General features: G+C 46.0%; 8 protein-coding genes across 11 annotated transcripts in view; 5 read left to right on the forward strand and 3 right to left on the reverse strand.

Annotated features, from left to right (window-relative positions):
- Positions 1–3,477: 3,477 nt before the first annotated feature.
- Positions 3,478–11,432, forward strand: CABP2 (calcium binding protein 2). The gene is made up of 6 exons (XM_060279891.1): positions 3,478–3,860; positions 5,177–5,207; positions 6,619–6,753; positions 7,535–7,644; positions 8,940–9,087; positions 10,916–11,432. The coding sequence occupies exons 1-6, from the start codon at positions 3,678–3,680 to the stop codon at positions 10,939–10,941; spliced, it is 633 nt and encodes a 210-aa protein (XP_060135874.1). The 5' UTR covers positions 3,478–3,677; the 3' UTR covers positions 10,942–11,432.
- A 9,385-nt stretch (positions 11,433–20,817) lies between these two features.
- CDK2AP2 (cyclin dependent kinase 2 associated protein 2) lies at positions 20,818–32,251 on the forward strand. The gene is made up of 4 exons (XM_035124252.2): positions 20,818–21,478; positions 29,762–29,862; positions 30,419–30,551; positions 31,596–32,251. Exons 1-4 carry the CDS (start codon positions 20,818–20,820, stop codon positions 31,661–31,663), a joined length of 963 nt encoding a protein of 320 aa, XP_034980143.2. The 3' UTR covers positions 31,664–32,251.
- Positions 32,252–37,484: 5,233 nt separating this feature from the next.
- On the forward strand, positions 37,485–66,656 carry PITPNM1 (phosphatidylinositol transfer protein membrane associated 1). 3 transcript variants are annotated; one of them, XM_035124267.2, is made up of 24 exons: positions 37,485–37,787; positions 42,442–42,534; positions 42,723–42,937; positions 43,068–43,189; positions 43,748–43,969; positions 46,241–46,552; positions 47,283–47,378; positions 48,487–48,594; positions 49,666–49,724; positions 49,969–50,210; positions 50,972–51,161; positions 51,626–51,733; positions 52,084–52,268; positions 53,309–53,508; positions 53,600–53,770; positions 56,139–56,291; positions 58,472–58,620; positions 59,944–60,054; positions 62,163–62,279; positions 62,764–62,912; positions 63,874–64,023; positions 64,849–65,032; positions 65,213–65,341; positions 65,490–66,656. In XM_035124267.2, exons 2-24 carry the CDS (start codon positions 42,457–42,459, stop codon positions 65,742–65,744), a joined length of 3,705 nt encoding a protein of 1,234 aa, XP_034980158.2. In that variant the 5' UTR covers positions 37,485–37,787; positions 42,442–42,456; the 3' UTR covers positions 65,745–66,656. The 3 variants fall into 3 exon arrangements, with proteins under 3 accessions (XP_034980158.2, XP_034980176.2, XP_034980167.2); XM_035124285.2 differs by having other exon boundaries at positions 48,490–48,594; XM_035124276.2 differs by lacking the exon at positions 37,485–37,787 and having other exon boundaries at positions 37,835–42,534.
- A 5,838-nt stretch (positions 66,657–72,494) lies between these two features.
- On the reverse strand, positions 72,495–86,334 carry LOC118089523 (B-lymphocyte antigen CD20-like). The gene is made up of 6 exons (XM_060282862.1): positions 86,207–86,334; positions 83,509–83,629; positions 79,760–79,879; positions 77,722–77,778; positions 74,241–74,441; positions 72,495–72,578 (listed from the first exon to the last, which is right to left on the reverse strand). Exons 1-6 carry the CDS (start codon positions 86,239–86,241, stop codon positions 72,495–72,497), a joined length of 618 nt encoding a protein of 205 aa, XP_060138845.1. The 5' UTR covers positions 86,242–86,334.
- A 6,378-nt stretch (positions 86,335–92,712) lies between these two features.
- LOC118079672 (zona pellucida sperm-binding protein 3-like) lies at positions 92,713–102,489 on the reverse strand. The gene is made up of 9 exons (XM_035104134.2): positions 102,405–102,489; positions 100,104–100,282; positions 98,632–98,744; positions 97,185–97,288; positions 95,615–95,786; positions 95,029–95,140; positions 94,371–94,554; positions 93,696–93,905; positions 92,713–92,978 (listed from the first exon to the last, which is right to left on the reverse strand). The coding sequence occupies exons 1-9, from the start codon at positions 102,487–102,489 to the stop codon at positions 92,713–92,715; spliced, it is 1,425 nt and encodes a 474-aa protein (XP_034960025.2).
- A 3,383-nt stretch (positions 102,490–105,872) lies between these two features.
- CBLIF (cobalamin binding intrinsic factor) lies at positions 105,873–119,546 on the forward strand. Of its 2 annotated transcripts, none has more exons than XM_060277242.1 (9): positions 105,873–105,988; positions 112,667–112,837; positions 112,963–113,106; positions 114,016–114,165; positions 114,893–115,068; positions 115,186–115,366; positions 117,054–117,198; positions 117,757–117,875; positions 119,296–119,546. In XM_060277242.1, exons 1-9 carry the CDS (start codon positions 105,919–105,921, stop codon positions 119,355–119,357), a joined length of 1,218 nt encoding a protein of 405 aa, XP_060133225.1. In that variant the 5' UTR covers positions 105,873–105,918; the 3' UTR covers positions 119,358–119,546. The 2 variants fall into 2 exon arrangements, with proteins under 2 accessions (XP_060133225.1, XP_034980199.2); XM_035124308.2 differs by lacking the exon at positions 105,873–105,988 and adding an exon at positions 111,719–111,871.
- A 1,721-nt stretch (positions 119,547–121,267) lies between these two features.
- Positions 121,268–126,304, forward strand: MRPL16 (mitochondrial ribosomal protein L16). The gene is made up of 4 exons (XM_035124320.2): positions 121,268–121,419; positions 122,780–122,845; positions 125,292–125,440; positions 125,622–126,304. The coding sequence occupies exons 1-4, from the start codon at positions 121,368–121,370 to the stop codon at positions 126,105–126,107; spliced, it is 753 nt and encodes a 250-aa protein (XP_034980211.1). The 5' UTR covers positions 121,268–121,367; the 3' UTR covers positions 126,108–126,304.
- A 2,982-nt stretch (positions 126,305–129,286) lies between these two features.
- STX3 (syntaxin 3) overlaps positions 129,287–140,626 on the reverse strand; it is a 39,487-nt gene continuing 28,147 nt past the window's right edge. The window contains exons 5-11 of the mRNA XM_035124343.2: positions 140,306–140,373; positions 139,081–139,189; positions 138,813–138,886; positions 138,388–138,522; positions 136,904–137,014; positions 134,587–134,693; positions 129,287–132,358 (exon numbers count right to left, since the gene is read on the reverse strand). Of these exons, the coding sequence (XP_034980234.1) occupies positions 134,607–134,693; positions 136,904–137,014; positions 138,388–138,522; positions 138,813–138,886; positions 139,081–139,189; positions 140,306–140,373 (584 nt within the window). The 3' untranslated portion in view covers positions 129,287–132,358; positions 134,587–134,606. The remainder of the gene's footprint in view (positions 132,359–134,586; positions 134,694–136,903; positions 137,015–138,387; positions 138,523–138,812; positions 138,887–139,080; positions 139,190–140,305; positions 140,374–140,626) is intronic.

Consider the following 140,626-nt stretch of genomic DNA (forward strand, 5'->3'; position numbering starts at 1 on the left):
TCTGCCACTGCCAGGAGCCATGACTGGGTGCTACTTTAGACCCAAGTTCACTGTAGCTATGAGAAGGGCACTGAGGGACACTCTTGGGGTGTCATGATCTATTGAAGGCTTCAGGTGCAAATATGTGTAAAATGAACCTGCCGCTTCCCTCCTCCTCGCATCTGTCACTGCCAAAAGGGCAGCATTGGTGTGAGGTGTGCAGTGACAGCAGAGGAGGACAATTGTTGGGGAGCTGCCCTAGTCTGTCCTTGGCATGAGCCCCACGAATATATCCTGGTGGGATTGGTCAGATGAGGAGGAAGAGTGGGAAGAAATCAGAGAACGGGAGGACAGCGCCCCACAGAAGGGGCCCAGCAAGCTGGGAGGCAGTGGTTAAGATCTGTGAGAGATCTCCAACCCTGCAAATGCTAGGAAGCATTTTGCCCCCATTTTTGTATATATCAATATTATTGTATGTACAGTGGAACCTCGGTTTACGAATTTTCAGTTTACAAATGCCGTGGACCCATCTGGAACGGATTACAGTAGTTCACTTTCCATTACTTTCAATGGGAAAGTTTGCTTCAGTTTATGAACGCTTCAGTTAATGAACAGACTTCCAGAACCAATTACACCCATGCTTCGGGTTAAGTACGCTTCAGGTTGAGTACTCCGCGGACCCGTCTGGAACGGATTAATCCACTTTCCATTACTTTCAATGGGAAAGTTCGCTTCAGTTTATGAACGCTTCAGTTTATGAACAGACTTCCGGAACCAATTGTGTTCATAAACCGAGGTACCACTGTAACTCTCTCTCTGTGTGTGTGTGTGAGAGAGAGAGAGAGAGAGAGACAGAGACAGAGACAGAGACAGAGAGAGTGTGTGTGTTACCACAGTAATAGCCACATTACCACAGTATAACCACATGAGGGACCCATCAACTATACCATGCAGGGGTGGCCAACTCCCAAGAGACTGCAACCTACTCACAGAGTTAAAAACTGGCAGTGATCTGTCCCCTTTTGGGGGTTCAGGTCAAAGATGTTGAGCTTTTTTTTTAGGAAGGAGGAAGGTCCATTTTGGGGAGGTTCGGGTCAAAGTTGTTGAGTTTTTTCAGGGAGGAGGTAAAATTTTGAGCTTTTTTTTAGGGGAGCCACAGTTGTTCAGCTTCTTTGAGGGGAGCCAATGATCTACCCCAGAGATCTACCGCAGACTTCCAGTGATCTACCGGTAGATCACGATCTACCTGTTGGACATGCCTGAACTATACCATCCAACCATATGGGTGAGGAAAATGTTACTACACATATGGTCCTCTTTTCCAGGGGCTGTGTGTGCGGTTCCCCCCAGTGAATTGGGTAGAGGTTCATCTGTATTTACTCAGAGTTAAGGGATATTAGCACTGCAAAGCTACATCAGTTTTATTGAGCTGCCATGACTTATCCCAAATAATGAGTTTAGTGAAACGCTGAGAATTCTGATAAAGATCTCCACGTAAAACCGCAGTTCCTTGGTAGTCCTTAGGGAGGGAAAAGGACTATTTAATAAAATGTAAGTCTGTGGCGCAGATGTGTATGGAAAGATAGAGAGGGGCTGCCAAGAAATGTAGCAATTGTGCTAGTGCATGTTTCTTTTTGTTAGAGAGCATATGTGTCATTGCTTTGTGTGTTGGTGTGTGTGAGAGCGCAAGAGAGCTAATTGTGGCATCTCTCTTTGTATAATATGTGGAGCCAGGCATTTCCCCTAGGAAGACTCAGATTCAGGTGACTCACAGGCCATCTCATGGGGGGGGAGCCCTGGGCATTCCCTTCTTCACTGTCCTGGCAGTGGTGGATTTAGGGCAGCACAACTGGTTTCCCTTCCAACCTTCCCAAAGCCTAGTAAGTGCTGGGCTTTGGGAAGGAGGCATGAGAGCTCTGAGACAGGGCCGGCTCTAGGTAGAGTCCCGGTGGTGTGGAGTGCCAGGGCGCCGGGCCGGTAGGCAGGGCGCTGCGCGGCAAAGCCGCGCGGAAGCCATGCTGCGCCCTGCGAGGGCGGGGCGCTGGAGCGATCTCCGCCTCTCAACGCCAGGGCGCGCGACCTGCTCGAGACTGCCCTGCTCTGAGAAGGTCCTAGAGTTCTCCCACCTCCTTCTCAAAGCCTAGTTAGCACTTGCCCAGCTATGGGAAGGAATAATCAGCGTCATCAGCATCATTTATTATTTGTACGCTGCCCATCCGGCTGGGTTTCCCCAGCCACTCTGGGCGGCTTCCAACAAAGATTAAAATACATTAAAATATAACACATTAAAAACTTCCTTGTACCTCCTTCCCAGCCTGGCACCTCCCTTACCTGGCTTTGGGAAGGCAACATGGGCCTTGAGGGCATCAAATTTTGGCCCCACACAGGGCACCTTATTGCCATAATGCCTGTGAATTTCTTGTAGCTTTCCCTTTAAGACTTGGCAACAGCTGTCCAGGGGACAGAGCCAGTGGAAGACAAGTTGTTGCCAACTTTCTTAAGCCTTCTGATAATTCTTGTTCTTTGTTGCTAGGCTGGCCTGCAGGACCAAGTTTCAGCTTATCAGCAAGACACAGATCCTTATGAATCTTTATGGTTTTTACATAGGAGGACAACAAAACCACAAAAAATCCCAGAACACATATTTGAAAATAGAGACATTACCTATGATTTGATGGTTGTTTTTTAGGAGAACCCTTGTAATTATTATTATTATTATTATTATTATTATTATTATTATTATTATTATTACCCCACCCATCGGGCTGGGTTTCCCCAGCCACTCTGGGCGGCTTCCAACAGAATATTAAAAGCTTTCTTAAACAGGGCTGCCTTCAGATGTCTTCTAAAAGTCTGGTAGTTGTTTTTCTCTTTGACATCTGATGGGAGGGCATTCCACAGGGTGGCTGCCTTGGATCCATAAGGATTGCCCTGGAAGACACTGTATCTGTGATTTTTATGGGGCAGTCAATGAGGATAGAGGGGTTCAATGATTTGGGGATGGTTTTGCAGGAGAGGGGGAACTCACATTGAAATCACACAGTTTTAAGAGGCTCCATTTTGTCGGATCTAATGTGTATTCATTTGAACATGCATTCTTTCATCCCATAGTAGCTCTCTTTCCCTCTTCCAAACTCCTTCCCTTTCTCTGCTACGTTCTTCGTCGCTTTACTTTGTGGCCATCTGCTCAGGTGCCAACCTGAACTTTGAAAAGCTCTTTGAACTGAGAGAGGAAGCAAGAGGAAGTGTCGCTCTTTAAACTTCCTCCTTCAGCTTCATGAACTTTTCAATGAGAAAAATGGTAATTTTTCTCATGACAAAGGGGGCAGTGGGTGGGGTGGGGGTGGGGAGCTCAAAGGCTTTGTGGCTACTAGAGGAAGACCTTGAGGGCCCCAGGTTGGGGACCCTAGCATTGTGGAGATGGAGGTCTGTCTAATTGTGGCAGTTTACCAATGAACAGAGATGTTGAGCCTTTGAGATAAATTTACGGAGGAGAAAGGTGGGTTTCTTTTAGGGAGGAAACAGTGTTCTTTCTCAAGCATATGTCGTGTTTTCTCCTTTGTTGCCTCCCGTCCCATACTCTCCATTACCAGATACCCCGCTTCCCTAAAACTTCCCAGAAGCCTGGGCCTTAAACACCCAGGCCCTGACAGAGGGGGAAATCAGGGTCACTAATCATACTTAGCTAATTGCAAGCTATGCTACAGGAGAATAAGCAGCCCTCCTCCGAGGCTCCTGGCTCCCCTGCCTCTACCAGCAATGACATGGACGAAGGGGCTGACGGCACGCAGTATCCGCCATTGCAGAATTACTCGGTCCTGCATGGCTTGGTGGGGCCAGCCTGCATCTTCTTGCGCCAGAGCATCGCCATCACGCAAATCGTATGTACTGCACATCTACTACTCAGCATTTATACTGAGTGTGAAAGTGTAGCTGCCCCTTCTCCGTTTCCATGGAATGTGCACCTCTGCCCTGCTCCTCAAACCTTCAGTATGCCCCTGTGCTGGAACATAGCTTGGGCCTCTTGTTGTTGTTGTTGTAATTTATTAAATTTTTATACCGCCCTGTACCCGTAGATCTCAGGGCGGTTCACAACATAAAATCACAATGTAAAAACACATAATAAAAGCAACAACAAAGACAACCCAGTAATTAAATCTTACTCTTCCGCCCTGAGGAGGAATCTCCACTGAGGAATAAACACTGATAAGGTGGCATAAGAAATCAAACATAAGTGTTATATTTTGCTGGAGGTATACAAATTGGGAGGTTGATGTGTGCCGCCGCTGTTCCATCCATGGACATGGAAGAGAAATCGTTCATGCCATCACCTAAAACCAAGCAGATTGTGTTTTGCAGTATACAGGTATAAACTGATTCTAATTAGTTCATGGAAAAGCCATGGCAAAAGACTTCCTGAAACAGGGGCCATTCAGATGCCCTTTCTTTGGTGCGTCCATGATTATTTGTGCTCAGGATACTATAGGGGCAGTCAAGTACATTCCTGCTTTCAATACCGTTTGCGCCTGGGAAGGTTTCACTTCCATTCAGTGTATGTCCCATAACATCCTTCTGCAACTACACAACTTTTTTACACCACAAATATTCTGGCTTATTTCTGCCCTGCCTTTGTTGTGCTGTAGCCTTTCTTGACAGCAACAATGTGAGAGCATTGGAGCAACATTGCAGAACAAACTAAAGCAGAACTCTATAATTAATGCACTTTTATTGTGGCAAGAACGTGTTGCAGAATACACCCTCATAGAGCACTCGCCTGAGGGGGCTGTTAATAATCTCTTAGCCACTGAAACGCATCAGCCTTTGGGCTGCATTACACAAACACCAAGCCTAGAGAACACTGGAAGAACAACTCTTGCCCCTATTGGCTTTCTGCAGGGAGCCAGAAGGGCTTTCCTCCAGGGAATTTGTAGCCACAGTACTCTGACACAATATTTGCATGGAATCCAACAGTGAAGCAGCATGACTTGGTAGGAAGCCCCTTTAAGCGTAGTCGGACTTATTTTGAAGTAAGCACACACAGAATCAGGCCTCATGGGTTTTTTCTGTTCATAGAGTGGGCAAGGAAGACTTCCTTAATCTGGGACAGTTTCTGACTACGAGATCAGTAGATTGGATGTGGGCAGGCAAAGCAGATATACATATATATTATCAACCTCTACTCTCTTTCTTTCCCCAGGACAGAGAGCTGCGACCAGAGGAGATTGAAGGTAAAAAGAAAATTGATGCTCAACATTACCTCTTAAGGTAGGGTTAGCCAACGTGGTGCCTCCAGATGTTCCTCACCTACAACACCCATCATCCCTGATAACTGGCCATGCTGGCTGGTGCTGATGGGATGTGTAGTCCAAGAACATCCGGAGGACACTGCGTTGGCTAACCTGGAGGAACCTCATGGATCCCCCCTTGCTCATTAGTCATTAGTCCAACCAACCAGAAGTCTACTGCATCTGCTATGCTTCACTTAGCTCAGGCATCCCCAAACTGCGGCCCTCCAGATGTTTTGGCCTACAACTCCCCTGATCCCTAGCCAACAGGACCAGTGGTTGAGGAAGATGGGAATTGTAGTCCAAAACATCTGGAGGGCCGAAGTTTGGGGATGCCTGACTTAGCTTCTTTGGTTTCACTTAATGCTCTGCCTTGTTGCTTTGTCAACTTGCCTCTGGCTTCCTTATGCTTTGCTCCCATGTCTAGTTGTATGAATCCCTTGCTTTGTTTTCCCCCTTCGCCTCTCCTGGGCCCACCACCCCATCTAGAGTGCAGCTATCAGATATCTAGTTCAGTTCCTTGACTCTAATTATGGACTCAGCCCTCATACGAAAGTTCTGATTGGACTAGCATTGAAAAATCCCTCTAGTGGCATTCCTGTAATAATAATAATAATAATAATAATAATAATAATAATAATAATAATAATAATAATAATTTATTCCCCAGCCACTCTGGGCGGCTTCCAACAGAAAAATGAAATAAAATAATCTATTAAACATTAAAAGCCTCCCTAAACAGGGCTGCCTTCAGATGTCTTCTAAAAATCTGGTAGCTGTTTTTTCTCTTTGACATCTGATGGGAGGACGTTCCACAGGGCATTGTTGTTGTTGTTGTTGTTGTTGTTGTTAATATGCCACTTGTCTGACTGGGTTGTCCCAGCCACTCTGGGCAGCTTCCAACAAATTAAAACATCAAATACAGAACATCAAACATTAAAAACTTCCCTATACTGGGATGCATTCAGATGTCTTTTAAAAGTCAGATAGTTGTTTATTTCCTTGACATCTGATGGGAGGGCCTTCCACAGGGTGGGCACGACTGCCAAGAAGGCCCTCTGCCTGGTTCCCTGTAACCTCACTCCTCACAGAAGGCCCTCAGTGCTGGATCTCAGTATCCGGGCTGGACAATGGGGGTGGAGACACTCCAGGAATACCGTGCCAAGGCCGTATGTCTCTGCAGCTGAACTCCAAAAGTGAGGAAAGGCTGTTGGTGAAACATAGCAGCTCTTTCATTGTGTAGCAAATCAGATGCTAACTCCATCACTTCCTTCTCATTTACTTGGTTTTTGCAAGACACAGATGCATTACCTGTTTTCCAGGGGGATTCTTAGAGCTTCCCTTCTCTTTCCAGAGCTAAAGGAGGCCTTCCGAGAGTTTGACAAGGACCATGATGGCTACATCAGCTACAAAGACCTGGGGGAATGTATGCGAACCATGGGCTACATGCCCACTGAGATGGAGCTCATTGAATTGTCTCAGCAGATCAGTATGTGCCTAGCATTACTGAGTTAAACACTACAGTATGATGTTTCAGGGGGGAGAAATGGATTTCCACAGTTGCTGGATCAAGTTTGGCATTCAGGCAAAATGGCCACACACAAAAAGGGGGAGGATGCAAATCTCCTTAGAGTAGAGGTAGGGAAGATCTTGTTGGAGTCCAGATCCCATTAGCTGCAGCCAGCATGGCCATTGATCCGTGATGCTAGAAGTTATAATCCAGCAATAGTTGGATGGCCATGAGTTCCCCACAGAAATGTCAGAGGGGATGAGGGGGCAGCACTAGACTGCGGCCTAATAATAAATAGTGTTTAAGCATCTATATAGGGTGTTCAAAGCATTTCACATGTTATCATCTCGGTAATCCTTACGACCACCCTGCAAGGTAAGAGATGTTTATTACTGGAGATGCCTGGTTCGATCAATCAGTTACTTTGCATGTATAATAAGCTCAGTTTGGCAGGAGCAGCACCTAATTGCCAAGTGCAAAATGGTGGTGTGAATCAGTTGGTGCAAGGACATGTCATCAGCTGTGTGGTTTTTCTGACAGGACTCAAGAGTTTGCATTCATGGGAGCCTATTCACACTCCTGGTTTGCTGCATAAGCAGATAAATTCCACACAAGAGGTGGCAATGGAGAGGGTAGGGATGGGAACGGCAGCAGAACCATTCTGTTGGTTGTGAATTGTCCCAGAGTATAATTATATATACTATAATATCTAACTCGACAGTGTCTGGCTCTGGCTGAAACTATTTTTCTGTATCTATAGCTGGAGGGAAGGTGGATTTTGATGACTTTGTGGAACTGATGGGCCCCAAGATGCTGGCAGAGACGGCAGACATGATTGGGGTGAAAGAACTGCGGGATGCCTTCCGAGAGGTGAGAGTCACGTGACTCAACTTTAGGGACCAGAGGAGGGTAGCATCAGAATGTGGGTGGGTGGGTGGTATCTTGAGGAATCTTCTTTCTCATTCTGCTGTCCTGTCTTCTCATATAGTGGTTCTCCCAGGCAACACAAAACACAAACTTAGGGTTACTATATCCCCCAAAGGGAAAATCCAGACAAAGTTGTTTTTTGGGGGGTCAAAGTTTTTGTGCTTTTTGGGGGTGCTTTTTAATTTTTATGGCATTTTTCTTTAAAAATTGCCATAGTTGCCATATGTCTGGATTTTCCTGGACATGTTGCCAATTGGGCAAAAGTCCGCCTAGAATGATGCCATTTTGACAGACTGATTCCGGGAAAACCTGGATGTATTGCAGCCCTACACAAACAGTTCTCAGCTGCTTCATTTGATTTCATCAGTGCCACTTAAAGCACTTCACTCCTGCTGTTGGTGTACATGTGTGGATGTCAGTGACAAGCATGAAGGAAAGTGGATTGACACTGTCACTTCAGCCTTCCTGAAGTTTTTCTGCCACCTGAGAACAGTGCACCCATCCACTTATCATTTTGTGCTTTGGACTCTTCCAGAAGATGGGGTTGTTCAGCATTCATCCTGATTTGCTTGCACAAAGTTTAAGCCATGGTTAGACTAGTTCAGGCATCCCCAAACTGCAGCCCTCCAGATGTTTTGGCCTACAACTCCCATGATCCCTAGCTAACAGGACCAGTGGTCAGGGATGATGGGAATTGTAGTCCAGAACATCTGGAGGGCCGAAGTTTGGGGGTGCCTGGACTAGCTGATTTCATGGAATCTGTAGAGTTGGCAGGGCCCCCCAGGGTCATCTAGTATAACCTCCTGCAATACAGGAATCTCAACTAGATCATACATGACAGTTGGCCATCCAACCTCTGCTTAAAAACCTCCAAGGAAGGAGAGTCCACCACCTCTCAGGGGAGTCTGTTCCACTGTCCAACAGCTATTACTGTCAGAAAGTTCTTCCTGATGTGTAGTCGGTATATCTTGTCATTTGTTTACAGGGCAATTATATAAGAATCAGCCTTCATCCTGATTTTCTTACAGGGTGTTTACATGTCTTCCCAGTAAGCATTCATTCACCCCACACTTTTTAATGTGTTTTTCTACCACTTTCCAAACTGGTTTTGTCGTGCCAAGAGAACAAAACACTTCCATCTACTTCAGTTGCGCTCAGGGAGGTGAGCACAAGAGACTGGAGAATTGTGTGGATGGTTATACAAGGTGCTGGAATCAAGGTTGTTTGTTTCCTTCCAGTTTGATGCAAATGGCGATGGACAGATCAGCATAGCTGAGCTAAGGGAAGCCATGCGCAAACTTTTGGGACAGCAGCTGAACTACCGTGAGGTGGATGAGATACTCAAAGATGTTGATCTGAATGGGGATGGCCTTGTGGACTTTGAAGGTATCAGGAAAGTCCTTCCTTTGTGGGGTGATGATGATGATTTGCTTTTTCTAACTGGGAAAGAAGTGAGGATTTAGGCTGGGAGGAGGATTTCATCCTGCTTTTGAAAACGGATGCAGGATGTAGAGTAGGGGTGGGTAACAATTTTGGCTCCTTGGGCCAAATCCTTATCTGACTGCCCCCCATGGGCCAACTTTGACTGGTGGATGGGACAACCCACCTGTTGAATCACAGGATGCCATTATGACATCAAATGATTTGACAGGTGGGTTTCCTCCCGACCTGCTAAAATCCTGTGTGCGGTGGTTGCCAAATGCCCGGAAGGTTGCTGAATGTTGGAAACACTATTCTTGCCACTTTGAGAAGCCCCAGGCATAGGGCTTTGTGAGTCCTGCCAAACCAATTTGAAGTCTGGCTTTTACAGGTATTGATGGTGTGAGCAAGCTGCCTGCAGGGAACTCGTATGCAACTACCTCAGCAGGCTATGGCTTTGCCACCCATCAGTTGGTGCTTGAAGCTTGCTTTCCCTCGCCCATGCACTATTGCCGCCTTCTTGAAGTCTCACAGTGCACTGGCAGCCACGTCTCTACCTGCCCCACACCTGATGTCATTGTGGGCAGGTGGGCATGGTTTGGGCGAAAACAGCCTTGTGGGCCACATTTGAACCCCTGGGTTGGGCCCAATTTGGCCCCTGTTCCAGAAATTCCATACCTGCTCTAGATCCTTGATGCAGGAAAGAAAAGGAAGAAAGTCAAGACTAGATTTAGGAGGAATCACTTCTAATTTTGAGGGGATAGTTGGGAATCAGATCATAAAGATAACATTTGGAATCCAGGGTTCCTAGGTTTTATTTTAAACCAGAGGCTTATTAATATGCTAATATATTCCATGCTCTGTATGCAGTTCCTTTCAGTTGAAGTTGCACAACTGAATGACAGAATCAGGTTTTCCCTTTACTGTGATGGTGCCTTCAGTGACAGCACTCTTCCTTTTCCCATGCCCTTATGGGAGAAAGTTAATATGTTTATTATTCAGGGACATCACTACAGCAGAGTCCAAATCAATTTGCACTCTGTGAAGCAAGGAAACTGTTGGGCAGGTTATGCACTTCCTCAACAGTGTTGCTTCTCACAGCTGATTTGCATTTTTAAACGTTTTATTGAAAGATTTTCCCGTAAGTAACAAAAGTACGTTCAGTGCCTCTGTTTTTAAATCATAGCATCCTTCATACCAATCAATTACAGTCAGTCTGAGACTTTTGTTGTTGTAGACAATGTGGGGTTGCGGGGGGGGGGGGAGAGAGAAACGAGAGGGGAGAAAGTAGAGAAAGAGAAAGTTAGGGGGGGAGTAGGGGAGATGAGAGACATTAAACTTTTGTTCTTTGCATAATATTGTTCTGTTAAACTCAATGGGAATTAAGTAAGCCTCAATCTGCATAGCCCTGTCCTGGATTGTATTTCATGGTCATACTAGAGCAGCGTTCCCCAACTACATACACTTCAGATGTTTTGCACTACATCTCTCATCATCCCTGACCATTGGCCATGCTGGGGCTGATGGGAATTGTAGTTCAAAATATGTGGAAGGCACCAGGTTGGGGAAGGATGCTCTAAAATGTGATGGAATGTTAGAAGAGTGGGATGGGATATGTGGAACTGAGCTGGATGGACAGACAGACAGACAGACAGACAGACAGACAGACAGAGAGATGGTGGTTCCCATACGTACGGTAGTTATTTATAGAAGAAGTCCCTCTTCCGGGCCAGTGGCAGATGGGAAATGCTTTTGTCTCCCCTCCTGATGACATATTTGGATCCCCTTTCTGCAGAGTTTGTACGGATGATGTCTCGCTGAGAGCAGCCAGCAGCAGCCCAAGGCTGAAGTGCCTTACGGAGAGGAGAGACTTCAAGCTGCCATATATCCTGATCTAACCATCAGGAGCGATGGCAGCACTCGAGAACTTCCTGCACATCCTGTGTACCCTGCTTGGAGCCAAACAGCCACTCCTAAAGTCCAGAGACTTGCATCAGCTTCAGCATCTTCAATGACATCATTGACCGGATCTCAAGACTGATACCCCATCTACTGTTTTAGAGACAGCCACGACCCCAAGCTCTCAGGCTCTGGATGTCATTGTACCTTGCCTTTACTCTGCTCTCTGTAACGCTGACCTTTCACCCCAAACATACCTTAAGAAGGAACAGTCAACCAACAAATCTCCCTTAAATATTCTGCATGCAATGGTGTGACAATATTTGAAACGCTTCACCGTCCTATTCCAAGAGGGGCTGCTTTTCTTTCCTTTCCCCCCTCTCTAAATGGTGTTTGTTTTTAAAATTACTTTGTTCTCCACTGTGACATGCTCCCCCCCCCCCCCGCCCCATCTCTGATGTCCTTTCTAAGTGCAGTGGAATAATGGCAAGGAGTTGGCTTGTGGTCCCAAACAGAACAGGGATTGTTCTGGAAACTGGATGAGCTGGAACTCACTGCCTGCTATTAAGCCAACCTTTGTGACTTAATGGGATCTATGGTGCATGAATGTTCATTAGTTTACTGGAAGTGGCAGCTGTGTGATTTTGACCCTCAAAATATCTGGGAATCTGACATGCAAAACCTTTGCCTCCCAAAACCCAGGGACCACTTCTGCTTTCCTTGTCTCTACAAACGACACGCTGCTTTATAGATTGCCCTTCAGCTAGCTGACTGGCATATTCAGTGACCATTTTTCCATCCATATTTGGGCCTGGAATCCCCATCTACTTGTGATTTTCAAACTGTGTTCTGGATAACCCCTGGGGTTTCTTAGAAGCTTAACAGAGGCTACTCAGTGAGAAAGTCAGGACGGATTTTCCAGCTTGCCCATTCCTACCCAGAATACAAAGTATTCTGAACTATGCAGCCTCAGGGGAGAGTTGGGTGAGCTCTAAGTGGACACCTCAGAATCTTTTGCCAAAATAAGAAGATTCAGTAGCAGACAAGTTGATGTGGGCAGAGTTGCCTGAAGTTAGAAAATCCCAGTGCTCCCTTGCTGGAAACAGATTTTCACTTTCCTATTGAAAATCAAACTGTTCATTTTCTGTCCATTCAAATTCTTGTTTCAGCTGAAAAGACCAGTGCGTTGGAGGGAAGATGATGGCCTGAAACCTACAGTTCCCTCTGTTGTGAATGTGACTCACATTGTTTATTTTTTCTCACATATGTATTACCATACATTTAGCTGTATCAAAACACTTATTCAAGCAAGCTCAGTAAACCCAGATTTGTGCATTTGGTTCATGCATGTTATCCCTTTTTTTTTGTAGCTCCCTGGTGGACACAAAGATTAATCTTAGCTATGATCATACAAAGACCTACTGATTTTGTCTATTTTATCTATGTTAGGGCTGTCACCAGAGTAAAGAAATCTTATCATTTGTTTTCTGTGTCACAGTCGGCATTGCCTTAGAAATATCCTATCCTGTGTGAGGAAGAACAAGGAATGCCTGAGAGAAGTGCCTCCTGCTAGTGATTAGCAGAGTGGATCCAGCTAAGTTGATGTGCACACAGAATGAGGACCCCTCATGCAATGGGACCTTCCCTCCTCTCCTCCCCAATCTGCTCTGGAGTGTTGGGGGAATCCACAGAACAGGATTAGGGAGCGTGCAGGGGGAGGGGGGGGAGACCCATTGCACAAGCAGACCTAGCTCCACACATGTACACCCCACTTAGTGCTATGTTGAATTCCACCCTATATATGTATTTAAATTTGGGGGTGGGGGTGGGGGTGGCGACCTGTTGTTGGACTCCTATTCCATGCAGCCCTAGTGGCCAGAGATTATGAGAGCTATAGTCCAACAACATCTGAAAGACCACAGGCTCCCTACCCTTGATGAAATACTTCTTTAAAATCCGCTGTTTGATTAATAAGGGACACTTATTTTAAATAATTTTAAAACCTTTTTATTTAGTATCTTATCGACCAATTAATTAAAGAGCCTAGAAAGAAAGATATTGTCCCCCAATTGTTAAATTCTACACGTGGGAAATCGGGTTCAAATGTACTTGGGAGACACACACACAGAGTGGCTGGGGAAACTCAGCCAGATGGGCGGGGTATAAGTAATAAATTTATTATCATCACCATCATTATCATCATCATCATCTACTGATCTGGAAGATCTGTTAGAAGTCCCATATGCCTGGTGTGAAAAGTGGCTACACTGTGGTGAAGGAAATGCATGTTGCACTTGCTCAGAGCCACTCTTAGTTCATTGACCATGTTCTAGGGCAGAGCCCTGGTAATCCCTGGCTCCTTCAGTTTTGGGTGTCATTAATGAGATTTACCCCCAAGTATGCAGGTATAGGATTGCAGCTTAATAAATTCTGCTGAATTACTTTTATGTTACTGTTGATTTTTTTTTTAAAAAAAAACAATGCTTGCAGTGAAATCCAATATTGAACCAATATTGAGAAGGAACATTTGTCTATCAAGCCTGTGCTTCCAAAAAGTATTGAGATTATTTGTAGAGACCTCTTTTCCCAAAGGCATTTCTTTACTGTTCTTGAAAACATGAAAATATGTCACATGTTAGTGTTGCTAGTATTTTCTTATCCCAAGATCCTGCTACTGCTACCATTTGTGGAGGCAGTGGCAGACCTAAAGTTTGGGGGCCCTGAAGCTAGAACTGTTACCGGGGGGGGGGGGCTTCACAACTAGCAACGAGGTCTGGCTAACCAGTGCTATCTTCTTCAGTGGGGTTCTTTACAATGACCTTTACAATATCTGTGCTTGTTGTTGTTGTTTAGTCGTTTAGTCGTGTCCGACTCTTCGTGACCCCATGGACCATAGCACGCCAGGCACTCCTGTCTTCCACTGTGCTACTGACTCTCAAAATTTGGGATTGTTGAAATAATGAAAAAAACAATCAATTTGAGTCATGCAACTCAAACTGCATCCACTAGATGCAATGTGGACTAGTCAACTCTGGGGCTCCTCTGGAATTAGGGGCCCTGAAGTTTAAGGCAGCCCTGTTTAAGGAAGTTTTTAATCTGTGATATTTTAATGTATTTTGGTATTTGTTGGAAGCCGCCCAGAGTGGCTGGGGAAACCCAGCCAGATGGGCGGGGTATAAATAACAACAACAACAACAACAACAACATCAATAGTTTTCAATAGTTTCATAGTAGATCTGCCTCTGTGGGGGGGATCAAAAAGAGAAGTGTTTCACCCCACACCACTTCCCCTGTCCTTGTGTCTGCAGCAACAAGCAAAGGGGAGAAAGACGTATTTCTCCACTGTGAGTAGCAGTGGCAGCAAGATCTTGGGATTGGCGCAATCGTTGTGAGGAGGGAGCATTTTGGGGTGAAGAGAGGAATTGACAACTGGGTAAGTAACAGGTAGGTGGGGATGGTTGAGAGTGGAAGGAGCTGTTGGGAGCTGAAGGGTTTGGGTGAGCTGTAAAGTGGGGGTTGGCAAGACAGGTGTGTAAGAGGGGTTGGCAGGCAACATGAGCAGAGACAGCAGACCTTAGTGAACAAATAAGATTTCAAAAAGGTGCATGGAACATTTACTGAGCCCACAAGGTGTTGAGAATCCAAACTGCGTTTCAGAGCATGCATCCTTTCTTCAGGGGAATGCCTTACATAACCAATGAAGCTGCAGGCAAGAAACGGGCAGTTAGGCACAACCCCTTTGGTCGAAATAGTCCATCGTGCTGACATCATCCTGGCACAAGGTTAGCTTTTACTCAATCCTCTCCAAATGCTGACAGCACCTCACAATTGGCTCAGGGCTAACATCCATTGTTCACAGTGCTCCTCCAATAGCTTTCTGTATAAAAAGCAAAAATCCTGCTCTGGGACGAGCTATCAAGCCCCACCAATTTAAAGCTGTGTAGATTTAGTAGAGGCTGCTTAACCTTTGCCTTCCTCTACGCTGGAGTGAATAGTTTTTCATTATCACTGCGGAACACAAATAAATCATCTTAATCCTTTCTAAATACAGCTCAAATACATTCCTGGAATATTGGCCTTTTTGCTTGCTTGTTGCATCACAACTGTCCCATTTGGGCATTCCTTGTTTAATCCCAACATTTCTTCTCCATTACGCTTAGCCAAGTGGAAAGGTCCACTGAAAGGTTTAATTCCAACTAGTCAGAAGCAGAGTGCACAGGACCGGAGGTTTCATAATAAAAATCTCTTTATGACCTCAAACAACACCACAATTTTACAACATCGCTCTCCTTTGTTACACATAGAGAAGCACTTTAGCACATAAAATAAAATAAAATCAAGGTCTGAGGGAAATAATGGCTATTGTTTCCATAAACTGAAATGTGTGGTGGTTATATTGTTAATCTCTTCTTTTCGGCATTAAAAGCTTTGAAAATACAGAGATAAGGGAAATGAATTTTAGGCTATTCCTATGCTAGCACTTGGGTTCCTTTAAAACTGAAGAAAGTTCCTGAGTCTTGAATCTGCTGGGCAGGTGTGGGTGGAAGGTAAGAGAGGGGAAAAAAATCCTAAACTGGATTGACAATTCCAAGCTAATTCCTCAGTAGGACCACTGGGACTCCAGACATCCTTCCATGTAGTTCTCTGCTATGAAGATCCTGGTGTTAGGATTCTTGCTCCGTATTTGCAGTCATGAGATTGTTGTCTATCTCTATCACATGACGGTGTATGTTTTCATTCCACAGTGTGGGAAGTGACGGAGACAGGATGTTTATGTTACTGTGTTCCGTGAAGTGGGACTATTGTCCTTTGTTCTTGCTCTCTTTCCTGTCTGATGAGAAAGAGGAAGGAGTTAAATCAGAATGCTCTGAGTGTATTATATGTAAATAAAAGTAGATTAGCCAAAATGCTGAGCTACTGAGTCTGTTACGCGAACTGCAAATACTCTGCAGGATCGTAAGTGTGCTGGTGCTTCTTGGTATCAGTCGCTGTGATGTTCGGGCTGAAGAAAGCTTTTGAAGCTCCCGAATGACCAACCAGGAGGGAGAGAACCAGGGTCAGATTTAGATGAAGAAAGGCCCTAGGCTACTCCACTTGTGAGGCCCCTCCCCATCCCCCACTCTCACAACTAGAAGAAAATGGAAGAGTATTATAAACAAAATTGAGTGAAGGCAAGGATGATGACGGGTATTTAAAATTTTACAATCCACAAATTCTCCTCTAAAGGACATAAGATATTACAGTCATACCTCGGTTTAAGTCTGCTGCGGTTTGAGTGCTCTGCAGACCCGGAATTGTTTACTTCCGGGTTCCGTGGCGCGCGCATGCGCAGAAGCAATCTGCGGCGCGCACATGTGCAGAAGCGCTCTATTGGCGCTTCACACAAGCGCGCTATCGCCACTCTGTTTAAGTACTTTTCAGGGAGCGTACTGCTCCCTGGAACCAATTGTGTACTTAAACCGAGGTACCATTGTATTGTTAAATACAATGGTGATTTTAAAAAATGCATAAAATTAACACTGAAAAACTTTTGAAATAACTGATCTTTGTAAACCTTTTGTGGCCTGGGCAGCCCTGGAACTAGTTCCCATGTCTTGTTCCTCTCTAAGGAATCAAGTTCAGCCTTCATGGCATTTAACCATGGCTCAGCATCCTCTGAGGTTAAACTTTGGACCTCTTGGAAGCTTGAAGGTTCCCAAACCTTCTCTGAGTTACTAACAACATCTGTATCTGCTATGACTGTTTTAGTAAACTCTTCAGCATACCTTTTTGGTGGTTTACCCTTTGTGGCCCTTTCAGATCTGCGTACTATACACAAGTCTTCCATACTAGGCTTCTCATCTTTAGGAGAATGCTGGGCAGGCAGCAGTCATCCTCTTATATACCTGCTGGGATTGACAAGGCATCTGACCCTCACCTGAATCTCATAGCTCTCCTGTAGCTGCCTCTGATTAGTTATCATTTAACTTTTGGGGAAAATAATTAGCATCACACGTCATGTGCATGAAAGTTGCTGAACCAATTAACCAACTAGAAGGATTACTGTCAATAGCACCAGTTTTCCTATAACTTGATATTGCTGGATAGACTTAGAGGCCCGAGTTGCCCTGCCCTCGCATGAAGTCTTCGGTTTGCAATTTTGGGAGAAGGGAGACTGCCAGCTGGGGAGGCCCTAGGCTTCAGCCTACTTAGCCTATACATAAATCCGGCACTGGAGAGAACATGCCAGTTGGCCATGTGTCTCTACCAGGGTCCTACACGAGAGAAGGACGATCCTAACACCTGGATGGTGTTCAATATTAGAGATCTTGAAATTAATATACATGACTAATATAGGTTCATTCATTTCTGTGGGTTTACTTTGAGCATAACTTAATTGAATGCAACTCATTGCACTTAAACTGTAGTATTTTGTTTCTGGGAAACGTGACTGCCCTCAGACCAGTGTATCTGTTGCAATATTGTGTTGCATGAAATGTGGTTGTACAAGTGCCACAGGACAATGGAAACCATTATATCCTCCTTGTTTGCTTGAGACAAATGGAAGAAGCACTGCTGTATCACTTTGGCTTGTTGTGTATCACATGACTCCATCATTTCCTTTATGCTTTTCACACCTATATGCAACTGCTGAAAAAGATTAGCAATTTGGAGGATAGTGTAGTAACATCCAGTTATATTTGTTTATGTTTGCATCAGATCCAGGGGCTGCGGTTCCGTCCTTGAATGACTCCCGGAGTGCAGTTGTGGGCTAGATGAGGATTAATGAGTTTAAGTTTAATCCAGACAAGATAGAGATGAGAGTGGTGGGTCAACCTAGCATGAATAAGGCAAGGGTGAGTAACCTTTCTGGCCTGAGAGCTGCATTGAGGATTGGCCAATATTTTGAGGGCCATGTGCCAGTGTGCACATCTTCTGTTCACATGTACCAATCTACACGCACACACATCTACTCACACTGTACATGTGCATACACACACTCACACTCATTAGATGCTTCTCCATACAGCCCGTTTATTGAGCATCCTGATTTGCTTGTACAAAGTTAGATTATGTCTGGGCTTTCCTGAGTATTTGTTCTTATTTGTTTGCACCATGAAGGAGGGTTCATCCTCATTTGTTTGCAGGGTCTTTATATGTTCCCTTTAATCAGTCATTCTCTCCCCCCTTCCCCTTTTAGTGCCTTTCCCCAATCACTTTCCTAACCCCAAAAAGTCTGTTTTGTTTTTAAAGCTGATTTGTTGCACTAGGATGACAGAGCACTTTAATTCACTTAAATCATGCAAAGATTCATTTCTAGTCATAGCTGCCAAGTTATCCCTTTTTTTCAGGGATTTTCCATTATGCTGAATAGGCTTCCTCGCGAGAAAAGGGAAAACTTGGCAGCTATGTTTCTAGTATGTGACTGAATCCCTTCCACAAAACAGCTTCACTCACTCAGAGACTGGGCGGTGGTGGCAGGAAACCAGCAGATTCACACATCAGTATAATCTGCAACATGCTTTCGACAAAATGCCCCCACCCAGACATCCTTTTTATTATGCATTCATGATGCCATTGGGGTAGTCATATGTGATCCCACTTTGTTGCTCATTTCCAGCTACCACATAAGCCTGTAACTTCCTGCTGAAATCCCTTAACTTTTTATTTCACAAATAATATAGTTTTTGTTGTGCTATAGTGTCCCCATAAAGCAAAAATGTGGTTCCATTGGGGAAGCAACACAGAATAAATTCACCACTACTAATGCACTTTAATTTTGCACCTTCAATACATAGAACATCGATCTAAAAGGACCAGCCCAACAAGCATGACAGGTACCAGCAAACCATTTGACTGTATGGACTGAATTAACTGTTAGCCTTGTTTGCCCTCTGATCCCTAATATAAATACAGTGGTACCTCTACTTACAGACTTAATTCGTTCCGGAGGTCCTTTCTTAACCTGAAACTGTTCTTAACTAGAGCCGTGCTTTTGCTAATGAGGCCTCTAGCTGCCGCTGCACTGCCAGCACACCATTTCTGTTCTCATCCTGGGGCAAAGTTCTCAACTCGAAGTAACTCTTCCAGGTTAGCGGAGTTTGTAACCTGAAGTGTTTCTAACCTGAGGCGGTTGTATGTTTAAAATAGATTGCTTTCATTTGCATTTTGTCAACCTACACTTTATGCAATGCTGCATTTGTCCCACAGGTGGTGCTAGTGCAACATCCCTGGATTTTGTACATCTGACAGGTTCAGGTTGCTTTTGCCAGTAATCTGAAAGACTGATACTGTATAGATACTGTATTTCTTTGAACCAATTTCAAAAGAACGTGGAATCTGAACCTTTGAATCTGCCCCACCCACCATCAACAGAATAACTAATTTGGAGATGATATATTGCTTAATTAAAACCACTCATGAATAGACATACACGAGAGCTCAAATTACCGGCACATGGCAACTTGTATTGAGTACAGCCATTATTCCCCATAACTGTTGTGGATCATAATCACTACATTTTTTTCTAAGATCAGTTTTGGTTGGCTTGTTTACATTCAGCCAGATACCACAGCTGAGTATCCTCTAAGACAGCATATCTTGCACTGGGGAAGAGGAGAGATAAATCAGCTTCTGGACTGAAGAAGTGTGCATGCACACGAAAGATCATACCAATGACAAACTGGAAGGAATTTTTTTATTTTGTTTCGACTACGTCAGACCAACACGGCTACCTACCTGTAACTTGGATTATATCCCTTCCACTGTAGTTTGTAACTTCAAACACAATGAGCAGGGGAGGTAGCTTAGGGATGAGTTTAGAAGTTTCACAGTGGCTTGCAGAAGGACTCCACAGGAAGGTTCCAGGACATGGAGAACAACTGTCTACTCCCTTTGAAGGAACGAACCTACTAAAAAACAGGCCCACTAGGTAGCACTGTCATGTCACTAATGCATCATAATCAAGTGCCAAAGGTCAAATCCAACTAAGTGGGCCAATGTGTATGCTGTAGTTTTTATATTTCTTTTATCCAAATAAATATTCGTAGGAGTCTAATCCCCTCCCAAAATAACATAATTGCCCACTTGTCTCCATGGCCACTCTTTAGTCATGCTGATGGGGTTTTTTACAGGCCCTACTAGTGCCATTATCTTAACCAAGACACTGGATTGCTCCCTTCAGTGGTTCCTTCTACTACAAGCTCCCATCTTTGCAGATACAAAATGTAGGTTTGGTTGGAACCCACTGGCATAAACCAAACCAGCAGAATTTGGCAGCTTGCATGCTAGCACTCAACTATGTATTTCAGCAGCGCTGAAAGAACTAAACTGGCTGCCAGTCATTATTGTTGACATACAAGGCCCCCAACTGAGCACCAGCTGATCTGCCTTCCTAGTTACACCCATCTAAACCTTAAGATATTCAGAGGAGGCCCCTTTTAATGATTGCTCAGGAGCCGGCCTTCTCTCAGAGGCATTGATCCTCTGCGATGCTTACTCTCTGGGAAGCACCAAAAGTAATGAACTTCAAGCGACAGTTGGAAGCTGTTCTGTTTCCACAGGCTTCCCTTAACTCTTACGGTGTTTTAAAGCAGGCTATGTTTCCTCTCTCGCTATTTTATTGTTTTATAGCGATGTCTTTTAATTTCACCCTCTCCCCTACACACACGCAACGAGGGCACTGCAGGGGATGGAGAGACAGCGGAGACGGCCCCGACCCCAACATCCGCTTAACGGCCGCACAGAGCTAGCAACGCGGCGGGGGACAAGGAGCAAAGAGGGTCTCCGACTAGGCCGCAGCCAGGCCCTCCCGTCGCTATGGCGACAGACAAGAAGGGTGTTATGCTGCGCAGTGAGGTCACAGGGGGAGGGAGCGGGACACGTAGGCGCGGGTCGAGGGCGTCATCGGCAGCGGCCGCTCCGCTGGGCTCTGCTTGTTGGCTCGAGAGAAGAGGAAGGGGGGTCGGAGGCGCGCGTGCTCACTCCTCTCAGGGTCAGTCCTCCCGGAACAGTGGGCGCGAGGACCGCGGCGAAGGCACGCTCCGAGGGGGCGGGGGCGAGCGGGCGCCTCCGGCTGTGAAACGCGCGTGCGCGCGCCTCCTCGAGCCACGAGAAAGGAGCCCTCTTTTTGCCGGGGACCAAGCCGGGACAAGGCAGGACGCGAGGGAGGGAGGAGTGGGAGACGGACGCGGCCAATTGGGAGGTGGGACTGAGGGGGTCTGCCACCAATCGGCTGAGGCGGAGGACAGAACCCTGCCAGCCGGGGGGAGTGCTTGCGGGAGCCTCCCCGCCAATCCGAGGAGCGGCAGCCACGGCCGGAGCCGGAGCAGCGCGCCAATCGCGGGCCAGCCAGCACCAGAGAGCGCGGAGTCGGGGATGTCCTACAAGCCCATCGCGCCTGCCCCCACCAGCTCCGGAGCCGCCGGCACCAGCAGCAGCAGCAGCAGCGCCAGCCCCGCCCCCGGAGCCCCACCGGTCGGTAAGAGACACCCCCCTCTCTCTCCGCCAGCCCCGTCTGCCTGCCCCGCCTGGCCCCAGCCGGTCCCCGCGGCCGGGCAGAGCGAGGGTGCGGAGGCGGCACCGCGGAGTCGCCTGGGCCGTGGCCGGCGCTTCCGAGTCTCCTCCTCCTCCTCCTCGTCTTCTCTCTGTGTCTCTTCCTCTCCCCCCCCCCACAACCCCGGCAGGGTTTCCCGGCCTTTTACAGCTGCTTTGCAATACAGGAGTCCAGTCTCCTCACCGCGAAAGGAGAGATGTGCATCCTGGAATTAGGATTTACTGTGTACGTGATTTTTAAAAAGAAAAAAAGGGACATCCTAACTCATTCAGACCGTGCGAATGTGCTTTACTCGTCACTGTGTTCCTTCTACCGTATGTAGGAAGAGCAGCAGCTGTTCGGGGAATCCTGCCGGGGAAAACAAAATGAAAGTTGAATTCTTAGGAAAGCCGTGTGTGAGGCGGAAAGGCGTGTTTAGAGTGAATCAGCGAGCCCTCTTCTCTACCCAGAAATATGCCCCGCTCTGTTCATGGCTGTTGTTGCCTGAGTGTCGGGTGAATGACTTCTCCTTGGATAAGCAAGGAGGGGTGAAACTACAGTATAGAGAGTAGTGGCGCGGCAGGTTCCTCTGTCTCTGTGTAACTTCGGTTTCCTTCTTGGGTGGAGCACCCTCTAACAAGGGTGGGGAAACGCCAGGTTTCCCGGATCTCCTTCAGTCTTTACCCAAACTCCGAAGACACACCAACAAAGGGAGGTGCAAACAGTACTGTTAGAATTAAGGAGGAGGATGCTTCAGCTTATGGGCAGACCTAGGATTTGTTTTTAGTATCAGAATTGTCCTACAAAACCCACTCCTTGTTCTCCCTTAGCTTTCTTAATCTCGGCAGCCTCATTCAAAAGAAATTTTAAAATCACATTTTTCTTGCTGCTGTGAAACAATCTTTGCTGATCTACTGCAGATCAGAGATCTTTCTACCTGTGGATCCTGGTCTATCTTCTGCCTACCCCAGCCTTGTAGCATGTGGCAATGCACAGGTACCACTAGGAAAAAAATATGGATAGGGATAGTAATTCTTTAAAGTGTTTGGATTCTAGTATTGGGGCTTAGATTCTGTTTCAGTTTTTTTACATCATTTTATGATTTGAAAGATACTGGCTGAACTTCACTCAGAGCCTGCCTGCCACAGTTGGGTAATGGGAAGGATTTATTCCAAGGAACATTGGCTTTCAACCCTCTTCTTTTATGTATCTTGGCTTGCTTCCAGGAGATCTCTGAAGCTACTTGCTATGCCAGCACCTTTCTCCAGTACACATTCCCTCTTTTTGGTACACTGCTATCTGAAATCTGTAGGTTAAGAGACTAGGGTGGCTGGGTGTGATTCCATTTTTCAGAAGCCTGGATCTAGCTCCCTTGACCTGTTGAAGGTAGCAATTTAAAGCATTTTTGCTATCCCCAAAAGTTACGTTTGTAGTTGCTTCTTCTTCTGGCTAAAACATTGGGAGTAAGGTAAGAAAGGCCAGCACCTGCTCTTGGTGTGAAGCCATTGGCTGCACATCATTGAAGGGTTGATAGAACACCACCTTTATTTACAGTTTAAAGAAAACTGGCTATACAGTGGTACCTCGCAAGACGAATGCCTCATGCAATGAAAAACTCGCTAGACGAAAGCGTCTTGCGATGTTTTTGGTGACTCGCAAGACGAAGTTTTCAATGGCCGTACTTCGCAAGACTTTTTCGGCGGTTTTTTTTTTGCCGTGGCAACCCGCGCTTCGCAAGACGAAATTATCGCTAAACGAAGCGACTCACGGCACGAATTAATTTCGTCTTGCAAGGCACCTCTGTACTGTATATTATTTCTGTATTAGCTTTTGAAAACTATTGTGAAGGAGCACTTATCTTAACACAGTTTTGCAGGAAGCATCTGCAATGTTGTGTGTGGTTTTGGTGGCTTTGCTTGTGACAGCTGCGAGTGCTTCTGTGGCACAAACAAAAGCACACAACTAAATGGGGCAGAAAATGTAGGCTCGACTTTACAGTAAAGGGTTAGCTAATAATCTCTATAATGGCCCAGTCTCTGATTCAATGAAGTAATCCTCTTAATAAAGTAGCTGCTGTTCTTCTCTTTCTGGAACTCTCAAATCAAAATAATTAACTTGCTTTCAATCTCCTTTCCCCCTACAAATTGACTCCAGATGCTTCACAAACTACATACTTAAACTCTTATTAATGGCACAACAGCTCCCACTCTGCTTGTAAAGAATCTGAAAACTGGAATTTTCTCAATTAAGGGCTCAATGTTTGCAGACTTTCTATTTTTAGAAACTCTATCAGAGTTTAATAGTTTCAGTGGTTCTTGGTCTGATTAATAGCATGTGCACATGCCCTTCATGCTTGCATTATTTATTTATTTATTTATTTATTTTGTTGTTGTTTAGTCGTGTCCGACTCTTCGTGACCCCATGGACCATAGCACGCTAGGCACTCCTGTCTTCCACTGCCTCCCGCAGTTTGGTCAACTCATGTTGGTAGCTTCGAGAACACTGTCCAGCCATCTCGTCCTCTGTCGTCCCCTTCTCTTTGTGCCATCAATCTTTCCCAACATCAGGGTCTTTTCCAGAGAGTCTTCTCTTCTCATGAGGTGGCCAAAGTATTGGAGCCTCAGCTTCACGATCTGTCCTTCCAGGGAGCACTCAGGGCTGATTTCCTTAAGAATGGATAGGTTTGATCTTCTTGCAGTCCATGGGACTCTCAAGAGTCTCCTCCAGCACCATAATTCAAAAGCATCAATTCTTCGGCGATCAGCCTTCTTTATGGTCCAGCTCTCACTTCCATACATCACTACTGGGAAAACCATAGCTTTAACTATACGGACCTTTGTTGGCAAGGTGATGTCTCTGCTTTTTAAGATGCTGTCTAGGTTTGTCATTGCTTTTCTCCCAAGAAGCAGGCGTCTTTTAATTTTGTGACTGCTGTCACCATCTGCAGTGATCAAGGAGCCCAAGAAAGTAAAATCTCTTACTGCCTCCATTTCTTCCCCTTCTGTTTGCCAGGAGGTGATGGGACCAGTGGCCATGATCTTGGTTTTTTTGATGTTGAGCTTCACACCATATTTTGTGCTCTCCTCTTTCACCCTCATTAAAAGGTTCTTTAATTCCTCCTCACTTTCTGCCATCAAGGTTGTGTCATCTGCATATCTGAGGTTGTTGATATTTCTTCCGGCAATCTTAATTCCAGTTTGGGATTCATCTAGTCCGGCCTTTCGCATGATGAATTCTGCATATAAGTTAAATAAGCAGGGAGACAATATACAACCGTGTCGTACTCCTTTCCCAATTTTGAACCAATCAGTTGTTCCATATCTAGTTCTAACGGTAGCTTCTTGTCTCACATAGAGATTTCTCAGGAGACAGATGAGGTGATCAGGCACTCCCATTTCATTAAGAGCTTGCCAAATTTGCTGTGGTCGACACAGTCAAAGGCTTTTGCATAGTCGATGAAGCAGAAGTAGATGTTTTTCTGGAACTCTCTAGCTTTCTCCATAATCCAGCGCATGTTTGCTATTTGGTCTCTGGTTCCTCTGCCCCTTCGAAATCCAGATTGCACTTCTGGGAGTTCTCGGTCCACATACTGCCTAAGCCTGCCTTGTAGAATTTTAAGCATAACCTTGCTAGCATGTGAAATGAGCGCAATTGTGCGGTAGTTGGAGCATTCTTTGGCACTGCCCTTCTTTGGGATTGGGATGTAGGCTGATCTTCTCCAATCCTCTAGCCATTGCTGAGTTTTCCAAATTTGCTGGCATATTGAGTGTAGCACCTTAATAGCATCATCTTTTAAAATTTTAAATAGTTCAGCTGGAATATCATCACTTCCACTGGCCTTGTTATTAGCTTTCTAAGGCCCATTTGACTTCACTCTCCAAGATGTCTGACTCCAGGTCAGCAACCACACTACTTGGGGTGTGCGAGATCTCCATATCTTTCTGGTATAATTCCTCTGTGTATTCTTGCCACCTCTTGATGTCTTCTGCTTCTGTTAGGTCCTTACCACTTTTGACCTTTATTATGGTAGTCTTCATACGAAATGTTCCTTTCATATCTCCAATTTTCTTGAAAAGATATCTGGTTTTTCCTCTATTTCTTTGCATTGCTCGTTTAAGAAGGCCCTCTTGTCTCTCCTTGCTATTTTTTTAAAAAATTTGCGTTGTTTCCTGTATCTTTCAGTGTCTCCCTCACATTTTCCTTGCCGTATCTCCCCCGCTATTTGTAAGGCCTCGTTGGACAGCCATTTTGCTTTCTTGCATTTCCTTTTCATTGGGATGGTCCTGTATAATGTTACGAGCCTCCATCCATAGTTCTTCAGGCACTCTGTCCAGCAAATCTAAATCCTTAAATCTGTTCCTCACTTCCACTGTGTATTCATAAGGGATTTGATTTAGATTGTATCTTACTGGCCCAGTGGTTTTTCCTACTTTCTTCAGTATAGCTTGAATTTTGCTATAAGAAGCTGATGATCTGAGCCACAGTCAGCTCCAGGTCTTGTTTTTGCTGACTGTATAGAGCTTCTCCATCTTTGGCTGCAGAGAATATAATCAATCTGATTTCGATGCTGCCCATTTGGTGATATTCATGTGTAGAGTCGTCTCTTGTGTTGTTGGAAGAGAGTGTTTGTGATGACCAGCTTGTTCTCTTTACAGAACTCTATTAGCCTTTGCCCTGCTTCGTTTTGAACTCCAAGGCCAAACTTGCCAGTTGTTCCTTTTATCTCTTGATTCCCTACTTTAGCATTCCAATCCCCTATAATGAGAAGAACATCCTTCTTTGGTGTCATTTCTATAAGGTGTTGTAAGTCTTCATAGAATTGGTCAATTTCAGTTTCTTCAGCACTGGTAGTTGGTGCATGAATTTGGATTACTGTGATGTTAAAAGATCTGCCTTGGATTTGTATCGAGATCATTCTATCATTTTTGAGATTGCATCCCAGTACAGCTTTTGCCACTCTTTTGTTGACTATGAGGGCCACTCCATTTCTTCTACGGGATTCTTGCCCACAGTAGTAGATAAGATAGTCATCCAAACTGAATTCGCTCATTCCCGTCCATTTTAGTTCACTGATGCCCAGGATGTCAATATTTATTCTTGCCATCTCATTTTTGACCACATCCAGCTTACCATTATTCATGGATCTTACACTCCAGGTTCCTATGCAATATTTTTCTTTACAACATTGGACTTTCCTTTTGCTTCCAGGCATATCCGCAACTGAGCGACCTTTCGGCTTTGGCCCAGCCGCTTCATCAGCTCTGAATCTACTTGTACTTGTCCTCCGCTCTTCCTCAGTAGCATGTTGGACACCTTCTGACCTGAGGGGCTCATCTTCCAGTGTCACAACTTTTATATGTTTTTATATATTTTATATGTTTTTATATGCTTTATTTATTAACAGTATTTATTTGCTGATTTATAACATCAATTGTACAAGTGATGGGTAGGGTGAGAAATGCACAATGAGGGTGGCAGCAAGGAATGGTGGTGGAATTCAAACTAATGGAGGATAGTGACATATTCTTACTAGCCTGTGGAGGTGGCTGCTCTTTTTGCTCCCTCTCTATAAGAGAACAACTGTTGCCTTTATACGTTGGGCTGCAGGAAGCTAAGGCAAAACCACAAGCTTTTGTGGTCAGCACTGAAAAAGCCTGGGGGAAGTGCTGAACGTTCATTTGATCAGTACATTTTAATTGTTCAATTGTCTTTAAAAAGTCTTGTTGACATTTTCAAGGGAAAATAAATAAAGCAAGATCACACCTAGATGCAATTCTATATTAGAATCTAAAGTGAGAGACGAGTTGTTGTGAGGGTGGGGGATTGCTTTTAGTTTAGGCCTAACAAAGGAAGCTTGGTTATTAAAACACAGATGTGCATGAGCAACTGTTACAGATTGGCAAAAATGGATAGGAGTAAACTAGACATTCATGAACTGCATTTGGATCTAACACCCCAAACATGGTATATGTAGTTCTCTAATACCATATGTGTGCCAATGAATTGACTGGCTACATATTTTTTTTTTACAACTTTCATTGCATTCATTGTTACTGATATGATTTTCCCTCTTTCTGTGTGAAGGGAAAGGCCATACTCTTTATTCTGAGGCAGTAGTACGGCATTTTAAAAACAAACAAAACCCCCACCATATATTTCAGGTACAGTCATACCTCATGTTACGTCCGCTTCAGGATGCGTCTTTTCGGGATATGGACGTGCCGAACCCGAAAGTCCCGGAACAAGTTACTTCTGGTTCGGCGCGTGCCTGCGCAGAAGCGCTAAATTACGCTTTGCGCATGCACAGAAGCACAGAACTACGTCATGCACCTGCGCAGACGCGGTGCTTCAGGATGCGGCCTTTTCATGTTGTGAACGAGCCAGAGGTACCACTGTAATCCCATTCCCCTATCACAGGTCTAGACAATCTCTCTTGTTAGTCGAAGGAGAATGAATGAATGACGTGTTTCTTGATTGTGTACATGAAAACTTGATGTCCTGTCAACCTTTGTAGGGAAATACTAGCCAGGAATATTTTTATAGTCACCACCATCATGTTACATAATTTCCAGTTGGCCAGTCTTGCAAATAAATCCCCCAAAGTTGCTACCTGCATTCTTGTGCATGCTTGTGCAATCACTTGTGATATATAGCTGTCTGGAAAAGAAAGCATGTGTACATTTTTCAAACTTCATGGGAAGATGGTTATGAATTAGTTTCTCTGTTTTGCAATTTTAATGGTTAAGAGCCTGTGATGGGTGTCTAGGACTGGCAGTGTATTAATCCCTGATGTAGGAACCACACCCAGTCCCCTTTCCCCTACTGTAGACTTCCAGGACAAGTTGCAACAAAAATAACTCCTCTTCTTTTTCCAGCTGTGTGATTTATGCCAACCATATTGCATAAGTGTTCAGGGAGAAGCTAGGATGGTCATTTGAGGATCAGGAGCAGCAGCTTTCTGACCATGGAGTGTTTGAAAGGCATATAAGTCACGCACTGCCCAGCAAAGCGCCTTGTCTGGCAGTGGCCATGTCCACATTGGAAAGGCAGGGAAGGACACAGTATCTTCTTAGAGCATGGTGCTGATAATGCCAAGATTGCAAGTTTGATCCCTGTATGGGACAGCTGCATGTTCCTGGGCAGGATGGTCCTCAGGGTCCCTTCTAACTGTGATTCTATGATTCTATACCCCTCACAAGAACTTACAGTGGCACCTTGGTTCTCAGACTTAATCCATTCCAGAAGTCTGTTCCAAAACCAAGGCGTGCTTTCCCATAGAAAGTAATGCAAAATGGATTAATCTGTTCAACAATTAAAAACAACCCCTAAAACATCAATTTAACATGAATTTTACTATATAAGACCACTGATCCATAAAATGAAATCAATAAACCAGGCTGCAATCCACTACCCAGTATAAAGACCTGGCAGTGATCTACCCATTGCCATTGGAGGGATGAGCGCGTGGGGTCCGTGAAGGGGGAGTTCAAGGGGGGGGAGGGAAGGAAAGGGTGGCAAAAGTTCTCTCTCTGAGGAGCAGTCGGCTTCTCTCCCCCCCCCCCCAGCCAGCCTTCTGGATCCCTCCCCCCCCCACCTTCCTCACTTTCAGGGTTGGCACAAGCAGCCCCCGTGAGTTGGGTGTGTTCTCCTCACTGAAGAACTCTTACTGCAGCGGTGGCGCCAGCATCCTGCCCACGCCGTCCCGCACCCTGTGAGGGGATGCTACGGCAGTCACTTCTTGTGCTGAGCCGCTTGGCGTTGCTCTGGGGCCGAAAACGGCGGCCACAGGCGACACCCGGTACTGGAGGAGGGGGTGGTTGCTGCAGCGGCACGGCCTTCCCTCACTCAGCGCTGGCCGCAGCAGGATATCCAGAAGCGGAGAAGGCGGTTGTTGACGCTGCAGTCGCTTCCGGGTGTTGCCAGTGGCCGGTGCAGCCAGCGCTGAGTAAGGGAAGCCCAGGTCGGGCGGCAAGAGAGCAGGCAACGAAAGTGTGGCACTCAAAACGGAAGTGCACCCTCCCCCTGAACGGAGTACATTTGGATTCCAAAAAAGTTCGAAAACCAGAACACTTATTTCCGGGTTTGAAGTGTTTGGGTTCCAAGTAGTTCGTGAACTAATCCGTTCGAAATTCCGAGGTACCACTGTAATGAGCATTGTTAAGTCTGGTATAGGAGAGAACCCGGGACACTGTTGACTAAATTCCCCATCTCTTCTCATATTACTTTCAGCCACGAGTGTCCCATCTCCATCTGGAGCCATCTCTGGAGCTTCTGCCCCCTTCCGACCTCTCTTCAACGATTTTGGGCCCCCTTCGATGGGCTACGTGCAGGTGAGTTTCTACTTTGGAATTGAGGAGGGATCTTGCTGGCTGGTGGAACTACATTGGTACCTCAGGTTACAAACACCTTGGGTTACAAACACTTCGGGTTACAGACTCCGCTAACCCGGAAGTAGTACCTCGGGTTAAGAACTTTACCTCAGGGTGAGAACAGAAATCTCGCGGCGGCAGCGGGAGGCCCCATTAGCTAAAGTGGTACCTCAGGTTAAGAACGGTTTCAGGTTAAGAACGGATCTCTGAAACGAATTAAGTTTGTAACCAGAGGTACCACTGTAATTGGGAAAACATTGTGCAATGACATGCATTCAATCTGTGCAAGCATCACAGCCTGTCAGACAGAACAGCCCCCCTTTTATTCCTACTGTGTGCTGTTCTGGGGGTTCTCCCCACCCCACCAGTCAATTTAGGGAGGCATGGGGAGAGGAGATGGGAGGAAAGTCCTGTTGCGCAAGCGGAAGCCTTTCTGCAGGCCTATCCACTGATGGGCCTCATTGGGGGAATCCTGCCCAGAGTGCCTTTCACTTTTTTCCTGCTCTTGATCTTACAGGCTATGAAGCCACCAGGTGCCCAAGGCTCCCAGAGCACATACACAGACTTGCTTTCGGTCATTGAGGAGATGGGCAAGGAGATTCGACCTACCTACGCAGGCAGCAAGAGTGCTATGGAGAGGCTGAAGCGAGGTAGGAAGCTTCCTGAGAGATGAGTGCCTTCTGGTCATGGGATGTAGGAGCACATGAAATAAGTCATCCTAGCCCTGCAAGGTCTACGTAAGCCTGGAACTGAGCAAATTTATGAAGTCCAATATGTAACCTAACCTTCCAAAAGGCTCTAGAAACGATGACTCACAAATCAGACATGACACTTGTTCCTTTTTGTGGGCGGGGAGTAGAATTACTTGTTTGTAGCCTGGCTTTCCTCCAAATGCTTCTCAAGGCAGCTAACACCCATAAAACATAATACTCCAGTAAGAAGGCAATAAAAAGCATTAAAAACAGGTAAGTAAAACAACAAAAATAGCCAGTTAAAACCAATTACGGTTTATTTACACATCCGCTTATGGGCCAAAGACCTATCTATATAAAAAGAATGTTCCCTGCTGGCAGGTCAATCAGAGGCAGTCCCTCTCAGAGCCTGGGAGCAGCCATTAAGAAGGCCCCCTTGCGATTTCTTAAATGTTACTTGCTGTTGTTCATAGCTATATATTTTGTAAATGATTGGTTTAGCAATATTATCCAAATAACCTTTCATATCAGTTTCTTTACCCTTGAAAAGTTAGTTCCAAGCTCTGTGCTTGCCTAGGCAGAAATTGAGGGGGGAAGTGTCTCCCTTGCCTTAAAGACAACTCCCAATGTAATTGGCCAACTCTAGAATTTTGAATGCAGGTAGCTGCATTATACTGGGAACAGGTAGAACCTGCTGGATTAGCATTTCTGTACCCAATGCATATAACCCTTGCTTACAGTAAAGTGTTGACCTACTTTTGCAAGTGGGTTGTCTAGCTGTACTTTGTTCCTTGCTCTTCCTTCCGGCTTGTCCCTTTCCTTCACTTCATTTATACAAACACATTTGTATAAAAGGCCGCACGATACACTTTTTCTACATGAATTAAACTTCAGCATGCATGTGATGGCATACACAAAAGCCTGGCAAACAAGGGACTGATGAGTTGGTATGATGAAACCGATTGCTCAGTGTGTCTTAAGTCTTGTGCCTTTCCTTCGCAGGAATTATTCATGCCCGGGCGCTGGTTAGAGAGTGTCTGGCAGAGACAGAGCGCAATGCCCGAACGTAACAGTCGCTTCTTCCTGGCGCTGCCCCTGGAGGACCCTGGCACTTTCTGGCCAATCAACATTTTGGAATCTGGAGATTTCCCCCCACCCTCGCCCCTTCAAATCTTTCCACCAATCAGTGTCTCAAGTCCTAGAACTGTGATCACCTTCAAAGACCTTTATACCAATTGGCGCCTAATAATCTGAAGCTTCCTTCTACTGCATCACAGAACTTCCCACCAATTGGCACTCTGGGAGTAGATGCAGAAAAGAGCTTGTTGCTTACACCTTCTGGTCAACTGATGAGAATAATGGCTGGTAGCAAGTCTATGTCTTTATAAATGCAAGGTTTTTTTAAAAAAATAAATAAATAAAAGGAAAAAGTTGGAATTTGGATTACCGATTCTTCGCTGTGGTTTTCTATTTTCTCCCCATGTGGTGGTGAAGGAAGTAGTCTCTTCCTCACTAAGACATTACCGAGGGCCCATAATGGAATATGTGCTTTTTTAGTAAAGCGGCACAAGGCCTTCCCTACCACTTGTAAAAGAAGCCTCAGCCAGCAGTCACTGAGCCTGTATTGGGAAACTTGTAATAAAATATTTCTACTCCTATTTAATCTGTCTATGTCTATGCTGTTATTACTGTGTCAAAGCTCCAATCTCTCGTGCTGTTCTGTAAAGTCCCAAATTCCTCAATTTTTGTTGGTTTTTGAGGGTATTGTTGGTAAGTTTCCAGTTGCTGCTGCTTTTAACCATGGAAAACCAAGCCAGGTTCTTTAGAAGAGGCCTAACATTATGCCTGTCTTCACACTCAGTACCTTCATTGCAGAAATTATCTCCAGAAGAGAAATGAAACTAGCCTTAGTGTCTCAGTACAAAATCGGTTTTTATTCCATATGGTTCTTCCTTGGGATTATACTGGGCTCCTGTTTCATTCCCAAGGTTGTTACTAGCACAAGGCTGGATGCTGTGAGCATAGCTAGATTCTATGAATGGAGCATGAGTCTCCAAAGCAAGGTGTGTCTGAGATTTGCATGTAAGAAGTGGCTAAGAGTGGATTGCTCATGCATGCTATCTATGAGTAAGTAAGCACTCTCTTTCTGTCTGGATTCTCTTCCACAAATGGCTTGCCTTCCTTCACATTAAAACTGGGAGGTAAACTTTGGTTGTGTTTGCTAATGTAAAGTGTCCTTCAGCCCTCAAGGCCACTACTGACTGGTAATTCACAGTGTGCTCAAAGGTGAGATGAGAAGGTGCTTTGTTCCTGAGGAGTACCTAGTCTGGGCCACCTTAGAAAAAGGCAGGGGGTGGCAAATATTCCAAACCTGTTTGGCCTAAAATGTCCCTTTTGTTTTCTAGAAACCTTTGGCCACTTGAAAAGTGCAGAACGGGGTTGCACATTTGGTCCAAGAATACTTGCTAAGTCTTCAAAGCTTTTATGAGAACTGAAAGGGGATTTGTTTATTAAGAGATTTTTATACTGCTTCCTGTAATAGTCTTGAGGTGGTGTAAACAATTTAAAATGCAATACAATGCAGTAAAATAAATGCAGCTGAAAGCAATTAAATCAGGTGCTGGAGCTAAGCAACAGCAAAGCTTAGGAAAAAGTTTTAAGCAGGTGCTGAATTAACATTTTTCTTTTTAATGCTTTTTTAAATAAAAAAGTTGAATTATGAACACAGTTTGGTTGATTGATTTATAAACCTACTTTGCAAGTAAACTCTTCGGATAACTAAGGCTTATTTGCAAGTAAAGGTAAAGGTAAAGGGACCCCTGACCATTAGGTCCAGTCGTGACCGACTCTGGGGTTGCGCGCTCATCTCGCATTATTGGCCAAGGGAGCCGGCGTTTGTCCGAAGACAGCTTCCAGGTCATGTGGCCAGCATGACAAAGCTGCTTCTGGCGAACCAGAGCAGCACATGGAAACGCCGTTTACCTTCCCGCTGTAGCGGTTCCTATTTATCTACTTGCATTTTGACGTGCTTTCGAACTGCTAGGTTGGCAGGAGCTGGGACCAAGCAATGGGAGCTCACCCCATCACAGGGATTCGAACCGCCGACCTTCTGATCAGCAAGCCCTAGGCTCAGTAGTTTAACCACAGCGCCACCTGGGTAGAGGTATGTAAAAATGGGTCTAAGGCAGGCATCCCCAAACTGCGGCCCTCCAGATGTTTTGGCCTACAACTCCCATGATCCCTAGCTAACAGGACCAGTGGTAGGGGAAGATGGGGATTGTAGTCCAAAACATCTGGAGGGCCGAAGTTTGGGGATGCCTCATCTAAGGAGTTATCCGAGTAGTTTTGCTTTTGTGTTTGATAAATTGTCTGACTCTGCAGCAGTACAAACAATATTAAATGCTACCCTTTGAGACTCATCTTCTTAAGAATGCCCATTTGTACTTTGATCTTTGCCTGCCTTTAATGAGAAGATGCATCCCAGGCGTAGTAGGTGAAACAAAATCTCTTTCTTTTGAAAGCTTTTTAAAGAAAGCCCTTTTTGTGTGCAGTAGATCTGCATTCTGGGGGGTTCTCCTGACCCTCCGGAGCGGATGTGGGGAAGGAGAGCCCCATTGTGCTGGTGGGAGCCCTTACAGGGGCTTCTCTCAGCACACGAGGTTAGTTGAATCCAGACCTCTGGGTGCAAGTATCTGGGATAGACTTGTCTCCTATTACTCATGATATATAGTATCATAGAATCAAAATCTTAGAGGTGGATGGGACCCCAGGGGTCATCTAGTCCAACCCCCTGCCATGCAGGAATATCAGAACTTGATAATTCCATACCTATATCCACATGGAAGTCAGTATCAACAAATTTCACAGAGGTGGGAGGAAGTAATAGTTCCTTTGGCTTGTGACATCCTTTGAGAGCTTGGGAAATGTGAGTTTCCTGTGACAGAAGCATAACCTTGAGAGAAACATGCAAGGGATTGCAAATCAAAGTGATAGGCAGTATTGTGCAAAAGTGATTCTGTGTAAAAGCCTGAAGGATATCGAATAAACACCCACAAATTTATTAGTAGAACACATGATGGCTAAGGATATGTACAATTTTATAACATGCAGAGGATAATATGGATAAACAAACCCGAGGGGAGCTGAGGGAAGTCTTTGGAGGGTGGGAGAGGGAGGGAGGGGAGGGAATAAAGGGGGGGAGTAATTGGTTATATTGATTGATAATATGTTTTGTTTAGAAAAGGAATATATTCAATAAAGATTTACTGTAATAAAAAACAGGAAAAAAAATAAAAGCCTGAAGGATACAGTTAAATATTTTTCATTAACCAGGCTACAGTGCTAAGCCAAAAATCTATGTTCTATCAGATCACTGAGAACCACTACTGTCTTCAATTATTGCATATTGCAGGAAGAAACTTTAGTACACAAGCAGCCTCTGAATGTGAAATAAAATGTACATGTAGGATTTAATTTCTAGAATGTTAATATTGGATGGAGTAAAATGGTGCTGTTTTAAAAGTCTCAATGGTGTTACATTAACTGCACTTAATCATTTTGTTAGCTGTTTAGTTTTGGGAAGGAGAGATGTGTTAGGAAAGGAATGAGGTCATGTGGCTCTTAAGTGAACTGTTTATACTGAGCTGTGATTTGTAGAAATTTGAGACTGGAGGAGGGAGAGATGCAAAATATGTGTGTACCTTAACCTAAGGAGCCATGTTTCCGACTCTGTACACTTATCAGAGATTGAGTCCTGTTTAAATCAATGAGGTTTTTTGATCAAGGTGCAAAGGATCACCCCTCTCAGTCAATGTTTCTTCCAGGAGTGGGAAGTCTGTGGCCTAGCGGATGTTTTTGGGACTCCCAACTCTCATCAGCCCCACCATGGCCAATAGGTGGAGAAAATGAGAGTTGCAGTATAGTCAGAAGTTACCTGCTGCTGGTGGTGTGGTGTTTGTGGGGGGGGGGGGCACATGCACATTCAGTGAAACAAGTTGTGGACCTTGAAGAATGAATGCTTTGTTAGCAGCAGTTCGAAAGAAATGGGAAGCTGAAATTAGTAGCAAACTGGAATATACCACAGTACAGAACAAAATGACCTGCCAAACCATGCCACCACGAAGAACACTAATGTGTATAAAAACAAGATTGTGCTGGAATGTGAATATCCCTGCTTGCAACATTCTAAATCCAGATAAACCATAGATTTTGATAAAGGAGTTGTACCGGCAGTTTTCCTTTTACCCTCTTCCTAGTCTTAAAGGTATTCTTGTTCACTTCTGTGCAAACGTGAAGGCCAGGCTGCTTGCTTAGATCCCTTTCCTAAGTAGCTACAAAAAAAACCTGGAGCTCAGCTGGGTGTGGTGTTTTGAACAAGAATACAGTACTCTGGATACAAGGGCTAAATGTGAAAACATAAATTCCTTGGGAAGTGGCAATGTACTAAATATGCAAAAGGTTGGATCTAAATTGAACCTTGCCTAGTAATGTAAGTGTATTTATTCCGAGAAGGGACTTGCTGTTAAAAGAGTTGCCCATTACCAAATTGGGTGAATGCTGTAGTTCTGAAATCAGCTGATTGAACCATCATTCAGCAGAGGTTAAAATAATGTGCTTTTGTTCTCTATTGTCCTCAACAATAATAGGAAGGTGAATGAGAAGAATATAGGCTTGTTATTTTTCTTTTTAAATATTTGCAATAACAAAAAAAGCTGTACTCTATGGTGGGAAATATGACAGTAAGTTGTATGGCAGCCTGTTCCTTCATCTGGCATAAACTCTGGGGCTGTTACTGGACATGGGATATATGTCTGAATGCTGAATTAATTTTGCCCTATGGAAAAAGTGATATTTCTGTTACTTACATAATAGTATTAGTGTAATGCTTGTTTTGCTAATACTGTACAGTATTCTACAACCTCTCATACACATAAACGCTGCAACGCTTATTGGACACCTTCAGTTCACTCAATGGGATGGAGGGGCATTGTGATTCTAAGCAGGCAGGGTGTGTGCGGGGCTTTGTCAGAGCGATGAAAGCTGCATCTAAAAGTCAGCGAGAGGGACAATCTGCTGGCGATCAATTTAGTTTTGACAGTTCGAATGTGGGTCTAACGCAAAAGTCTTCCAGAGCGGAGTGCCGCTTTAAAAAAAAAATCATGGGTGTTTTTTTAAATATATAATGCCGATCATTGGGGACTTGCGCACAAATATGTTCTGGAGCCTTCTTTAGCCGTGACGCCCCTCCACAGCTGCCCGTTCCTTTGGGTTATTGATGTCACCGGCATCTTGACGTCACTGGCGTTTCCCGGGTAATGAGCTGTGATGTCACGGGAGGAGGAGTGGGAGAGAAGAACGCGCGCGCCGAGATTCCCCCCCTCCCTTCCGAGCTACGGGGCGCAGTTTCTATGGAAACCTCAGCCTGTGCTAAAAAAGGACTGGGTTGGCAAGAGGCCTCGCTCGCTCGCTCGCTCCTACGAGTCCCGAATCCAAAGCTTGTAGGGAACCCCGGGGCTTCGGCATCCTCCCGCGGCCCCCGCTTGCGCGCTGTTGGATTGCATTGGTGCTTCGCGACACCTCCTCGGCTGCGTGGTGTGTGCTTGCATCCCAAGCTCTGCGCATAATAAACGTGACTCTACCGCCCCCCTCTCCAGTCTACCTCGGAAGATCCCCGCACTCGAGGCTCCACGCTGCAACTGCTGCCCCCAGCGTCCCTCCCTCCTCCCCCTGCTTCTCCACCGCCTTGCACGGAGCCTGCCTCCTCCCGCTGCCCCCACCACCTCTGCACTCCTTCACACGAACCGCGTTTCCTTCCCCTGCTTGATCCCCTCCCAGTCACGCTCCCCCCCCCGCTCCTCCTCAAGCGAGGACTGCGAGACTGCGGCTGAGCGAGCGAGCTTCTCTGCTGCGGCAACGCGGACGGCCCGGCTCGCTTCGCCTGTCCCTGCCCGGACGAGACCCGCGCCTGCCTCCCGTGCCGCCCCCATCGCCCAGCCCCACACCATGATTCCGCAGCAGGAGCCCATGTCCGGCCGTGCGCAAGAAGCGCGGGGCAGCAGCGCAAGGATGGGAGCAGGGGGGCAGACTCTGTGAGGCCGGCGCTCCCTGCTCCTTCGCCCGGCCGCCCCCCGAGCCCCGTCGCAGGCAGCATACCGCTGCTCACCCCGCCGCCGGCAACCCTCCAGCGAGCCACAGGTCTGGGCCCGGGGGCGGGTGGCGGCCGGGCATTCGTGTGGGTCCACACAGGGCAGGGCGCCGCGTGGAGCAGGGAGGAGAGGGAGCGGGGCTGGGAGCGCGGGGAGAGGGGTGTGCATGCTCGGGGTGCAGAAGGAGCGCGGGAAGCTGCAGAAGGCGTCATGGGGGGCACCGCAGGGAGAAGTGGCTGCGTTGCCTCCTGGGCCCCTGAAAGTGAAACCATGTGGCCCAGCGCGTCTTCCCCACTTCTAGAAACCGCTGTAGGGTAGGATTGGAACTCAGCGCCGACCGCTCTGTGGGGCTTAGGTGGCTCCGTTCCCCCGTGTCTGGGAGGATCTCTGCCTTGCGTGAAGGGATGTGGCGCTAAACGACGGACATTCAGGCTGGCTTCTCTGGCTCTCCCTGAGAGTATGTGGGCTTTGCTGAGGCGAGGCTTGCCTCGAGCCTTGGTTCAGATGTTTGCTGGAGTTTCGCCACTCGAAGCCTGGGCTTAACGGAGTCTTGGCTGCTGGGCGGGAACCGCTGCCTCTTGAGTTGCTCTGTCAGGTTGCCATCATGTGCGCCCCCCCCCCCAAAAGCAGGGCTCCTCCTGTGCCTAGCATGTCGTAAAATGAACGCAGGAGCTGAAGGCTTCGCAAGCGGTAGGGTAAACAGCACCTTCTAACTTCGACTGTGCTAGGATTACTGAAGGTGTCGTGGGAAAGGGATAGCAGCAACACTTTATTTTTTTGGTCAGGGCAAGCATATTGAAACCCCGGCTGTTAGGTGGGAGTGAGCTCAGTGTTTCTTGAGGCGAGTGTGCTTTGTGGCAGCTTTGCTTCCGTTCTCCTTCATGAGAAGTCAAACAGCAATTTGGAGCTCAATATGCCAAGAAGCAAACAAAAATTCATAGAGTCCTGAGTTTAGGGCTAAACTACTGAAGACCCTGCAATAAAATCCTGCATATGTTTACTCAGAAGTGTATCAGATGGATGCTAGTGTAGACTTCCCCCCAGCAAGTGTGCTCAGTAAACTCTGCTGTTCTGCAGCCGAATCCCAATGCATAAGTAATGTTGCAGTCCTAGCCTCCACTTACCTGGGTGTATACTGCAGGGGTTCGAGCAGACAGGGTGAAGATGGCACTCCAAGTGAACCTAGGATTGAACCTTTAACATATTCCATCCTAAAAATAAAAAAAAAAATCCTGCATGCACACAAAAGCTCATACCAATGACAAACCTAGTTGGTCTCTAAGGTGCTACTGGAAGGAATTTATTTTATTTTTTGTTTTGTCTACGTCAGACCAACACGGCTACCTACCTGTAACTATATTCCATCCTGTTATCTATCATCTCTCTACTGCCCATTTAAATGCTGACAGTTATTTGGTCTGGATAAAAGAGAGCATGTTCCCAACAAGTGTGTGTGCATATGTGCATGTGTAGGCTGGAATTTGAACTGCTGAGGCTGGGAGGTTTGCAAAAGAAAACAAGATGCATATTAAATGCGTAGCTTGCCAAGGGGACTGCTTGCATCTGAGACATGAGAGTGCTTGGGCATGAAGTTATTGCTGGACATGACTTTATAAGGGAATATGAAATTCTGTTAAGAGGCTCGCTGGTACAATTCTTGGGAACAAACCAACTTCATATGAAACATGAATAGGGCAATGTGTTCGCTCTTTAAATCTTTTGACTCAGGCATGGTTCCACCCTACTCTCCCCCAAAACAATAATTTCTCTCCGAGGTCTCGGGTGATCACAACTGGAGATGAGAATATTGTGCAAGATGCACATGATGAAGTTTCTCTGGTGATGCTTCAGTGGAAGGGGTTTTGTTTTTCAAGCTCAGAATCTTAAATACTGAGCCTTGGAAGAAGTACAGTTGCAAATGATTATTGGGTAGTGAAGGAGCCTGGGGTAGGATGTCACCTCCCCTTGGAGAGTGACACAGCAGGGATGCCTTTGAGCTGCCTCCGTCTGTTATGCTCAACCCACTTTTTCCCATACAAACATCTCTGGCAATGGTACAGGTTGCTGACTAGTGCCTACTGCTCGTGCTGTGTTATTTTGAATACGATGGTGGGCTGTCTTCTGACAATTAACAGCACTGTTTTCAGGATCTGGAGTGCAAGGATTTGTGAGGACTGATGTAGTGTAGCAGTTAAAAGTGTGAGATGTGAGTCAAACACCTCTTCCTGCAACTTCAACTCTTTGTATGCATTGGGATTATAACACTGGACAGCTTTACAGGGCTGTTGTTTAGATTACTGAGATAATATATGTTATATTTTGAAATGCTTTAAATGTGCTACATGAATGCTTAAGTATTCTTAAGTAAAGCTGAGTGTTGGTGCAAAGTGCAAGGGCCAAGAAGCGGAGTAGGTGGATGTGTGGGCATGGCAGGGAACATACAGGAGAACTGTCCACTATTAAAGTTGCAGACTTTTTTTCCTGGAAGGACTCCTGTGCCTTTAAAGGTTTCATGATAGGCAGCACACACACACCCCTGTCAGGAATCCTGGGAACAGTAGTTTGTTAAGGGTGCTGAGAATTGTAGCTCTGTGAGGGGTAAACTGTAGTGCCCGGGATTCTTTGAGGGGGAGGGATGTGCTTAGAATGTGCTTAGTGGTGGCATCCTGGCAGGATTGGGGGCAGATGTCGAGAATGAGTATGAGGGCCCCCAGATAGACTGGCTTATCACATTTAGAAGTATGTGAAGTAATACACAACACCATCTAAAAGTGTGGGTGTGGTTTTCAATGCTGAATTTCAATGCTGTGGTTTTCAACTGAATCCTCCTTCAATGGATCTACTCTACAGAGGACTGAGTAGATCCATTGAAGGAGGATTCAGTTGAGTACAGCTGAGTGTGCATGCAAGACTGCTAAGTCCAGAGTCAGCACTTACCTAAGTGTGCCTTTGACTGACAAAGCTGCACCTGTTCTACTTCTGCCTGCCATGCGGTTGCAAAAGGCATAGGAGGAGACAAAAAGATGGTGATTCTAAGTCTTTGCCAAGGTGGTTTACAACAAGAACTTGAAGTGCAAGGTTTGGATTTGTAGGGCAGTCCTATACATGTTTTAACACCACTGGGATAGTTCAGTCAGTAGAGCATAAGACTCTTAAACTCAGGGTCATGGGTTCGAGCCCCACTCTACAATTCTATGGTTCTAAGAGATGCTCCATAATGAACATGTTTAGGACTGGTGGCAATGTACACTCATGATTTCAGCAGCTCCATACTGTGTGGGAAGGCCTTAAAGAAACAAGCAGTTTGAAGTTTGCTGATGTAATAACAGAGGTAAACGTAAGTGTAAGGGCAGTGTGGGAGCGCAGAGGCGGGAGGAGTGGAGAGGGTGTTGGATCTGCCTGTTGTATAGGCAGGTTAGAGCAAGCTAGGTGGGCTTCAAACCTATGGGATCTGTGTTTTTTACTAGAACCCGAAGCTCCACCAACCAGTGCCAGGTACAACAAGTGGCTCAGCCAGGTGGACATACACTAAGGATGGAGGAACAGGGTGCTTTGTCTGAATGCATGCTCAGCACAGGAATTAGCAATCAGTACCAAAACCTAGCACCGAATTCCTTTAACACAAAAATCCACCCCTCGGCCTCCACATAAACAGCTATCTGACTTTTAGAAGACATCTGAAGGCAGCCCTGTGTAGGGAAGTTTTTAATGTTTGATGTTTTACTGTGCTTTTATCATTTGTTGGAAGCTGCCCAGAGTGGCTGGGGCAACCCAGTCAGATGGGCAGCACATAAATTTATTAATATTAATATTAGTATCCAAGAACCTAATGTAATGGTGAGAATGAGGGATTTTTTACTTGTAGCTATTATTAGACAACTGTGAGTCAGAAACCTTTGTCAGTCAACCAGAGAACTGGCAAGTGCTCTCTGCTCACCCTGGGGTTAAAGGACTCCAGAGTCCAGCAAGGAGTAGAGCGTCAAAATGGTGGCACTTCTCTCCGGCTTCCCACCACATTTCCTTTCCAGTGTGTTGAAACTCCCTAGCCTCTCATTGGCCTACAGTTGCTATGGAAACCTACCCAGTGGGTTGTAGTTTGGAATAAGGTCAAATGGGGATTTCTTTCAGGCTTCTCTCCTTCTGAGGAAGCGAGAACATAGTTAAGCGATGCCACCTTTTGTCAGAGAATCCTTGTCACCCTCATATGTATGTAGTAATTCATCTCAACACATGGCTGTTTCCTCACAGGCTGAACTGAAGCAAAACAAAGCGCCTGTCTGGGGTTCATGCAATTAGGTGAAAAAGCAAAAACATTGACACAGTGCATGGGACAAAATGTCCCCCTCAAAGGAAATGAGATCCCTGTGGTAGATGTTCTGGGAGGCACTATTGTTCACATCTCAGCTGCCTTCAGCTACCTTAACCTCACCTTCCCAGTTGAACTACACCTCTCTATAGGAAGCTGCCATACCTTGAGTCAGACCATCAGACCACTGCTCCATCTAGTTCAGTATTGTCGACACTGACTGGCAGCAGCTCTCCAGGGTTTCAGGGAGGCCTCTCTCCCAGCCCTGCCTGGAGATGCTGGGGATTGAACCTGGGAACCGTAAATAGATCCCTAAGTGCACAGCAGTCACTCACATAGCTTTCCTACCTCTGTCCTGGCTGCATGTACTTATCCCCTGCTCTGCTTCGACTCACAGGGCCTGACTGCCAAAATGCTGATCAAGGAATATCACATTCTGCTGCCCATGAGCTTGGCAGAGTACCAAGTGGCTCAGCTCTACATGATTCAGGTAACCTCGGTGTTGAATGAGTTGGTGGGTGCCTGCGCCAGATGGGTGTGGCTCAAGCCCTGTGATCGACAGGGCTGGGTGGGTTGGGGTCAGAAGCTGAGCGGGGCTGAGGGATGCAAGAGTGGGGTCGTAGGGTGAGGGATGTTGTGGGGCACAGGCTGAGCAGAGCTGGCTCTCGTGCTCCCTAGAAGAAGAGCCGTGAGGAGTCGAGCGGCGAGGGCAGTGGGGTGGAGATCCTGTCCAACCGGCCCTACAGCGATGGCCCAGGCGGCAGCGGTCAGTATACACACAAGATCTACCATGTGGGCTCTCACATCCCTAGCTGGTTTCGTGCCCTCCTACCCAAGGCAGCTCTGCAGGTGGAGGAAGAGTCCTGGAATGCCTATCCCTACACGCGTACCAGGTAAAATGGGGGCGAACCTTGGCAGGGGAGGGGGAAAGCCGAGGGGGCTGTATGCTGACCAGAGGCTGGGGCCTGAGAGCTCAAGACAGGTGGGGGCAAGGCTGCCAGTTTCACCGCCTTCCCCTTGCAGATACACCTGCCCCTTTGTGGAGAAGTTTTCTATTGAGATTGAGACCTATTACCGACCAGACGCTGGGAAACAGAACAATGTCTTCAACCTGAGCGCTGTGGAGCGCAGGCAAAGGATTCTGGGTGAGTGTCCAAAGACCAGGCGTCCCCTCCCCTTTTTGTGTTACAAAGGATGTTGTGGGACATGTCGGTGCTGCCATGCGGAGTAGCTGGGGCAGGTCGGGTGGGTGAGACTAGTGAGGGATCTCTGATGATGTTTCGTGGTGAGGCGATTCTGGTGCCAGTTTAGTTCATCACATGTAGTGTGTCTTTCCTGTAGGGCAGGGGCGGGCAACCTCCCCTGCCTCGCCCCACCAAGTTCCCGTGGGGGAAGGTGGTCAGCACATACAAGCCGAAGACAGGGCTAAATGCATACGGAAATGCTCACCCCGTTCTCACTGGCTCTCACACTCACACGCCCTATTCATGTGCACACATGTTAAGAATTCAGGACCGGAGGGGAGGAAACGGTACTCCTAACAGAAGGTGTTCAGGAGGAAGAGGCAAAGGATTGTCTTTGCTAGGGGTCTGAGCAGACTCTGTGACTTGGGAGGGAAGGGCAGACTCAGCATCGGAAGGGAGGCTATCTTTCTGATGGAGGCCAGGGCTTTGCTTCCAGCTCACCCCTCTGCTTATCCACAGACACAATTGACATTGTGCGGGACCCCATCTCGCCCGGCGAATACAAGGCGGAGGAAGACCCACGGCTTTACCACTCAGCCAAAACAGGACGTGGGCCTCTGGGAGATGACTGGCTGGAAAATGCAGCCACGGGACCACTCATGTGCGCCTACAAGCTTTGCAAGGTGGAGTTTCGCTACTGGGGCATGCAGTCCAAGATTGAGCAGTTCATCCATGATGTAGGTAAGCTTATGAGGATGCTTCCCACGTTTCTGTCTGCTGCAGATTTTTTCAAGCGAGTGGGTTGGGCTAGGAACATGTGGACCTCTTGAGGTTGCTGAACTCCCACCATTGGTCTCATCAAAATTTCAAATGGCCAGTGGTTCCAGGGATAAATAAAAAAGGAGGTGAGTAAATGACCATCCCAGTTGAGTAACCCTTTGCAGCAAAAACGGTTGTGAACAGATGCTATTTGTGATGACACAGGTGTTAGATGTGGTATAAAGAGTTTGGACAGTGTTCTCAAAGCTACGAACATGAGTTTGACCAAACTGCGGGAGGCAGTGCAAGACAGGAGTGCCTGGCGTGCTATGGTCCATGGGGTCACGAAGAGTCAGACACGACTAAACGACTAAACAACAACAACAAAGAGTTTCTATCTTTGCAATAATGCTTTTGGGAGGGCGGGGAGTCCAAAGGCTGACAGGATGCCTGGTATGGATTTCCAGTTGATTTGGTGGAATGCCTTTTCTGCATCTATCGACAAAATTGCCTCTTTTTTATTTTTCAGCAAAGGGTTATCAGGTCTTTTAGCAGCTTTGTGTTGTCTGTGCCTTGGCATTATGGATAGCCTGCTTCTTCAGGGGGAACTGAAAGGAGGAGCAGCCTGCTGCAGACATTTAGCTAAGACGTCAAGGTTTTATTTATTAAAGAAATAGACTGATAATTCACATATGACAATAGATCCTTCCTTCATGACTTGATGAAGCACCAAAATATAAGCTTCTCTGAGTGATGGTTCCTTTATGAACCATCCGACCAGATGGTTCATCGCCAGAAGCAGTATGCTTAATTTGCTTTTGCATTGTTTATTAATTGCCTCCAGGGAAATGTTGGGTGAGGTGGTAGTGTGGTGAAAAGGAAGGCATGGCATTGTCAGATAAGAGTTTCTTCCAGTGTGACAGACAGGATTCCTGCCTGCTTTTACCCATAGATATTTCGCGCAAAAATAGTGTGGGTATTGGACTTTGGCTTAGGCTTATTCCTTTTTCAGACTCACTGCTGAACTCAGAATTGGGTTTGGGCTGTGAAGGTTATGCATGCCTTCTCCCTTCCCTCTCCTGCACTTTACTAGCTAAGGCTGAGGCAAGTTGAGATGTCATTCACACAGTTAACAATTGCATAAATGGTTTTTAAAATGTGAGTTGCAAGTGCAGGAAGCCCAATCCAGAATGGAGCCCTCGTTCTCGGTGGGGTGCACTGGCGGAGGAAGGGGAGTGTTACGCCCCCAGGACACGTGCCAGCCCCGCCCCCGCCTGTTCTCCCCCCCCCCCCAGTGCCAGAGCATGAAGCTCCACCACTGGTGGGGTGGTGACAGACCCTTGTTACAGTCTAGAGTGGGGCACCCATGCCTGATATTTACATTGGTAAGGGAATTTCCCCCCAATGCAAATTGCTGGCCTAGAACCCCCCACCCGCAATTCAGATTGCGGCTTTAGCCAGGGACAAAGGTCTCCATGCCAGGGTCCTGATCTGGAGGGGAACCCCCCCCCCTTACTTAAAAAACAAATTCACAGTTGCAGATTGCATGGATGGTTCAACATCTAACTTGGCACTAAACTGTGTGTGTTTTGGGGTTTGGTTTTAAAACCAGCCTTTCAAAGGGAGTGCAGATTCATGCCTAGTCACAGTTTTAACCAGGGTTGATGGTGGCTGAAATATAATGGCAAGATGAGATTAGGTTAGGTGCGTGCAGCGCTGGTCTGCCCATGAGGTGGAGTGAAGCAGCCACCTTGGGCACCAGAAACGCCTGGTGGAGTAGTTCCCATCCAGGTGGCACCCTACCACCCCCTGAAGAGTGGTGCCAGCATTGGTGCTGATTTCTGGCAAGATCTCATCAATCTCACCGGCAACATGCAACTTAAGTAAGGGATGCTTTGGCGTGAGCAGAGCAGCAGTAGCAGCAGGGCGGGGGAGCACTTCCTGTTTGTCTTGAAGCAGCGAAGCTGGATGTGAGTGGGATCCACACACAAGCAGGGATGGGTCATTTAATCCAGTGGCCTCCCAGTTCTCTACATTTGGTTTATCTTGTTAATCTGAATGGACCTTGGACCTTAATGCTTTCCTTTAGCCTTGAGGGAAATGGGCGATGGAAACATTTAAAGGTATAATAGCTAATGCCGGAATTGTCCCATAATGCACTGGGAGCTGGAGCTAGGCCTGATGATAAAGAAAGCTAATGGTTTCTGGAGGGAGAAGAGCAAGTGGCCCCATGGTTTGTGGCATCCCCTGTAGGTCTGCGGAAGGTGATGCTTCGGGCCCACCGCCAGGCCTGGTGCTGGCAGGATGAATGGATAGATCTCACCATGGACGACATCCGGAGGCTGGAGGAAGAGACGGCACTTATGCTGGCTCAAAAAATGGCCAAGTGCATCGAGCCCGACACAGGGCCTGCAGTGCCCAGCCCTGAGAGCCCGGCTGAGCTGGGTGGCTGCGAGAAGCAGGACCGAGTCGACAACCTAAGGGCTCCTGATTCCTCTCCAGATGATCCATTTGCCAAGCAGTGGTCGCCGTCTTCTCGCTCATCGTATTCTTCTCAGCATGCTGGTGAGCAGTCATTTCCAGCAAATGGAGGCAGCAAACGGCAGTGTAGTGGGAAGGTGTGAGAAGGACATAGATGGCTTCCCCTCCTGCCCCTTCTTTTGGGTGTAAAAGAGTTATACTGCTGCTGGAGGTAGGCTTTTGGATGGGCATATTGGAGAGTGTCCATTTTAGTAACACACTTTCTCTCTCTCCTTTCCTCTCCTCTCCCTCACCCCTCAAAACACCCCAATACTGTGTGTGTGTGTGTTCACACCCTGAAAGTATGGGGAGACATATCTCCATATGCCATGCTTGTACATTTTAAAAGGAAAATAGTGCAACGGTTCCCTTCTGAAATAAATTTTACCTGCCGTTGTTTGTAATTAAGCTTAATCAATTTCATGGCTTGTTCTCTTGTACTAGATGAACAGTAGCTGCTGCTGCATTTTTAAATTAGGAAAATGGAGAGGGCAGACTTCCCATTGTGAAACTTCCTCTTCTTAGTCATACAGTAGTAAGCAACCGATGTTGAGTGTCGGAGCTGCAGTAAGGGTGAAGTTGCCCCCATTGTTCCACATACATAATCTTCTGTATGTACCCTAGGATAAGAAGCTAGCTGTTGCTTGCATGGGGAAAACTTTGAGGTTATTTTTATAATGTCAGCATTGGGAGCAAGTTAGGCTTGCTTTAGATATGAGGATAGGTGGTTTTTTTTACCTCTTGGTCATAAACTCTATGCTTGATTCCCCTACAGCTGGAGTATCTCCTCACAGCTTATCAGAGTGGCGGATGCAAAATATTGCACGGGATTCCGAAAACAGCTCTGAAGAGGAATTCTTTGATGCTCATGGTATGCAGTGCTGGGTACAGGAGGGTTCTGAGAGCTATGGGTGCCTGTTGCTGTTGGTTCTGACAGTTGCCACTGCAAGCCTCTGGAGGCTGGTTTACAGGGACCTGTGTGAACCAGCCCTCTGTGGGCTTGGAGCTGTGTTTGTTTAGTTTTATCTCTCAACCATCTCCTCAGATTCATCCAATTTGTGTGGATTGGGGAAGATCAAAATCTCTGGGTTTTTACTCTCTGTACAGAGGAATATGCACACATGCAAAGGCAGACCTTTTTGTTCATAGGAAGAGTGTGTGTTTTGCATGTGTAATGCTCCAAGTTTATAGGAAACATAGGAAGCTCCCTTACACTGAGACACACCATTGGCCCATCTTGCTCAGTATTTACACCAGAGATTTTCAACCTTTTTGAGTCCACGGCTCCCTTGACCAACTACCTTCCTTCTGCAGCACCCCTGTGGGGCTCAAGAGCCCAGTTATGTTACCCTTTGCCTGCAGAGTTGGTAGACTCTCACCCTTTTTCTGAACACCCTCCCTTGTGGAGTGTTCCCTCAGCTTCCTCTCCCCTCTCCTTGGGAGTTCTCTGGGCAGCTGCAGATGCCCCCCCTGGACTCTGAGGTGCCCCCCTGCCCCAAAGAGAGGTGCCTTCTCACACTGCCCCACAGGGGCCTGGGAAGCACCCCTTGGCCAGCCCCAGAAGCACCTTTTGCTTGGGGAGCTTGTAGGTAGCATAGCTGCCAAGTTTTCCCTTTTCTCGCGAGGAAGCCTATTCAGCATAAGGGAAAATCCCTGAAAAAAAGGGATAACTTGGCAGCTATGGTAGGTAGGGCTGCTATAACAAACAGCCACACAAGCCTTTGGGAGGCAGAGATGTGAGAGGGCATCAGCGGAGGGAGGGAAGGAAAGAGGAACAGAGGGGAGTGTTGCCCGCTGCATCCCTGGGTGACACCCTGGGTGACACCCCAGGGTGTCACGGCACACTGATTGAAAACCACTGGTCTAGACTGATGGGCAGCAGATCACCTGTTCGTGAACTTTGGCGCAGTCCTGTTAAACATGGCAGTTTGTTCAGTGTCTGCAGTGCAGTTGCCTCTCAATGATTTTTCCTTCCCTAGAAGACTTCTCCGACAGTGATGATGTTTTTGCCAAGGAAATCACCAAGTGGAACTCAAATGACTTTCTCGACACTCTCGAGCGACCCATTGAGCCAGATGATGTTCTTGGTAAGAGAGCGGTTCAGGTGTTCCATGCAGAATAGAGTCTGCTTGTGGTGTGAGTGACTTTGTGCATGGAGGAATATCCAGCTGTCTTTGGTAGTGCTTCTGGAGATGCTAAGAAATCTCAAACTCCATAACGGCGCACCTCAGATTCTGAAAATGGCCTATGTTCTACACCAAGAGTCTCCAACTTCTATGGGCCTGGGGGCATATGTGAAAATTTAAGGAACTGCCATAGGCACCACAGACTATTCATTTCACAGAGCAAAATCTGCAGCTTTTCAGAACCCCCTCCCTAAAAAAACAACAGACAGAACACACACAAACACTTGAAAACAAATAAAAAACAAGAACAAACAAGCACATCCTCCACACACACACACAAACGTCCAACCCACATCCCCTCAAACCAACCAAACTGATAAAACCTAATTTGAAAAAATAATACCAGGGTGGTATTGCAGCATAATCGTTTTCATGCAGAGCTCTAGACTTCTCTCCTTATTGCTACAAGATCATGGGGCATTGGTAATATAATTCTGTCCCTTGAAGTACAGGTAACTCACAGCTTATGAAAGTTTTCAGTTCCAGAGGGTCCACTTTTAAAAATGAAAATGTGTAAAGTCAGGACCTCAGGAACTGGCCTCCCTGCAAGGCGGAGTACGGCTTACCAGGCTTTGGGAAGGAGGCACAAGGGCTCTGGGATGCTGCCAGAGCCCTTACACCACTTCCCCAAAATTTGATGAGGTGCTTTGCTTACCGGCCTTAGGGAGCTCCCCAGGGCCCTCCTGTGACTTTCCCAGAGCCCAGTAAGCAAGGAAAACCCACTGGATGTGTGGACAATGAATAAATGGAAAATGGGGAACAGTGGGTTCCCCCTCCATTTATTTACATATTTCCCCTCTTCAGTGCATAGCTGCAATCTTGTAAGTGAAAGCAGGACAAGTTGCCAGTTACCTGTATAACTGTGAAGGCTATTCCTGTTCCTTTTGTGATTTCTATCCTTTGTGCCTCCCATTGCTTTCTCTTTCCCTTCTCTGCCTGGTGCCATTAACTAAAACACTCTTGTCTTTGCAGTTGATGCTGTGGCTGCCAAGCCAGACAGTGATGGTGTCGCAGCACCTGGCCCACCAGAGGTGAGTGAACCCCTCCTCACCATACTGCTTTCCCATGTTGGTACCTTCAGAACCATGGTGCCAAGGCACGGGAGAGGGCTTGTGGTCCCAGGACCATGGTTGTTGCCTCCCAAGTCACTTTTCCAGAACCCCAACTTGACACCAGATCCAGTTCTACTGTCATGGCTTGCCTGTGATGCTGGCAACAGCGCCCCATGCCCACTGCATCAGTGCCCTTCACTCTTTGCCACGTCTCTTTCCATAGGCTGGCTCGGAAGGCAACTCCAGGACATGCCGTATCCATGCGCTTTTCCTGATCCTCCACAGCGGCAACATCCTGGACCAGGGCGTGGGAGAGCCGGGCTCCAAACAGGCCGATGTGCACACGCTCAGTGCCACCTTGGACTCTGTCACCCGCCTACACTTCCCCGAGGCACTGGGGCACATTGCGCTGCGCCTGGTGCCTTGCCCGCCTATCTGCGCTGCTGCCTACGCCCTCGTCTCCAAGTAGGAACTGTGTTCTGTCAGGCTCTGGAGTGCTTGTTGGGAGCAGAACTGTTCCCTTCTGACTCGGGGCTTTGGTCAGTTGATTGTGCAGGAGCTCAAGGAGAGCGCTGGTGCTTTCTCCAGACAGCTTGGATGAGGACCTATCCCAAGCACTAGTCCTTTATTCGGGGTGGGTGGGTGTTTTGGAGAAATGGGTGAGGCATGTGGTAGTGTATGGTGCCTAGTGACATGCAAAGGGTTCAGTGTGGATGATGTGCTACTGTGGATAAGTGCCTACCTAGGAATTGTGGTTTGGGTGAAGTATTGAGACTTTGACGAGAGATCTTTGAAGGGAGATCTTAGAGCAGGATTTTCGTGAGGTAATTCTGTTCCCTTTTTTCATAGGCCACCATTATATATAATGGGTGAGGCGTGTGGTAGTGTATGGTGCCTAGCGACATGCAAAGGGTTATATAGTTGGAAAACGATAATTAAAAAGCATATATATATGCTTTCCCTCAAACTTCCCCACTAGCCAGCAGGACATCAAGGAGAAACCGTTGGCCCAAGATCTCTTTTTAAACTGTGGTCAGAAAAAGTGCCTCCTTTTATGAATGGGCTGCCTGCCTTAGCTTGGTTCCTTAAGTTCTAGCCCTTAAATCCAGAAGGGAATCTGGAGTCACCTCCTGGGCTCAGTACCAAAATCTGGGTGTTGTGAGAATGATCAGATCCTTGGTTTGAGAGCGTGTCTTGATCGTTTCTCTCATGGTCTCCTTTTCCAGACTCAGCCCCTACAGTCATGACGGCGACAGTCTCTCCAGTAGCCAGGACCACATTCCATTGGCCGCTTTGCCTCTCCTGGCCACCTCCTCAGGCAGCTACCAGAATGCCGTCGCAACCGTCATTTCCCGTACCAACCAGGCCTATGCCAATTTCATCCACTCTCCTGATGGTGCAGGCTTCTGTGGCCAGGTCAGAGGGTCGGGAATCTGAAATAACTGAAGAGGGGAGAATCTGAAATAACTGAAGAGGGGTAGCCCTCTGTGCTCCAGTCGGAACAAGCCTTTTACCCTCCGTGCTATGGCTTTGTTTTGCTTTATCGTCTTTTAAAAATAGAATTAGGGTATTTTTTTGGGGGGGGGGGAATACTATAAGTTTTTTAAAAATCATTTTTTTGTGAAGGTTCTGAGACATCTCCGTCACATAACCCCATTCTTTTATAAAACTGCAGCCCCCAATATTCCTTGGCTTTCAACCACATTGGTTAAAGCAGTAAAGTCTCCACTGGATGCACTTCCCAGCTGTAGGAAAGTGGGAATGCAAGGCCTTGTTTAATAGGCTGGCTTAAGCTTCATGCTTCCTCTGATTAAGCAATGACTGCGGGAACATTCCTTTCATCAGTGGGGAACTAACTGTGTTCACGTCCCCCTTTATAGGTGCTGCTGATTGGGGACTGTGTTGGTGGAATCCTGGCCTTCGATGCCCTCTGCCACAGCCGTGCTGGTGGGTCAGGGAGTCGTGGAAGCAGTCGCCGTGGCAGCATGGTTAGTTACTGAGCTGTGGTACACCCCTTCCTTTATGCGTTTATAATCAGCTTTTTCCCTTACTTGAGCTCTGAGGGTTCTCAGATTTGGGGAGGAACAGGGATTTGACATGGGAGGGATGAGGGTTTCTTCTGATTTGGCTAGCAAGTACTGCTTGCCCAAAAGTTCCTGCTCTAGTATATAGCAGGTCAAGCCCAGCATCCACTTTATTTCCTCTTTGAGGCCTAGTAGGTTCTGTTAGCAGAAGAAGGCCCTCCTTCTTTTAACATTCGCTTATGAATAGCAAAGGCTTTTGAATCTCCTCAGTAGAACAGAGATGCACACTTGCTGATCTGTTCCCTTTTCTTCAGAGTACTGAGCTGCTTTCTCCAGAGACTTCTGTTGTGCGAGACCCCCTGCTTGAGAGGGCAGAAGTGTGTGGGATGGGCCGTGCCAGTCCTGAGCCCGGGGCACTTCCCTCCATACAGAAACCCAGTGACAATGTAACGCAGGAGAATGATTCCTCACAACAACAACAGCAGCAGTTCTTGACCAGGTGAGGCAATGTGGGAATTTGGTCTGTGAAGCAGACTCCTATTAGGTTAAAAGAATTGGTTACAATTAGACTAGTGCCCATCAGGGATCAAAGTTTGGTCAAATGTGCACCCATTCAAAGCGGAGGGCTACTGACATCTCCAGGACCTGATAAGGAGCTTCCTCTACCCCCCAGAACAGCCTCCGAGTATTTCCTTTTATCCAAAATCCTGCACCCCTCAGGCAAACTCACATTGCTGCCAAGTGTACAAATAAAAGCTAAATCCTTCCCAGCACTTATGACAAATCATTAAATCATTATAAACAGCCAAGATAATAATAACAAAGATACAATGCATACACACACAAAAAGGTTGTTGGACCAAAGGTCCTCGTGCCTTATAAAATTAGAAAAGGCACAAATATAGCTGACAATATTACTAACAAGGATTACTCCTATCTTGGTGTTAATCTTCGCATGTAACCCTATCCTTTGCACTTTTTCTGTCCCACAGTTGCCCTCTTGGGTCTCCTTAAGATTATTTTATACTAAAATAATGCTAAGGTTGTGTGACTGCACTTATGTTCATAAACATTTCTTGATAAGTTAGAGGCAGTGTACTCCCCTGCCCAAAAAGAGAGGAAGGTGCAATATTGATCTAAATTAGGAGGGCTCTCAGATATAGAAATAGCTGGCTTTGTGTCTGCTAAAAGAAATCCACAAGCTGTCTAAAGTTGTTGAACAGGTGCATGCACAAAAATGCCACATATTCACAACTTTTTTTCTTTTTTAAAAAGAAGGAAAATAAAGGTGGCTCAGATTTTGAGTGGTAGGAGTGGGTGACGTCTGAGAAGTATGACGGCACAAGTCCATTTATGCTTCTTCACATGGGGAGAAGAAACAAAGTGATCATGTGATTTTTCAGGCAACAGATAAAAATGCTGGCCTGGTGGAAACCTACATATAGGCCCTTCACAGGGAAGGTGGTTCTGGTGGGGGAGAGCGTGGCAGCTGTGGGCTGTTTCCTGGCAGTGATGGAAGTCTTCTCCTGCCGTCTCCAGCCTGCAGGCTAGCATGCCTGCCTCGGAGGCAGAAGGAGACCCTCGACGTAGCAGCAACTCGTCATCCTCGATGATAGAGACCTTTGAGGGGCCAAGCACGGTTGGGAAGCTGGAATTCAAGGTGTCTGGTTTCTTCTTGTTTGGCTCACCCCTGGGGCTGGTTCTTGCGCTCCGCAAGACGGTGATGCCGGCACTGGACGGTAAGGGTCCTTTCCCCCTCCCCTGTCTTCCTTTCGCTTTTCTCCTTCTGCTGAAGCAGGATTCCTTACCCTTTCTCTTTCCCCTCTTCAGTGGCCCAGATGCACCCAGCCTGCGAGCAGGTCTACAACTTGTTTCACGCGGCTGACCCCTGCGCCTCGCGCCTGGAGCCTCTGCTGGCCCGCCAGTTCCACGCCGTGCCTCCCTTTGGCATACCCCGTTACCAGAAATATCCGCTGGGAGACGGAACGTCCACGTCACTGGGTGAGAAGAGACGCCAAGACTAGCCTCAGACGTGCTTGGGAAATGTGGTGTCATAGAACTCTGCCCCTTTGGGGAGTATGGGGGAGTGTGGAAGGAAATGCTACAGTATCTTGATCTTCAACTGGTGGGTTGTGGGATCCTCTCCTGGGGTGCAGCCTGATCTGAGATGAGTTGCAGCAGCAGCAGCAGCCGCCCTACCCTAATACCGGTACAAATGTGCGTATAATTAAGAAGTCGGTTCCGGAATGCACGTTTGGACTAAATATGGGTTCTGGATTGGAAGAGTCCTGCTATAGCAGGAGTGATGCAGGGACTTGGAGATGTGACTTTGGATGGTCTCCCATGTTCATTTGTGTTGAAGAACGCCAGGCTGGATTTGCATGGGGGCAGTACTGGGGTGGTGGAAAAGTTATTTTTATTTTGAAATATGGGGTGCCCTGGGTGGGAGGGAGTCCTAGGGAGCTCTAGCATTCCGTGAAGACGTAAAGGAAGTCATGCATTCAGCCATGCACAGAGGTTCAGCAGGTGCAGCTGTTCAAAAGGCTAGGCAGCAATGGGACAATGCCTTGGCCTACAACTATTTCAGAGCAGGATGGCTGGATGGTTTGAGTCACGGTAGGGGAGGGTAACATTATTTCAAGCATTTTACTCTGCTGCTCGGCCAAAAAGGCTCCCGGAACTGATCGGCAGTAAACAAGACAGTCTCCACCTGCAGGAAGGGCTGACTTACTATGAAGCAGACTGAGGGGAGAGCGAGAGGCAGCTGCTGCTGTGGGAGCAGCAGCCGCAGCCCCTGGCTGTTCCTCCTGAGTCCTGCTTTCCATCTGCTGCAGATGGTTTGAATGGTTGCTGCTACAGGACAGTTGAGGGATGGAAGTGCCCAATGGAGACGGTTTCTCAGCAGAGCCAACAGTGCAAGCCCTGCTTCCCACTCCTTACTTTGCAGCAGCCAGATGGAATGGCTGCATGTTCCCCTACACCAAATGCTCCCTACAAATAGAAAACTAGCCTAAAAGCCCGGAAAAGGTGGGCTAGATCCTTTCTGTGCTGCACTGGTATTTGCATAGATTTTTGTATGTTTCATTTTTTAATGCATTTTTATACAGTCTGCGGTCTGAAGTGACATGACCCATTCTACATTTGACTGCATGCATAGACCCAGCCTTAGTCCTCATCCTCAGCATAAAAACATATTCTTCTACAAGTGGTGTGGTATACATGCCCATATATGGGTGGCCACCCATGGCACAGCTAGTAGTGTCTCAAAAGCTGCAACTGGGCTCAAGGAGGAAGTGTCCCTCCCACCTTGTAGGAGGGGAAGTTCCTCTGTTCTTTTTCAGATGCAAACCGCACAAATTATGAACCTCTGTTCTCCTCCTCCACTGAGAGCAGTAATCTAATGAAGCATATAGGTTTCATTCAGTCATCCCTCCCCCTTTTAAGCTTTGAATAATTTTATTGTTCATCTGTGTTTGTATTATATGCTGGGAGCTATGCCTCTGATCACTGCACTTGCCAACCCCACTTTGATATAGCTGCCTGCGAGATGGAGCTGAATGCTTCATGATTTATTTTTTAAAATATTCATGGAACAGGGCAAACAAGAATGTGAGAATTGGCAGGATTGAGCACTCAAATGACTGTAAACACACACATGCAAGCAAGCAAGCAAGCTGTGCTGCTGCTCCCTCTACTTGCCAATCCCTCTCCTTGCTTATATTCCACAGCCCCCTTTGTGCACCCCCCATGATGATATCTTTAAGACAAATAGAATCTGAATACCAAGTCTGTCAGCTTGTTCAGTTGCAGAAGGTGATGGGTTCTGTTGGTGGGTGTTGTGTATGGTGGGTGTTGTGCATATATGGCTAGTTAATAAAATACCTGTTCTGAATTAATACAATGAATCTGGAACTTCCATGTTGAAGACAACACATGGTACCAAGAGTGGCATACAATGTGTGGAGGTACCAAGGGATATTTGAGGGCTCTGTATCCTTCATTTCTGTCACATGAGACAGCTGAAGAATGGAAGAGGGAGAAGTTTGAATATACGAGGAAGGGAGAGACACCAAATGGGAAAAAGTGGCTGTTTTAAACAAGGGGAGAAGTTTAAGTAAAGGTGGGGATAGAGAGAGACACTGAGAGGAAAATGGTGGGTTTAAACAACAGCAAAGGTTTGAGTAAAGCAGGGATGAAGCGACTTTGAGAGGGGGGAAATAGTGATTTTAAACAGTGGCAAGTCAGCATTCCTTCAGAGGCACAATACTTGGAGGGCACCGGACATAAGACCAGTGGAAGACTGGGAGGGATTGGGGGGATGTGCTATCATTGCCATACTCACCTCTGTTTACCTTTTCATTTGGCCTAGCTGAGGCCTTGCAGAGTCACTCTCCCCTCTTCATGGATGAGTTAGACTTTGTGACACCGCCCACTCCAACTGGTGCTTTTGGGGGTTTCTGGAAAGGGAATGAGGCAACCACGTGTGAGACTACTATAACAAGCACCAATGAAGTTGTGAAGAGTAAGTTACATGTTGCTTGTCCTCCCCCCCCCCACTTTCTACGCAAACACAGTTAAATTTGGCTTCCTGTCTACTTCTCATCCAAGTGCATTTATGAGGCCATTTGAGGAAGGAAAGTTAGGGCTTTTCTCTCCTTAATGTTTAAAAATCCGTGTTTGTTTGCTTGCTTTTTAAAATGAGGCTCATTACTTTTTGCACCAGAAATTAATCAGCTCTTTCTGTTTTAAACACTGCAAACAGTTGACTCTAACAAAGTGTTTCACAGATCCATTTGGTTGAAGTACTTGTAACATGCAGGGATGTGGGTGGCGCTGTGGGTTAAACCACAGAGCCTAGGGCTTGCTGATCAGAAGGTCGCTGGTTCGAATCCCCGTAACGGGTGAGCTCCTGTTGCTCCGTCCCAGCTCCTGCCAACCTAGCAGTTCGAAAGCACATCAAAGTGTAAGTAGATAAATAGGTACCGCTACAGTGGGAAGGTAAATGGCGTTTCCATGCGCTGCTCTGGTTCGCCAGAAGTGGCTTTGTCATGCTGGCCACATGACCTGGAAGCTGTACGCCGGCTCCCTCGGCCAATAATGCGAGATGAGCACCACAACCCCAGAGTCGGTCATGACTGGACCTAATGGTCAGGGGTCCCTTTACCTTTGCTTGTAACATATTGCCTATATGGTCACTAACAGTCTGTGGGGGTGTCTTTCCTGTGCTCCCCTCATAACTTAAAATGTTGGTGCATGAAGCTCTTCCTTGATGCTCAGCAGCTCAAAAAGTGTATTAGGCAGGCTTTTCTGAATTCATGAACTGAATCCTAACTGCAGATTCAGACTGGAACCCTGAACAATGATTCTTGTGTCTGTGAGTCAAACGAGTTCATTTTGCAAGGATTGAATATTTGCTGTGCTGCCAAGAAAAGGCTTGTTCTTTGATTGGCCCACCCAAATTTGACATTGCTACCATAGCTTGGGCATATTGTGCCCTTTTGTGTCACTTGCAGTTGCGCATTCTGAACTGAAGTGCTTTCACACTCTTCTGGCTCTGCCAAGCCACTGAGTTAGTGCCTGACATACTAATAAACCCAAAATCTGAATTATAATGAACAAAGAGCAAAAGGCTGTATTCCTATGCGCAGCCAGGCTGCTTAAATTCTAGTGAAGTAGAATTGAAAGAGCCCACTGAAATGAATGGAATTTAAAGATTACAGGCCCGGATAGTATTTGCATTTAATATTCAGGGCTGCTTCTTTTTAAAAATGCAGATAGAATCAGCTCTTGAGGGAGTGGTTGACAATTGACATTTGCTTTGTAGGGGAAATCCCAATTTCAGAGGAGGGTTTATTTTTAGGACTGCAGCAGTTGAGGAACAAGTTAAATTCACCTGCTGTGATTCCAACAATTATTTGTGCCCCAAACTGATCCTATTTCTGTTTAAAAAACAACAACCAAAAAAAAAAAACCAACCCTGCATGTTAAATGCAAAGATGAAACATGTGCATAATAAAATATTTTGGCCCTTTGGAAACCTGTTCTCTCTGGTTTTCCCCCTGCATCCATTGCTTTCCCTTCCTTTGGGGGATGGGGATGTTATCTAGGGGCAGAGGAACCCACCACCATATCTCAAACCCTGTTGCCTTGCGCTGGCCAGGGCAGAAGGTCTCTACAGGACAGTTCTTTTAATTTTATTGCTACACCAGCCCCAGGCTGTTGTAGCTGAGCGTCCTGAGGATTGGGATTCTCAGGTCTTTGGACCTCATGTCTGTCCTTGAAAACAATCAAGGCTTTTCTCTTGCTACCACTGGCGGGCGAACTGCCAGCAGCAGTTCTTTGCCGGCCTGGGCATAGCTGGGACCTCTGCTATGGCACCCCAAGAGCACTACTCCCCACTAGCAGAAACCAGCAGAGAGGCCATCAACGTAGGCAGGGAGGGCTGCACTCTTAGACTGTGAAGGATTGGTTGATGAGGCAGACGTTGCCATATCCCTAGCAGCGCCAGCGTTATTATTGTCTGGCTGACTTGAGGCCTCAGAGAATGTGACGAGTAGGACTTGTTTATTTGTTGGGGAGGAAGTAAAGGTAACAGGAAATGGGCAGACAAAGTAAAAGCAGCCACATGAGTGTGGTTCACAGCTGAAGTGAGGAGACAAATGGGGCCACCCTAACAACTGTTTCTCTTCCCTCCATGTCTAGTTCTGGATCGTTGGTGGGGTGCTAAACGCATTGACTACTCTCTCTATTGCCCTGAGGCATTGACGGCCTTCCCCACCATCACCCTCCCTCACCTTTTCCATGCCAGCTATTGGGAAAGTGCTGATGTGGCGGCTTTCATCCTGCGCCAGGTACCAGGGCTGTGGGCAGGTGGAAATGTCCCTGTGCTGGGGAACTGCGTGCGGTGGGGGGTAGGGCTCTAATTGTTCCTCTGATGGGAAACTGGCATCTAAAAATATGTTTGCGCAGTAGAGGGGAGGGGCATATAGGAGGAAACCGAACCCAGGCAGGGGACATGGGAGTAGAAATGGAGAGAGACTTGGGTGGATAAAATTTGTACAGGCAGCTTTGGTGGTAGGTGGGTGAGTGCTACCTTGCATAGTTAAGTGTAACTGTGGTGTAAATTTTGGAGGGGGTGTGTGGATTTTAAGGCAGGTTCTTTTCTTTCGGAACCTGGATGGATTATGGAACAATATATAGGATCAGGTGGACACTTTGCGGGGAGATCCTAACAGTGCAGGGCAAAGGCTTGTTTTGTTATGCAGAGCAAAACAGAGCACAGCCCTGTGTGCTAGGGGGCAGGCATGGACTCCTGGTTTGGAGAAACAAATCCAAAAACAACACAGGAGTTTGTAGGAGTGGCTCACCAGCAGAGCACAAGCTTCGCTTGCAGAAGGTCTTGGGTTCGTTCCCTGTCATCTCTAGGTAGAAGGGATTAAATGATGGGAAAGGCCTGTGACTGAGACCCTGAAGAGCTGTTGCCAGCCAGAGTGGACAACACTGGGCTAGATGGACAATTAGGCTAATGATATTTTTGTGTCACATGCCAGCAAATTCAGAATAATAATAATAATAATAATAATAATAATAATAATAATAATAGTATTTATACCCTGCCCATCTGGCTGGGTTTCCCCAGCCACTCTGGGCAGCTTCCAACAAAATATTAAAATACAATAGTCCTTCAGATATTAAAAGCTTCCCTAAAAAGGGCTGCCTTCAGATGTGCAATTAAAGGTTGTGCAATTAAAGCTGATTTGGAGCTCTTGTGCAACAAGCCCACTTCCCCAAAGATCTGACTTTTTGCAATAAGGAAGGTGACAGGAAAATGTGCTGGAAAATGTTTCACAGTAGCCTACCCTTCCCAGAAGCAAATTGGAGGGAATGCTCATTAAATAGCCCACACTGTGTATAACCTCCCTTCAAACTAATCAGGATGACTTCTCAGTCAGGATGCCGTTTGGAAGTGCCCTTTGTATGCTCTGGTGTGAAGCAGCTAGAGGTTCACACTTTGAATCTATTTAGGAAGGATATAAGAGACAAAGGGAGCAATGAAACTCTCCACTTTAATCTGCCCAGCGACTGTATATTATTAATGTGACTGAAACTCTAGGAGTTGGTGCCTGAGCATGGCACTCCTGAAGCCTGGCCCTGATGTTCCTATGTGTTTGCAGGTGATTGAGACAGAGCAGCCCCAAGTGACAGAGAATGAGGAGAGTTCCATCTACAGCCCAGCGTTTCCTCGTGAAAAGTGGCAGCGGAAACGAACACAAGTGAAGATCAGGGTATGGAGCTCTGTCCCCCACGGTGGCTCCCTTGCCTCTAACTCACACGTGCAAGTGGGGAAACAGGACTCTGGCTTGGGGTGGGGCACTGTGTCTTCAGGGAAAGGAATATGAGCTGATTCTATTCCTTCCACAGCTAATAGCCTTAAGGATGATTTCACGGATACTACCATATCACCACAGTTGTTGTCTCTCTTCCTGCCTCCCCCTTTATCCTCCTCTGCCACTTGCCAAAAACATGGTTGCCGTTTTCATTCACAAATGAAACCAGACAATTTTATGTAGACACACATCTTTTTGCAAGATCTGTTTGGAGCATAAGATTTACATTTCCTTGCTTGAAAATTGAGGATGGAGAACAACTTTATTAGCTTGTGTGTGTGGGTGGTGCTGTGGTCTCAACTACTGAGCCTCTTGAGCTTGCTGATTGGAAGGTTGGTGGTTCGAATCTGTGCAACAGGGTAAGCTCTCTTTGGTCTGTCCCAGCTTCTGCCAACCTAGCAGTTCAAAAGCACACCAGTTCAAAAGCACACCAGCCTAGCAGTTAAAAAGCACACCAGTGCAAATAGATAAATAGGTACCGCTGCGCCGGGAAGCTAAACAGCATTTCTGTGCGCTCTGGCTTCTGTCACAGTGTCCTGTTGTGCCAGAAGAGGTTTAGTCATGCTGGCCACAGGACCTGGAATGCGGTTTGTGGACAAAAGCTGGCTTCCTTGGCCTGAAAGCGAGATGAGTGCTGCACCCCATAGTCACCTTTGACTGGACTTAACTGCTTTCACAAACACCTGCCTGGCTTGTCATGCTAGGTGATGCTAATGAAACCTTTGAACAACAAAGAGATATATTGTTTTTTGCTCTAGGTCTAGGAGACAAATGCTGCTGCCCTTTTAAAGGTTCAGGTGCTGCTCCCTGACTGTGTAGAGAGACAGGGGCAGGCACCTGCCTGGGTGGGGCTGAGGTGGCTTTGGGTTCTAGGACTTGGCAGAAGTACAGCAGCTCAAGGCTGTGTAGGTTGCAGAGCTAAATGCAAAACTCTAATAGCAGGTTGTGATGCATAATTCAGAACATGAATGTAGGTGGTATTTGAATGAAGTTTCCCTCAAGCAGTTGTGATGATTTTGAAGGTTTGACAATTGTTCCAGGGAACAAGATCATTCAGTAGGAAGCAAATACTGTTTGTTACTGCTTAAAACGTTTTTGTTTAGGCACGCCTGTACAGACTTCTAGATGTTGACATGCTTTAATTTATTTTACTGTTGATTTTAATTACCTTACTGGTTGTAATTCAACACTATGCTCTTCCAATTGTTCCATCTGGACTGGCATTTCAGCTTACCAGATGGAACGATCCCCAATTCCTCCCTCCATGTGTTGTTCTGGGCATTCTCTGAACTCCCTCCCAGAGCCAATTGTGGGGGGCGGGGGACAGGGGTGAGGGGGGAAGTCAAAATCCTTGTGCAGGGTTTCCACTGATGGCAGTGGTTAGGGGAATCCTGCCTTCAATGTTTTTAATTGTTTTAACCATTTTTTTATTGATAACTTTAATATTTCTTGCAAACCACTTAGATGTTTTACTGCAATCAAGTGGTATATAAATTGTGTTAAATAATAATAAAAAACACCTCACAGAGGAAGGGGGATTGCTGCCTTCTCCTGTCAAGTACAGCGTAAGGTGGTGTTTGTTTTCAATATGGCAATCTCAACACAGTAAGAAATTGTGGTTTTTGTTGCTGGTTCCTACAAATGCACTCCCACGTTGCCTAGAAGACACCCTAACCAGGGAAAAGGGCACTGTTCCCACAGTTATATTTCAACAACCAATGGCTAAGGATGATGGGAGTTGTAGTCCCAATATTTGGAGGGCTGCAAGTTCTCCACCCTTGTTTTATAGGAACAGTTAGCCACCATATGGTGAGATTTCCCTGCTCCCTCAAAAGCAATGTAAAGTCCCCAAATTTCCTCTTATGAGTGCGTGTTTGAATTGCTGTGTTCTCTAGCCAGCCCTGTTGCTGCTATCCTGTGCTGACAGATCCAATTCCTGTGTTTTAATGTCCCCTTTTGCTGAGGTGAAATTAGTAAAAACTGATTTACCCCTTTGGTTTTTACAGAATGTGACAGCAAACCACCGCGCCAGTGATGTCATCGTGTGTGAGGGGCGACCCCAGTTCTTCAGCGGGCGCTTCATGTATGGCCCGCTGGATGTGGTGACTCTGACTGGGGAGAAGGTAACAAAAAGCGTAGCTACTTGGGGGTTTGTGGACATTTCAGGATTGCACCGAAGATGTCAGCAGTTAAAAGCAGTAGGGGGCAGCAGACCAGAATGGAGCAGGCCATATGGGTGAAAATTGTGGAGGAGGAGCAAGTAGAGGCCACACGAGGGCCATGGGCCATGTTACAAATGAGTCCTGAGGAGGCAAGGAATGGATATTTCCCACAGGGGCTGAGGAGCTGTAAGGAAAAAGAGATAAAATTAGTGTTAAATCAAAATGAAGCAGGGAACTTTCAGATGGGGTGTGTGGGATGAAGGATATGATCAGCACCTGCAGTCAGGAATTAAGGGGGAAATCATGCCTCCCCCCCCCCTAGACTCGGAAGAGGTCGTGACTTACCAACCGTAAGAGATTAGCTGAGCTTGGGGACAGGTAACGCAGTAGAAGAGGTATGTGCAATGAAGTGAACATTGCTGTGGCCCTTGATCTCTTCCCGAAGGTGGATATCTACATCATGGCACAGCCACTGTCAGGAAAATGGGTGCACTATGGCACAGAGGTGACAAGTGGCAGTGGCAGACTCTCCTACACCCTCCCCGAGGAGAAGATGCTGGGCATTGGCATGTACCCTGTCCGAATGGTAGTGAGGTGAGTGTGTGGTGAACCCTGTTCTGTGGTTGACCTTTTTGAGCAGAAATCCTATCCTCAGTCCAGCCTGGCTTATGACCACAAGTCCTCAAGGACGGCCTCTCTCCGTATGAACCAACCTGGAACCTGTGGTCATCATCGGAGGCCCTTCTTCATGTGCCTCCTCAATGAGAGGTCCAGAGGGTGGCAACACGAGAACAGGCATTTTCTGCGGTGGCTCCCCACTTGTGCAATGCTCTCCCCAGGGAGGGTCATCTGGTGCCTTCATTACATATATTTAGGCAACAAGCAAAAACATTCCTCTTGTCCCAGGCCCTTGGCTAATTAAACCATCTAAGGCAGTGCTCCCCAACCTTTTTATCACCGCGGACCAGTCAACGTTTGATATTTTTACCACGGCCCGCTGAGGGGGGGAACGTTGATTGCTTATATTTTATTTAGATTGTTTTGATTTAATAATTTTAATTTAATTGTATTTAAATGTTCCTTGGGCGGCTCGGTACCAATTGATCCATGGACCGGTACCGGTCCGTGGCCCGGGGGTTGAGGACCACTGATCTAAGGCCTTTTAAACTGGTGGGTGGGTGTGTCTTGTTTTTGTTTATTACTATGTTATGTGTTTTTGTGTTTTTGCAAACCACCCAGTGATCCTTGGACGAAGGGCGGGATAGCAATTTAATAAATACCGTAATAGAGATTCTGGCTCTGTGACCAAGTGGATGACCATTTGTCCCTGGCAGAGGCCTTATATTTTGGTAGGATGTCTCATTTGCCATAGTTGAACTGCTTGACCTGCCCCTTCCTTGGTTTTCTGAAGCTATAGGGAGAAGCCCCACCAGCCTTCTAATGTCAGTCATCTCTGTCCCTGTGTAGGGTCTTTGAGTGTGGTGGCCATGCACTGGCGATTCTGAGAGGAGGGGCACTTGCTGGTGGGTTTCCTTCATTGTGCTTCTCTCCACAGGGGTGACCACACCTATGCCGAGTGCTTCCTAACTGTGGTAGCGAAGTCCACGCCTTGTGTTGTTTTTAGTATCGATGGCTCCTTCACTGCCAGTGTCTCTATTATGGGCAGCGATCCCAAGGTGCGCGCTGGTGCTGTTGATGTAGTAAGGTAGGTAATAGCCCCTCTTGGGGACCCCATACCTTTCCCTGACCTGCTTGTCACTTCCCCCTTTCCTATTGACTCTGAAGTGTATGTGTGTGGGGGGGGGGTTGATGATAATCTCTCCACAACTCTGTTTCCTGCTGGACTTATTTATTCCTTCAAAATTCGCTTTATCACAATTCTTCCAAGAATTTTGAGCTGCAAAGTCTTGATATGTGAATGCTCAGCATAGTAAGAAATCAAACTTGCTCACATTCATGTCCCCCACCACCCTCCTTGAGTCTGCCTAACTGTGGAAGTTCAGTTTTCTCAACAGAGTGAAAATGTGTAAAATAAATTAAAAATCCTCACTCTTCTTCAAGACTTAATAAAAACTTGAAGCACCAATTATGGAAACAACTCTACCCCCCCCATTGTCATATAGTTATATCTACACATCTATATATCTCAGTGCCAAAATGCTGTCAAGATTGATTTATTGAAAGAAGGTTTTGTCGGATGACTGGATTTTATTTTGATACTCACATTTGGCTAAACTAGAGTTGGTGTCTGATAGGTGAAGAAGTTTATAAGGAGATATTTCTGGAGATCACCTTGGCTGCATCCCCTCAAAATGCATCTGGTACAGAGTGCCCCTTCACTCTTAACAACCACCTTGTTGTACAAAAGGAAATCACTTCGACATGCAGCAAACAACATGGGAAGTAGAGAGGGCTACTACTAACTTGACATTAAAAAATAGAGAGAGATTAGTCTAACACCCCACAAGGCACCCTGAATGAATGAATGAGCCACCCATTTGCCACAAATAATCCTTCTTTGCCCCTTTAGGCATTGGCAGGACTCCGGTTACATGATCATCTATGTGACGGGGCGTCCAGACATGCAGAAGCACCGTGTGGTGGCCTGGCTGACCCAGCATAACTTCCCCCATGGGGCTGTCTCTTTCTGTGATGGCCTCACACATGACCCTCTTCGACAGAAGGCTGCCTTTCTACAGGGCCTTCAGCAGGAGGTACATAAGCGTTCACCAAGGGTTCAGATGTTATTGTGGGAAGGGCTGCAGCACAACTGAGAGAGGCCCATGCGTGTGGCTCTGACACACCTTGCGGTGCCTGTGAGTGCAGTGGAAAGAGCACTACAGGAGAAAAGTGTGGGAGAGAAGTCACTGATGTCTTCATCCATTTTATTGCAGGCAGAGGTGACCATAGTGGCTGGCTATGGATCCACCAAAGATATCTCAGTCTACAGTTCTCTAGGGCTTCCCGCAACTCAAATCTACATTGTGGGCCGGGCTGTGAAAAAACTGCAAAGCCAGTGCCAGGTATGGAGTTTTGTTTCACGAAAAGCGTGGCCTCAGCAGCAGGCTGGGAGCTCCTCAGGCTCTGAGGCCTACAGAGCTTGTTGCTCCCTCAGGGAGGGGAGGTGAAGAACAGAGCAAGCGCCAGCTGCATTCTCCTTTCTCCTTGCAGTTCCTATCCGATGGCTACGTCGCACACCTGGCACAGCTGGAAGCGGCGTCTCTTGCCCACTCGCCGAAGGGGACGACAAGGCCCACGCTGGGCAAAGGCAGCTACGGCTGCCCTGCTCCCGTCGACTTTCTGCGCAAGCAAAGCCAGCTGTTGCGTTCGAGGGGGCAGAGTCAGGCCGAGCGAGAGGGGCAAGGGAATGCCCAGCCCCGAGCCAAGGCGCGCAGCGTTAGCCTGAAGTTGGAGAGTGAGGAGTGAGCCCGCCGTGGGGTAGTCTCTGCATTTTCTGACTCGCAGTGGCTGGTGCCAGGGCTGGGCCTGTGAGAGGCCACAGTTGTGAGAGAAAGGGGCCAAGAATACTAGGTATGGTTGGTCAGGGGGAAGAGTGAGAGAGGGGGCTCTGCCCAGCAGAGGCCGCAAGCTGGCACACAGTGCCGCAAGGATACGGAGGAGAGAACTTCTATATAATCCCAGAGATTGCTTCCATTCCCATTAGTTCCAACTCCTGCCTGTTCTGTTTTGTGGTCTCTTCTGACCTGCAGTTCAGCCAGTGTCCCTCAAGTCATACCCTCTGGGGATTATGAGGTGGGAGGGGGGAAAGGGAGAAATGGGGGTGGGGATGTTCATATTACCCTGACTTAAAAGTGTGCTACGTTGCTTGTGAATTGACTGTTCACATCCCCCCCCTTTCAAATGATTGAGGTCTGGGATATATAGCATTGCACTCTCCCCATTTGATGCCAAGTGAGGCAGTAGTGGGTCCAGCCCCATCCATCTCCCAGGTCTTCCTATATCCCTCTGTGGCTAAGGTTAGGGTGGGTGGTTAGGGGAATATATATACATCAGGGATCCCAGCTGCCCCTTTCCTGCAGAGGTCGAGCGCCTTGCTCCAGTCCCTAGTGCCGTTCTCAGTCCAATCCTGCCTGTGCCCCGGTCTTTGGGTGTCTGCATGATACTGCCCTCCTGTGCATGTATTGTGTCCAGTGTGAGAGCACAGGATAGCCATGAATAAGGATGATTCCATATTCCCTTCCTGACAAGGGAGGGCTTGGTATTTATTTCATTGTGTCAGAATTGCCGGGAAGTCTAATCCTGTTTTGGAGGATTTGTGGGGGTTTTACATTTATCTTTAAATGTGTTACAAAACTGAAAAAAATAAAAAAAATAAAACAAAAGCAAAAATTGAAGAGTGAATGTGTGCTTTGAGGCAGCAGTTGAGGGGTGGTACAGTTAGGCGCCACCCAAATCTCCGAGTGGTGTGAGATTCCAGGGGTACCAGGCTCATTTACCAGGGTCTGTGTTACCTTTTGGAACAATGAGGCACACCAGAGCCAGTGGTTGCTTTAGGATGTATGGTTTATTTACACATATATACAACCTGTGCCTAGATGAGAGAGTGCAGAGCATTCACATCTCAAGAGGGTCCTGTTCCTCCCATTGCTGCAGCCTCTGATTCCAGGAGACCCCAAACATCATGTCTGGCCCTCTCTGCAGCATAAAACAGACTGCCCACCTTGTGCTCTGCCCTGGTCTTGATCTTAAGGATACTGATCAAGCTAATCCTAGAAGGGTAGGTACATAAGAAAGTGTTGTGGAAAAGGGGACCTAGCAATGTGATTAGCATTTCAGTCAGGGTAGGACATTTTATTTTATCTGGTGCTGGGGTAACTTCAAAGCAATCCATTAAAATCGATTGCAGCCTTGGATAATTGTAAAAAATAATAAATAATGTCATCAGTTTTTTTTTAAAATAATTATTATTATTGCAGCCTAACAGGATGGCCCCTCTGGAATTTGTCACACACGTACACACAAATTTGTAAATCTGTCTGTGCTTGGCTACCCAAAGCTTAAATACATGACGTTTCACACACCTTTTCAAAGACATGCATTTGGAGAGATTCCCTAAGTTGGCAGAGAGAGAGATACAGGACCTGAAATACAGGTCAAACTGTATCAATACAGGACATAGCATTTTACATTGAAATACAGGGCAATCCTGTATTATACAAGACAGGTGGCAACTCTAAAGGGAAAAAAAAGGTAAATGACCCTTGGACGGTTAAGTCCAGTTAAAGGTGACGGCGCTCATCTCAATTTCAGGCTGAGGGAGCCGGTGTTTGTCCACAGACAGCTTTCTGGGACATGTGGCCAGCATGACTAAACTACTTCTGGCACAACGGAACACCGTGACAGAAACCAGAGCGCATGGAAATGCCGTTTACCTTCCTGCCACAGCAGTACCTATTTATCTACTTGCATTGGTGTGTTTTCGAACTGCTAGGTTGGCAGGAGCTGGGACAGAGCAACAGGAGCTCCCTTCGTTGTGGGGATTTGAACCACCAACCTGATTGGCAAGCCCAAGAGGCTCCGTGGTTTAGACCACAGCGCCACCCACGTCCTACTTACGACTGAACCCCAGGCACTATTACATGGTGCTGAAGAGATGCGACGGTGATTTACTGTCTTTCACAACTATTTTCTAACAATTTCCTTTATTAGCAGAGTAATTCTTCCATAACAGCACAATACAGTAGAAATAAGGGAAGTCCAGGTTTCTAAAGAACACAAGAAAGAAAACCCATGTCCAGCCTCCCTGTTCTCTCTCCTCTGCCTCCACAATGTTCTTAGAGCAAAAGGCAGCCATCTTTCAAGGTGGTTAGCACTGCTTCATTGGTGCATCAGTGATAAATAATAATGGATATGGCAGATCAAGATGGTAGATAATGATAAATACTGTGAGTTCTTAATGTAGCCACGCGTTACAAAAAACCAAAAATAAAATGCTTGAAACCTTACAATCAAACATCAACAAAGCAAAAAAGAGTGGCGACGATTAAAAATCCAACTTTATCCAGTGTATGGCTCATAACCGGCAGCACCGTGGGGCCTGCAGACAGAGAAAGAAGAAAGGAATGTGTAAGAGGGTGTCAAATGGATGTGGGGGTGGGGATAAGAGCCCTGGGTTTTGGTGGAAAAACAACACGGAAGCAATGAAATAATATATACAGTATAGGGGAAGTGCAATAACTCAGTGGTAGAGCACATGCTTTGCAATCCAAAGGTTCCAAGATGAATCCCCAGCATATGCAGCTAGGATTGGGAAGGACCTGAGTGTGAAACCCCAGACAGCCACAGCACGTCAGTGTAGACCGGGGTGGGCAGACTTCAGGCTTGTTAGAATGGTTTTGTTTTTCTATTAGATCTGCCAGTTGGATCCAGATATGAAACACTCAACAGTTAGAATTAAAGAACACAAGTGCCTGACATTCTGAGCCTAGTTATTTGTTTCCAGTACCAAAACTGAACTGAGCTCACAGTCATTCACGTAAGAGTCCATTACTGGTTCTCTTTCATCACTGCAGCAGCCTAACGTACTTAGCTGGGGGGAAATAGTTTTGTTGCTGCTGTTATACAACTGGGAGTCACCAGAAACCTTGCCAATCTATGGCAAATTGCCCAGAGATCTGCCAGTAGATTCCAATCCACCTTGGTGGGCATCCCTGCTATAGACGTTACTGGACCAACAGAGGCATCAATGGTCTGACTCTACCATTACATGCTGGTTCCAGGTTCCCCCAGTAGGCCCTTGACTTGGCCACCCCAGCCCATTCACTTGCCTTCTTCCTCTGGGCTTAAGCTCCTGCTCCTGCCTCATGTCTCAGCTCTTTTTTTCAGAGTGTGGGAAATTGCAGTCAAACAACCAGCAATCTTGGATCTACTTAATGCATGAAGGGGTTAAGAGCACAGAGTTGTATTCCTAGACCCAAGTCTCCGGTGAAGAAAGAAGTGAAGCTTCTTTCTTCACTCTCTTCCACCATATGAAGCCACACTCCCATGGATGAATAACCAAGGTTAACCCTAACTTGATGCCATTGGTCACTTGAGAGAGGAATGTATGGAGAGAAGAGCAACCTCTCTAGCCAAGAATGGAAAACCCCGTGACACAAACTATGTGTTCCAGTCTCAGAGGAGAGCCAAAAGGGTTGTTTGTTTCAGATGTAACAAAGAGGGACATATATCCAAATTTTGTAAGCTCTCAAACCAGCAAAATCCCCTTCATTTAAGCGACCAAGTCAAAATAAGGGGAACAAGGAAAAACTTTTTTTCCTGCATGAGAAGAATGTAACTGTAAACAGTTGTGATTCAAAATCAAACAAATGTATAATTGATTCTGGATGTTCTTCACATATGAGTTATGATTAAGACTTCTTCGGAAACATTGGCAATATTAATCAATCTGTGGATAGCAATATTCAAATTGCAAATGGTGAAAGCATGAAGATACATGGTACAGGTTTAGGAACCTTAAACTGAAAGCTAAGCAATCAGTTGAAAGAAAACTGATGGAATTGCAACATGATCTGTGTGTCCACCTCAGACAAAAAATTGTTTCCTTATACAATCTGGAAATGGTAAATGTAAAGTAACCTAAGATGGCAAATTATATGCTGAAGCATGTTTGATTAATGGTGTCTACAAGACTAATCTGTCAGAACTCTGGACTGCAAATGTGGCACACATGCACAAGAAGGATGAAGCAGATCCAGAACTCTGGCACAGAAGTTCTGGTCATAGAGACATCAAAGCCATTGTGGAACTGCAACGCAAGGAACTTCCAACAGGGATGAAGGTAAACCTTAAATCTTTCCCTCCGTGTATTGAACAGAGAAGCACCAGAATGCTAGATATAGTATCTACATATGTGTGTGCTCCGCTTAATGTTCCCTTCCTAGGGAAGAATAAGTACTATTTTTTTTCCTGGATGATTTCTCAAGGTCATTGTGTGGTACACTTTCTAAAGGGGAAAAGTAAAACACTGCAGGTGTTCAGAACATCATGGTGAGCAATAAGAATCAGCAAGGAAGAGGAGCAGGAGGAATAGGCAATGTAAATGTTGTTGAGCTATAACTCCCATCATCCCTGACCAGTGGCCATGTTGGCTAGGGCTGATGGGAGTTGGGAGTGCAACCACACTGGAGAGCTGCAAGTTCCCCATCCTTGGTGTAGAGACTGATAGAGCCCCCACCCCAGTGCACATAGGGCTTGCAGGTGCCCAACAATTTGAGCCCTGCCTAAACTCTTATTCATAATAGAGAATGAGCTCCACTTCCTTCACTCACCAGTCTGCATGTGTGTTTCCAGGGATGCTTTCAGGAAGCTGTGAGTATCTACAAAATGAAGGTTCAAACGTTAACACGACGCAAGGGTGACCCAAGTTTTTTTCATCATGAGATTGCCAATTTCTCCTTTTTAAAGTGGCCCTACTCCTGTCCCTTTAACAACATCCTGATAACACAGAAAAGAAGCAGGTGGAACTTTGCCATCTACACAGGAAGATACACATGGGGGGGGGAGAGAGAGCGCAAAGTGGGGACAAGAACTCAGAAAGCATCTGCTCTGATCTAGCTTGAGGCAATCTGTGTGCACAAGCAGTTTATCCACCCCCACCTGGATGAGGAACCAGGTGCGCCACTTGGAGCAGAATGCACAGCTCCCCTCTGATGCATCACCCAGGGCTTGCACAACAAAATAGCTCCCCGTGTTGCTTAGGACTGGAAGCTGAAGGCTGGATTTATATTCTAGTTTGACAGGATTCTCACCTGTTTGCTTCTGTCGCAGTGTACTGCGGTGGGCCAGGAACTCCATCTGCACAGTGTGGCTGTGGGAGAGTTGTCAATACAACATTTTGTTCTCCATCGTCTGATCTTTGCTTCTTTTTGTCCTGAAAGAAGATGTGCCACCCATCAGTTTCCATGCCTGTTCTTTCTCCCTTCACCACTGCTCCCCGGGTGTTTGAATTGCTATTTACCAGCCACACAAGCTCCCAGTTAACAAACCCTAGTATTTTTCCTTCCACCCTAACTATTGTGGTTCCCTGGTTTAATATACAAAGCTGCAGGATTGAGACAAGTGAACCAACCTAAAAAATGGAGGGCAGTGACCTCACGTGCTCTTGCTTCCTTCTTTTGCTGCATTGATCTTGCAAAATTTGTGCCACTAGGGTCAGAGCTTGGGCTGCCCCTTTCCCTAGCACAGCATTTCCCTACTCCAGCTGTGTACCTCCTCTTAAGTCATGTGGATCCACATAAGTGAAAACTTCAACTCTGGGCCAAGGCTTGGCTATGACTCCAGATTTGCAATTGCACTGCCCAACCATTTCCCTCTTCTAGTTGGAGGCTGGCTGCTGTTACTTGGTGCCTGTGCTCTGGGGAAGCTACCTCATTTGGTCTATCTAGATCCATTGTTCCCAACGTGGGACACACGCCCCACAGGGGGAGCAAATCAATTTTTAGGGGGAGGGGCAATTCAAGAATGAGTTATCAACAGTTAATGGCCCTTTAAGCTTCCTCCACATGAATAGGACTTCACTTTTTGAATAATAAGATATGCCCCCCTCCGGTGACATATAATTCTTATATGGGGAAGGACTGTGAAAGCAGCTTCTGCTACTCAAAACAAACTCTTGGGTTCAGAATGATGGCTTTAATTCTCAGTCTTTTGTACCTGGCTCTGTGTGCTAGATCTTGGAATTACATTAAAACAACAACATAGATCCTGCAAGTCTGAAGTCCTCCCCTGTTTAACCCCACGTATGAAAACACCCTCATGCCAGCTTTGCATTGTGTTGTAGGGGCTCTAACAAACAACAGCAGCAGCAACAACAACAACAACAACTGTTGTTGTTGTTGTTGTTGTTGTTGTTGTTGTTGTTGTTACCTCGCCCATCTGGCTGGATTTCCCCAGCCACTCTGGGTGGCTTCCAACAGATGGTATGGAAGCCCCACTTGTTCCATGTTCTGTGATGATAACCATTTCATACCTACATGCCATCATGGGAGACTAAAGTCATCAGGTGAATAAAATGAATGTGTGAATTCAGCCTAATTAGCCTAGCAAGCCAGTCTTGTTTTGCAGGCCACTTAGCATACCACTAAATATATGTTCATACAACAAAAGGGCGGGAGGCGGAATACTCTGTCACATATTTGCTTATATTATGAGCTACTAGATCCTCACCTTGTTCTCGAGAACTGAAGCAGCAGCTATAACTTCGAGGAAAGAGAAGAAAAGCATCACACACAGAATTCCCTGCAAAAAACAACAACTGGCCAGTTAAAAATATCAGTAACTATCAAACATTAATGCAAGGAGAACACTCTCATTCTCAGCTTTAGGGTGACACTCACACAAGAAGCTCTGTGCAGGAGAATACAGTGGTGCCTCGCTAGACGAATTTAATTCGTTCCACAGGTCAATTCTTATAACGAAAAATTCATCTAGCGAATCCCATAAGAATGCATTGAATTTTTATTTATTTTTTTGCCCATAGGAATGCATTAATTGAATTTCAGTGCATTCCTATGGGAAACCGTAATTCGCTAGACGAATTTTTCGTAAAACGAATTTGTCTAGCGAGGCAACCTCCGCTAAAAAAATCCTTTTGTTAAGCGTCCTACAGGACATTTGTTAAGCGAGGCACCACTGTACAACACAAGAAACTTAAGATTAAGTCACTTTCAGAGCTCAGAATAACAGTCCTATAACAATATAGTCTACATTTTGTCCAATCAAGGGCTTATTCATGCTTCTGTGGATTATCCCATGGCTAGAAAGCATGGGCCCAGGAGGTTTTCCGCTTGTCCTGTGCTTTCTAGGCATGGGTCTGAGTGCTTTCTCGTTTGCCCCACTGTTTTTCCTGGGAAAACTTTCTCTTTACTGCTTAATTGGAGCAAACAGCACTCCGTTTAAAATCTGATTGCCACTTGTTCCTATTCAGCGGTAAAGAGTGTGCTCTCCCAGGGGAAAGCTGAGGGGCAAACAGAAGTGTGGATGAGCCTTAATATTAGGTTTTTGACTTGCTTGACATCCAGCAAGTCATAAATGACATCAATCATTTATGACTGACATCAGTCATAAATCTCCGCTTGCAAAAGTCTCAACCCTAGAAGGAGAGCTATGCCACAAGAGTGGTGTTGCCTTTCTCTCCATCCTGCCTTTTTCAACTCTGTGTATGTTTGGTGGTCTGTTTAAGTTCAACTACCTTGCTTGGTGCTGGTGTATCTGTATCAAAGAGAAAGGAATAATGGGGAGAGGAGAATGTGTGAGGAGGAGGAGGGCGAGAAGATCAGTGGGACCGGATGCAGGAGGGGCAAAGAGAGGGCAGGATGAGTCACCAGTGGCCCTTAGGACTTGTGTAGTGCTGTGTAAAGCTGTAGAGGCCAGCCTCTCTCCCCAGGCACTTAAAGGATTGAGACACAGGGCCAAACTGGATGTGATGGGTAGCCACATTTGTCACCACACAGTCTATCCCATTCAAATATACGTAATGCAGAGGGTGAAAAGGGAATTGGTATTTTCAACATTGCTGCTGCTGCTGCAGCAGCAGCAGCGAGGAGATGAGCTCTATCCCGCTCCCCTCCTTACCTCCCTACAATCATTTTCTCAGGCCCTCCTCTCTAGCCCACCTTCACCACCATATGAACAGAACTTGGTGCTCTGCTGCTACCTGTCTCATCCCTTTAAAATATTCTGGCCTACCACTCCTAGTAACTCTAGGTGGCTGGATTTCCTGCCTTGGCATTGTTGTGAGGGACTCTGGGAAATTTATAGGCATGGCATTGGTTGGCATGCTGTTGCCACAGTGACGTAAGCCTGAGGGCCAACTAATAGAGAAAGGGAACCACCAAAGAACACCTTAGCTAGGGTCCCCTTAAACCTGGAACCAGCCTTGTATGGAATCCAGGAACTTACCAGTTCATATGCCCCGGTGGTCTTGCAATAGTCTGGAATATTAGGAAATTGTTGAGGAAAATAGTTGGATAAAAAGGGAGATGTCTTCTTAACTTCGGAATAGTTTCTCCCTGTATTTTTTATTACATCAGCCACCAAAACACCCGTTCCAGCGAGTGCACCGAGGCAACTAAGAGTGTTAAAGAGGTAACTGAATGCTTCCTGGAAGAGAAAGAAAAAGTTTTGCTTAATTAATTTATGGGTTGGGTGGGGATATGGGTGAGACGGGGAGAATGATCTCGGGAACAAAACTTGACCCTCACCTTTGCCGGCTCTGACTATGGGAGCATGAGGGAGGGGATTGATTCTGGTAAGAATGAGGCACCCTACATACCGTGTTTCCCCTTTTTTAAGACACCGTCTTACAACTTTTTTTCCTCAAAAAAACACACGGTGGCTTATTTTCAGGGGGTGTCTTTTTTTTTTAAAGTGCCGGTACAACTGGGTCCCACTGGCTCAGGACGCTTGGCGCTCTCTTCCACGCGCATTTTCTGCCTCTTCTATTCTCTCCCTTTCGCCTCCTCCCCATCCTGAGTCAAGGGCTCTCTTTCCTTGGAGGCTTCTAAGCAGAGGCTGGATGGCCACCTGCCTCGGAGACAGACGTGCACACGGGGTGGGAACTTCACTCTGTGAGGTAGATTTAAACCTCGTAGGATGCCGGAGGAGGAGGTATACACGAAGCTGCCCACCGTCATGTTGGTGTAGGTGGGACTGCACTGGTCGCAGCCGAAGCACTTGCGGTTGGGTGGGAGGCTGCTCATCTCCCTCAGCAGCTTCAGGTGCTTCTCCTCCTGCTTTGGCTTGGCACTCGCCGCCATGGCTTCAGAGGCGGCAGCGGCCGGGTGTGTGCGTGCGCAGAGGTATAGAGGCTGCTCCCTGGGCTCTCTCACGCCGGCCGGGGAATGAGGAGGGAGACTGGGACCCGCCCCGCTCCGAGATGCTCGTGAGGGAAGCGCGAGGGGGACGAGGCTTGGGCCTGCGCCTCTGGCACGCGCAACCCCAACTGACGGAAGGGAAGGGAGGGGGAAAGGAAAGGAGGGGGAGAGGAGTGGTGTCAGCTCTCGGCGAGGAGGCCGGGGAGGCTGAATGACGAGCCAAAGAGGAACCTGCGCGGCACCTTTTCTCTGTCGGGGGGGGGGGGGAGACACGATCACAAACATACAGAGAGAGACATACTCGCAAACGGGGGAGAGAAAAAGACGCACAGAGAGAGAGAGAGAGAGAGAGACGCACGCTGAGAGAGAGGGACGCCGCGCACACACACACAGAGAGAGACGGACACGCACACACAGAGAGAGTGCGGCGCTGCTTCGCGCTTTGTCAGCGCTGCAGCCGCCGCCGCTTCCAAGCGCCAACCCGACCTGGCAGGCTTCTTCCTCCTGCCATGGCCGGCATTGCAGGAGCTGGGTCCTGCTGGCTTGTGCCCTCGGTGCTCCGTGCGGCACTGCTGCATGCTTTATCGGCGCTGCAGCAGCTGCCGCCGCTTCCAGACACCGACCCAACCAGGCAGGCTTCCTCCTCCTGTTGCAGCCGGCGTGCTGGGTCCCGCTAGCTGGCTGGGGCGCTTGGTGGTCTTGCTCCGCACATCACGGAAGTATGGCTTATTTTCGGGGTATGTCTTACATTTCTCAAATGATTAAAAACCCTGCCATGGCTTACTTTATGACTACGTATTAAAAAGGGGGAAGCACGGTACTGTCCCTTATCTAAGCGGCTTTCAGAACAACAAAGACCCAGCAGAAATGCATAATGAGGGAGATTCAGGGTTACAGAGTTATAGGAGGTTTCAGTAACATAGCACTTCATGCACACAAAAACAGGGCAAGTGTAGGGAACAACTAGGTAGTATAAATTAACCTAGTCAAAGCAGCCACCAAGCCGCCAGAGGAATGTGTGGAAAAGCTGTGATGCTTTATGCATTGGCCGTGGGATTCAGCTGCCATAGGATGTCAGTGATTTAGTCCACAAAAAATTATGCCACACAATAAATTTGTGAATCTTCAAGGTGCCACAAAAAATATTTGGTTCGTATCCAGCATTAGTCATACTCAGAGTAGACTCACTGAAATTAATGGACACAGATAACTTAGGTACAGTGGTATCTTGGTTTAAGAACAGTCCTGTTTACAAAGGATACAGTTTACAAACTCCACAAAACCGGAAGTAGTGTCCCGGTTTGCGAACTTTACCTTGGTCTAAGAACGGAATCCGAACGGTGGAAGGGCACTGACGGTGGGAGATCTCATTACGGAAAGTGTGCCTCAGTTTAAGAGCAGTTTCGGTTTAACAACGGACTTCCGGAACAGATTAAGTTCGTAAACTGAGGTACCACTGTACATCCATTTCAATGGGTCCACTGTAAAACTTAAGACACAACTCTTTTTCTTTTTTTCTTTAGATGAGATTACTTTCCAGATGCTCAATCTGTTTTAGGCAGTGCACACATTACCAGTTTACAGCACAGTTAGGTCATTCTTAATTTGAATCGAAGCTGGTTAGGAAGAAGTGTGCATGCACATGAAAGCTTATAGCAGAACAAACTTAGTTGGTCTATAAGGTGCTACTGGACAACTTTTAATTTTTTTAAATTATTATTTCCAATGCTACACAGTGAGATTAATGGTGGAGCCGGGTTTGAACCAGTGACAGCAAGCGAGAGGCAATCTGTTAACCCCCATTAAAAGTTGAAAGCAATTTGAAAGAGAGACTGTTGCTGGTATGATGGATACATCTATCAATTTTGCATCCAGCAAACAGATTTTGCAAATATCTGTAAAAAATGCAAATAAATAAAAATATTTTTATCTTTTACCTACCTGAAAAATCTATTTGACCTGAGAGAAAAGAAATGTGTCTATACATATCCTTTTAATCTTGCTCCACCAGAGGCTCCATTTTGGCTCATGGGGCCATTTCCTGTAAACCACAGCCATCTGTCAATCAGTCGGAATAGCGTTTGACATCATCTAAAGGGTGGGTTCCCCACCCAATCCTGCTTGGTTTGGCTGCATGCATTAATTACGTGTGAGGGACTAGTATGTGCAATCGATCCCTGAGAAAAAGGAGCTCGATTTGGTTGTGTGGGGGAATTCCCTGCAGGGAGTTCCCTTGCATACCCACAGCCTGCAGAAAGCAGGATTGAACCCATCCCAGAGCTGCGTGCAGAGTTCAATCCTGCTTGCTATCTTCCCCCACACCTGTAGCCCAACTTTGAGAGATGGGTGTGACCAGCCAACTGTCAATCAACCGACATCTTTTGGGTGTGAGATGATTGATGGGCGGTTGTCATGGTTGGCTGGATGCAGGTGACAAAGATCTGGCTTCCCAGGTCAAAAAAGTTTACCTAATTCTGGGCTATGTAAACAAACGGTACCCGATAGTCCTAGATTGTTGGTTGTTTTAACAATTAAAAACACATCAGGGTTAAGTCACATCAACCTACCAGACCTGCAACTGATTTTCTTGCCGCTGCTGATGAAAGGCATCCTGAAATTAAGAACTGGAGAGAGAAAAACCGAAAACAGTAGACAGTAAGACGTATGTTACTTACATTATCAGGCTCTTTAAAACAAAGAAACAAACAAAAATCACCCTCCATTTAGACATTTCTACATATTTAATACCATTCGACACTCCCTTTCCACCCAATTTTGAGTCAAGTGCAACACAATCCTATGTATGCCTACTCAGAAGTAACTCGCAGCATGCTTCGCAATACCCTGGTAAATATTCACTTTGCACAAAAGGTTGCAGAGGAAAAGGAATGTGTTTGGAATGGTGGAAAGTGTGACCTGGTTTTATACCATTCTGGGACAAAATCATTTAAAAAAGATCTACCCTCATAACATCTCTTTTTTCATTTTCTTTTAGCAATATGAAAATTTCCTTATTATTAATCAAGCTATACTTTTCAAAGGGCTTTACCTCAATTTTTCATTGAGTCTTATGACAGTCCTGTGAGGCAAAGGCATTGGTATACCTAATTAACAGATGGGGCACAGAGGATGCCTCCAGGCTGTCAGTATTTTGTGGGAGTGATTCCATTGCATACCAGAACTTTTAGGTTTGTGTGTTTAAAGTGGATTAAGAGGCTGTGCTGCCTAGTGCGATACAGTGGTACCTCAGGTTACAAACGCTTCAGGTTACATACACTTCAGGTTACAGACTCCGCTAACCCAGAAATAGTACCTCGGGTTAAGAACTTTGCTTCAGGATGAGAACAGAAATTGTGCTCTGGTGACACGGCAGCCGCAGGAGGCCCCATTAGCTAAAGTGGTGCTTCAGGTTAAGAACAGTTTCAGGTTAAGAATGGACCTCCGGAACGAATTAAGTTCTTAACCAGAGGTACCGCTGTACCCAATTTTGCTGTTTGGAAACTGATGAAGAAATGAATGCAGCGAAATGTTTGGGATGAACAAATGACTAGCAGGAAGACATGTAAACACTCTGCAAGCAAATCAGGGTGAACCTGGGTTTGTCATTGTTATCGAAGGATTCTGGTAAAGAACAGATATGATTTAACCATTTGTGTGTGCCAGTGTTTCTCAAACATCGGTCTGGGACCCACCAGCGGGTCTTGGTCCACTTTCATGAGGGCCTCTCTCTTCTATGGAGAAACAGCCAGTTGAAGGAAATACAGTAAAAGAATGAAATAAATCATTGTTGAGAATAACTGAGAATAGAAAGGAAGGGCATAAAAAGGGGAAACTGTTACAGGTGGAAGAATTGGGTGTTAAAGGGTTGGGGATGAAAGAAACAGGGGGAATCAGGTACAAATGGAGTGCGAAAGGAGAACAGGAGAATATATTACAGGAGATGGATAAAATGCTTTGAGGGTCACACAGGGGTGTGTGAAGGGAGAAGTATATCAGAAAGAGGAGTATATCAGAAAAAAGCCCATGAATAAGAAAAATCTGCACCTCCAGAGCTAATGTATGTACTGATCTTGAGGAAAGATGACCTATGGAACTGCTTGCCACAAGGCTGTGGCAAAGAATGCAGCAATTTCCAAAGATGGATCTGATATCAGTAGAAAATGTCAGTAACTGCCATGGGTGTAGCAGGGATTTTTGTTAGGGGGGTGGACAGGTCTTTTGTTGGGAGGGGGGAGAAGCTCAGCTATGCATTTTTATTGATGGGGGGCAGCTGCCCCTCCCTGCCCCCCTTTGGCTATGCCCATGGTAACTGCTGATTATGCCAAGCTCTCCCTGTATCGGCCGCCATCTTGTGAATGGTTTTCTGAATGGTAGACCTCAATAGTTTATAGCCATCTTCAAGTAGGCCCTGGAAACAGAAAGTTGGAAAACCCCTGGCATAAGCAAATCAGGATGAATGCTCAGTAAATAATCACTTGGAGGAACCCTGAATGATTTGTCCCCCAAAAGGAATCTGACACAGACAACACTATTTTATAGCCACACTCTCTCCAAGAAAACATGATATTGCCACGAATCAACAACAATACTATTTATTCTACTTACAAGGGCAGCCCCCCAGAAGGGATACCAGGCAGTCATGATCTTTGTGTCACATTCCTTTGATGAAAAGAGCAAGATGGCTCCAAGACCAAGATGTATCAGAGCAATAACCAACTGCATAGCCTTTAGGAAGATGAGAAAATTAGAAAAAGATTAAATAAAACAGCTGGCTTAGAGACCACATCATACACACACTATTAACTGAACTTCACAAGCCTCATATAATCCGTATTGTCCTCCTCAAAACCACAGCACTATCATAAAATCACAAATGACTATACAGTATAGAACAGCGGGGAGAAACCTTTCCACATTGATGGAACTGTGAGAATACATATAATTTAATAAACGAAAGCTGCCACGCAATGTTTCAAAGGGAAGGGCATATTCAGTGTTCATTTCCCCCCCATTCTCAATTACAACACACACCAGAATCTAAATAACCTTAATGAAATGAAATTGTCTTTAAATCTCAGCACAACACACATGAGAGTTCGAATTGATTAATCATACAGTTAAATATACTAAAGTGACACATCACTACAAAGCTTTCTCACCAGAAAGAGAACCCATTGTTTCTTAAAAATTGATTTATACTCTTCTGCCAGCTTCAGAAAGAAAAAGTAAAGTCTCCTGTAAGAGTGTTCTGGATTGAGATTGAGACTGAGACTTGGAGTGCGGACCTTATCTGCAGTCAGCAGGAGGAAAATTGCAATCCATTTAAGGGTGGATCTACACTCACATTTTAAATGTTATTAAACATTTAGTTCACTTTAATTTAAACATGAATATGTTTCCTTTTCCACAAGGTCTACGTGGTTTTTGGAAGGGGGTAGCTCTGCGGGTGGCGCTGTGGGTTAAACCACAGAGCCTAGAGCAGGGGTCCCCAAACTTACCCTGCTTCGGGCCAGTGCCCCCCGCGCCAATTGCGTGGCGGGCCGGAGGGCAGGGGAGTGTGCGCCCGTGCGCATGCGCACACACACACACACACAGCGTGCTTCCGGGTTGGTAAAAAAGCATCGAAAATCGTTTGTGCGCATGCCCATGGGCCTCCCGACCCAGAAGTGCACCGGAAATGACGTTATTTCCGGTGCACTTCTGGGTTGGGAAAGGCCCATACACATGCACACAAACGATTTTCGACACTTTCCCCCGAGCTGGAAGCGCGCCGTCACGCCGGTAAGAGCGGGTGGCAGGGGTCGTTGCGGGCCGGATAAAAGAGGCCTTCGGGCCGTATGCGGCCCATGGGCCTTAGTCTGGGGACCCCTGGCCTAGAGCTTGCTGATCAGAAGGTCGGCGGTTCGAATCCCTGTGATGGAGTGTGCTCCCATTGCTCGGTCCCAGCTCCTGCCAACCTAGCAGTTCGAAAGCACGTCAAAATGCAAGTAGATAAATAGGTACCGCTACAGCGGGAATGTAAACGGCATTTTCGTGTGCTGCTCTGGTTCACCAGAAGCGGCTTTGTCATGCTGGCCACATCACCCGGAAGCTGTATGCCGGCTCCCTCGGCCAATAACGCGAGATGAGCGCCGTAACCCCAGAGTCTTCTACGACTGGACCAAAGGGTCAGGGGTCCTTTTTCCTTTACCTAGCTCTGCAGTGCCCTCTGGTATCACATTTTAATAACACATTATTAATGTTTAAAAAGAATGTCATATGGCTATAAAGTAAAAGGTAAAGGGACCCCTGACCATTAGGTCCAGTTGCGGACCTTGCCCCACCCCCTGGCCCTGGGAGTCCTCATAAGGGAGCTGGTCCTGGAGGAAGAACAGTGAGGGGAGAGACTCCATCAGGCAAGGCCTTCTTCCACCTGCCTTGCCCCACCCTACAGTGTCTGTTTTTCAATTTGTATTGTATTGTTTTATGCACTGTGGCTTGCTGTTGTTTTATTGACTGTAGTTTTGAAATTATTTCTTATAAATGTTAAGAGTGGGTTTCTGTTTAATTTTCATATGCTGATATTATTCTTCACTATTTTAATGATTGTTGAACGTTACATTATTTGATTGCTTATTTTAAAGCTATGTTTTATTATCACATTCTTGTATTGCATTAGATTGTTATAAGGTTGTTTTTTATTGCATTAGATTCTGTTTCTTCAGCTTGTAAACAACTTTGAGTATTGTATGATAGAAAGGCAGTATACAAATAATAATAATAATAATAATAATAATAATAATAATAATAATAATAATTTATTATTTATTATTTATACCCCGCCTGTCTGGCTGGGCCTACCCAGCCACTCTGGGTGGTCTCCAACAGAAAAATGAAATAAAATAATCTATTAAACATTAATAACCTAAACAGGGCTGCCTTCAGATGTCTTCTAAAAATCTGGTAGCTGTTTTTCTCTTATTAAAATTGATAATGCTTTCAAACTGCTAGGCTGGCAGAAGCAGGGACCGAGCAATGGGAGCTCATCCCGTCTTCCAATTGGCAAGCCTAGGCTCTGTGGTTTAGACCACAGCGCCACCCGCGTCCCTCATATGGTTATAAAGGTAAAGGTAAAGGGACCCCTGACCATTAGGTCCAGTCGTGACCAACTCTGGGGTTGCACGCTCATCTCGCATTATTGGCCGAGGGAGCCGGCGTATAGCTTCCAGGTCATGTGGCCAGCATGACAAAGCCGCTTCTGGCAAACCAGAGCAGCACATGGAAACGCCGTTTACCTTCCCGCTGTAGCGGTTCCTATTTATCTACTTGCATTTTGCTAGGTTGGCAGGAGCTGGGACCAAGCAATGGGAGCTCACCCCGTCACAGGGATTCGAACCGCCAACCTTCTGATCAGCAAGCCCTAGGCTCAGTGGTTTAACCACAGCGCCACCTGGGTCCCCATATGGTTATACACGGTGCTTATTTTTTCTTTTAAAATGTTTAGGGGTACTCTCATTTTGACTCAAGAATATCACCATTTTATAGTTGAAATCGGGGAAAATAAATGCAGTAAATGGACAAAAGTACGAAGATTCTCAAAATGTTTAGGGGTATGCGCAACCCTGCATCCCCCCAGAAAAAAAGCACTGGCTATATGGTTATATGGTTATCAGAACCACTCTGAAACTCGTTTTTAGTGTTAGCGTTTAGCAGGCATCCCCAAACTTCGGCCCTCCAGATGTTTTGGACTACAGTTCCCATCTTCCCTGACCACTGGTCCTGTTAGCTAGGGATCATGGGAGTTGTAGGCTAAAACATCTGGAGGGCCGCAGTTTGGGGGTGCCTGGTTTAGAGTATAGATCCGCCCTAAGAGAAGAAGGATGGTGCTAAACAGGCCCAGGGATCCCACACAGATACAAAAATAAAACAAGTACTTGTCATAGCACCCTCTGCTATGGGGAAACCAAAATTGAGAAAAAAAATTGCTGGGAATCCTTCTGCCCTTGATGGAACTACTAGTTCCTTGGTTAGCATACCATTTTGTAGACCGTATACTGGCCCAAGACGGTGAATCCTAAAAGGAAGAGTCATAGCTCACTGGTAGAGCTCAAACACTGCCTGATGGAAGTCCCAGGCTCAATCCCCCAGCAGCTCCAGTCAGGGCTGGAAAAGACTGGAGAGCTACTGCCACTCTTTGTAGACAATACTGAGCCTGATGGATCAATAGACACAGTGCAAGGCAGCTTCTTATGTTCCTGAGATTGTGTGTGTGTGTGTGTGTGTGTGTGTGTGTGTGTGTATTTCTGTGATATGCCACATCCTTCCCCTTAGCTTAGCCCCAAGCATACAGGTGTTTAGGGAAAATGCAATCTTACCCCCAGAGCATCAGCTTCCTTTGGGAGTTTCTTCTGTCCTGCACCAGCATTGTTTGGAGGGACAACCACTACAACGTTGCCAGGGTAAGGTGCTTGTGGAGCCAGACTGTATTGATCCATTCTGCAGATAAATCAATGTTGAGAAATGATGGGTGCAGTGTTGCATGCACTTCAATCCTTTCGGCAGCAGGCCTCTTTGTTGCTGCTTAGGCATTGCCTCCGCTCAGATTCAATGGCCATAAAGTTATTAAAATGTAAAATTAAACGAGACAGCCTAGCAAAAGCACTTATACCAACAGGTGGACAGCTTGAGGCCACATGAAAGCAGTTTTAAAAGCTTCTTGATATCATATATTCCAGTGCAATTGTATTACAGCATGCTGCTGAGGAGTGAAATATATGCCACCCTTTCACCTGCCTTCTGGCATCAAGGGGATGGATTAGTCTAGCCAAAGCTTAGCACATTTTTAAGTTAATCATATGCTCTGTTAAGGCTGCACCACAACTTTGTGGGTGGTTCTCTAAGTACACACCGCTAACTTTCCTCTAGCAGATACACCATCTGTTCCCACCCAGCTTCCTGTGAAATAAATTCACTGTAAACGGTCTATCGTGGGACCAGAGCCACTGTAAGACATTGCTGTCCCAATTCCTATTTGCGTGTGGAGACCCTTTAACCTGGCCTAGAAATAAATTCAGACAGGACTCAAATTTTGGTTTGGTTTTTGTCAGAATTTAGGCCACAACTTTACTGATTACAAATCAAGTGAGTGGTTGCATAGGCTCTGGTTCGACTAGCTACCTGCAGCCCTGCAGGCAGCGCTGACTCTGGGCACCAACCATAAGTCAGCCCTGGGACAGTGGCAAGCAGGAGTCCTGCTAGGCCTCCACCCAGATGAGCCCTGAACTCAGGCTCAGGGCACAACCCCGCATGGGGAGACCAACCACGAGTCCTTTGATTCCTTCTTAAAGGAATACCCAACGCATAGGGATGGCTCGTCGTCCTGCCACCCCTATCACCTGAACCAGAGCCTATCCGCAACCTTACAAGTTGTGACAATTTGCTACGTGGCAGGCAAAACCCAAATGGCACCAGCCAATCAGCCAAGTGGGGGAAATTCCTGCTGTGCCCCTGTCCCAACGACAGGCAACACATGACGGCATAGCAAGGTCCTAAAACAGGGAGAGGTAGGCGGGTGTTCCAATGCACTGAGCCCAAAAGAGGAAGCTCAGGGACATGTGCAGCGGTTAAATAGTGGTCTCCTGATCGCTTTGACTGGTATCCCATTCACCCAAGACTTGGCTTGTTGTTATGTCTAAACCCAGACTCATGGTTTGTTCCCCCCCCTCCCCACAAACAATGAGGGATAAGTCAGAATAAATCTCAGTTTATGACTTGTGGTTTGTTTGAAGAGAAACAAACCGCAAGCTTGGTTTTGGACTACATGACAAGCTAAGACTTGCGTTTTGTTGCAACAAAGCATGGACTTTTGAGAAGTGTGCACCTGCCTAACATAAGTCAGATGAAGATATAAGGGGCTCTTTGTGCTAAGTCATATTCAGCTAGGAACATGTCTCCACATTGCCCCACATGATAATGCATATATAAACTTTGGCAAAGTCCTTCTTCCTTCCAGATTGTTTGACCATGAAATATGTTGCAGCAACACTAATAAGAAAGTTTTTTTTAAAAAAAAAAATGGTTACCCATTTGTAATGTCCCTTTTAATGATGGAAGAAATGGCCAGCAATGGCTGCTGTTCTTTTCACCATGTGATGGAGGGGCAGCAAATGCAACAGAGGAGGCACACTTTCCAAATGCAGCAATAACGTCACGTGGGACAGGCAGACACACATTTTTCTGGAGCCCTCCTCTATAGCACACTTAGCATCATGTGCGATCTAGCCCAAGTAACTGAATAAATCAGCCCTCCAGGACATGGATTCTTGAAACTTCATCACATTAGGGCGTTGTGGCTGCTCCAAAGTTCCCACCCACAACACAAGGCCTGATTGCCAGGTCCCACTGCCACACGTGCCCTCTTGTTAGGGAGGACCCGATTTCTGTCTAAGGAAGAAACCATGGTCAATTGCATCCAAAGTTGCAGAGAGACTGAAAAGCAGGAGCAATGTCCCACCTCCTTTGTCTTCCACACTCCCAAGGCCTTCTGAAGCTGTACCATTCTTCCAGCTCATCAAAATCGCTTCCTGCTCATTTCCTCCTTATACTTCCTAGCATTTAAAAAGTGACACCCTATAGCTTTCGATATAGGAAGCGACAGCATTTTATGAGATAAAAACAAGTCAGCCCTTTTCTCCTAGTTGCAGAAAAGAAGCTGTCTGAGAACACATTGATCCATTTCAAACTGTGTGTGTTTTATAGCACTAAAGATTCAGAAAAAGCATTATTTTGCTTTCTAGAACAGCAGCGCAACTGTATTGTTCTGTTGTAATGATACAAAATAACTGTATAGTTATTTGAGAGCAACACTCTCAAACCCACTTACCGTACTTACTTCCAAGAAAACAGGAATAGGATTCAGACTTTTAATCCAATACAGAACACTTGTGATCCACTTGGAAGCCTATATTGGCATTAAATTAATATATCATCATTATCACCATCTCTGACACTGCCTATGCAGCTGCATTTGATGTATCAATGTGGAGTCACCCTTGCTTGCCCAAACATTCTTACCGTGGATAGAAAGGAGAGCCAGGTGTAGTCTGCATAGATGGCACTTCTGCTTCGAGCTGACTGAGAAGGACTTAAAGAAAACAGGTGGCTGTGGTGAAAGGGATACTGTGTTTGGGAACAGCAGAAGAATGAAGAACAGGCCTGAAGAACGCAGCTATATCCTTTTCAGACTTAGCTTCCTCCCCTTAGCTAGCGCATAGCCAATTATGTTGTGGTTATAGGTGGTCACCTGATTTCTGAGAAATGTCAGCAAGCAAATAAGAGAATTTCGGTTTCTAGAAACCGAAAGAAAAGGCATTTGACGAGGTGAAACACAACGTGTTTTCAGTAGCGCCCTAAATACCCCATCTAGCTTGCAAGTGCCAAGATCTCCCCAGGACAACCCAACCTCTGAGGGGTGTTGCATGACACCCCCAATCTCCCGGTGGTGCAAGATTCCAGGGGGTTCCAAGCAGTCTTAGCCATGGTCCATGTTTCCCTTTGGAAATGAGGCACAAGGGAGACTGTGGTGTCTTTCTGAGGCTTACAGCATTAACACTCCAAGAGGGTCTTGCTTCTCCCACAGCAGCTGCCATTTATGAGGCTTATAGGTTAGAGTAACGGCTTACTGATGAGAAAGGATGCTTGTATATTATTCCTTTTATTAGACTCTGCCCAGAGAAGAGAGTTTTCTCTTTGTAGTCCCTGGAAGATGAATCTGTATAAGTTCACATTAGCTCCAGGAACATAGAACTGGCGCAGAGGAAGCAAAAACTGTTTTACCATAATTGAGGACTCAGAATGTTGGCAAGGCAGAGCAGGGCAGAGACGTGTACCATGGACTCCAAAATGAGGTATTTTAAGAATTAGAAGAAAGATAGCACCACTCAGTTATTTTTATCTGAAAAGGGAATTCTGAATGGAAAGGAAATTAATGGCTTGCAGGCAATTGCATTTTTGTTACAGAATAATAAGTTTGTTCTTCAACTTCATTTCCATTTCCATTTCCATGCTCTCATCTGTATAACTTTAAATAACCATTATTACCCATTAGAGTAGTGTGAGCTATTACTGTGTGGTGCAAAATTATTTTCAGGACTTCAAAACAGGTATAATGCTACAACACCAAACGACTATAATGCTATATATAGCATTATAAGACTATACTATAATTTAAAACAAAACAAAACCAGGGTCATAAAATGGTGCTCACCACAAATATCATAAGGAATGTATGAAGAACAGTGATAGGTTCACTTTCCCCATACTTCAGTGCCTATCTTCTGAAAAAACTAGACTTTCTGTGGTTTGAGATAAATGAAAGAAGCAAAAGGAAAATACAGAGCAACAGCACCTTATGGGCGCACCGTAAAAAAGTGAACGCAGTATGGCAATTCCACACTAGGATCTCATCCGCACCACCTGCAATGTTGACCTCTGAACATCCATACCTATCTGGCTTGTTCACTGCTCCCATGAATCGTTCTACAAGGCCCACACATCTGTTTATTTTTTGTGGTGGCATTTTGTGTAACATTGCCTGGTTCGAATATCCTGTTCGTGACTTTGTATGAGCAACCCATAAAGCCCCCAAGAATATTCCAACCTGCACCGTTTCTGGTGGAAAGAAGGGAGATTCATGCACTGTGCTAGGGTGCTTTTTATTTTATTTCTGGCATTTCATCACATTACTTCTTCATTATTAGTAGACTATGTTGCATCTTGCTGCTTTAAGTGCCTTATGGCAAGCACCCACCCGCCAATGGGAGGAAAGGAATCAGAGTAAAAGAAATATGGAAAGCTTTTTTCAAGTTGAAGGAGAAGGGAGAGAGGCCCAGGCTTTGGGCTTGTTGGCATGCTAGACTGTAGTTTGGAGAAACCTGATATACCACCCAGGTAGTAGAAATGTCATATAGTTCCTAGCATGAGAGAGAGAATGTCAGACTGAGCAACAGGAGTCCAACAAGTCGCTATAACTGGAATTCAGTAGGTACAGTGGTACCTTGGTTCTCAAATGCCTTAGTACTCAAACAACTTGGAACCCAAACACTGCAAATCCGGAAGTGTTCTGGTTTGCGAACCTTTTTCAGAAGCCGAAAGTGCTCTGTTTTGAGTGTTACACTTCCAATTTGAGTGCCACACTTCCCAGGGCCGGCCCTATGGCCAGGCTGGGTGGCGCAGGGCACCACGGTGCCGGCCTGCCAGGAGGGCGCCGCATGCTGCGCCCGCCCGCCGGCCCGCCGCGCAGCTGCGCCCACGGCAACCGCGCTGTGCCTGCCCGCCCGCCCGCCGCGCAGCAGCGCCTGTGGCGGCCACGCTGTGCACTGCGCCCACCCGCCCTGGGAAACGGGGCGGGAGGGCGCCGGAGGGATCCGGCGCACCACGGTGCCAGGGGCGCTTAAGATGGCCCTGACACTTCCAATTTGAGTGTTACACCCAGGTCTGTCTGTTTTTGCAATTTATTTTGCGTTTTTGTTTTTGCGGATTTTTTGTTTTTTGTTTTTGTGAGTGTGTGGAACCCAGTTCAGTTACTGACTGGATTGTGCAACTGCAGTAATATTATTGCTTTCATTTTATGGATCAATGGTCTCATTGGATAGTAAAAGTCATTTTAACTTGCCGTTTTAGGGGTTGTTTTTAAAAGTCTGGAACGGATGGATCCCTTTTGCATTACTTTCTATGGGAAAGCGCACCTTGGTTTTGGAACACTTTGGTTTTGGAATGGATTTCCGAAATGGATTAAGTTTGAGAACCAAGGTACCACTGTAGTGCATTTGCACTAGATGCTTTGAACCCAGAAAATGAATTTTCTTCTCGTGGAATGTAACTTGTCGGTGTGCGCATGCTATTTATTGTATGCATCTAAACAAGAGAGGGTGCCCAGCATTATAGGTAAAGGGTAAAGGGACCCCTGACCATTAGGTCCAGTCGTGACCGACTCTGGGGTTGCGCTCTCATCTTGCATTATTGGCCGAGGGAGCCAGCGTATAGCTTCCAGGTCATGTGGCCAGCATGACAAAGCCGCTTCTGGCAAACCAGAGCAGCACATGGAAACGCTGTTTACCTTCCCGCTGTAGCGGTACCTATTTATCTACTTGCACTTTGACATGCTTTCGAACTGCTAGGTTGGCAGGAGCTGGGACCAAGCAACGGGAGCTCACCCTGTCACAGGGATTCACCTTCTGATCAGCAAGCCCTAGGCTCAGTGGTTTAGCCCACAGCGCCACCTGGGTCCCTTCCACTCCTCAGTTCTACTGCACCTCAAATTCCCATAACAGGGACTGAACAGTACTGTAGGTCTTCCAAGTAGAAAACATTGATCACAGCCACCTCTGTTGTGCAGATAATGTAGATAACAAGACAGGCTCTCAGCTGAAAGAGAAGGTGCCACTTCTAGGGATGTGGTTACCCCCGCCAGACCTATGTGTGGCATGAGTGAAGCAGTACTGCCACACAGTGGCGATGCTGGTGCTGAGCAAGCCAAGAAGGGAGTGTGGGCAGGGATTTATGCTGCTGGCACAGGGCATGTTCCCAGCACTGGTGCTTTCTCCCCCCCCCCCCAGCATAAAAAAAGGTTCCATCATGGGTGGTGGGTCAGCCCTAGCAGAGCAACACCAAAGGGCATTTCACCTTTGGCGCACCATGTCAAGGAGATCTTCAAGTGAGGGGCGGTATATAAATTTAATAAATACTAATAATACTTTTCAATCCTGCATGTTCAGTTAGGAATTGAGCAAGGGAAAGTGACCCGCCTCTATGCGAGAGACTGCTGTATATGGTTTCATGTCAGATAAAAGACACACTTTTTAGTGCAGGCCGTTAGGGAGGAAAGATGTTACACGGTTTAACTGTACCTGGAAAGCTGTCTGTGGACAAACACCAGCTCCCTCGGCCTGAAAGCGAGATGAGCGCCGTACCCCATAGTCGCCTTTGACTGGACTTAACCGTCCAGGGGTCCTTTACCTTTTACCTTTACCTACCCTGTAGTTACCCAGGTGGCGCTGTGGTTAAACCACTGAGCCTAGGGCTTGCTGATCAGAAGGTCGGCGGTTCGAATCCCTGTGACGGAGTGTGCTCCCATTGCTCGGTCCCAGCTCCTGCCAACCTAGCAGTTCGAAAGCACGTCAAAATGCAAGTAGATAAATAGGAACCGCTACAGCGGGAAGGTAAACGGCGTTTCCGTGCGCTGCTCTGGTTCGCCAGAAGCGGCTTTGTCATGCTGGCAACATGACCTGGAAGCTGTACGCTGGTTCCCTCGGCCAATAATGCGAGATGAGCGCGCAACCCCAGAGTCGGTCACGACTGGACCTAATGGTCAGGGGTCCCTTTACCCTTTACCTTTACCCTGTAGTTCCTTGAGAAATGCTATTGGATGCCTTTCCCCCCTCAAACTAGCTTCCATCCAAAGGTAAGGCACATTCGTGTCACAATCAAGCTGAGGCGTACACCTTTGAGATAGTCACTGCGTATGCACAGATGACAGAAGCAGAAAACAGGTTCATGAACAGGAGCTGGTGGAGATGTGTGTTGCAGGCATGGGGAAGCCAAACAGGTTGTGTGCATCAGGCGAAGACATCCTGATCCCCTCTGGTGTGCAAAGCATCATCCAATTGCAACTTGGAATGCAGCAGTGGGTGGGGAACAACCTAGTTGCATTTTAGGTTGCAAATGTGTTCATAGGCTTAAGGTTTGACATCTTGTGAACGCAGGCCAATGACAGGCTGGCAGGAAAAACACATCAAAAGCAGAATAAGTTGGGACAAGGAACTTCCTTGTCACAGGCAATCCTGCTGTTTTTATTCTATGCCTGTGTCATAGCTGCCAAGTTTTCCCTTTTCTCACGAGGAAGCCTATTCAGCATAAGGGAATTTCCCTTAAAAAAAGGGAGAACTTGGCAGCTATGGCCTGTGTTGCCACCTGTTCCTCAAGCTGTTTATCCAAAGTAACCTCAGATGACACATTTTGTGGTTTGGAAGCATAAAATTAAACTGCTTACTCAAAGTGGTTTTGTTTTATTTACAATGATAGAGAAAATAGGGGGGGTTGCTTTATTTATTATGGAAGACATCTGAACAAGAGAAGGAAGTGAGATAGCAACGAAGAGGCAGAAAGGGATGGGTGAGGGGTGATTTGCAAATCCTCTCCTTTAGCACCAGTAACTTCTATTCCTTAGGCCAGTGTTTCCCAACCTTGTGACTCCAGCTATTTTCAGACTACAACTCCCATCATTCCTGACCACTGGTCTTGCTAGCTAGGGATGATGGGAGTTATAGTCCCAAAACATCTGGAGGCACACTGGTTGAGAAACACTGGCCTAAGGCAGTGCCTAAGGCAGTGTTTCCCAACCAGTGTTTCCCACTGGTTGAGTGTTTCTCAACCAGTGTGCCTCCAGATGTTTTGGGACTACAACTCCCATCATCCCTAGCTAGCAAGACCAGTGGTCAGGAATGATGGGAGTTGTAGTCCCAAAACATCTGGAGGCACACTGGTTGAGAAACACTGCCTTAGGCTACTCAAAGTATTAGCATATTGTTTTTCCTCAGCTGGTCTTCATTGGGGGAAGGCTCATTTTAAAGTGAGAAAGAACTGCAGAGGAAGGGCATTCCCACCCTACCAATATCTCCTAACTGCTAGCCCACTTTAGTGTTACATGACAAAGGCAGGTGGGGAACTCCTCTTATTAGTCCCCCTAATTTGTAGTTATTCTGCCCTGATTAGCTGGCTCAGTGGAAGAGGGCAGCAAGCTAGGAACTTAAAGAGTTTACAAGAGAAAGGGGCCATGCTTGTTTCTTGTGGCAAAGGTCCCATGGGTCTGCCTATCTTCCAGCTTGCATATCTGAAGAAGCACACACATGATCACATAGAAATATGAGTGGGTGGTGCAAAAATCACAATGACCTCCAAATAGGGGTGGGCAAATCTGTCAGTTTTGATTTCTTTCCATTTCACTTTTTCCAAATATTGAAATCAGTATGGAGGAAAAAAAGTCCTCATGAAAACCCATCAGCATGTTAGAGCAAATTTCTCCTAATATACACAGATTTGTATGCAATTTCCCCATCTAGACACATTTTTCATAGCACAATTTTCCTCAATATACTTTTTGCATGTTTTTTTCACTCATATATGCATTATTATGCACAAATTACTTCACTGGAGAACCGCATTGCAAAATTTGGACAAGAGCGAATTTCAAAGGATGGCGCTGCTTCAGAACTCGTATAATTTCAGGAAGTGTGAATTTGGTAGGTTCACCTTTAAATGCAAACTGAATCACATTTCTCCCTCATCATTACTTTCCAATTTCGAAAAGGTCCTAAGGTCTTTCACAGGCACACTTGGCAAGCAATTTCTAGAGAGCAAAGGAATACATCCATGGGCCTCCCCTTCCATTTTTGTTTTCAACTCTCCACCTCAAATCCCTTGTGTACAGTTTTTAATAAAATGCCACCACACTTTTGTGTTTTTGCACTGTCAACCATTTATTTGTTAAACAGACGAATCTTCGGAGAGAAGCCGTTTGCCCACTAGCTGCCGGCTACTCTCCTGTCAGGTCTCTTGGAGATAGCTCTGGATTCCCCAGAGGAGACAACAGCTACTGAGCCAGTTGCTGCAGGTGCCATGGCAACAGCACTAACTTCCACCAAAGCTGCGCGGATGGTCTTCACGCGATATCCACGATGGGACCATCTGCTGGAGCAGTAGCAGCCCATAATCGACATAAATACAATGAAGGCACAGGTAGTTATTATGACCAGGGTGGCAATGGAGAAGGGGAAACGGAGGTAGAACCCTATTGGCGGAAGGAGAAAAAAAAGGAATGTCAGCAGTGGCAGTTCAGAGATGTTATGGAGCTGGTTGTTCCTTACTTCATCCACATCACAGAACTATTTGTACTTCAAAATTTAGAAAGCCACTGTGCATTAAAATACAGAGCTTACTGGGTGTCAAGGCTTTCAGACCTACAGGCCTCCAGTCTCAAATAAAGTAACTAGTTGTTGCTTTTCAGAGGCAAGGGAAGTGTGCTCTGCAGATGCCAAAAGGCACATTTGCTGGGGGCAAATACAGGTTTTGGATCTGAGCCCAGGCTCAAATCAAGCCTTATAGAAAGGGAACGTCATCTACTGCATCAATAACAGCCCCTTCTCCACACAGCAGTTTATTGCGGAGTTGGTGCTGTTCACACCTAGATGTCTTGCACCATGTCTACACAAAATAATGCCATCCCATATGACCCAAGTGACAGAACCTAGTTCAAATCTCATGGAATTCCTAGGTGACAAACTGAAGGGCCTGTCCCCCTGCTATAAAATGGAAGAGGGCTATTTTTTTTATTCCATCTTATTTCACTCCTAAATCTTATGGCCAAAAACATGCCAGGGTTTTGTACAGCTCAATTTGGTTGTTTCATGTTAATGTACATAATTAGTCTTGTCAGTTTAAGTCAGTGCTGTGCTGAAAAATTCATCCCTGTGTTTGGACCATTCTCCATTAATTCTGGCGCTCTTACCAGATCCTTCCTTCACTCTCCCCCTCACGATAATAGTCACCCTCTGGTTAGCAGGCAACTCAGCAGCCTGGGGAGCCTTGAGTGTGGCATAGCTGGTCACCACAGGCATTAGCTCAGAAGTGCTGGAGTCATTCAGTTTGGAGGAGCTGTTTGTTGGCTTCCCTTTCAGTGCAATGGGACCAAGCTTGAGGTTGGCTTCTCCAGACAATCCTGCAAGAAGGAAGCACAAAGGCTCACGAATCCAGACCTACTCACCCATTTGGTATCATCCCACTGCCTTAACACAGTATTTTCAGCCTTCCCTATACAGCTCTTGTATAGAAATGAACAGGGCAAGCTGTTTTAACTCTCCTCCAAATATAGGACATGGTTGGAAATGTTCCCCCCAGCATTTATGGTGAAACGAGTGAGTGAAGCCATATAGGTTACAAATAAGTGGCTGTTTCTGTTTGGGTGCCAAATGGAGCCAGTTGACCAGCGGGAGTCAACATGGTGTCCTTCAGATGTGGACTACAATTTCCATCCATCTCTGACCACTGACCATTGTGACTTGGGAATGTTGGAAGTTGGAATCTAACTGCATCCCTGCAGTAGGCAGTCATTCTTTTGAACCTTTTGATTAGCAGGTACATAAAGTTAATGATTACAAAATAGGTTTTAGGGAGAGGATTTCACCTTTCTTCTGCTGTTGCCTTCTCTTCCTCTTCTTGCTCCCACATCCACTAGGAGAAGCACAGCAGGAGCAATCTCCTCCTTCATAGGAACTCCATGATGCAGTAGTGAGGTCGTAGGAGCATGCCTTGTTGCGAGGGTCCGCAGAGCCAACAGGCACCGCCTTCAAGTGACATATGAGGTAGATCTAGACAATCAAATTAGGTTGTACATTAGGTTGTCACTCTGTTCCTAGCATTTACATGCCAGGGAGGGCCGTGCAAAACTAAATCTGACACGCACAAGGGCAGGTTCATCAACCCAGTGGCAGAGTGCAAATGTCTGGCATGGAGACTCAAAGGCTCTCACCAGCACCGCCAAAACTAGGGTGCATCTGCTATTGTGGATGTGCCATTCAAGCCCCTTGTGAGATAAATGGGGGGGAAACAACATGGTCCATGGACTCTCACAGGATGGGAAAATTGGAAGGCTAACAGAAGTACGCCTTCATCACTCACACAGACTCATTGATGTGAGGCGGTGTCTCATCCATAAAGTTGACATTAGATTTTCCACATGCTCGCTAACTCCACCGTCCCCCCAAACAGCAGTTGACCATAAAACTAGTGTAGTAATAGTCCCATATTGGAGGTTCAGCTCCCTTCCCCCCTTCCCCGTCAACCTGGTGGTTGGAGGCCCCAATGAAGGTGAATGTGTCCAGCTGGAGGCGGGAGATTCCATCTTCCTGCGTGGGGAGGAAACGGGAGTTGCTTTGCTGCCCATCTACAAGGCACCTGCAATACAGACAGAAGCAGGCATGAATTATCCAATTTCCTCCATCCTATTATTGGTATGAGTGCCACACTCATGGCAGAGCTGGTCTATTTCTAAACAAGCTAAACATCTATCTTTCAAGAAAAAAGAAGAAGCGAATGTACTCTTATTTCAACAGGCATATAGTGTTCAATATCTCTTCATTTCTTTTGCACAACAACAATTTGTAGCAAACTCTAGATCCAGCTAAATACAATGGCGGCGGCAGCACATGGCTCTGCTGGTCAGCGCTGAAGGGAGCTACCCTCCAAAACATCTGGAGGGCCCACAGCTTTGCCACCTCTAGCTTAGAAGAGCTTTCCCACCCCTCACTCAAGTCCCATTTTCAATTAACTTCAGTGTTGAATGTGGTCACAGCTATAGAACCGATTCAAGTTTTCTTTTCCCCTGTTGCCATTCCCCCATGCCTGGGCCTGCCACTCCCCATCTCCTACCCATGGTTTGTGATGACTTCGTATTTCACAGAGGACTCAGCGTTTGGTCGGGCGACACACTCATCAATGTAGATCTTCAGAGGAACATGGCTGCCCTTCCTTACTGATGCTTGGATGTTGATTAGATCCCCAAGATAGTAAGTGGGGTCAGACCTAGGTGCTGACCAGGTACCTGGAAGGAAGAATGTAGAATCGTTACATACATGGCAGTAAAAAGCAAGCCAAGAGCTACATAACTACAAGCCCCCTGCCGGTCTCCCTCGCTAGAACACAGCACTTCACCTGCCAGTATTACTGCCAGGTTATTTGGGAGGACTTGGGTAAGATGTCTTTAATGGGCCCCTTCTGTGTAAGCCATTTCCTCCTTGCTGCTGTCCCTCCTCCATTTTAAAACAAATTTCTATTGGTTTTTAAACAAATACAAATACAATAACCATTAAACACTTAGCAAGCAGCACATCTAATGGTGTTTGTTTTATCCGCTGTCTCTACTCATACTTACACATTCAACATTCAAACATACTGCATAATGTAACCTCTCCACTGACTGATCAGCTGAGAAGGGGCCTATGTGCCGGTGCATGAATGTGTTCTGCAAGAGCATGAGGTGGCCATGCCCACCCCTGGCAATTAGCCCCCTAGCGCAGTGGTTTTCAACCAGTGTGCCGTGGCACCCTGGGGTGCCTTGAATTCTGGCCAGGGGTGCCACAGGCAACAGTGGCCTCCATCCCTCTTTCTTTCCTCCCCTCCCTCCTCTGATGCCTGCTTGCATCTCTGCTTCCCAAAGGCTTGCACAGCTGTTTATTGCACCAGCCCTGGCCACAAGCTCCCCAGGCAAATGGTGCCTCTGGGGCTGGCCAGGGAGTACTGGTTGCCAGGAGCTGAAGTGGCCTTGGAGTAATCAAGCAAGTGGGCGAGGGAGTCCAGATGGGGGTGGAGACGCTCCTTCAGGTATACTGGGCCGAGGCCAAGGGAATTGGCCAATGGTGAATGCAGCCTGTGAGCAGGGGCGTAGCGAGGCACCGCGACATCCGGGGCGGCAAATTGCATGCACCCGGGGGCACGCCATTGCTACGTAATGACGCATGCATGGTGGGCTTTCTGCTTAGAGTTTGTAGCTGGAGGCGCGCGGCTTTGGAGGTGTGGGGGCGGCAATACCCCACCACGTAACGGTGCACCATTGGTGCGGACTTTTTACTGGGAGGCTGGGCTTGGGAGTCGCGGGGGTGGGGGCGCCAAGTGGCACCCCCCCCAGAGTGGAACCCGGGGCATACCACCATCGCCCCCCCCCATTGCGATGCCCCTGCCTGTGAGCCAAAGAAGACCAGCCATTACTGTATAAAAGCTTACCGAAACAAAAAAAACCTGGCAGAGGTGCAAATGGAACATGCGTCCACCAGAAGCAAACGACCCTATAACAAAACACCTTCTGTTCCCCAGATAAACTATTGTCACCTCTCTCCAGCCAATGTTTAATCAAGTGGGCAACTCTGTTCCTAGGTTTAACTAATATTACAGCTTACTGTAAATTGGAGAGAGGCATGCAAGCCTGCTGATTAAGAGCACTCACTGTCATAGACCTCAAGGGCAAACTCCAAGCGCTGATTTTCCATCACTGTGGATCTGAAAGGGATCCATGTGGGCTGTATTCCAAGTGAGGAGACATTCCATGACCTAGAAGAGAAACCAGGTTTCACCTATTTCCTTCTTATACAATTCAGAAGGCTCATTGCTCTTCCTGTAGGACAGATCTTATGCATCACATGCCTCTTTCTTTTTGCATGCTGTTATTATCCTTGTAGGGACCCAGGTGGCGCTGTGGTTAAACCACTGAGCCTAGGGCTTGCTGATCAGAAGGTTGGCGGTTCGAATCCCTGTGACGGGGTGAGCTCCCGTTGCTTGGTCCCAGCTCCTGCCAACCTAGCAGTTCGAAAGCACGTCAAAATGCAAGTAGATAAATAGGAACCGCTACAGCGGGAAGGGAAACGGCGTTTCCATGTGCTGCTCTGGTTTGCCAGAAGCGGCTTTGTCATGCTGGCCACATGACCTGGAAGCTGTACGCCGGCTGCCTCGGCCAATAATGCGAGATGAGCGCGCAACCCCAGAGTCGGTCACGACTGGACCTAATGGTCCAGGGGTCCCTTTACCTTTACCTTATTATCCTTGTAGGCCCCCAAAGTACATGGTGTTTTAGCAGCTGCAGACTAAATTGCCACACTTTGCTAAGGATTAAGCCTGAGGGGCAGACACCAAGGACACCTCAACATCTCCTTAACACAATTCATCCATTAAAACATTCTTCCTAGAATGAAAGATGCTACCGTGGCCAGATAGCCAATGGGAGAAGCTAGATCCACACATTTAAGTATTTGGAGACCAGATGGGATCAAAAGCATAAGAGACATGCTGCCGGAGGCATTGTAGACCCCTCAGACTTTGCATCTGTTCGGGGGCTGTAGGTGATTTATATGACAAAACAATTTCATAGTTGGCACATTCCTACTAAACATGATTCATGAGTACTGGATATATTCCTACTAAACATTTATGAGTACTGGATATTTTTTTGTATACATATGAACCTTGTATCCCACTACTGAATATATGCTACACATTTATGCTACTCATTCTTTTTCTAGCTCTTTTATTTTTATTCTCCTCGGGGCTTTTTTTTTCCAGCCGGAACTCTCTGGAACTCAGTTCCGGCACCTCTCAGGTGGGTGCCATGGCCATTCTAAGAGAACAAGTGAGGCGTTCATGGTGAGTTCTAGGACCTCCTTTTCTAGAAAAACAGCACTGATTCTCCTTACTGTTATGACTGGGGTTTTTTAAAATTAAAAATGTATTTTAGTTTGCTCCTTTGCTTATTGTCTTTTGCAAATCGAAGAAGAAGAAGAAGAAGAAGAAGAAGAAGAAGAAGAAGAAGAAGAAGAAGCCCCGCCTTCTTCTTTTTTACAACAATGGGATAGCCCAGCATCTCTCACTAGCACAATATCCCTTCCAGAACCAAGACTTACCTTGGGTAGAAACAATCTATGGGATGTGAGAAGCGACTGGTCCGGATCACACCACTTGTAGCAGAAGGTATGTAGTAGAGAATATTTCTATAGTGGATTCTGTCTGGGAGGAACTAGGAGCCAGATACAAGTCTTTAGGATCTTTTACAAGACTGTGAAAGATATCGCATTTCAGGAAAACCCCATGTTATTGAGCCTATTTATAAACTCCCAGTCTTCTTACCACCCACCTGCTCAAAACAGAAATCAAAGCTATGCAGTACAGAGTCAAGTGCACCCCCCCCCCCAAGTCCACTGAAGCTGTCACCTACAGCATAATGCTAGAATGTTAAATTTATTTTTTGGTGTCAAACTGCTATAACACAATCAGGTTAGATTTAATAAAGGAGCATTTAAAGAAATTCTGCTCATCACCCTTTGGTCCCCCTCCTTTCTTTAAAGAAAAGAAAGAACCCTATTATAGCAATATAGCACAGCACACTGAGTCTTTTTGGGGAAAAGAACAAAAGAAACAAAATAGGGTCATAAAAGGGCACACACCACAAAAGGTTACAATGAATGTATGCCATGATCCAGCGCCCCTGCCCTCTGATGTGGATGTAACAGAGAAGAAAAAATTATACACAATGCTCCCAAAACAGGGCCGTCTTAAGCGGGTCGGGCGCCCTGGCGCCGTGGTGCACGGATCGCTCCAGCGCCCCCGCCCCGCCCTGTTTCTTCCCACGGCTGGTGGGTGGGCGGGCGCAGCGCACAGCGTGGTTTCCACGCAGCTTTGCCATGCAGTGCCCCCCTGCCACCATGCAGCGCCCCCTGCCGCCCAGCCTACCCCTAGAGCCGGCCCGGCTCCCAAAGGTGTATAATCAACTGCAAATCTACTTGTAGCTTATGGTGATAGAACCATGACTGGCTAGTGCCAAGAGGCATCCTTCTGGAAACAGCCACAAATAATAGTTTATGCCACACAGAGCTACAGTTCCCAGCACCTTTAGTGAACTACATTTCCCAAGATTTGGGGGGCGGGGGGCGGGGAGCCATTCCTGTTTTAAATATATAGTGTGGATGTGACCTGCGAAGTGAATTTTTGGATAGAAATCCCTCTATAACCAGAGCCGTAGTAGTAGCTAGGTGACCTTGCGTCCCTGGCAGAACTGTCCAGATTGCACCCCCTAGCCACTGACAAATTAGCTCTTCTTTCCGCCTCTCCTCCAACCCCCCCCCCAATTCAATTCATCCTCTATTTAAAACCTTTTCCTGTGAGGCAATAATCAATATTTATAGACATATTTGTGGATATATTTTTGCAGGGGGGGGGCTTGCCTGCACCCCTGGCAGGGGCCCACCTCACCATCCCCTAGCTATGGCTCTGTATATAACCCAGACAAGTCACAAAGGCTCCTGGAATCCTAGATTTGGAAGGGATCTTCGAGATCCATCTAGTCCAGCTTCCTCACTTCTGTGTAGGATTTTCTTACTTTTCTGATGGCTCCACATGCATGGAGAGGGTATTCGAGCTGCAGCACATCTCGGTGAACAGCAGTCACGGAACAGCCAGATCCCAGGGTCAGTTCATGAACATCAACAGCCACGCCCTTCCCAAAGAGATCCACCGGCACTGTGATCAATACGTGCGAGCTGCCACATGACACAGACACTGCAGAAAGCACAGGGACGGGTCAACCAGAAGCAACATTTAGTGAACACTGACACACTTCATTTTACAGTCATGATGAACGGAACCAGTATGTTACTGTAAAGAATATGGCAGCTAGTAGGCCAAACACTCAGCCCTGCATCTTGCTTCTCACAGTGGCTAACCAGACACCTCTTGAAATCCCCGAAATAGGATGCCAGAGAGAGTGGCAGGTGATGGAGGGAGCAGCAAACATCCTCACCTTGGTTGGCATAGTATGGCCATGCTATGACGCACCGGGGTTGTCACACCATCCTCCCTTCTTAATTTTAAGAATTTGTAGTTAGGGAGCAGTTGGAGAGATATGTACTGTACACAGTTACAGATGCTTCTTTTGTTTGTTTTTTACTTTTAAAATGTATTCCTGTGCTCCTGGTAGTGCTATCATTCATCAAGTGAGTTTCAGCTTAAAACAGGAAATTGCACATGTTCAGAGAATTGCTTTTTCAAACAACAAACAAACAAACAAAAAACCAGAGGGAAACTTGGCCATCAGGCTGGAAAAAGTTGCCCAGAAGGTCACAAAGTCAACTTTAAGGGCTCAAAATTTTGTTCATTATTTTTGAGATTATATTTAATAACATCCTATGGTGACATTTCGACGGCCCCACCCCAGATGGACCTACAATTTATGCATGTTTTGGAGAATGGGCAGTTTAACCTATCAAGAAAAGGTGTGTGTTTTTGTTTGTTTGTTTGTTTTGGGGAAAAGGTGCTGATACTCACTATGAAGTTGTTATTGTAACTATTCTTAACAATAACAAGTGCCACACTTTTAACATGGGGGGGGGAGGTGCTGGTACTGCATACCCATGAGAACCCCCAGAAAAGAAAACACTGAAGAGAAGTATGCTAGAAGCAGAGGATTATCCCCTGCCACCTTGGAATGGGTGCACCCTCCAGCCACTAGGCAAAACTACCCAAAGGAATGGGTTTTCTTCACACCCTCCAAACCCTAGCCCAAGCACCCCCAAACAGCGGCCCTCCAGATGTTTTGGCGTACAACTCCCATGATCCCTAGCTAACAGGGCCAGTGGTCGGGGAAGATGGGAATTGTAGTCCAAAACATCTGGAGGGCCGAAGTTTGGGGATGCCTGCCCTAGCCGATAATACCCAATTTAGCTTCTATCTACCTAGTGCACCACCTAAAATGTATCTTCAGCTTTATTAATATAAAGGCTACCACATATTTCTCTCGAGGTCTGCCTCACAGGGAGTCAGGGGATTCTGCTTCTGGCTGGAGCTAGAGCCTAAGTAACTGCTGGCATTTAAGTTTTCAAAATAATTGTGGGGAATGCTGCCTTTTATTGCTTTGTCCAAGTTGTCCAGTGTGCAACTGGAAACCTGGTGCAGTCCAGTCTAATTAACAACCTTCTTTGTATGCTTCCTCAGAGAGGAAGTCCCACAGGAGTCATGGTAACAGAATGCTGCTGCCGCCCCACCTTCCAGTGACTTTTCGGCTCTTTCTTCATAGCCAGTTTCCCCACTCCCACTTCTCATTTTGTGAAACATAACTCATATGTTTGTTCATCACACCCTGGTTACTCCATCCAATAACATTCTGGTATTTCTATCATAAAGGGCTTTTCTCTTCCTCAGTCCACATCCATCCGCCATTTTGAATAACAGCCTGTCTGAAGAGGAGTTCTGGAAGATTCAAATGCTTTCCCTCACCCATGTTAGTTAGCCCTAGCTAGTAAAGGTAGCCTGGTAGCATGAAACACCCCCCCCACACATACAAAATGAATTCAATGCAAGTTAAAGAAAGTTGTCCAGCTATCTCCACTTAGATCAATCAATCAATCAATCAATGCAGGCCAGTACCAGGCAGCTTCATAGTAAACATTTGCCACCAATCACTGCCCAGACTCGTTTTTCAATGACCTTGTTCCTTGGCTGGTTTCATAACAGGAGGAATTTCCTCTAAGAACACCACAAAGCATCTAACAGCAAAGACAAAGTCAACACCAAATAAAACCAACCTCATGAGAGTTAGCATACCATTAAAAAAAGTTTCAACAGTTCCTGGTTAACCCTTCCACACAAGAGTATTTCAACTTCCCCTTCTTCCCCCAGCATTTACCAGAGTTATTTTGGGCAGAAACAGCAGCACCACCAGCAGCAGCAGCTAAAAGAAATAAAGCCCACAGCCTTAGGTGGTTCTCCATCCTTCACTGCTACAACCCAGGAGCCAGCCAGGTGGGAAAGAAAGTTTCCTCCTCTCCCATTGGCTCCATTTATAGCCCATGCATTGCTCAGGTGTCTCTGCATCCTCCAATGGAACCTGCTCATTCATGGTTCTATTTCCCTTTCTAAACTGGGTAGCCATTTCCTAGCAATTCGTTATGAAACAATTATAATAACCTCAGAGGCGCTGTCTAGGTTTGTCATTGCTTTTCTCCCAAACCTAGACAGCATCTTAAAAAGCAGAGACATCACCTTGCAGACAAAGGTCCGTATAGTTAAAGCTATGGTTTTCCCAGTAGTGATGTATGGAAGTGAGAGCTGGACCATAAAGAAGGCTGATCGCCGAAGAATTGATGCTTTTGAATTATGGTGCTGGAGGAGACTCTTGAGAGTCTCATGGACTGCAAGAAGATCAAACCTATCCATTCTTAAGGAAATCAGCCCTGAGTGCTCCCTGGAAGAACAGATCGTGAAGCTGAGGCTCCAATACTTTGGCCACCTCATGAGAAGAGAAGAATCCTTGGAAAAGACCCTGATGTTGGGAAAGATTGAGGGCACTAGGAGAAGGGGACGACAGAGGACAAGATGGTTGGACAGTGTTCTTGAAGCTACGAACATGAGTTTGACCAAACTGCGGGAGGCAGTGGGAGACAGGAGTGCCTGGCGTGCTATGGTCCATGGGGTCACGAAGAGTTGGACACGACTAAACGACTAAACAACAGAGGCGCTGTCCTGTGAAAACTGCCACTGAAAGTTCATCATTGATGGTTTGTATATGGAAGACTTGGTGAGTCCTTCATTCTCAGGCTCGAGGACCAAATGGGGGAGCATGTTGAGTCATGGCATATACAACCACTTGGTTGTTTACAGCAATGGAGAAGGGCAGATGCAATCCTACATGTACTTGCAGTATCTGGGAGTAAGCTCCATTGAGTCCAATAGGACTAGGATGCATGGTTGGGAATGCAGTCCAAGTCTGTGTCCAGTGGGGCTTACTCCCTAGTAAATGGTAGTAATTGAAGCAGTGCAGCAGAATCCTAAGCATGTCTACTTAGAAGTAAGGCCCACTGAGTTAATTAAGGCTTCTGCCCAGGTGTGTTAATGAGATTACAGTCTTAACCGGGGCAGCTGTTGAGAAGTTAAATGTGTGTAAGATTATTCTGATGTTCCTTTTCAGTTTTTTCAACACCTTTGCTTCTTGGAGTACTCAAGACATAGAATATTGTGTAAATCAAGAGTTATAGTCAGGTTGAATTTGCATTTCTCTGCTGTCATTATCTTATATCCAGAAATTTCAACTGCAATTCAGTTCTTCACCACTACCTTTTACATCCTAAAATACTGGTGTTTTATTTACTTATTTCACTTATGAGTCACTTTTTAAAAACAAAAAGTAACTGAAAGCCGCTTACAAAATAGTACAAAGATTCAAACATGTATGAAGCTAAAACTGAATAAAAACCTTAAAACATGTGAAAGGCAGGTGTAACACATTCCACCCACTGAAAGAGGCTACAAATACATTGTTGCACGCTACCCCAATCTCTGAGTGATGAGAGATTCCAGGGGTTCCAGGCACTTACCCAGAGTTTGTGTTTCCTTTTAGAATGAGGCACAATGGATACTGTGGTGTCTTTATTATATATGGTTTATTTACACATATATAAGCCCTACACAAGAACAGACTGCCTGGCATGCTCTGGTCCATGGGGTCACGAAGAGTCGGACATGACTAAACAACTAAACAACAACAAAAGCCCTACACAATCTTAAACATTCACTTGGATAAGCCATATTGGTTTCAATAAACCTTACTTCCAAGTAAGAATGTTTATGATTGTGACTTGCGGCTATGTGTGTGAGGGGTGCCCTTTTATTCTGGAATAACAGCCTGTGCCTATGCAAATGTTCTCACCCTTGCTTGTTCAATGGCACTTAATTCTAAAATAACGTGCTTAGTTGTAAAGCATTTATTGCTGGGCTGGAGAGCTTGTTGCCCTTCAAATGTTCCTGAACTACAACTCCCATATAAGTTGGGGCTGATCGGAGCTGGAGTCCAACAACATCTGGATAATTAAATTTAGATTGTTGCATGTGTCAACCATTTGCCTATAATGATACAGTAATAATATCTACTGCTTTCATGCAGTTTTGTACTTATTCCATGTTCACATTTACTTCTGTTCAGCATTTGTTTATGAAGTGATTGTTCATCAGAAACTACTCCGTTCTTACAGATGTTTCTCTAGCCATAAGCCTGTAGGCCTGGCTCTTTATCAGGCATAGGCAACCTTTGCTCTCCAGATGTTTTGGAACTACAACTCCCATGATCCCTGACCGCTGGCGCTAGGGATCATGGGAGTTGTAGTTCCAAAACATCTGGAGAGCAAAGGTTGCCTATGCCTGCTCTTTATCTAGCTTCCCTTCCCTTCTGTATCTGCCGAGAACAGGCAGAGGCGGAGCTAGCTGCTCCATCACCTGGAGCGGCGTACATGCTGTGCCCATGGGGGCGGGGCTAGCATCTCAGGGGCAGGGCTAGATGCCTGTGGGGCGGGGCTAGTGTCCAGGGGGTGTGCTGCCACTGGCAAGCGTTCCTGGGGGGCACCGCCCGCGGCGATGTCAACCCCCCCCGATGACACCTGGGGCAGGCCATACCCACCGCACCCCCTTTCTCTGCCAGTGGGAACAGGGAGGAGCTGCCACTTCTAAATAATAATAATAATAATAATAATAATAATAATAATAATAATAATAATATATTCATACCCAGCCCATCTGGTTGGGTCTCTCCAGCCCCTCCCAACAGAATATTAAAACATGATAGAGGAGGGTGAAAGGTTGTTTTCTGCTGCTCCAGAGAAGCGGACACGGAGCAATGGATTCAAACTACAAGAAAGAAGATTCCACCTAAACATTAGGAAGAACTTCCTGATAGTAAGAGCTGTTCGGCAGTGGAATTTGCTGCCAAGAAGTGTGGTGGAGTCTCCTTCTTTGGAGGTCTTTAAGCAGAGGCTTGACAGATATATGTCAAGAATGCTTTGATAGTGTTTCCTGCTTGGCAGGGGGTTGGACTGGATGGCCCTTGTGGTCTCTTCCAACTCTATGATTCTATGATAAAACATCAAACATTAAAAATTTCCCTAAACAGGGAAGTTTCTACCTGTTTCTACCTCTACCTATGAAACACATTATTAAGAACTGTCATTCTGTCAATCTGTACTTTCCTGCAGGGCAGGGACACACATCTACGTACGTTACTTAGCATTGCTCAATCTCTTTCTTGTTATGGGGAAGCAACATGATAAGGGAGGAGTCCCTTGTACCTACCTCTTTGTCACTGCTTGGTTCCTGGTTGTAGTGCTCACATCCCCAGAGCAACTAAGAGGCATATACTGTACTGCATCTGAGTAATGATGATGGGACCTCTGCTGGGATTGGTGTTTCTGCTTCTCATCCAAGGACAATGCTGCCTGGACTGTAGTAAGTAGGAAAAGCCTGTCAACTGAATTTCACTCCCTTTAGGTCATAATGATACAGTGCTTACAAATCTCATTTATTTTAAGTGATTTATTTTTTAAAAAATGTCCCAGAATGGCAGAAATTTGCAGCTTCCCTATAACGCTTCACATCAGCTTAAGTATTTCATTGGTCTCCCTCTTGTCTCTTCTTTTAGCCCTTCTCTTTGTCTCTGCTTTGCACTGCTTCATCTCTCAAGGCAGGTTGCTGGCTTTTGTACTGGTCTTTTGATTGGCAAATACCAGGGAATATAATAGATAAAAGAAGCTGTGTTGGCCCCTAAGAAAAATCCAGAATCCATATTAGCCAATCAAGATGTCACAAAATAGTGTGCAAGCTTTTGAGCTCTCCAGAACCCTGCACCATTTCTAAGGTCTTCCTCCCTTGCTGCCCCATCTTGTCATTCTGCTATCGGGATGGGGAACCTGCTTATGTTAGACTTCAACTCCTATCATCCCTGCCCATTGACCATGCTGGATGGGGCTGATGGGAGCTGAAGTCCAACAACATCTAGAAAGCCACAGGCTCCCAATCCCTACCCTACTGCAGATCACATGGCCTCAGGGTGAGGTTGTAATTGTATGATACTTCTTCAGGTAACGCACGGGTTGGCACAGCAGCAATATAAAATGGATGAGTTTTATTTTTGTATTTGTTTGTTTTAAATATTTATACACAGTCCTTTTATCCAATTACTTCAGGGCAGTTTATAATAACAGCTTGTTAAACTCCATAGCACAATCATTCCTCTGTGCCTCTTATTCTTGGAAATATATACAGTGGTACCTCGGGTTTTGAACGTCTCAATTGACGAACATTTAGGTTTTTGAACACTGTAAACCCAGAAGTAAATGCTTCGGTATTCGAACGCACCTCAGAAATTGAACATGCCAAGCGGCTTCCACTCAGTGCAAGATCCTGAGGCCTAGCTGTGGGCTATTGAGTTTTTGGTTTTTGAACGTTTCAGAACTCAAACAGTCTTCTGGAAAGGATTACATTCGAAAACCGATGTGACACTGTATATAGACAGCATCACTTGTGCTTAATAATAATAATAATAATAATTATTATTATTTATGGGCAGAGAGGGCTCCGTTTTGTTTTGTTTTTTGTTTAAATTCCTGTTATTTTTTACCTATGTTATTTTAAACTGTATTAAGGCTGTATTCTTAGTTTTAGATTTTTATTTATGTGGAAATTGTTTTCCATTCGGATGTGTATTATTTGATGTGGTTTATGTATTGTTTGTGACTTTTATAATTGTGCTATTGCTGTATTGATTTAGTATTCGATTGCGAGCCTCCTAGAGTGGCTGGGGAGACTCAGCCAGATGGGCGGGGTACAAATAAATAATAATAATAATAATAATAATAATAATAATAATAATAATAATTTATTATTTATACCCCGCCCATCTGGCTGGGTTTTCCCAGCCACTCTGGGTGGCTTCCAACACAATAAAACACAGTAATCTATTAAACATTAAAAGCCTCCCTGAACAGGGCTGCCTTCAGATGTATTCTAAAAGTCTGGTAGTTGCTTTCCTCTATGATATCTGTTGGGAGGGCGTTCCACAGGGCAGGCGCCACCACCGAGAAGGCCCTCTGCCTAGTTCCCTGCAACTTGGCTTCTCGCAATGAGGGAACTGCCAGAAGGCCCTTGGTGCTGGACCTCAGTGTCCGGGCAGAATGATGGAGGTGGAGACGCTCCTTCAGGTATACTGGACCGAGGCCATTTAGGGCTTTTTCACATTAGCATCTTGCTGTTGGGTGAATAATGCAAATGGTCCAGCGAAAGGGAAGCTCCTAAAATAAGAGCAGCACAAAAAACCAAAACAAAAAACAGTTTAAAGAGGGACGAGGAGGAAGATTTCTTTGTTTTGAAAGTACTGCATGCCCCAGAGGTGCACTCCTATGGACATAATTGTGTAGCTCTTCATTAGTAGTATGCAGACAGTCAGTGGCATGTGTGTTTTAGAAGTTATCCCTTGGAAAGATGGCATTAGTTCTGAGGTTTCAAAGAAAGCCATTCCTACAGAGGCAAGGATGGTGGTTTTGAATCATCAGCTTCTGATTAGGGTTGGATATCTCTTCACTAGAGTCCAATGCAGACCTCCCCCTCAGACTAGGTAAAATGAGGTGACAATTGCTGTGTATGCACACATATCTTGGGGGAGAGAGCTCTGCCTTGGTGAGGTTTTTCCTCTTGCTGCTTCCAGAGTTGCCAACTTTTTTGGGGGAAACCTGATTTCTACTCCAGTAATTTTTACAGCAACGTAATCTGCAGACTTTAGCAAGGTGATGATAATGACGACCTCTTTTCCATTCTTAGTTTTACATGTGGACTTGTGCAAACAAAGCTGCTGTTTAATGAGTAAAAGGAGGCCAGACTGGATTTTTCAAATCAGCTGGCAATCCTAGCTGCTACTATTTACAAGGAAGTAAAACGCAACAAAATAGCTATTACTGTAAAGGTCATCACACAGCTTCTCTTGGCTTAGAGAGCATACTGTATCTTCCTGCTTGCTTTATTATTGTTATTCACCCCAGCTCTCCACATGATGGAAAATTCCAGGAGTGCAGTGCAGGGGTGCCAACACGAATACAATATTGTGGGGGGACAGGTAAGCACCACCCTGCATATTTGATCACATGACACAGTGCATGCACACTATTTGAATCAGAATGTCCATCAACTTGGTGGAAGCCCAGCCACCTCAAATATTTTATTGTGGGGTCTGAAGCCCCCAAGGCTCCTATGGTACCCAGGTTTGGTTCCCTTTGGAAGAAGGCCTCTGAAGGCTTTTTGTTATTTTGTACTATTTGTGTATTTTCTAAAAAAAATACCCAGATTGACCATAGGCCATTGAGGTTCAGCATCCAATAGACAACACCACAAATACTGTTAGCTTATAGAGTCCAGTTTCAGCCTACAAGGCACATTGTTGTTTGTTGTTTAGTCGTTTAGTCGTGTCCGACTCTTCGTGACCCCATGGATCATAGCACGCCAGGCACTCCTGTCTTGCACTGCCTCCCGCAGTTTGGTCAAACTCATGTTCGTAGCTTCGAGAACACTACAAGGCACATAGAGATATTAAAAACGAAGAGACTTAAGGAAATGTGTCTAAGAATTAGTTCTGCATTGCTGGACTATTGATACTCCTTTGTCAGGGTCAAGTATTGTGTCAGGGCAAAACAAACTATCCAGACACAACCCAGACTGTCATTATTTTCTGGAGGTATCCAAGCACATACCAGAATTTTAAACATGAAAAGGCGTGTATTGCACGCCTGTAATAATATTAAAAGGTCATGATTGCATTCAAAGGAGACATACAAAAGAAAAAAAAGGGCACTGTATGAAGCAAAATAATTACAATTAATTTATTAACACTGAGGCAGAATCAGAGGTGAGTAAGGCAAGGATTAATGTCAATTTGCATTCCGCATTGGACCAATGGACATACAGGTTTTGAAGATCTGCTCTTTCAAAGTGGCTTACAACTCAATTAAAATAAACATAAATTACAGATGAGGGTTAGGGGTGAGTATGTAATGAGACTTTAGCTATATCATGATTCATCACTAACTTATCCATAGCTGCCAAGTTATCCCTTTTTTACAGGGATTTTCCCTTATGCTGAATAGGCTTCCTCGCGAGAAAAGGAAAAACTTGGCAGCTATGACTTATCCCATTGATTTAAAGGGAAATGAATTTCAGCTCAACAGCCAGGGAAGCAGGGCCCAGAGTGAATTGTGGGTTGTCTTGCCAGCATCATCCCAAAGTATAGAGCTACTGAAGGACTATACCAGGCATCCCCAAACTGCGGCCCTCCAGATGTTTTAGCCTACAGCTCCCATGATCCCTAGCTAACAGGACCAGTGGTTGGGGAAGATGGGAATTGTAGTCCAAAACATCTGGAGGGCCGAAGTTTGGGGATGCCTGGACTATACTATGGTCCATCCCTCCCATTTTCTCCTCAAGATAAGTATTGGGAGAGTGGGGGAAAGGCTCCTCGTGTGATTATTCCCCCCCCCTTAGCTGTGAGTGTGGAATGGCTCCTCCTGGTGACTGATCTACTGAATAAGATGATGCATTCAGTCACAGACCTATCACAAATCCACCACATGTGGATGTAATCTCATTACATGTTGATGGATCTTCACGGGGACTTTATTTAACTGCTAAATGATTCAGAAATGTACGGAACTGAACTTAAGACTAGAAAAAGGAGAAATGAAGACACTGAAATGGACAGATTTGTACATTTCCAGTAACCACAGCCATTGTTTCAACATTCTGTGCAATCCTTGATGTTCCCAGTTAAAGACTGCCAATAACTAGGCACAGGAAATGCCCCTGCCTGTTACTCAGAAGAGCTGGTGCTGTTTACTAGAGTAAGCAGTCCAGAGCATTCCATACTAAGTGTTTAGTGTGGAATTGCCACACTTGGATCACACACCTTTTAGGGAGCATACACACCAGTCATTCATTTATTCATTCAGCCACCCAGCCTTCTTTCAGACTGCAAATGATCCATCTTAAAACACACACACACAAAAAACCCTTAAGTGAACAGTAGCACCATCTCTACAGGTGAGCTTGCAGAACTACTCTGTTGCCTTTTTAAAGGTACCTGTTTCCACAGCCCTCTCCCAATTCTCCAACTAAGCATACGTTTGCCATTTCTTTTCTGGTCACTGTTGAGAGCTCCTAATATTTTATTCATCCCTGACTCACTCCACCTATCCCTGCCCTGCAACTGCACTCCACAATTGGGGCCCTGCTGCAAGTACTGCATGCCCCAGAGGTGCACTTAGCTTGTACTAGAAAGTGGGCTTTTAGTGCTGCAGCTCCAGTCCTCTGGAATAAATTACCAGCCAAACTTGGGCAGGTGCCTTGTGTCATGATGATTAGGTGTCTACTGAAGGCTTTTTTCTTCTTCTTAACAAGGCTTTCACTGAAGGGTGACCCAGGCATTTATGGAATACAGTATTAATTGTGTATCTGCAGAAATGTATTTATTGGTTTTTAAAATAATCTGTGGATATGGTTCCTCTTGATTTTAGAGCTTGTGTTTTTATGTTTTATTCTACTTTTGTCCACTTGGATCATTTCATGGTGTGAAGCAGTTTATAAATTTGTTTTAAAGAATAACAAGTCAACAATAAATCATGGAATTTGGCCCGGGAGACAATTTTGCAGGGCAGTTTATCTTTCCTAACAAACAGAAGGCTGTCTGAGAAAGTTCTATGGGAGAGATGCCAGCGGGCTTAAATTCAGCCACTTCCCAGATGTCACGCCCAATGCTGAATGCAGGCAGCACCACCTGGTCTCAGTAAGGAGTGGGTCACACTTTACAAACAAACGGCCATTTTCCCATGAATGGTGATTAACCTTCAGTTTCACTGGTATCACCTTGTGGAAGTCACAGAGATAAACAAATATTGTGTAAATCGAGAGTTATAGTCAGGTTGAATTTGCATTTCTCTGCTGTCATTATCTTATATCCTGGTCTCAGTAAGGAGTGGGTCACACTTTACAAACAAACATTTTCCCATGAATGGTGATTAACCTTCACTTTCACTGGTACAGTATCACCTTGTGGAAGTCACAAAGATAAACAAATAATACCAGAGATGAGGGGGCAATTGAAAAGCAAAAGGTTGGGAGGGAGGGAACCGGAGCTGCACTCACAGGTTATATAAAGGAAGCTCAAACAGGCTTTCGACCTGCGCCAACGTCTGGTGTTCTTGGAAAGAAAGACACACTCGCTCCAGTCCAAAATGTCCCTCTCGGCTGTTGTCCTTTTGTGCATGTTCTGCACAGTGACCAGTGAGGCTTGCGGTGAGTATTAAAAAGCTTAGGGTGCTTCCAGAGGGAAGTACTGTCAATGGGTCGTAACTGAAGAAGTGTGCATGCACACGAAAGCTCATACCAATGACAAACTTAGTTGGTCTCTAAGGTGCCACTGGAAGGATTCTTTTTATTTTGTTTCGACTACGGCAGACCAGCACGGCTACCTACTTGTAAATGGGTCGTTGAGGTTTCACAAGCAGGTTGTTGGAGACAAGGTCTTCAGAAACCAAATGGATTTCCTCCTGGGAAGGGTAAATCTGGACTAAATGGTGTGTGTGTGACATGGGTGGGCTAGCATTTTATGATAACAATGTCGCAAGGATGCTGCAGAAAACTTTGCATCAATGAGGAGCACCTGTCCCACAATTGATACCTGTCTGTAAGCACCCTTAGTTACCACATGTGCATAGGATTAAAAAGGTGCTTCCACAATACTTATAGTGCTGGTAGAAGTCTGGCAGATGTCATTCCTGCATTCTTTTAGATGTACCTCAAAAACAGTAGTGTTCAGTCTGCTCAGGAACATGATTTATTTTCATTAGCCAGTTCATTAGCACGCTCCTGATGTTTTTACTGAAGCTATTATAGTAGTATTGTGCTTTTATGTTGCACACCACCCAGTTATATTTTCCATCAGATTGCAATTTATAAATGTTCAAATAACATTTGAAAAAATAAAATGCATGTTGTCATAAGTTGAATTGCTGTCCTACTGAAAAGTTAGGTAAGTGCTCTGGGGGCAGTTGTTGCTTCTTGGTGAACGTCTGCTTTTCTCGGTTCCAGCTGTCCCCAGTGCTCAGCAGTGGCTGGTTACAGGCCTCCAGACTCAGCTAGAAAATGACGTGAAGCAGCAGAGTTCACCCAGTCCAAGCGTTGTGATGGCTTTGAACCTGGCTGGGGGCCGAGATTCCAGAGCAACAAAGCGGTTGATCCAGGATATCAAGGGCATAAAAGGTAGGATGTTGAGAATGAGAGGTGTCAGCTTCCCCTAGTTGTCCAACTGGAGCACTAGAGGTTTGTGAACCAAGCCATGCTTGTTTGGAGACATGATATCTGTCTTTCCCCATCTCTTTCTGCAGAGATGACCTCTGGCAAAGTGGCGCTTTATGTCCTATCTCTCCAATCATCCTGTGTGGATCCGAAGGATGTCCCCGCAGCAGGGGGAAATATCAACGTGGTCTCTGCCTTGGAAGAGAAAACCGATAAAGAGATCAAACATTACTGTAAGAAGACAAATGGGTGCTTGTTATGTACTGAGCTGAATCCTAGAACAATAGGATTCAGAATCAGCGGGAGCTACCCAATCCAACTCCAGGTGGAAGTGAATCCGCAACCTGATTGGCCTGCTGGAGCAGCCAATCAGGCGGCTGGCAGAAGTGAATCTGCTACCTGATTGGCCTGTAGGAGCAGCCAATCAGGCTGCAGGCAGAAGTCAATCCACAATATAATTGGCCCACAGGTGTAGCCCTGAAGTAGCCAATCACGCAAGGCCCATTGTGTAAATAATGTATATAAGCAGATGGTTTTGGGAAAAGAGCCATTCGTCTTCTCTTCTCCTCCTTGATGACTATGAGCTGAATAAAGAGCATGAAATTCACTCTCGACTCCGAGTATATTTCAGTGCTGAACTCCTCCCATCCTTAGGCTGTGTCCTCTCCCAGCTCTTGCATGGATGGTGGCTCTCAGCTGACTGAGTTTGAGATGCCCGAATCCTTCAGGAAGGTCTTCCCGATATGCTACCGATAATATGCCCTTGGATGTGCTCCCAAAACACTGGCTACTTACAACTACCTAGTGCAGTGGCTCCCAATGGGTGGTCCGCAGATGCCGGGGGGGGGGTCTGTGTAACTCACCCAGGGGTCCATGGCACTATTCACAGAACAACAACTACAATAGTGGTGTCAACATTTTCAAAAGTGGCTTGGCTTTTGGAAAACGGGGGCCACAGTACTTAGCTAATTGGGAACCACCTACCTTGTGCGACTGAAGCTAGCACCCATCTTTGCCATCTGAGGATGACCACATCCCTAGTCATTATAAGAACCCAAGAGTGTTGGGCTGAGCGTGGGAGCCTGCTGTGGTCAGGAAGCAGCTGCAATGGATAACACACAGCTACGGTATGTTCATTGCAGATGACACTGGGGCCCCCAAGACTACCTACTATCAACTGGCTCTAGATATCCTGGCCTTGTGTGTGGAAAAGAGTCCGGATGCCAAAAATGCCGCCGCCATCCTCATTAAGGCAGTAAAAGACTGCCAGACCAAGGGCTGCTTCGGCGTAGGTAAGATTACCACACTTGACTTGTACTTCTTCTTTTTTAAAAGTAATTTTCAGTTTTATGTTTATTCTGCCCTTTCTCCAAGACGTTTAGTCAGGACAGTGTACACACTTATCCTTGCAATAAGTAAGCCACAGTGGGGTGAGATGGTGACTTGCCCAAGGTCACACACGGGGAGTTTCATGGCTTAGGGGGTTTGAGAGTCGGGGACTCCTAGTGCAAAATCCAAAACTCAAAATCCATCCTGCCATGCGGTGCAATTTGACCTGCTTCCTCCCAGCACCTGCTTTTCAGCAGCCTTCATGCCCAATAGCTGCAGGGCTGACCTCCTTCACCTTGCCTAGTGTCCCTTCAGTGGGTCATCCTTTGCTGAGCAGGACATCAGAAAGAGAGATTTGGCCTGGTGCTCTCTATAGTCACAGTTGTTGTTGTTGTTTAGTCGTTTAGTCGTGTCCGACTCTTCGTGACCCCATGGACCAGAGCCAGAGCACGCCAGGCACTCCTGTCTTCCACTGCCTCCCGCAGTTTGGCCAAATTCATGTTCATAGCTTCGAGAACATAGTCGCAGTAGGCAGGGCTATTTGTCTAGAAAAAAGAGGTGACGGAACTCGCTGTGAACCCCTACTTCGTTCTCTTAGAATGGCAATGGCGGCCACCTGAGAGGTGCCGGGACTGAGTTCCGGCTGAAAAAAAGCTTTGTCAGTAAGCACTGATGATGTGTGATTTGCAGATACTGCCTCCATGGTGGCTTTGGCACTGACTTGTGTGCATGACGGAATGAGCAAGGAGAGCAAGATGGAGGGAGCCATTACTGAGACGCTACGTGTGATCACAGCCCAAATCCTTGGCTCGCAACAGGAGAGTGGCATCATTGGAAACATCTATAGCACTGGGCTGGCAATGCAGGTATGTATCTTGCCATGCATCAGAAGATGAAGCAAGGAGCATGTTCGTCACCGTTCGGGGTGTGTGTGTGTCCCATTGCCTTCTCTCCAGTGCAAGCTTCTCCTACTTGCTTTCCAGGCACTCAGTGTTACCACTGAGTTCTACCCTGCTGGGGCATGGAAATGCAGCAAGACCATTGACGAAGTGCTGAGGAAGATGTATGAGGGAGCCTTTACTAATCCTGAGGCGGGTTCTCAAATCCTGCCTTCTCTAGTGGGCAAAACATACTTGGATGTGGCGACTCTGAATTGCTTCTCAGGTAAGGCTGCACCCCACTGAGGCAATGCGAGAGCAGCATACAAGTTCCTAAAGGTCTGGAGCTGCAGCTTCAGACTTTTGGCATATAGGAAAGGCAAGGCCTAAATCAATCTGTTTTCCGACATAACCTTTTCATGCTGCTATGAAAAAAGCCAAGTAGGGTTGTCAGCTTTCCCCCCTGACAGATCTCCAGCATCTCTAACAGCTGCATGGCAAATCTGGTTTCCCTACCATCACTAAATTTCCTTGATAGAAACACCTGAACTGTATCTGTCGAGCAATGAATAAAGGCATGGGAACCCTGTCTGGGGAAAACAGTGACAAGTAATATCCCAACGAATATTTCTTCCATATGAATGCTTTCATGAAGAATCCACAAGTTGTTGTTTCTTTAAAAAAATGTATTGGGATTTGTCAGCTATATGGTTATTCTAGAATGAGGTAGAAAAACTGTGGCTCTTCTGTTTTTGCTGGGACTCCAACCTCCATCAGCTCCAGCCAGCATGGCTAATGGTCAGGGATTATGGGAGGGCTGTAGATTATCCACCCATGTTCTAGAACAGGCATAGACAAACTCGGCCCTCCAGATGTTTTGGGACTACAACTCCCATGATCCCTAGCTAGCAGGACCAGTGGTCAGGGATGATGGGAATTGTAGTCCCAAAAGATCTGGAGGGCCGAGTTTGCCTATGCCTGTTCTAGAAGAACCCATTAATCTGACACTAGGGGCCTGCTGGCTCCTATTGATGGGGTCCTTCCATGTGGGTGAAAAGACAACTGCAGCTTACATAACATGTGGGGAGGAGTGTGTTACACACTCATCTATTGCCACAGAGTTCCAGCACATGCAACCAAATTGTACCTCTGGCTATGGATATAGCACTATTTATGATTCAGGGCAAACACAAGGGAGCTTGAAGTGGGAACTGGCAAGGGCATCCTAGCATGTGTTGGCTCCACTATAGAGTTTCCCCACATTCAGCGCGAAGGTTGGCAGAGGGATTCAAAACACATTTGGGTGAGCACGTTTAGAAGCCTCTACAGCATTGGGCACCTTGAGCATGCAAGGTTCCCAAACACATGGCCGTTTCCAAGTATGTATAAATGAGGTCCAGCTCTGAGGGCCTTCTGGTTGTTCCCTCACTGCGAGAAGTGAAGTTACAGGGAACCAGGCAGAGGGCCTTCTTGGTAGTGGTGTCTGCCCTGGTGGAATGCCCTCCCATCATTGTCCTCTAAAAGTCAAATTGTTTATTTCCTTGACATCTGAAGGCAGCCCTGTTCAGGGAGTTTTTTAAAAATATTTGATGTTTTACTGTATTTTGTTTTTAATGTTCTGTTGGGAGCTGCCCAGAGTGGCTGGGGCAACCCAGTCAGATGGGCTGCATATACAGTAAATAATAAAATTACTATTACTACTACACAATAGGTATGTTTGATATGCAAATGTTGGAAGTGGCATTGGGGATAGTCCTTTCATGTACGCCCCTCCTGCACCTGTTCACTTGAATGCATGTGCAGAGCTTATGACAAGAAAGGGCATTAATAGCGCAGTGGTAAAAGCTTCAGCTCATTTTCCCAACAAGGTTTAGATCATGTCATGGGCTCCCCACTAGCTCTGTGACTACAAGACTGGCTTTAGATATTAAGGGCATCATGAGATATCTGCTTTCTCCTGTCTTTTTGCACAGATCCTAACATTACAGTGCACTACACTGTAATCAATCTGCTAATAGGACCCTATTTCAACTACTCCATAACAGTGAAGGTGCCCAAGGGCTCCGTACTGCTTGCTGCCTTGGAAGCTGCTCAAAGTGTTAATCCCACTATATTCAGGTAAATAAGGGAGGCCTGGCAGGGGTGTGTGAGAGTGTGTGTCAACTGTAGCATTTCATGGGGGCGGTGAAACCCAGGATGCAAAATTGTGAAAATTTATTCTTTAAAAATAAGCTAATACCGTGGTACCTCTGGTTGCAAACGGGATCCGTTCCAGAGGCTCGTTCGCAACATGAAAAAGCCGCATCCTGAAGTGCCGCAACTGCGCGCGCACACGGCGCAATTCGGTGCTTCTGCACATGCGCAAAGCACAATTTAGTGCTTCTGCGCATGTGTGCAGGTTACGGACGCACCAAACCCGGAAGTAACCTGTTCCAGGACTTCTGGGTTTGGCTCATCCGTATCCCAAAAAGACACATCCTGAAGCGGACGTAACATGAGGGTATGACTGTACCATGTTTTGAGGGAAACTGAGTATCATTTTTAAACACTAGAATTTGGTGAATTGTTTCCAACATTTCTGAAACTTTCGGGACACTTCCCTTTTTTCTTCCCTTTAAAATTTATTTTGTTAATTTATTCCCCCTTAAATGATAGATTTCCCCTTTCAACTTACAGCTTTCAAACAGAATCGACCTCCTGGGGGCCCATGGTTATTTCTATCCATGGTGTCAATGGCAGCACCGATGACAAGACCTACTGGCAGTTCCTGAGTGGTGAAAAACCCCTTGACCAAGGTGGAGTGTCTGATGAAGAAATCTTTTGAGTCAAAAGAAATGGCCGTTTGCAGTCACAAGGGAGCATGTTCTCCATATAACTTCCACAGTTAATGGCAGTATTTCCTCTATTGTGTTTGAATTGTTAGTAGGACAGAGAGCAAAAACAGCAGCAGGGCTATGCCTGTGTTGGTTTTATATGCAATTAAAGTGGCAAGGAGCAAGGGGGGCCATTAATATTCGAATCTTAAAGGTAAAGGGTCACAGATGACTCTGGGGTTGCGGTGCTCATCTCGCTTTACTGGCCGAGGGAGCCGGTGTACAGCTTCCAGGTCATGTGGCCAGCATGACTAAGCCGCTTCTGGCGAAACCAGAGCAGCACACGGAAACGCTGTTTACCTTCCCTCTGGAGCGGCACCTATTTATCTACTTGCACTTTCTGGCATGCTTTCAAACTGCTAGGTGGGCAGGAGCTGGGACCGAGCAACGGGAGCTCACCTTGTCGCGGGGATTCGAACCGCCGACCTTCTGATCGGCAAGCCCTAGGCTCTGTGGTTTAACTCACAGCGCCATTATTATTAAATTATTAATCTTACCTATTAATAAATGGTGAGACACAAAACAAGATCAAGGGAGTTGCCTTGGCAGTGGCTGGAGTCCATGGATACAGGCTAAAGGAGGAGGTTAGGCAGACAGATGCTTCAGTGAGGTTACCAGCTCAAATGTGTGCGTTGCTCAGGAGCTGGATTTGAATGACACCCGAGACAACTTTTATTATTATTTATTTCATTTATAAATTGCTTCCCATCAGACGCTGTGAAGTGATTTACAAGACCATAACATGTTACGTGTGATGTAAAAACAGACAAAACAGATAACAGATATAAAAATAATTACTAGAAAGTTTAATATAACAACAGTACATACAAATAACAATGCAATTCACATCTGGAACAGATACCAACTGGTATAAAGAGATTAGAAGACTTGATTAAAGAGGACATCTTTAGCAAGGAACCTGCCTGGTACCCAATGGGAGTCAGATATGAATACGTACTAAGCTGAGGCTTGAGGTACAGTAGCAAGGCAAAAAGGATATGACATAGAGAAGGCTGTGAAGCAGAATTGGGATACTAAACTTATTTACGTAGTTCACCTTTCATGTGCTCTCCTTGCAGTGGTAGGCTCTCTGTTTTTCATCTTCAGCTGATGGTACACATCCAGCATAAAACAAGCATGTGCAAGCTACAATGCTGAAGGCAGTATTCAACAAATGTATCTGATGGGAAACTGACTCCTACACCTGCAGATTCCTGCATTTCAGGGGGTTGGGCTAGATGAGCCTTGGGGTCCCTTCCAATTCTATGATTTTATGAAAAAGCTATATATCCAAGCTGTAGAGCACTACTCACTTTTCAACATCACCGCTTTGTGTCTCCAGGTGTTGGCAGCTACAAGCCCACGGACAACGAACATATTGTGGCCAAATTCAGTACATACTGAGCAACCAACTGCCAACAGGAAGAACTACTTCAAATAAATATTTACCAAAGTACAGTTCCTGCTCCAGGTTAAAGAGATGTGTCAGCTTATTTGAAGATGCAACATTCAGCCATGCTGAATGCTACTTAAGAACAAATGCGCTATCTTGCAGTTCTGACAAGTTATAAATAAAGCAGTTGGATTCCTGTATATCATACTGTGCATATTTCAGATTGTTCTACACCTTGGTCTCAATTTCAGTTAAGCACTGATTTCATTTATATTCACAAAGTAAGAATGGTCTTTGCCAGACAAAAATAGGAGTAAATATGATTTCTATCTTTAGCTTCCTTCTATACTGGATCACTTCTGGTGAGATAGTATGCAGATACTGTATGGACAAACTACTCTACCTGCCATTTTTTTAACCAATAGATAGGCACCAAAATCAATGAAGAAATGCTGGAATGGAATGCTTCTATTAAGAGTATGAAATGCTTTTCTATTCAAAATACAAAAAAGTTGAATAATAACAAAGATACAACCTACAAGAGAAATACATCGTAACTCTGAAGCAGCAGTAATATGAAAACTAATGAGCTAACCACCACCAAGGTAAGCTCTCAAACTGTCAAATTTTAATGATTTGGCAGAAGAGTATCTGGAATCCCACAAGGCACATTTCCCTAGACAGGGAGCTCCAGAGTTGGCTCATTGTCTGAGAAGGGCCTGCTCCAAGTTAACTGCCAAACTCATGTCGGAAGGGAGGTTTTCTTTGTTCCAGTGGGAAAGAGAACGGATATTGGGGAATAAAAATATATAAAAAGCCATAAAGTGGCTATTATTACATGCAAGGGTTACAATACGCAAGACTTAAATTAACAACACCTAAATTCCACCAGTGCTCTAATTAGCATTTTACTACATAATCACAGCTGTACTGTCCTGACTATACAGGGCATTTTCATGTGTGAGGATAACAGCTACCATTCTAGAAAACAGGTTTCTGAGGTCTTAGATGCATATTACTAAAGATCAACTTGGTGCATGGGTGTAGCTGCCCCCCCCCCCACAATCAATAAAAATACATAAAAATACATAAAGCGAGGTTCTGCCCCCCCCCCACAAAAGGCTTGGCTTGCCCCCCCAAAAATCCTGGCTACGCCCATGACTTGGTGCCCTGAATCTAGGAAAACCCAAAAATGATTTCAAGAAAAAGAAGGAAAAATGTTTGCAGAGGATAAGGGTCCCCCCCCTACTTAAAACGAAGCTGCTCCCAGTTACCTTTAATGTGCCACCAGGTTCTTTGCTGTGATGGAGGCTGCAAGCTAAGCTGTACCACCCAGGGCTGGATTTAGGTTTGATGAGGCCCTAAGCTACTCAAGGTAATGGGGCCCTTTATATGTCCAGCTGTCCTTTGTCAACAACAAATTGTCGCTGTTTTTTGTGTTGAATATACAGTATGCTATATGGTATCTAAAGACATTTGCACATAACAAATAGGAGCCTACACAACACAAAACACTGTTGCTGTATGTAGGTTTTATTTTATTTGTTTTTTATCTTATATTTTGGAAATGTACATCCAGTTATTTTTCCCTTTAATTTTTTTTTGGGGGGGCCCAAGAAAGTGGGGCCCTAAGCTATAGCTTGTTCAGCTTATACATAAATCCGGCACTGGTATTCACTGGTAATACCCCTCTTGCTCACTGACTGTTGTGCTGGAAACCAAGCTACCTTGTCCGCATGCCCCGTAAACTCTCCCTTGCTTTTTCTACCCACTGGGCAGCCGGGGACCAACCTCGTCCCAGGGAAGAGCCAGAACCGGCCCCCCGGGATCAGTTATTCGCCGGAACTAAACCGTGTCGCCGCTCGTTTCCGTACGTCCCCTTCTCACTAACACCCTCCCCACCGGAAGTAGAGCCCTGCACTTCCGTCGCGCTTTGGGATCAGAGGCTCGAGGTCAGGCGGAGCTTCTTTGCGAGAGAGCCTCCCCGCCCACCCTTCTGGTGCTCACGGCAGCGCCGCACGATGTGGAAGCAGCTGGGGCGCCCTTTGCTCGGCCTCCGCGGGACCCTGGCAGGTGAGGAGGCCTGTTTGGGAGGAGCCGAGCTGCCGGGGCAGAGCAGCCGGGGAAACGTGCCCGGCTCTCCGGTGCCCTCGCTTCGCCGTCCCCCCCTAGGCGGCTGGCTGGGCGTCGCGGGAGCAGCAGGCTGGGCCAGGTGGGCTTCGGGCTTCATCCGGCCCCGCTCTTGGTTGTGCTCTCGCAGGAGAAGGAGCAAGGATCATCCCGGAATTTTCTGCGGTAGGAAGTCGAGGGAGAGGAGCCGCGTAGCTCCTAGTTCCCGCTATGGGGATAATAAAGCGAAGATCCTGCCTCTGGTGAAGGCAGAGCTCCTGAAGCAATCATGCAAAAGGGGAAACTTCGAGAAGGTGCAGTTTGCATCACGCAAGACTGCAAACCTACCTGTACCAAAAGATCCCGTTTTACATGATGAACACCAGCTTCGATGGCTTTAGAAGGGGTTTAGGGTGCTAGGGTTGCCATATGTTCTCCCCACCCCCAGGACACATCTTCTTTTTCGTGGGTATGTAAAATGAGAGTCCATAGTGAAAAGTAGAAGTCGGCAAATGTGTCCTTTTTTTTGCTCTATAAAATATAGCAACCCTAGTTAGACACGTTCATAGAGGATGGGGCTATCCATGGCAGCTAGTAAAAAGGACTATGCACTACCTTTGGAATTGGAGATACCATACCTCTGAATTCTAGTCACAGGGGAATAACTGCACAAGATCGCTGAATATACTGAAATAAGCCTTCAGTCAGATCCAGCAGGACTCTTCTAACCAGCAGGACACCCCTCCTTTGTGTCCATAGTGTCATCATTTCTAAGCTCTAGTAGAAAACCTGAATGGTTGTGGCATTCAGTTGAATGTGGAAAGAGAAGTCAATTATTTGTTCTCTGAGCATTCTTTGGGCTGCTGTTGTTTGTAATGTGAAATTGTACCCCTCCCCATGTGTGGACCAATTGATTAAGAATGCCGAGGTGTGGTGCATCTTCCCTGGAATCCAAAGGAAATTAGCAACCAAAGGGCTATCAAGTGTAGGGGACCTTTGGCCCCCCTGATGTTGCTGAACTACATCTACCATCATCAGTTGCTGGGGCTTTTGGGAGCTGTAGTTCAGCATCTGGACGTCCAAAGGTTCTTCACACCAGAGCTAGATGGTCCACAGCATGATGTCTTTGAAGAAACCATAAGAAATTATAACTAAGATTGCCTCTGCAGCACTTAGATCCCCCCCCCCCCGGTTTCTGGCAGCTTCTCTTCAAAGTATACATTTTTTGTGACGTTATCAGATACCATGTTTTGATGTGTTAAAGAGTGGATCTGTGTTTCTGCTTGACAATAAATTTAAGCACTGTGCCTTCTGTTTCTTCTAGATTCCAGTGGAACCAAAATTTTCACTGCTGGCTTGAAGCAGTATAAACTTCCACCAGATTACAGTGGTATGTTGAGAGCTAAGGGAGAGTGTTAATAAAAGTATGAAATGGATGTTTGATAATGAGTGTTTTATGGCAGGATGAAGTGCGGTAAGCATAATTGGTATTCACTCAGAGGTGTTCGACATTGTAAGAATAAATCAGGAATTAACGCAGGTGGTGCGGTGGTCTAAACCACAGAGCCTAGGGCTTGCTGATCAGAAGGTTGGCGGTTCAAATCCCCGCAATGGGGGGAGCTCCCGATGTTCAGTCCTAGCTCCTGCCCACCTAGCAGCTTGAAAGCACATCAAAGTGCAAGTAGATAAATAGGTACCGCTCCGGCGGGAAGGTAAAGGGCGTTTCCGTGCACTGCTCTGGTTTGCCAGAAGCGGCTTAGTCATGCTGGCCACATGATCCGGAAGCTGTCTGCGGACAAACGCCGGCTCCCTTGGCCTATAGAGCGAGATGAGTGCACAACCCGAGAGTCATTGGCGACTGGACCTAATGGTCAGGGGTACCTTTACCTGAAATCTCATGGAATGAAACACTGGGGTAGTATTGTTCCCAAAAGAATGATTCTCCTCTCTAGAGAGCTGTTCGCAGAACATGTAGCACCTGGAAAACTCTCCCATCTCCTCCCCAATACAGCAAAGACACTGTGCACACAGAAGTTGCCTTCCATGTATGTAGCCTCAGCTAGCTAGGAAATGCCAAGCATTTGAAGATCCCACTGCTGGCTTTCTCCATCCAGCTGCAGTGACTGCATAGGCACTGAAACACAGTGTTGAAATCATACAGGTTAGCTTGGCTACCTTTGGCAGTATTGTTTGAAGGAGTTGTGAGGGGGTTAAGGTTCTAGATTTAACCCCCTCCTCCTGATTAGGAAGAAGAAAAACCTTGATTGAGGTGGTTGGGGCATAGAGTGACTGTTGCTTTCTGGGACCAGAACAGATACTCAAAAAATGCCCACTTTGTTCTGGGCAACAAGTGCACTTAGTGTACATTATTTTCTTAAATATATTTTGTACTAGGCAGACAGTGATCACATGAAATGTGTCGAATATGCTTCCCTGTGTAGTAAGTGGAATCAAAAACACTTAGTAATGATACTGTGCTGGAATGCTGTAGTTAATACAAGCATGTGTGCCCGAAGAGCAGGGGACCCAACTCCCTGCTGCTGTTATTGTAGTAAAAGAGCAAATAGAGCAACTATACTTTTTGCTAAGGTTTGGCTCTTTTATGCAATAGCCCTTTCGGCTGCTCACGCCTGTCCCATTTAACAGAAGGAAATTTCATTCCATTTCAAACTGCTGCCTTATTACAGCAAATATAGCTTCAAATTAACTTCATGAACCAACATGGTGGTAATAAATCTTAACGCTGCAGTCCTATACAAATAGTTCCATTGGTATCTGGGATATTGGTGCCCAACTGAAGGCCAGTTTATGTTAGCTTAGCAAAGTGTGGGCACATACACAGACTCTTGCCTGTATTAAGTCTACAAAAATGAGGGAAGCCCTAAATAGGGAAGCAGTTCTGAAGAGCACCGCTGAGACCCATTTTTCTCTTCACTAGGACCATAAGGGCAAGGAGGAATCTGCTTTTGGCGCAGAAGAGTCCTGTTACCAGTAGCTTCTAAATCCACTACAATTTTTGGTATTGCACTAACTTGCTGGTGGCATCTACTGTCTTCCTCAGGAGGCTCTTAAAAAAAGAGACCCTATGTAAAATCAACTTAAAGGACACAGAAAGCTATTTTTTTGAGGTGGGGGAAGGTATTTGAAAAAAACACACACAAAAATAGTATCGGCTAGCCTGTTTACTGTAGCTGGGGGAGGCAAAGTGATGTTTAGAATCATAGAATTGTAGAGTTGGAAGGGACCATGAAGGTCATTAATCCAAGTCATCCGGATATACAGTGGTACTTACGAATGACTCGACTTGCAAATGTTTCGAGTTACGAACAGAGTTCCGTCCGTCTTTTTGGATGCAGTTTAGATAGGATTTTTTTGACTTACGGATTTTAAATCCCCCCCAATTGGCTTTGACTTGCAAATTTTTCGCCTTACGATGGTCCGTTTGGAACAGATTAAATTCGTAAATTGAGGTACCACTGTAGTCTGTTATCAGCTCAAATGTTAACTTTGACTTAAAATCTTCTAAATATTTGTTAACGTTACTGGCTCTAGTGTTCCTATATAGCAGGCATCCCCAAACTTCAGCCCTCCAGATATTTTGGACTACAATTCCCATCATCCCTGACCACTGGTTCTGTTAGCTAGGGATCATGGGAGTTGTAGGCCAAAACATCTGGAGGGCCACAGTTTGGGGATGCCTGCTGTATTGCTTACAATAGGTAGCTAATCAGGAAGCACAGCTATGGATGATGAGCTGAGATTCCTGGACAAAACTCTTTGGTAGTCTAGGTGGGAGACTGTTATAAGAAATATTGAACCCAGTTTTATTCTTCTAGGCATCACTATTCCTGAGAAAAACAAACTGAAATTTGTTGAAAGAGTTCCAGCTGTACCAAAGGCCAGGCGAGAGTTCAAGAATTTACGTGACATCCGTGGTCCATCTGAAGAAGCCACAGAATTCACAGAAGGACAGTATGGTATTCTGGTGAGTGTGAGCATTGATGTGGCTTCTCACTTACATAGAAAAAGAATATGAGGAGATTAAAGTCATGAAGCTTAGAAAGGGGAGATATCTGTTAACGTGATTTCAGGAGGAGTTTGTGTGCCTGACACATATTTTCCTATTTCTGAATGGTGAAAATACTTTTTCCTCCCCTTGCCTGCAGGCTCTTGGTGGTGGCTATCTCCGCTGGGGTCATTTTGAAATGATACGTCTGACCATCAATCGGCACCTGCATCCCAAGAAAATGTTTGCAGTGTGGAGAGTCCCTGCTCCTTACAAGCCCATCACACGCAAAGGTCTAGGGCAGCGCATGGGTGGTGGCAAAGGTGCAATAGACCACTATGTGTCAGCAGTGAAGACTGGCCGCCTCATTGTGGAAGTAGGTGGGTTCTGTGAATTTGCCGAGGTGGAACGCTTCCTAACAGAGGTGGCCAAGAAGTTGCCTTTCCCTGCTATAGCTGTCAGCCGGCAATCCCTGCAAGAGATGCGGGACAAGGAAGAGGAGAGGAGGCGCAACAACCAGAATCCATGGACATTTGAACGCATAGCCACAGCTAACATGCTAGGGATAAGGAAGTATTTGAGTCCCTATGACTTGAAACTGAAGGGTCGGTATTGGGGAAAGTTCTTTCTACCCGACAGAGTATAAACAGGAAGTCATGGGACGGGCAGTATTCTGCTCCAAAGCATCAATTCTTCCAGAGACTTTCCCTGTATTTTTGACTTTTTATGGACAATGTGTTATGGTTGCTTCCTCACATGTTCTATACTTGGAAATCAAGTAGATGTGGAGGGTGATGGAGCGGCTGTAAATACTTGGCTGAATAAATCTGCCATTTTCTTGTCCATTTTTGTTTTTCCCACACAGATGCAGGGCCTTTAAGGAGGACTTGTCAGTTTGCAATGCAAACTGAATTTGGAAGAGTTGTAATTGATAAAAGTATATTCAAAGCCAAGTTTGCAACTTCTAACCTTTTGTATAGCTCATTTTACAGCCGGAACATTTCAAAGTGCTTGTGAGACGAGGCATGCATAGTCCTGAGATAGCTTAATTTTTATATACGTTGGTGCTGAATTCTGCCATGTTGCCAGTGAAGCTAGATTAGCTGTGAAATAAAAAGGGCTGTATAGGGTAATCGCTTGGGCCTGTGCCTATTCTTGTAAGTCTAAATGGGGTAGTAAGATTTTAGGGGTCCAAAAAAGCTGCTTCTGTACCAGGCAAAAGCCCTCAGACTTCTTAGCTGTCAATTCTTGGGAGTCCTTGCAGTACATCTGGGTGAGGAGCCCCTCCTCTCCAGATATTGTTTGGACACCAGCCCCAGCCAGCACGGGCAGTGCTCAGGGATGATGGGAGTTGCAGGCCAGCAGCATCTGGAGAACCACCCACTCCCCTTCCCTATACAGTGGTACCTCGACATCCGAATGCCTCGACTTCCAAAGGTTTTGACTTACCAAGTCGGCAAACCCTGGAAGTCTTTTCGCCGCATGCGCAAAGCACGCTTCGCACATGCACAAAATGGACGCTTCGACAACCGAAGGTTTCAACTTACGAAGAGCGCTGCAGAATGGATCGCCTTTGTAAGTCGAGGTACCACTGTACTAGAAAAATAGGTTGGTTATGTAGTTTTAGTTCATTTAGTCTTTCACACATAACAGCAGATCAAACAAAACTCTTTATTCCAGAGGATTTCTGAACATCCATGTCTTTTGAGCAGCAAGAGAGTAGCTTTCATAAGTCACAGTTATGAGGAAATGAATAAGCCTTTTCCCTTCCAAGTCCAGAGCATCCAGTGGCCCCTCTTGCGCACGGGACTTCTAATTTTTATAATTCAAAGGGTGGGTCGTCAGGCAGTTGCATATATCTCCCTTCTTCCTAGTGACTGGTTTATCATTTAAAGGGGAACAAACAACCTGAGGAGTTGCCCCAGCTGGAGAAGGAGCTACACCGTTGGCCAGGATTAAAGGAATTAAAAGTGTTCCAGCTACATGCCCCCTACAAGAGAGGTGACGGAAGGGAGGAAACAACATATAGTTGAGTAAATACAGCTTAAGTTGTTTAAATAAATGACCACCTTCCTTCAAGTACGTGAGAAATTGTGGGATAGTTCTATATACAAGTATACATGTTAATACAACCAGTGTCAAATCGGACAGAACACAATGATTTACAAGGGGTGTGTGGCTCCCCTATGGGCATTTGCAGATTGCGCCTCAAGAATTCCCATTGATACAGCAGAATAAACGGACTGGCACTAGGACCACAAGGATGGCAGGAGTCTGCGTAAGCAACATTATTCAGCAGGCGAGGAAACAATCTGCTTCAGTCCATGCCATCATCCAGATGTTCAGCCACACACCTTTTGAGGCTGCTGTAAGAAGTTGTATCCCTTTCAACAAAGCATAAGCAGAAAAAGCAAACAAAACATAAATCACAGGTCTGAAAACCCACAGGCACCTGCTTGCCTACTGTCGATTGTCATAAAGGGAGGAAAACCTGTGGATTTTCTTCCATAAATAACATGAGCCGTTAGGGGTTTTCCCCTGGTGTGTTTTCAATGGTATATAAATCACCTTGAGATGCATGTAAGAGGAGATTCATAAATGAATAAAATAACAAAAGTACTTGGTTTCACTGGAGAAATCTAGGCAGGAGCAGCAAGTGTAAGGGGGAGTAAAGTTCCAATTAGAGCTGGTTAAGTATCAAGAGCAACCAAGAAGCTTGGTTGTAGCCAGAAGGCCCCTGTGCTCGTACTGTTCCCCTTCACTGTCTTACTTGGCTTTATGCTGGTGTACTAATCTCCTGAAATCCAGCAAAAGATTTTGAAGGGCAAATGGTTGGCTGTGACATCTCCATAAAGAGAGGAAGCACTGGAAATTGTAGGACCAAGGGAAGCATGTGTGGAGTGGGGAAGCCATCTTGCAAATCCATCCTGGAAGAAAGGAAACGGCAAGGAGCTGAGAAGGTTGAAGGTAAAAGGAAACAGATGACAAGTAGTATTGTAGCCTAACAACCAGCAAAAATTATGAGATCATACTACCCAGGAAGCTATCGCCCTCCTTTTATAAGCAAGATGCTCTTGACGCTCCGATTTAGAGCCTTTCAGTACATATGCATTTGTGAATTCTGATATTCTACTCTACTCACCCAGTTGGACTGCACAGACTTATCTCCAGCTTGATGGCTCCACCTTTCAAGCTTTTTTTTTTTTTGGAGGGGGGTATTTTCTGCTAAGGTATTCTGCACCATAGCAATGGGTAGGACTATAAGGCAGTTTGGGAAATAGTAGACTGCAATGTCCATAAAAATGAGAATTACCTTGATTAAACAAACCTCTGGATCAAGCTTCTGCATGCAACTCACCTTAGACAAGTGGTGAGGGACAGGATATGAGCGCTCAGGTAAAGAAGCTGCCGACAGTAGAGGCCAGGATGATGGCAAGAATGATGCAGCATATCATGATCATGATCTTCTTCTGCTCAGCAAGAGGAAACATGAATAGCAATATACCCAGACATCTTTCACTGGTAGGGGGATGGTAGCAGGAACAAGGGGACAGAGGAGAGGGCTTGTGTTTTGTGGGTAACAGGCGGAGGATAAAATTAAGGAAGACAGGAAACTAGGGACATAAACACACCAGAGTTAAGGAGAGTATTATGGACAGGGCTGTTCTTTCACAGGTGCAGATAGCACTGAGACTGTTCCATTTCCTTTTTTATACCAACAGTTTTTTACATAACACAGAAGAACTCCATTCAATTTTGGGGTCCTGTACAACCCTTAAGTAGTTTAGATGGAAAGCGTATGGGTATGGGTCCCTCACAGGTACTGACACTCTTAATGGCAGCCTTCCTCCTCCTTGGGTGCCCAGATGTAATTGGACTATAGCCCCCATCATCCCTAGCCAATATGGCCAATTGGTCAGAGATAATGGGCGTCATAGACCACAACATCTGCGGACCAAGGTTTGGGGAAGGTTGACAGGACAGAATCATCTTACCTGAAAGATCTGGCATAATGACAATGGGGAGCGGTGGTGGAATCCAGCCACTTTATGTTCCAGGTGTATTTAAGAGGCAGTTCCTCAATCCTGTGTTAAGAATAGCAAACCTTCTTCCCCAAGACCCACCCACTGCAAGGTGTGTTGATGAAGCATATATAGGATATGGGCAAAAGCCATACAAGACCAAGAAAGTACACACCACCCCTCGAAACAATAACTATAATGGCTTGTATGGCTATACCCAGTCCAGAAGTTCAATACACAAGCACAGAGTTTACAGACTATTTGAACATCAAACTCATTTATTAAAAACAAAAAACCAGCTCATTAAAAAAAAGCATTGACAAAACCAAATTCCTATAATCTCTGCTGTCCATAGGCAGCACAGTATTTTGAAATCCAGTCTTCCCCGCTTTGCAGATGGCTCTCACGGGTGATCAGTCCACCAACTTTTTAAGCACCGCTTAACAATGTACAGACATCAAGGCCTAAAGGAAAGGACATCTCTAGGAAGACTTTCCTCTTCGCTCCATCTGTGCACTCAAAGAGGTCACTGCCAGTTGGCAGGAAAGTGTTTGTATGGTTACTGCAACATCAAGACTAGACAGGCTAGATACTGGCTGGAATTGAATGGTGGAACAACGGGTAACCAGCCAGATTTTCCTAGTGTCCAGGAGATGGTCATCTCCCCCAGGAAGCAAATCCTCAATTCCAGTCAAAGGGGCTTTCTCTCCCATGGGAGATAACAGCTACAGCAGACTTTCCGGTGAAGAATTCGTATAAATTAAATTTATATGATTTAAATTTCAACAGAAATTTCAACAGAAACTTAACTAAAGGACCTAAAGCTTTCTTGCCGTATTAATGTCTCTCTATCAACCCTTAGTTCCAGGATGATTCCCCACCTTTGAAAAAGGGAATGTGGTTCATTTAGTCTGTGAGGTAGGCTTCCGTGCAGTGAACTTATTGGTGCTGAAAGTGAAAGGTACTGAAGCATAGGCGCTTGCTTCTCAGAGAAGGGCCTGAGACTTGCTCCCATACAATGGCTAGCCTGAATCAGCCTTCTGTGCATTTTTGCTGAGCTAGATCATGATGCTTTCCTAGCCAAATTCATTTCTCTGTGCCTAATTCACAGTCATATCCCTTCGCTTCTGCGAGTGACACCCGCAGTAGGACACAGATATGACTGAAAATGAAGCAGTGAGGCAGCTGAATAACTTCTGAATAGGAAAAATAATAGCAAAGGGTTTCTCAGACAAAACCATAAAACTCATGTTTGGAAGCAGCAAGCCTTGAGGGGGATTTTACTTTACAAAAACACAAAAGCGTAACAACTGCTAGGACCACCCTTGAGAAAAAACCATATAAATATGCTCTTTTAACAAGCTTGAGGTCTTTTAAATGAGAAAGTAAAGTCTTCCCCAGCAGAAGTTATAGTATCACGAAAACATGCCTTATTTGTATGTCTTATGAACCAACTCACTGCCTTTCTCCACACCAGCTTTTCCCAGCTGTGCAAACCAAATTGGCTGAGTGATGAACAGCAATTTAATGGAGGCAACGTGACCATTCAAACAAGGTAGAAACCCTCAGTAGAAAAACAACACTTCCAAGCAAACAAAGCCTTTCATTTCTTCCCAATTAGTATGTCATCAGACAAACATGCACACACAGGACTGGGGGAGAGAGGGCATACACAACCATGCCTTCAGCACAGAGGCACACTCGCCCAAGGAAAACAAATATTTTAATGCAGGAAGGAATTGCATTCTACTGCTTTCAGAAATCTGAATGCATTCCAAACAAATAAGGTTGGCTACCCATTTTGTAGACCACACATATTCCCAAGGAGTGCTTTCCTCCATAGGCATCTAAGGACATCTTTCTTTTCAAACACAGACCAGTTCTAAGCACCCAAAACATCACACCTCTATTGCAATGCTGGCTGCTTTGAGCCAAGAAATTAGTACACAAGCAGCTCAGATTTGGAGGGCTTGAGTACTAGCGACTATATCCCACCTATGTAGCATGCAGTTTTCACAGCCTAATTTAGGGAAACTGGCTCGATTACCCAGCTGTTTTCATGCCTAGATGGCTGCATTTATGCCTGTGGTCCTAACCCGCTATCCCTCTCCCAAGATTGCCTCGATTGACTGCAAACTGTGCCACTATTTAGAAGTCAAGCTCTCTTTGGGGATAGCAGGGCAAGATATACTGTGGTATACAATAGGCTAAGATTTGTGTCCTGCAAAATATTTATGAGTCGCAAAATCTGCTCTAAACTTAAAAAAAAAAGGCAGAATGCTAGCCTCAGTATACAATGGGATGGTGGTCAGCAGTTATGTAGCAGATCCAGTTCAAGTCCTGGCCCTTAACCTGGGCAATTTTGACTAGCAATGTAATGTCTGACATCTCTAGTAAAGACATCTCCATTGTTAAAAGAAAAGGAAAAGGCACAGCTGAAAATAATCAAGGCACTGAGGTAGGCAAAGGTGTGTCCAAAATTCCGTCATTCCACCGTACTAGAGAATATTCTTGAAGGATGGGGGATTAAACATAGGAAATGCTTGATCTGGAGGCAGCAGGTGTTGTGGGAAGGAAGGGAAGGAAGGGTAAGGAGTAGATATGTTGGGAGGTTCTCTCTGGAGTGCTATGAGATTGCTGTACATCCTGGATTCAGCAAGGTACGTCAGACTCTTCTGGCTGCAGAGCTTTATCCAAGGAGGGAACTGGAACAGTATGTAGTTCTCACAGGAAGCACTGGTGCAAGTGAACTCATCCCGCAGGAAGCCATTCATACTGAATCCAAGAGGCCAAAGGCAGGAGGGTAGGCAGGGGAATGTCACATCATGGTGGTGAGGATCAGGAGGGGGAGTCTTGCTATCAAACCAGGGAGTGTCTGGAGGAAAGGAAAGGAACAAAATGGGAGGGAAAGTTATTCTCATGTAGGGCTGAACAACCAACTCACTATCGCCAGAGGGGTTCATCAAACCTCTAATAGCAGGAGTGGGGAACCTGTGGCCCTTCAATTGTCATATACAGTGGTGCCTCGACTTACGGATTTAATCCGTTCTGACGGCACCTTCGTAGGTCGAAAAATTCGTAAGTCGAAAAGCGCCATTGGAAACGCGGTTTCCCATAGGAATGCATTGTAAACGGAAAAATTCGTAAGTTGAAGCAACCCTATCTAAAAATTCGTATGTCGAAAAAATCCCTATCTAAAACTGCCGCGGTTTCCTTTCGGATGTTGAGACATTCGTAAGCGCACGGCCATTTGCCCCATTCGTAAGTTGAAAAATTTGGTTGTCGAGTCTTTCGTAAGTCGAGGTACCACTGTAGTGTAATTCCCATCATCCCCAGCTAGTGGCTCTGCAGGCGGGAGCTGATGGGCACTGAGTTCAACACTTGGAAGATCACAGGTTCTCCATCCCTCCTCTACAGTATCATAGGGAAAGGAAATAAATATACCTCCCCCTCCGCCCGCCAGCTCTCTAGAGTTCTTAGGGGAAATAGAAGCATCTCTCTCAATAACCCTCTACCTATTGTGGCCTGTGAGCTCAGCTGCCATAATCCTATATAATAAAGTGCAAGTGTCTCTGCGTCCAGTCCCTGTGTTCGCGCTACTGTGCATGTGCCCCACGGACACAGGGATTGGATGCAGAGACTGGACGCACACACACACGCGCGCTCTCCCCACCCCTCCGCCTACCGTTTCCCTTGCAGTCCTCAGAAGAATCGCGGCCTTCTCCTGGGCGCCTGCTGGCCAGCTGGGCTCAGCAGAGTGCCCCAACGAAGCGGCGGCCGTGGGAGGGGCCAGCTGCCCCTCCCCACATGCCGCTGCCGCTGAAAAAGGTTGAATGTTCTAGCGCCCGTTTATTAAACGGGCTGAATGACACTAGTCTGTACATAAAAGATTGAGAGGGTGGAAAGAAAACCATGGAGTTTGAGAAACAGCAAAGGTTCACAATCCAAGTGAGGACCAGAGCGGGGAGGAGCAGGAGCGAAACACACATATATATGGGGGCTGTGGGAGAAACAGCTGTCCTTGACCTGCTGTCTAGGAACTTTGGGGTCAAAGGAAAGTCTCACAAATCAACTAAGGATACCCTCAGATGTTGCACTTATGCATCCTCAGCTGTACAATACAGCCTTGAAACACCATCAGATCTGAGAAATGATGTTGAGAGGACCAGGCAACCCTCCTTGGCCAACACATTTGAGGAAGAAGAGCTAACATGGAAACCATCAGCTATGGGGAAGATCATTGCTTCAGTTGCAGAGCTGTCACTTCTCCGAAGGGCCCAAAAACTTCAGAAACCATACCTTGTGCATCCAGCAGACCTCAGCCTCTCTCAGGCTGATCAGACACTCTCTCCCACCACATCCCAAACGCTAGGAGTTGAGAACCGCACACTCAAGAAACAAGAGCTCAAATGTACTGGTGAAATTTACAGCACAGAAAACAGAGACCCAAATAAACATATCTGCTCTGAAACCAGAGAACTACATGAAGCTCTATTACTACTATTATGCCTCAAAATTCTAGAATCCAGTGGCATCTTTAAAATCCTAGTTTATTATATAATGTTGCTAGTCCTCGTGGTTGTTGATTGTCTACATCAGCTTTATATACTGAAAACGCAGGAATAAAACTAAGCCTGGCAAAAGCTTCCCTATTGTTCAAATCAAGTTATTCCATATGATCCTATCGCTTCTCACAAGCCCCAAATCACCAATACCCTGACACTTTATCTATGTCCTTCCCTTATACCCTATGTGCTCAACCAAAAAAGATGGAATAGATTTTTGCAGTACAGCCCAATTTCTGTAGAATCACTCCTTGCACCCCCAGGTCACAAAGGTCGAGAGTCTTAATACAGAGCGCTAGCTGCTCTCTAACATACCCTGCACATTGTAGGAAGAATAGATGTAGGTACAAAATGCAACTTGCCACAAAGTTCTTTTTTGTTGATTCTGTTGATCAGACAAACAATTAACCCTAGTCCCAAGTCATAAACATTCACACACAGAGAGGAGGAGAGATTCAGAAGCCCATCCGAAAGCCAAGCAGCAGAGGAGATGGCAAGAGAGGTTGAAGTAATCCTTCTGCTTCCACAAGCTACTTACAGTTCAGAGCCAGCAGCCCTTCATGTTTTGAGCCCTACTGAAAGTCCAATAATGAGAGCTAAAATTCCCAGCAAGGAAACCACTATCACAATGATAATTATTGTTTTCTAGAAGGGTAAAAGAAAAGGTAGATTAAGTCATTATAAGTAATTACATAATAACAACGGGGGAAATGCTGTGCACACACCTAGAAGGCAGCTTCTGGTTAAGCTAAAGCACTTAGATTGATACCATTTAAGACTAATTGACACCTGCATAGTCATCACTCAAAGGAATGCTACAGCAAGTGATGGCTTGTAAGTGTGAACCAGTCAAAGACAGAAAAGACAGCAAAGCATTTGTACTGCCAGACAGTACTCAAGTGGAATTGATTCACACATGCAGGTGCAAGGCATGAAGCAATACCTTATGGAGTGATGAATATGCATGTGTGAATACTCCATTAGGTACACTGTTTAAATAAGTTTGCATCCAATGACTTTGACTTAAAATGGGTTGTGCCAATAATGGGACAGGGCAGGGGGGCTGAGCTGGACCAGGACCATGGCATGGCTAGATGAAGGCTTTAATCCTTTGCTCTGATGCAGTCCTGATTTGACACCACCCCTCCCCTGCCCCTATTATTCACAATGGACGGAAAGCACACATTGTCCCCAAGGGGGACATTTTTCCTATTGCAAAGAGGAGGCATGACCCTCGATTCCAATCAGAACTGCATTGGGGGTAAATACTTTAAAAATACACACACAACTTCCCCCTCAAAAAATAATAATCCTGCATGCGAGGGCTAATATTAGGCATGTGACAAATATTATGCCTTTTTTGACCATGATTCTCATGCTTACATTTTGCCTCAAATATTAAAAATACAGTCATACCTTGGGTTGCATCCGCTGCGGGTTGCGAACGCGGTGGACCCAGAAGTGTTTACTTCTGGGTTCCGCCGCGTGCGCATGCGCAGAAGTGTTCTGTGCGCTTCGTGCATGCACAACAGAGTTCTGCGCGCTTCGTGCATGCACAGAAGCACTCTATTGCACTTTCGTGCATGCGTGAAAGAACCGCTCGGGTTGCGGACTTTTCGGGGTGCAAACGGCACCCCGGAACGGATCGGGTCCGCAATCCGAGGCACCACTGTAAAGATCAAGCATCCAAGAATTCTGCGCTTTGTAAAGCAAGGACAGAGGTCCTTGTTTTTTTTTATAAAGTTCAGAACAAAACCCTTAAATGAGACTTAAGACTCCAGTTCTATGCATTTATTCAGATGTCAAGTCCCAAAGAATTATGTAGGATTTATTCCAGGTAAGCATGCACAGAATGTAGCACAGAAAAGTGATAAAAGAATGGAAGGACACCCCAAAGCAGAAGACTGCAGAGTTGATGACAAGCAAACTAAAAAAGTTCAGCTCTCAAGTTCTCGAGACCCTGTTGAGAGAGTTTAGGAGCTGTGAAAGAAGAGACCTTCCTTATTCGGGGGGGGGGGGATATAGTCTAAGCACTATTGGGAGAGCAAAACAATGCTTAACAAAACATTGCTAGCTGTTCATATAGTTCATTGCATAGTGGGATGAATTTTTGAACAGTCTGCAGGGAAGGTGGAGGAACTGCAAGTAGACAGGATAGGGGGTGGGGAAATGGGTCTTCATCTAATAAGACTGAACAGGGGTTTTGGTAGATGAGGAAGAGAAGGGCAAGAGGTGCTCCAGTTGGTTTGCAGGATATGAGTTCAGCAGTAGAACTCAAAGGGCGGATGGACAATAATCTAAAAACAAGGGTGGGAACCTCGGACCCCCTCAAAGACTCTCTATGTGACCATTGGAATTCTCTCCAGCAGGTCATGCCCCTTCCCAGTCCACGCCCATCTCCTCCATGCCCTTCTGAGTGCTTTTGTCATCTGGCTGGAAAGAGTCCTTGGACAGCGATAATTCATCTCGCTTGCCTGGGTGGGAGGGGTGTGTGTGTGTGTGTGTGTGTGTGTGTGTGTGTGTAGAAACCTTTGACTTTTGCATGAGTGGCATGCCCCCGGAATGAAAAGGGCTCCCCACCCCTGGTCTACGGGGAGGGAAGGGAGGGAGGGACTACATTCACTTCTTCCTCACCCTTCGCGCTTCGCTCTGATACTTTACGGCCTTTTTGGTGTCAGCCACAGCCCGTTCCACAAAGCCTACTGATTGGTCCATGTTGTTCTCTATGCGGTCAATCATGCCTCCCTTGCAGAGGAAGAGGAAAGCCGGCAGCGAAACAGAGAGGCAGAAACAGAAAGTGTCAGCCAGCAAGGCGGCCGGCAGCGCAGAGCTGGTAGTCCACGGGAGAGGCTCACCTTGCGTGCCTTACTCTTATATTTCAGGGCCTTTTTGGTCTCCTCGCGAGCTTTCTCTACGTGATCTAAGGTATGCGCCAGGTTGAGTTCTATGTTATCTACAATTTCTCCCTGTGGGAAAGTTTAAGGGACGGGGGTAGAGAAGCAAAGAGAAATAATGTTATCATGCTGCAAAACGCCTACTGCCATGGCTAAGACCCTCAGTTTCCCCCACCTAATTCTATGCAGCCTTCAGCTTATTCTCCCCACCCAACACGGATTTCCTGCCATATAATTCCTCTCCTCTCTTGAACGCTTGCCCTCTCCTCATGCAAGCCAGGAATTCGCCTCACAGCTGTTACCCTCCCTCTGAATGAATGGCTCTTCCAGGGATATGGTTTCCATCGACCATCAACTTGCCCATATTCCCTCCCTCCTCCCACCCAAACACTTTTTTAAATTCTGAAAACAAAACACTCACCATAGTTTGACCTGACCGGCAATTCCTCCGCATTGCATTGTGAGCAGAAAACAAGAAATGGGGCCTTAGTAGTATTCAGGCTTCCATGCTAATCTCTAAGCAGACTATTTCTGCCTCGTAACTGATAGGTGTTAATAAGCACAGCTGTGAAAACACCTTCTTTACTTTTTGGATAGCATAGTGCAGGCATGTCAAACCTGCGGCCCTCCAGATGTTTTGGACTACAATTCCCATCTTCCCCAACCACTGGTCCTGCTAGCTAGGGATCATGGGAGTTGTAGGCCGAAACATCTGGAGGGCCGCATGTTTGACATGCCTGGCATAGTGGAAGAGTGACTAGTAGAGAAGATGGTGACACAGCCTCTTTAGTCCAAGAGACAGAGCTCTATCCCCAGGAGTGTAACAGGGTAGCAAGCCACGCTCCAGACTAGTCAGACAGGAATCTATTAGCAAATGAAGTTACTCTCAACTCCAGTATCCAAATTACCTTAATAATGGACTTCATCAGGCTACCCTGGCCTACCATTATTGAGGTTCAGTCAGCCACATGCAGACATTACTCTGTCAACCCCTAGACAAGGGCTGCAAATTATGCTGGGGGGCATGCTTGTTAACTCAGAAGCGCTGTTACATTAACTGGTTGGAAAGCTTTTTTGCAAATGCTCCCTGTTAACTTATTTCTCTTCCCTCTAGCATCCCCTCTGCAACCCCATCTCTCTGCTCAACCCCCATTTTCTCTCGTTTCCCATGCCACAAACAATTACACTCTGTCTGACTATATGGACAAAAGCAGCATGCTGTTGGATCAGACCGAAGGTCCATCTAGTCTAATTTTCCTCTTACTCATTGGGCAACTTGATGCCCCTCAGGAAGCTGCCTTTACAGGTTGTCAACCTCATTTCCCATGGTTAAACAGATAACCAGCTCTGGGCGCTCTGCTATTCATTGCCACCTTTGCTTTTTATCAAGGTCTCCATTCGGTGATCCATTTCTCTCTCCACCCCCTGCCCCATAGCTCAGTTACCTGATTTTCCACTAGCATGGCAATGTCCACAAACATGTCGTGAAGCTCCTTGATGCTGCTTTCAAGCCGCAAAATGTCCTTATGCCGTCCCTCAATCTCACTCAATGCTTGCTTTGAGATCTGGGAATCCATAATCTAGGAAAAACCCCAAGATTTGTCATTTGCAAATGTACTATAGTGACCACGCTTTGCAGAACGTTGCTTCCAAAAGTTCTGCACTGCGGTTTTCATATGCTCCCCTTCAATCTATCCCAGCTCTTCTCACTGGATATACTCTTCCATTTCACAACATGCCCAAACTCAGCCGCCATCTTACAACTCCAACCAACAACCCTTGGTGCTCCTACAATCCACAGATATTCTTTTGCATTCTTCTCCCCTTCTCAAGCTTAAGCTGCCTAGCAGTCACCTTCACACACACTCACCCCAGATGTGAATATTGATGGATTTCCGCTCTCTAACATTTCCTCGAGCTCCTCATCTGTTGTATTCTTCCCGGCTGCATCCCAGGGAAAGAAACAGGGAGAGAACAAGAGTTTCAGGTACTGCAACAGGAACAAACACTTCCTTGGGAGCTACAAATCCTACCAGGGCAGGAAGGGGTGCAAATGCTTCTAGGCAGAAAAACCCAGCTCTAGCATTCAGGATCATGCTCTACCCAAAGGTGAAGGCCAAGGCATAAAGCATACATACTGATCTCAAGCTGTCGCTGAATCCTTCCTTTGCTCCGTTCCCGGAAGTCAACCTGTGCTTCGTTGTACTTCGTCATCACATCGACAAATTTTCGGGAAAGGACTGAATGCTGGAGATAGGAAGAAGTGATGACTCAAGGGACCCTGGCTCATTCACTCTGTCTGATCTACCAATTACCTACTGCCGTTATTTTTGGAAGCTGGAAAGTGATTTTTTTTATAAAAAAAACCCCGTAAGTCTTTGAGTCTGCATTAAAAAGAGACTTAATACCCTCAAGTTTTCAAGTGTGTGTGTGTGTGAGAGAGTGTTATCTTTAAGAAACTGAAAATCATTTGCATAAGCAAAAGCATTTTAAATATTTCAAAATTACAGTTAAGCAGCTTGTGTGAAATGAACTGCAAAAGATGCAGAGTTCATTCCTCACCCTTCCAAGCTACAGATCAGAAACCATCAGCTTCTTTCTCACTCTCTCTTTTTTTTAAAGCTAGCTATCAGGGCCAGATTTGAGCTAGGGGGTTCAACTTGGAACCAGTTTTGTTCCACCATGAAAAGCAAGCAGTCCTTCTGAGCATGTGGGGAAAAAAACTCTCATCATTATTAATTTAGTCATTGCTTCATTACAAAAACAGTGCTGAAATGACTTACAACAATATCTCATGGCTCATAAATACATCATTTAAAAGCAATACAACAGCTAATAATGTTAATTTTAAAAAATCCTCCCTGAAATACAAAAGTAGCCTCACTTGCTCCTGGATAAACACAGAAATAAACAAAATATTCCAAAAGCAGTTGGACTCTAACTGCCTGGTAGAATAAAAACAGCTCTGCCTGGCACCAAATATATGAAAATATCTCTTGGGGGGGGGGGGAAATGGGAGAGAATGGCCTCATATGCTGATCTTAGGGTCCAGGTAAGTTTGCACAGGGAAAGGCGGTGTGTGAGGTATTAGGGCCCTGAGTTGTGTGAGGCTTTACTCGGTAGAACCAGTACTTTAAATTGGGCTTGGGAAGAACTGCAGCTAGTTCCCACACAATTGGGATTCAGATGCAGGCCTGAGAATGTGGCTCCCAAGAGGATTTGAGTTCCAGATTATTCCCCACTCCCCCCAGCAATTACCCTCTTGTTGCTTTCAAAAAAGCTTTTCTCCCTTCTTTTCTGACCACTGACTAACAGCGGGCAAAGGCATCCAACAGTATGGAATTGCCACAGAGCTCTGCTTACCTGGGACTTCCGTATCCGCAGGTCAGCTGATGATCGAACCTCATCCTGTTCAATACTCCTCTCCATACCTGTGAATGCAGGGAAAGGAGTTGACGGAAAGATGCTCTGGTTCTATCCTGAACAGTGAAGAAGCCTTAGTCCCTTTACCTAGACAAACCCCTATACCACTCTCATAGGTGCCAACTTCTAGGGGCTGAGGCATTTTCAGTGGATGTTGTACGACCACTGGCGGAGGAAGAGGAGTGCAGGGGGAGTGCACCGCCCCCGGCAGCGTGATCCCAGTGGGGTGCCATCACGGCTGTCCCCCCTGCAGGTGGTGCG

This window comes from Zootoca vivipara, chromosome 1 (assembly GCF_963506605.1).
Source record: "Zootoca vivipara chromosome 1, rZooViv1.1, whole genome shotgun sequence".
Taxonomy (NCBI): domain Eukaryota; kingdom Metazoa; phylum Chordata; class Lepidosauria; order Squamata; family Lacertidae; genus Zootoca; species Zootoca vivipara.

Bases quoted from the DNA above. Each gene is read 5' to 3' on its own strand.
- CABP2 (XM_060279891.1), top strand. From the start codon at position 3,678: ATGCTACAGGAGAATAAGCAGCCCTCCTCCGAGGCTCCTGGCTCCCCT. The intron at 5,208-6,618 runs GTAAAAAGAAAA...TTCTCTTTCCAG, and splicing joins GCGACCAGAGGAGATTGAAG to AGCTAAAGGAGGCCTTCCGA. The intron at 7,645-8,939 runs GTGAGAGTCACG...GTTTCCTTCCAG, and splicing joins TGCGGGATGCCTTCCGAGAG to TTTGATGCAAATGGCGATGG.
- CDK2AP2 (XM_035124252.2), top strand. From the start codon at position 20,818: ATGGCGACAGACAAGAAGGGTGTTATGCTGCGCAGTGAGGTCACAGGG. The intron at 21,479-29,761 runs GTAAGAGACACC...TATTACTTTCAG, and splicing joins CCCCGGAGCCCCACCGGTCG to CCACGAGTGTCCCATCTCCA. The intron at 30,552-31,595 runs GTAGGAAGCTTC...TTTCCTTCGCAG, and splicing joins TATGGAGAGGCTGAAGCGAG to GAATTATTCATGCCCGGGCG.
- PITPNM1 (XM_035124267.2), top strand. From the start codon at position 42,457: ATGCTGATCAAGGAATATCACATTCTGCTGCCCATGAGCTTGGCAGAG. The intron at 51,734-52,083 runs GTTAGTTACTGA...CCTTTTCTTCAG, and splicing joins GCAGTCGCCGTGGCAGCATG to AGTACTGAGCTGCTTTCTCC. The intron at 52,269-53,308 runs GTGAGGCAATGT...TGCCGTCTCCAG, and splicing joins CAGCAGCAGTTCTTGACCAG to CCTGCAGGCTAGCATGCCTG.
- LOC118089523 (XM_060282862.1), bottom strand. From the start codon at position 86,241: ATGCAGACTACACCTGGCTCTCCTTTCTATCCACG. The intron at 77,779-79,759 runs GTAAGTAGAATA...TTCTCTCTCCAG, and splicing joins CCTTCTGGGGGGCTGCCCTT to TTCTTAATTTCAGGATGCCT. The intron at 72,579-74,240 runs GTAAGTTCCTGG...TGTTTTTTGCAG, and splicing joins CCACCGGGGCATATGAACTG to GGAATTCTGTGTGTGATGCT.
- LOC118079672 (XM_035104134.2), bottom strand. From the start codon at position 102,489: ATGGAGAACCACCTAAGGCTGTGGGCTTTATTTCTTTTAGCTGCTGCT. The intron at 97,289-98,631 runs GTAAGTCTTGGT...TTTCTCTTCTAG, and splicing joins ATAGATTGTTTCTACCCAAG to GTCATGGAATGTCTCCTCAC. The intron at 92,979-93,695 runs GTAAGAGCGCCA...TTCCGCCAATAG, and splicing joins GAGAGTGAAGGAAGGATCTG to GGTTCTACCTCCGTTTCCCC.
- CBLIF (XM_060277242.1), top strand. From the start codon at position 105,919: ATGATGATGGGACCTCTGCTGGGATTGGTGTTTCTGCTTCTCATCCAA. The intron at 112,838-112,962 runs GTAGGATGTTGA...CTCTTTCTGCAG, and splicing joins GGATATCAAGGGCATAAAAG to AGATGACCTCTGGCAAAGTG. The intron at 117,876-119,295 runs GTGGAGTGTCTG...TTGTGTCTCCAG, and splicing joins TGAAAAACCCCTTGACCAAG to GTGTTGGCAGCTACAAGCCC.
- MRPL16 (XM_035124320.2), top strand. From the start codon at position 121,368: ATGTGGAAGCAGCTGGGGCGCCCTTTGCTCGGCCTCCGCGGGACCCTG. The intron at 122,846-125,291 runs GTATGTTGAGAG...TTATTCTTCTAG, and splicing joins ACTTCCACCAGATTACAGTG to GCATCACTATTCCTGAGAAA. The intron at 125,441-125,621 runs GTGAGTGTGAGC...CCTTGCCTGCAG, and splicing joins AAGGACAGTATGGTATTCTG to GCTCTTGGTGGTGGCTATCT.